This window comes from Pithys albifrons, chromosome 20 (assembly GCF_047495875.1).
Source record: "Pithys albifrons albifrons isolate INPA30051 chromosome 20, PitAlb_v1, whole genome shotgun sequence".
Classification (NCBI taxonomy): domain Eukaryota; kingdom Metazoa; phylum Chordata; class Aves; order Passeriformes; family Thamnophilidae; genus Pithys; species Pithys albifrons.
The window spans coordinates 1,906,196-2,041,183 of NC_092477.1; the positions used below are offsets into that span (position 1 = coordinate 1,906,196).

A 134,988-nucleotide genomic window follows, 5' to 3' on the forward strand; every position below is an offset into this window, starting at 1 on the left:
GCCCTGGGACAGAAGTCCTTCCAGGAAGAGTAATTCTGTGGAGGGGGTGGAAGTATTATAATCACAGCCTTGTCAGCAACAATCATTCCAGTCATCTTTGGATATGAGGACAACATAACTTTCCACCAGCATGAAGTGAACTGATGGGGTATAGGGGGAGCCCCTTATACTGAGCTGGGCTGTGGACTGAAGGTCAGAAGAGCTCAGGCACAGCAGACATCAGAAGGCTTGATCAGAAGGCTCACAACTTAGGGAGTTTATTCAAGATAGATTAACAGACAGTTCTCATAGCTCATGGTAGAAGTAGTTAGTTCCTATTAGTTCCTATTACATCACCTCACATCCTAATAGATCTAGATCTGACTGACTCTCACGCAGTAATATCCACACCTTTTATGCACTTCTCACATCCAACATGCCAACACGTAATTCATAACCAATTCACCTTGCACACACCACAGCCTCTCATTGGTTACAAGTCACCACACATACTCCAGGTAGCTCTGTTCTCTTTAAGGTAGAACCTCCCAACAGCTTTCCTTAAGGGGTGCACTTACACTCACCCCCACAATTGCCCCTTTCTGTAATTGTGTCACAAAAAAGGTTGCTGTAATCTTCTACAGGGCCCTTGAGGAAGATTACCTGCCCCTGATGTTAATGTCACCACAATTATCTGAAAAGACTCCTTCAGTTCTAACCCATCTCTAGTTCATCCTTAAAGTTCTTGCTCAGCTACCTTCATTCATCTTTCATTCCTCACTCATCACTCTTCCACTCACTTTTTTCACTTTTTTCGACACTTTTTTTTTCCCCTTGGTCTTGTTTTTCGTGACATCTCTTCACGCTTTTTCTCTTCTTTTCTTTCTGGTTTTGTTTTTTTTTCCCACTTTTTTCGACACTTTTTTTTTTCCCCTTGGTCTTGTTTTTCGTGACATCTCTTCACGCTTTTTCTCTTCTTTTCTTTCTGGTTTTGTTTTTTTTTCCCACTTTTTTCGACACTTTTTTTTTCCCCTTGGTCTTGTTTTTCGTGACATCTCTTCACGCTTTTTCTCTTCTTTTCTTTCTGGTTTTGTTTTTTTTTCCCACTTTTTTCGACACTTTTTTTTTTCCCCTTGGTCTTGTTTTTCGTGACATCTCTTCACGCTTTTTCTCTTCTTTTCTTTCTGGTTTTGTTTTTTTTTCCCACTTTTTTCGACACTTTTTTTTTTCCCCTTGGTCTTGTTTTTCGTGACATCTCTTCACGCTTTTTCTCTTCTTTTCTTTCTGGTTTTGTTTTTTTTTCCCACTTTTTTCGACACTTTTTTTTTTCCCCTTGGTCTTGTTTTTCGTGACATCTCTTCACGCTTTTTCTCTTCTTTTCTTTCTGGTTTTGTTTTTTTTTCCCACTTTTTTCGACACTTTTTTTTTTCCCCTTGGTCTTGTTTTTCGTGACATCTCTTCACGCTTTTTCTCTTCTTTTCTTTCTGGTTTTGTTTTTTTTTCCCACTTTTTTCGACACTTTTTTTTTTCCCTTGGTCTTGTTTTTCATGACATCTTTTCACACTTTTTCTCCTCTTTTCTTTCTGGTTTTTTTTTTCACTTTTTTCGACACATTTTTTTTCCCCTTGGTCTTGTTTTTCGTGACATCTTTTCACGCTTTTTCTCTTCTTTTCTTTCTGTTTTTTTCACTTTTTTCTTCACCACATGCACTAGTAACAAAAATCTTAGCTACATTAAACCATAGCAAACTTAACATCATCTTCCAGCAGTATGTTACCCCTTGCTATGCTCTATATTCAGTTATCATCATTCTACTTACTTAACACCTTAATTTTCTACATTCTTGACTTTCTTAGCACACCAAACCATACTATGACTCTGTTTCAGGTTAACACCAGCCTTTTTGCATTACCAGATGTTCACTTACAAGAACAAACCCAAATCACATAAGCTGAACTATTATTTGTCTTCACCTACTTTGTTACTCGCAGCACCACAACAGCTCTTGTCCATTGTTGAACTTGACCTGCGGAGACAAAAAACCCAGAAACCTTTTTCAAGTTATTAACTGTCCACACATTATTAATAGTCCATACTGCTTTTTACCCTTTTAGCAGAAGTCCAGTTCACTACTCCAGGTTTCTTTGCTGCTCTCGTCTCCTCCTTTGATGATTTGTCTTCTCTAAGAGGTATTTTGCTGCTCTCCTCTTCTTCTCCATTGTTTTCTTCTTCTCTGAGAGGTGCTTTGCTGGTCTTCTCTTCTTCTTTTCTAAGAGGTGTATTGTTTCAGTCCTGCTCTCGGTGACTGACTACAGGGCTTCCATCCCGAGGGTTGAGGTGTTTGCCTTTTAGCTGTGCTGCAAGCAGGCTTCAGCTGCTGGGCATCATTGTCCAACCCGTTCCAGCTGCTTGCCTTGTTGTCATGATGATGACCTTGGAGTCACCAGGCATTGTGTTGACTACAATACCCAGCAGTACCTTCGCAACTGATGAACTTCAATGCCCAGCATTCCTTGCAGTAGCCAACACTCATGACGTGAGACCTCCCTGGGGGTGTTACTCTTGCTCCCCTGAGGGTGGGTCCCTCCTTTCTCTGTGGGGTTCAGCGACATCTTGAAGTACGCAGTTGAAATTCTTTATCTTAAGCAAAGTTACCAACATGCAGCCAATAAGCTATTGCACAGTCTCTCAGAGCAACAGTTGACCCAAACTCAAACTTAAAGCAGCATTTTTCAGTAAGAGAACTTCTTCACAGTCTTAGCAGGCAACACGTTTTTATGGCAGTAATAAATCTGCCTCTCTTCTCCCGCTTCTGTTTTTCTTAGCTAGCTAGTTACCATCTTATCAGTTCAGCTTGTCAGAGTCCTTGTTAATTAGCACCATTCCTCTTACCAGCACTCTGATTTACTATGCAGAACAGAAAACCCTCTTCCAACTTAACTCTTTTGTACAGCAAGAGACTTAAGTCGACAGTTTCTTCATTTTTCTACCCTTACAGCATGCGTTAACAGTCCTTTCATTTAATCCACCTTATCTCTGCCTTCTATTTCTTGCTTCTTAAGTTCATTTACCGCACCACCATCATTCTGCATCGTACACTCCTGTGTGCTGTGCCTTCATGATCTTAAAGCGATAATTACCCCTTCACTTTAAGCACTATCACGCTCTTCTCCAGAGACCTATTATCTTGAGGTTCCCTTCTCTTTTGATTGCTCTTAGTGGCTCACCTGAAGAACTCCAGGTGTTCTTACATTGATGCTTCTGCTGCATTCCCCACACAGCGGCCTTTCCTGAGATGCCATCACAGCTGCAACAGCAAATATCTTTTAGATTCGTTGTCAGAACAGCTTTTCTGTGACCCCGACCACAGCAAAAACTCTGCTACACTAAGAAATACCGTCGTCCGTTACCTTCAGGAGGTCACCTCCATCATCAATCACCCATGACCCATCGACACCTCAGCATGTCCGCAGGTGGCAAACGTTGGGTCCGCACGTTCGGGGTCACCAGATATAGGGGGAGCCCCCTACACTGAGCTGGGTGTGGACGGAAGGTCAGAAGAGCTCAGGCACAGCAGACATCAGAAGGCTTGATCAGAAGGCTCACAACTTAGGGAGTTTATTCAAGATAGATTAACAGACAGTTCTCATAGCTCATAGTAGAAGTAGTTAGTTCCTATTAGTTCCTATTACATCACCTCACATCCTAGTAGATCTAGATCTGACTGACTCTCACGCAGTAATATCCACACCTTTTATGCACTTCTCACATCCAACATGCCAACACGTAATTGATTAACCAATTCACCTTGCACACACCACAGCCTCTCACTGGTTACAAGTCACCACACATACTCCAGGTAGAACTCCAAACAGCTTTCCTTAAGGGATGCACTTACACTCACCCCCACAAGGGGGTGGGATTTTGGACCTGGTTCTGAAAAACAACTTGTTTTTAGGAGAGCTATCTGGAAAAATAACTTCAGCTTCAGTAGGGATGAGTCAATGCCATTTGGTGTGTATGAGAAGATCAATAGGGGCAGGTTGGTGGGTGTGGCTGTGAACAAACACCAGTCGGGGGAAGTGTGGTGAGCTGGTTCCTGCAGATGGGCAGATTTGGGAAGTTGAGCATGCAAACAGAAAAGAGAATAAACAGGTACAAAACCCAGCTGAAAATATAAATTGCTATTCACAGGGCCTGTGAGTTGGTTTACTGAAGCAGAGGTAGAAAACTATATGGCTGGCTCACCAGGAAGATGTCACACAGACACAACCAGCACAAGACTCCTGGGTAGGGCAGCCACTCCCAGCTCCCTCGCTGTGCCCTGTGACCTCTCCAGAACCATGGGCATTCCAAAGAGCTGGTGTCCCCAGGACACCACCAGGACATCACCACAGCCTGGGCTACCAAAAAACCAAGTTGGCTTCTCTGGCACCAGTTGCTTCACTGGGAGGTGGAGGGTGTAGAGGGATGAGGCACAGCAGACCATATGCCCCCACTCAGCAAAACTCCCCAGCCTGCAAGCCATGGCAGGAGGAGATGTCGGAGGCACTATCTGAGCAGGATGCAAGTGGCATCTTCATTTCATTTTCCGATAACTGTAGGGCTTTGCAATTGCATCTGCTGATCTGATAGTCATTAAGGAATGATCAGCCAGTCATTGGCAGGGGCTGTTTGCCTTTCTGCTAATTAAATTGCATTTGATTTGCAATCAAATCAAATGAGTCAAGTGAGTTTGAGGTAGGCTCAAGTGAAGCACAGGCCAGCTCCACAGGTGTGCATAGAAAGCCACATCCTGGGAACACTGCTGGGAACAGGTGAATGAAAGGCATGTCTGTAGGTGGGCAGTGCCATGTTTGTGGTAGGGGCAGGACTCCTGCCATGCTTCTTACAGCTGAGCTGTGAGGCTGTGTACTTTGAGACACATGTCAGGCACCCCATTGCTCATCTGGCTGCTGGACCATGAGAGGGACAGCAAGAACACCCACAATTGCTGGTCATGGGAGAGGTGCAGAGAGCAGGGCAGAGACCCCAGCACAGGGCTGACTCCTTCCTGCCCTCCTTCCTGCATCTCTTCTGCCCTCAAGCACTCACCTGTTACAGTGTCCTAGTTCAGCAGGAGGGACCAGCTAACCCTGTGTGGGGGTGATCAAAGCTGTGTATTCTACCCCCTCTATTCATTCCCCAAGGACAATGGGCCATTAGCAGCAGCTGCCCAGGGAGCCATTATCACCTTCACACCCAGCCTGAGGGGGGCGGAGCTGCTAATGGGCCATCAACAGCTCAACACCCCCTGGCTCCCAGAGTCAATCACCCATTGTGTGAGTCCCCGCCCAGGGGGAGGGACTGGGTGCTCCCTGAGGGTACATAAGTGGTGGGTAAGAAGACCTTGGGTACTTCTCGTCGGATCCAGAGCAGCAGCAGGACCTCGACAGCAGGAGATCACCGCTCTCGCCCAGACCACAGCCCTCGCCTGCACCAACAGGTTTTTCTTTTCCTTTTGCTCTGGACTTGGGGGAGCCACAGGGGTCTCAGCACAAGGGCAAACAAACCCCCTTGGGTTTGTGCCCCAGGACACTGGGTTATACTGCTGGGGTATTGTGAGTTGAAAGCAATTTCCCTTGTGTGTCAGTGTTGTTATAATAATATTATTATTAAATTTTAGGTCTGACTTATAATCTCTCTCGTGGTGAGTTCATTTTCCCTTGCTGGTTCACCTTCAAACCAGCACATCTTTTGGCGCCCAACGTGGGGCGCGAGAGAGAAGTCAGAACTACAATTTCATTTTGTGTATTTGGGTACAGAAACTCCCTGACTACCATGTTGCTTGATGTATTCATGTGGATGGTGTATCTGGGCCTGTTCATATTTCGACACATGGGGAACCATGTGCCTGTTTTGATGCTCTCTTTAATACCAGGGAGAAGGATCAAAATTGCTTTATTAATATACTATGTTTATGTTGTCATAACATCAGAAGCAATGAATTTCATTGTGAATGTATATTCAGTCTGGTGTGCCTGTCCTGGTTTGGGTTGTTACCTCTGGGGTCTCATTAAAAATAGCACCCAGACTGTGGGGAAAACAGGTGGAGATGGTTACTTCCACCTTTTCACCTCTGCTACAACAATCATTGAAAATATTGAGCTTCCTTTTGATGTTAGGGACAGCATAATCTTGCTGTTAGTGTTGCTTTGTCTCCTCTGTACTGTATACACCATGTTTAGGGTCAGAACTGGGCTCTCTAAGGAGACTTGCTGGAGGCCTGCCCTGGGAGTGGATGATGTTGAGTGGCACGGGAAGTGGGAAGATATGGGCCAGTATTTGGAGACCTTCTCTCCTCAAATGATCTGGAAATTCACCCCAGAACAACTGCAGGACCCTGCCAAAATGCTAAGCTATGTGAAAGGAAGATGCTCTGGTAGTCCCAGAGATGTGCAGCTCACAGCAACCTGCTGGGCCCTGGCCACTGCCTACCGCACACTGCTTGGTGTGGTACAGCATCATCAGGAGGAGGAGAAAAGGAGCAAATCAACTAGCGCCATGTCCACCCAGACCATGACTGAGCCAGAGAGGAAGAGAGATACATCAACTAGCGCCATGTCCACCCAGACCATGACTGAGCCAGAGAGGAAGAGAGATACATCAACTAGCGCCATGTCCACCCAGACCATGACTGAGCCAGAGAGGAAGAGAGATACATCAACTAGCGCCATGTCCACCCAGACCATGACTGAGCCAGAGAGGAAGAGAGATACATCAACTAGCGCCATGTCCACCCAGACCATGACTGAGCCAGAGAGGAAGAGAGATACATCAACTAGCGCCATGTCCACCCAGACCATGACTGAGCCAGAGAGGAAGAGAGATACATCAACTAGCGCCATGTCCACCCAGACCATGACTGAGCCAGAGAGGAAGAGAGATACATCAACTAGCGCCATGTCCACCCAGACCATGACTGAGCCAGAGAGGAAGAGAGATACATCAACTAGCGCCATGTCCACCCAGACTATGACTGAGCCAGAAGGACAACAGAAACCGATAGCAGTTGCCCCTGTCCAGAAAAGAAAATCAAAGACCAAATCAGTTCGTATAGTGCATGACGAGGAAGAGTCAGGACCTTCATCTCAAGCAGAAGAAATGGAGCCAGAAATAATCACCCGTTCCCTATCCCTGGGAGAGCTGCGTGAGCTCCGGAGAGAGTTCACACGACAGGCAAATGAGTCCATCTTGACCTGGCTACTTCGAATCTGGGATGCTGCAGCCAATGATACAATTCTAGATGGGAGTGAGGCAAGGCAGCTGGGATCCCTGTCTCGAGATGTTGTCATTGATCAGGGCATTGGAAAGAGACAGGAAACTCTCAGCCTCTGGCGGCGACTGTTGTCAAGCGTGAGGGAGAGATATCTTTGTAAGGAGGACCTCCACGTACAGCAAGGACAGTGGAACACGATGGAACAAGGTATCCGGTGCTTAAGGGAATTAGCCGTACTGGAGATAATCTTTTCAGAGGATGAGAGATTCCCTAAAAGTCCAGATGGTGTCCAGTGCACATCCCAGATGTGGTTAAAATTTGCACGACTTGGGCCAGAAATGTATTCTCGCTACCTTGCAACATTGCAGTGGAGAGAGGGAGAAGACAAGGTGGGTGCACTGGTCAGCAAACTCAGGATTTATGAAGACACTGTCACTGCTCCATTACGAGCCCACATCTCAGCTGTGGAAACAAAACTGGCTGAACTGGAAGAGAAGATTAAGGAAGGACTCTTCCTTATCTCTCCAGAACAAACGAGAGTCTCGGCCATCAGAAGCAGACGTCTTCCAGCTAAGGAGAAAGGGTACACTCCACGCGGCAATCTGTGGTTTTACCTCCATGAGCATGGAGAAGATATGAGAAAGTGGGATGGGAAACCCACCTCTTCCTTAGCAGCTCGGGTACGTGAATTGCAAAGAGGCACAACTAACACAGGGAATTCTTCAAGGTTGAAGGCTGCTCCGGTCTCTCGTGGGCAAGGCTCCAGACAGTATAGGAATGATGATGTTATGCCCGATCCTCTTGAAGGAACCTCCCGGTCATATTCACAGGGAGAGCGCAGTGAATACCATGACCAGAACTAGGGGGGCCCTGCCTCTAGCCAGGTAGAGGAGAGGGACAATCGGGTTTATTGGACTGTGTGGATTCGGTGGCCTGGCTCATCAGACCCACAGAAATACAAAGCTTTAGTGGACACTGGCGCACAATGCACGTTGATGCCATCAGGATACGTTGGGGCAGAATCCATCTCTATTTCTGGGGTAACAGGGGGATCCCAACAGCTGACTGTACTGGAAGCTGAAGTCAGCTTGACTGGCAAGGAATGGCATAGACACCCCATTGTGACTGGTCCAGAAGCCCCGTGTATCCTTGGCATAGACTACCTGAGGAATGGATATTTCAAAGACCCAAAGGGACTGCGTTGGGCCTTTGGCATAGCTGCTGTGGAGACAGAGGAAATCAGACAGCTGAGCACCTTGCCTGGCCTCTCAGAGGACCCTTCTGCTGTAGGACTGCTGAAAGTTGAAGAACAATTGGTACCGCTGGCCACAGCCACAGTGTACCGTCGGCAATACCGCACTGACCGAGACTCTGTGACCCCCATACACAAGATGATTCGTGAGCTGGAGAGCCAAGGGGTGGTCAGCAAGACTCACTCACCCTTTAATAGCCCCATATGGCCAGTACGAAAGTCCAGTGGAGAGTGGAGGCTGACGGTGGATTACCGTGGTCTCAATGAGGTCACACCCCCTCCGAGTGCCGCTGTGCCGGACATGCTGGAGCTTCAGTATGAGCTGGAGTCCAAGGCAGCCAAGTGGTATGCCACCATCGACATTGCCAATGCCTTTTTCTCCATTCCGTTGGCAGCAGAGTGCAGGCCGCAGTTCGCTTTCACCTGGAAGGGGGTGCAGTACACCTGGAATCGACTGCCCCAGGGGTGGAAACACAGTCCCACCATTTGCCATGGACTGATCCAGACTGCATTGGAAAAGGGTGAGGCTCCAGAACATCTACAGTACATCGATGACATCATTGTATGGGGGAACACAGCAGGGGAGGTTTTTGAGAAAGGAAAGAAGATAATCCAGATTCTCCTAAGAGCTGGTTTTGCCATTAAACGAAGTAAGGTCAAGGGACCTGCTCAGGAAATTCAGTTCCTAGGAGTGAAGTGGCAAGACGGGCGTCGTCAGATTCCAACAGAGGTGATCAACAAAATAGCAGCTATGTCCCCACCGACCAGCAAGAAGGAAACTCAGGCTTTCCTAGGCGCCGTGGGCTTTTGGAGGATGCATATCCCTGAGTACAGTCAGATTGTAAGCCCTCTCTACCTTGTGACACGGAAGAAAAATGATTTCCAGTGGGGCCCTGAACAACAACAAGCCTTTGAGCAGATTAAACAGGAGATTACCCATGCAGTAGCCCTTGGGCCAGTCAGGACAGGACAGGATGTGAAGAATGTGCTCTACACTGCAGCCGGGGAGAATGGCCCATCCTGGAGCCTCTGGCAGAAAGTACCTGAGGAGACTCGAGGACGACCGCTGGGATTCTGGAGTCGGGGATACAAAGGATCTGAGGCCAGCTACACCCCAACTGAGAAAGAGATCCTGGCAGCTTATGAAGGAGTTCGAGCTGCCTCAGAAGTGATTGGCACTGAGGCACAGCTCATCCTGGCACCCCGACTACCAGTGCTGGGATGGATGTTCAAAGGAAAAGCTCCTTCTACCCATCACGCCACTGATGCCACATGGAGTAAGTGGATTGCTCTGATCACGCAGCGAACCCGGATAGGGAATCCTAATCGCCCTGGGATTTTGGAAATCATCACCAACTGGCCAGAAGGTGAGAGTTTCGGATTGTCCTCTGAAGAAGAAGAGGAGCAGGTGACACGAGCTGAGGAGGCCCCACCATATAACCAGCTAGCAGAAGAGGAGAAGCGATATGCTCTCTTCACAGATGGCTCTTGCCGCATTGTAGGGACAAGCCGGAAATGGAAAGCAGCTGTATGGAGTCCTACACGTCGAGTTGCAGAAGCGACTGAAGGACAAGGTGGATCAAGTCAGGTTGCAGAGCTGAAAGCTGTTCAGCTGGCTTTGGATATCGCCGAACGAGAGAAGTGGCCAAGACTCTACCTTTACACTGACTCGTGGATGGTGGCCAATGCTCTGTGGGGATGGCTGGAGCGCTGGAGAAAGGCCGGCTGGCAGCGCAAAGGGAAACCCATCTGGGCGGCTGAGATGTGGCAGGACATCGCTGCCCGGGTAGAGAAGCTGAGTGTGAAGGTCCGTCACATAGATGCTCATGTACCCAAGAGCCGGGCTAATGAGGAGCATCGTAACAACGAGCAGGTGGATCGAGCTGCCAAGATTGAAGTCTCTCAGGTAGATCTGGATTGGCAGCATAAAGGTGAATTGTTTCTAGCCCGATGGGCCCATGATGCCTCTGGTCATCAAGGCAGAGATGCAACATACAGATGGGCTCGTGACCGAGGGGTGGATCTAACCATGGACAGTGTCTCACAGGTTATCCATGACTGTGACACATGTGCTGCCATCAAGCAGGCCAAGCGGGTGAAGCCTCTATGGTATGGTGGACGGTGGTCGAAATACAGGTATGGGGAAACCTGGCAAGTTGACTACATCACACTTCCCCAAACACGCCAAGGCAAGCGCTATGTGCTGACCATGGTAGAGGCAACCACTGGATGGCTGGAAACATACCCCGTATCTCACGCCACTGCCCGGAATACCATCCTGGGCCTTGAGAAACAAGTCCTGTGGAGACACGGCACCCCAGAGAGAATAGAGTCTGACAACGGCACCCACTTCAAGAACAGCCTCATAGACACCTGGGCCAGAGAGCACGGCATTGAGTGGGTGTATCATATCCCCTACCATGCTCCAGCTGCCGGGAAAGTTGAGCGATGTAATGGACTGCTGAAAACAACCTTGAAGGCGTTGGGTGGGGGAACTTTCAAACACTGGGAGCTGCATTTGGCAAAGGCCACCTGGTTGGTCAACACTCGGGGCTCCATCAATCGAGCTGGCCCTGCCCAATCAGAATTCTTGAATACTGTAGATGGAGATAAAGTCCCTGTGGTCCATATGAGAGGTATGTTAGGAAAGACTGTTTGGGTTAGTCCCACCTCAAACAAAGGCAAACCCATCCGAGGGATTGTGTTTGCTCAAGGACCTGGTTGCACTTGGTGGGTAATGCAAAAAGATGGAGAAACACGTTGTGTACCACAAGGGGACCTAATTTTGAGCGAGAAGAGTTTGTAATGTTTCATTGCACATATGTATATATATATATGTATAGGTAAAAAGGGGATTAATTTGGGAATGACTAGATGGAGTAGAATAAGGGGTGGATAATGTCCTAGTTCAGCAGGAGGGACCAGCTAACCCTGTGTGGGGGTGATCAAAGCTGTGTATTCTACCCCCTCTATTCATTCCCCAAGGACAATGGGCCATTAGCAGCAGCTGCCCAGGGAGCCATTATCACCTTCACACCCAGCCTGAGGGGGGCGGAGCTGCTAATGGGCCATCAACAGCTCAACACCCCCTGGCTCCCAGAGTCAATCACCCATTGTGTGAGTCCCCGCCCAGGGGGAGGGACTGAGTGCTCCCTGAGGGTACATAAGTGGTGGGTAAGAAGACCTTGGGTACTTCTCGTCGGATCCAGAGCAGCAGCAGGACCTCGACAGCAGGAGATCACCGCTCTCGCCCAGACCACAGCCCTCGCCTGCACCAACAGGTTTTTCTTTTCCTTTTGCTCTGGACTTGGGGGAGCCACAGGGGTCTCAGCACAAGGGCAAACAAACCCCCTTGGGTTTGTGCCCCAGGACACTGGGTTATACTGCTGGGGTATTGTGAGTTGAAAGCAATTTCCCTTGTGTGTCAGTGTTGTTATAATAATATTATTATTAAATTTTAGGTCTGACTTATAATCTCTCTCGTGGTGAGTTCATTTTCCCTTGCTGGTTCACCTTCAAACCAGCACATACAGCTGTTGGGGACACTGGTGACTCAGTGCCTGCACAGCTTGACAAAATGCTTCCTTTCTTCAAGACAATTGTGTCTGGCAGCACCAGTGCCTTGGGAAACTGGGGTGATTTTGATATAGTCCTGGGTGTATTTTGAAAGGGGAAAGGCTATTCTGGGCTTTGCACCATCCAAAGCAGATGGAGAAGCCCTGATGTCTGTACATTGTTGGAGAGACTCCTGCTCTGGTGACCATCCCACCAGCTGGTGACAGTGGTGCTGGCACCTGTCACAGGCAAAGGGACACCCAGGAGGATTGAACACATTACTGCTCCAGGCAGGTTGGTTGGGCACCCATGGGTTCAGGTTTTTTTGGAATGGCCAAGAGCCCACAGGTCCTGAGTAGCAACTGATTCAGGGGCCAAAATCAAAGCATCATTCTTGTGTGAACTAGTTCTACTCTTAGAACCAGAGATGATCCCATAACAGTCACATTTCATATTTAAAAGGGGAAAAAATGAAAAGTCAAGAGGATTAACTATGACATATGGCACAGAGATTGCCTGGAAAGACTGGCTTAGCTTCCCTCTGAGCACTTAAGCTGGTATTAGCAAATACAAACCCTAAACAACATTGGGAGGCCTAAATGGGAGACAGCACGATTACATCAATTGAAAGAAGCAGATCAGAAACAGAATAAATATTCTTTAACTTACTGAAGGCAGCTGAAGACAACAATGTATAACAAAAAATGAAGACATCAGAATTCAGTGCCTTGCTCCTCTGCACCTTCTTCAAAGGCTTTGGAAGCAGGAATTTAACACTAGAAAATGTTTAAAGATAGCTAGTTAAATTCAGAGTGAGTATTTAAAGAAAATAAGCTGATAAGAAAGTGAAGAAGCTCTGTGTTCACCTTGTCCAAGGAGTAGCTTTGGTGGATCCCCAGGATGGACTGTCTCCTCTGAAAATGCTTGAAAAGTTCTGTCCTACCAATGCAGAAGGGCAAATGAGTAATAAGACTGAGGAGATGACATTTCCAGTCAAAGTAAGTCAGATATGAAACCTGAACATTACTGCAGCATGCCACCTGCTGCTTACACTTCCCTTTGCTACCTCTAGTTTTCACCAAATGAGAAGAAGCAAACGTGCCAGCCTCTGCAGAGGTGGTCAGAGGTAAAGGATGATGTAGCAATGCATTCACAATATATGGCATGGAGAATGTCCTACCAGAAATGGGCTGATGAAGAGAATCAACCAGCCACTGAGAATGTTTTGACAACTGATGTTTTTAATGTTGTTTAAATGCACAGAAGGTCTTTTTTGCTAAGTCATTCTCTTCTTCCCAGAATACCCCTGGGCTGGGGGAAGATTGTGACCTCATGTTCCTTGAAACCCTCTCCCACTGAATGTAAATCCCCTTACTCTTATTGGCCCAAAGCCAGATTTCCCTCTTGTCCCTTATTGGTGAGTTTGTATCCGTCCAAGGTCCATATAAACCTGTTCCCCTGAATAAACTTCCTCTCTGTTCCTCTCTCCCTCTCTGATGGTCTCTGTGTGTCCTTCACTGGGGCTCTCAGGGACCATGTGGCTGGGGGTTGAACAGGGAGCACACATTTCTCCTAGGTTAATGGACTAACAACTCCAAGACCAGGAGAATCACCATATCATTGCAGAATTCCTACAACACACAGCATCATGAGGCATAAAGAAAACCCACACTCTCAGGATGACAGATGAGTAGGACTCCTATGCAGTGTGGGAGATACAAAAGCTGTAATTAATGCCAGACTTGGTTGATGTCTGGGCAAACCATGTCACAGAACAGACTAAATTCAACTTTTGCACAGGAAAATCACAGCTCAGAAATACAGTTCCTCTCTTGAGGGGTCAACAAAACATGAGTCTTGGACATTCTCTGGTCAGCTGGGAAAGGTCTTTATCAAAGCTCGCAGGTGAAAAGCTGCCATGGCTAGAGAGGAAGATCACACTGGGACAAATCACAGAATGGTTCAGGCTGGAAGGAACCTCTGGAGGTCATCCAGTCCAACCTCCCTCCTCAAGAAGAGTCCTCTGAACCCATCACTTAGGATTGTGTCCATATGGGTTTTGAGTATCCTCAGAGGAGACTCCACAACCACTCAGGCCAGCCTATCACAGTGCTTGGTCACCCACACGATAAAATAAAAAGTGGCTGAAAGAAAGGAAGATGTGCTGGTTTAAAGGCAAACCAGTGGGAGAGATGAACTCGACTTGAGAGAATACAAGTCAGAGTTACAACTTACCAAAAAGATTACAACAAATACCATGATACAGAGAAAAACTGGTTTTAACCCAGAAAAACCAGCACCCTGGGGCACAAACAGAGTGGTGCTCATTGGCTCCTGTGCTGAGCTCCATGTTGTTCCCTGAGTACAAAGTAAAAAGAAAGGAAAACTTGGTGAGGAGGATGTCACAGTCTGGTCAAGAGTGGCAGTCCCAGTTCCGTTGAGGTTCTGGTCCTCATCTGGATCCAATGAGCGGTACCAGAAGTCCCCAGACCCCAAGATTATCTATGCTCAGGTTCAGGTGGGAATGCCCAGTACCACCCCCAGCGTGGCAAGTTTCACAATGGGTGATTTAACTCTGTGAGTCATGGGATATTTTGGGAATCTTTGATGACCCATTAGCAGACATCACCCCTCAGGCTGGGTGTGAAGGTGCTGATGCCTCCCCAGGGGGAGTTAGTACTGCTTCTTGGCGAAGACAGGAACACTCCTCTGTCTCACAGAGTTCTCTAACACCCAACTTGTAGCCTGAGGTGGTGAGTGCAACCTTCCAAACTCCAACGTCACTCTCTGTGGCCTTTCTCCATGCAGCCCCTCATGCCCATGGGATTCCCAGCCTCATGGCACCTGCTGCCTAACCTGTGCCTGGCCTAGTCCTGCCTCATGGGAGGCACCCAGAAGGGAAAATCCTGTGGGCTCTGAAACTGCCCTCACTTGGGTGAGCTCAGCCTAGGATCACTCCTGGCTTCTCACCATCACAGCCCCTGGGAGGATAACAGGAGGGGACAACACACACCAGCACCCTGGGTTCTTCCCAGACAGCTGCACCAAGATCTTGATTAAGTTTCTCTTTATTTGGCAAAAAGCAGGGACTGTGACCTGAAGGAGCAATGGTTGTGCCAGAGCCTTGCCCATGGAACTCAGAAGAGGGATAGTAGAGCAGCAGCCTGGAGCTTCAGAGTGTTGGTTTTGCATTGCTTGAGAGAAGCATCCACGAGCCAGCCTGCACTTCCTGGAAAACATCCGTGAGAGGCAGGCTGAGTAAGGCAAGACCAGCAGAGCAACCAAGGGGGGCTCTCCACTGGGATCAGCATGTTCTTCTCCAGTTCTCCCCAGCTCTGTAGGGTAAGCCACATCCAGCAATGGATTTCTAGTTAACCCCTACAGCTGTGTGTGAATTGGTGTGGTGCCAAAATACATGCCAGGGTTGGCCAAAGGCAAACACATTCTGTGTGGCGAGACACAACCCACTCTGGCTAGGTTTGCTGGTCCATGAGCCCAAGGTCCCCTTGGCAGGAGCTGGTGTCCTGGCGCTCTCTGCTGGAGGGGCTGTGCAACTGGTTTTCCAGCGATACAGTGGTTTTGGCTCGTGTGCCCTTGTTCAGCACCGGCCACTCCTCTCTGGGGGTCCCCACTGCAGAGTAACACCCAAGGGAATGGTCCTACCTGGGTACAAGCTCCAGCACAGATTCAAACAGTTCAAACCCAGAGGAATTCAAAGAGTTCTTGGTGGCCCTTGCTGGGGCTCCAATAGGGACAGTTTCCAGTAGAGGACATTGCAAACACCGTGTTACACTGCAGCAACTCACCTACGGTTGATCAAGGCTGCATTCCTCTGTGAAAGTAAAGAGAAAGCCCCATTTAGCACCCAAAATAGACAACCCAGAATGAACTTGAGCAGGGAGAAAGCCATGATGTGCCAAGCCAGGGCACCTCTGGATGTCAGCATTCTCTCCTGCCAGCTCAGGCCGTAAAGCTGTGGCAGTGATGGGCTGAGCTGGTCCCAGCCCACATGTCCCTGTCACCCCTGGGCAATGCTCACCCTGCCTGGGTAGTATCCAGATCATCTCATCGCTGAAGCCCTTCACCTTGGCAAACTTCTTGAACAGTTCTGTGATTCTGGGTCTCACCAACCGGGTTCTGCCTAAAGACAGATAGATAAATTAGCTCCAGGCTGTGCCTGTCCCTGCATCTCCTGGGCAGCTGGGGTGAGTGCATCCAGGGGACACTGGGATGGATGGCAGTCCCTGGAAGAAGGCTGGAAGCACTGGTAGAGAGGTCCTAGAGAGCAGTGGTGGCCAGATATATAAGACACCCCATCCAGGGGACAAGACAAGGCAGAGGTCCTGGCACCAGCACAGTGACTCTTCTCTTGGTTCCTGTCCCCACTGTTTCTGCTCCACCTTGCAGCAAGGCCCCCACTCTTCACTCTGTTTCACCACATGACTTGCTCAAGGCCATAGACTTCCAGGACAGTGTAGGAGCCTCCCTGCAGCCTTCGCTGCACCCAAAATCACTGTCCCTTCCCTGCTACACAGGGGACACACAGCAGACTCAGCCCCACTTCTGTACCCTACCCAGGGCAGGAGTGAGGAGAGGATCTGTCTCCTGACTCCTGGCCTCTCAGGACCCTGGGAAGCACCCTGACACCTCCAAGTTGTTCACCCTTGTCTCAGCACTGCAGGCTACATACTGTAGAGTCTCAGCATGTGCAAGATCTTCCCCTCCTTCTCTCTGGTGGCAAAGATAACCGCATAGGTCCTGCCATCGGTATCCACCAGCTGTGCCGTCTTATTGCCTCTGTCTGCAAAAGGACATGGAGAAAAATTAATTACCTCCTCCTGAAAACCCCCATGCTGTAAAGGGGCTGTAAAACCATAATGTGCACCCAGCCTGTCTTTCCTTCCTGTCTCCCTGTCCTGCTTTTCCCTCTTGCTAAGGCTCCTCTGAAAGCCTGGGGGAGCCCACAGACCACAGTAGAGCATGGGGAGGTGAGGGCAGCAAGGGCTGAGGATGTGGGCTATGGTCTCCTGGCCAGTGTCAGACTGACCCTTGGGCTGGGGATGGTGGGAAACCGCCCCTTGCTTCATCCTCTGGGAACACCGACCCACATCTCCTTTGCAGAATGAACCTGGTTTTCCCCAGGGTTTAAGCTTGGCATGAATGTGTTTAACCCAGAGGGTGGACTGGTGTGTCACCAGCCCTGACAGAGCTGCCCTGGGGTGCAACCGGCACCCAGACACAGAGGGATGTCCCACCTGGGAGGGAAAGGCAGTTCTGAGGGCTAAGTCACCAGGGACAGCCAGCTGCTTCAGACAGGGATCATGGGATGCCTCCCACCTGCCCCAAGAGCCAGGCTCCCCCAACTCACCAGAGCTGTAGTATTCACCCGCGATGCCCGTTGGCTTGTAGATTGACTCGAACTTCATACATCTCCCAGGGCTGCAAAACAGTGAAGGATGCTCCAGCTTGGCTGAAGTGATCCCCTGCTTTGGGGTCACTAACCCAAACACGGAACTTGCTTTTCAGGGATGGGGTGGTGTGGAGGGGGGCAGGAGGGGATAGATACCACCACCTTTGGAACAATGGGTGCCTGGGCTCCAGGAGACAACGCTGGCACCTGGAGATCATCCATGCCCTTGCTCATGCTCTGAGCTTCAGTGATAAGGCTGGTCCTGCCAGGAAGGTTTTAACCTTAAGGTCCCTCATCACCCTGCTACATCCCTCAGCAGTAGAGCATCCCATGCTTTGAAGTGGCACTGGTCCTGGCTGGTGCTGCCCTGAGCCTGCCCTGAAGAAGGGGTGCCCACAAGCCCCTGGTGCTCCTGCCTCACCCCATGCCCAGGTGGGTGCACTCAGGTGGAGACCCACCAATGACGGTCCAGAGAGGAGGTTGGTCAGTGAAACCTGTGGAGTAAAGCATGTGGAACTTACGTGGGAATTGCAAAGGAGACCTTCAGGTCACCCTCGCCCAGGACCTCGATGTTGGCCATTGCCATCTTCAGCTGGTCCTTCTTTTGGAGGTAACTCTCAGAGTCAGAGGCCATAGCAGTGATGTGCCATTTCCCTGCAATCTGGAAGGAACAGCAGACTGTGAGTCCATAGGAGCAGTTGGAAGTGTCCCCTCTTCAGGGACCAAGCCAGGACACCCTCAGTTCATGGAACACCCACACCCCCTCCAGTCAACAAATCTCCTCAAGGACACCGAATGCTGGAGCTGGGTGACTTCCCTCACCTGGGTGTGACAGCAAAGCAATGGTGGCTGTAGTGTCCCCAGCTGTCCCCAGCTGTCCCCAGCAACATAACATCTCTACAGTCACCCCTGGCTGCTGGTGACCAGAGGTCACCCTGCCCCCTTCCCTTCCCGGGATGTTGCGGATCACCTTGCTCATGTCCAGCTCTGCAGCCCCGAGGTCCTGAGCCTCCACGCGCAGCAGGCAGAGCAGAGCCAGCCCCAGGCCCAGCCCCAAGGTCCTCATCTTGCCTCAGCTCCTCTGGCTTCACCGGTGGGATGGGGAGTGGTGCCGGGGCTGCCAGATTTATAGCTCCGTGCTTCCCTCCGCCTCCTCCCCCGCTGTTGCGTGCGGAGCTGCGGGAGTGCCGTTGGGGCTGGCTTGGGCAAGGTGGGGTTTGGAAGGGCAAGGAGTCAGCCAGGGGTGAACAAACCCCTGGGGCACAGGGGAAGTTGCCTACCCGTCCCAAAACGGAGTTACAGGAACTGTTGCACCACCGCTGAAATTTAGGATTTTCCCTATTTCTTTAGTTGATTATGAAAGAACAAAGCGAGCTGTTGTTTTCCAGCTGGCTGTCGGAGGGCTGCTGGCAGGAGCGGAAAGTTCTTCCCGTAACAGGCTCCGGGGGCAACACCACTACCCAGCCAGTGCTCACCAAGGGGCTCGGTGACCTCTCCTTCTGGCCGGGCTGGAAGCCGGCCCGAGGCAGCCGCTGGATCCGCACAAAGTCAGCCATCCACATGCTGCTGGCACAACCTGACCCGCGGTGCCCGCGCGGGCTTTCCCACGTGCCCTGCAGTACTCAGAGCCTGCAAAGCAGGGCGCACCCAGAGCAGGGCAAGCAGAAGAAGGGGTTCATGTCACTGTGAGAGTGTGTTCCTCTTTCCCACAGTATGATGACCCTGTGCTCTGGCTCTGTCAGGCTCTCTTGGAGTCACAGCCCACGCCTACCTGGGCATTGAGGGACCCCCACTCTGAGGCAGGGAGGACAGTGGGGTGGACCAGGGGTTGCCTCCACTTCACAGGAAATGGAGTGGGATGAAAACCGTGGGGCTCATGGCAGCATGGTCCTACTTTGGTCAGTGGGCAAAAAGGAGGGTGGTGGACAGGCATGGGAGGCCCAGTCCTGCTATAAGCAGCCATGGTGCAGCCCCACTCTCAGCTGGGTGGCCTGGGAGGGGAATGAGCAGGGAATGGGCTGTCCTGGGCGTGTCCCTGCAGGCAGCACTGGACAGCCTAGCAGCTTAACTACCTGCCCAGAGCTGCTGCCCACCTAGCCGAGCTGTGCCAGACCACTGGTCTCCCCAGCTCCATTCTCCCCTGCCCTGGCAGTTGCACCCTTCCAATCTCCTGCTCCCCATCCTCCCCATGCTGGGAACAGGAAACATCTCAGCAAAGGAGCTCCCCAACACCCCTGGGGAGCTGACAGGAAGGGTCAGCTCCAGGACCACTGGGCTCAGGGTACCTGGGGACCCTGGCAGCACCTCTGCTCCCGCCAACAAAGCACTGAGCTCTGGGGCAGCTTCTGCGTCTATTTATTTAGGAGGTTGAGGGGTGATCCTTTTGTGGAGCAAGGGGTCTAGCAGAGCCCAGCTGGGAAGAACGGGAAGGGGACACCACAGAGTGGGGAGCAGAGCGCAGTGTCCACCAGGTCTGGAGGACACACAACCCTTCAGCTGCGGAGGCAGGACAGATAGATGAGTCGTCAGAGCAGGGCAAAGCCGAAGCAGAGCCCTGAGGCAGGTGGGGCGCCCCCAGTGGGCTGCAAGTCCCAGCTCAGCCTTGGCCGTGCTGGGAGGTAATCCCGGCTTCCCCTGGACACACTCACCTGATGGCCTTGGCGCACTGGTCTGTTGGAAAGCAAAGAGAGGAGTGAGTGTGCCATGGGCAGCACCCTGAGCCCCCACACAGTGCCCCCATACAGAGGGGCCACACATGTCATGCAGTGCCCTCAGGACACTCACCTGACTTGGGCAGGACAGTCAGCATGTCCGTGGTCAGGCCCATGATGGGGATGAGCTCCATGAACTTCTGAAGGAGCTGGGGGCTCACATCCTGCTCCCTTGCTGCAGCCAGACACCCAAAGTGGGGACTGGTGAGTGCGGGGCCCTGGCAGCCAGCCCCATGCTAGGGGTCCAGCTACTGCAGGGCAGCGACTGGACCCCAGGAGAGGGCTAAGGTGAAGCCATGAATGTGCAGAGTGGACATCAGGCAACCCACGGTGCCCTGGCAGCAAGGAGGCACAAGCACTTTGGGATGAGTGACCCATCTGCCTGGGGTGGTATAGGGTGGCTCTCAGAGTTGGGGGCTACAGCTGCGCTGTCACAATGCAGGAAGGTTCTGGTTCAACCCGTAACCAACAGGAGGCATTTTGATGAAAGGTTTCATTCACCCCAAAATTAATTCCCTAGGTGCTGGACATTGGGTACTGATGTCAGTTGCCCTGGGTAGTGGTGATGAGCCCAGCCCCTGCCCCCCACTGGTGCCCCCATCCCTCCTTGGGAGCTGTGGGTGCCCATCCTCACTCCTGACACCCACTGAGAAGCTGCAGCGCGGTGCTGGGCTCTGTCTTGCTCTGATCGGCCTCGTGCAGGATAGCATAGGGGCTGCTGTAGTCTGTCTCCATCACAAGCAGGTCCCTCTTCTCTTGTGCTGCTAAAGGACCCCAGAGGTGCCCAGTCGGGCAATGTGGCACAGTCTGATCCCTCCTGGGCCCCATTGGAGCCCATGGCTCAGTGCTTGAGCCCCAAATTTGCCTGAAGGGGGTATGAGGAGGGAACACCCGTGCAATGTGGTGGAGTTGGGTGCCCATCCACAGCATGACCACCTGCTTAGCAGTGACGGCAGAGCAGCCAACCCACCTCCCGCTGCTCCCGAGGCATGGGCAGGCCAGGGGTGCCCAGCCTCTGCTTCAGGGTACCCATGGCTCTGATCTACCTGCCCACATGTACCCATGTAGTGCCCCACCTGCCCACTCTGCTGGAAGAGCAGCTCAAAATTTTGGCATTTGTCCTCCTGAAGAAGGAACACAGAAATGGAAAATGCAGGTGGATGCCACGTGGGAGGGCAGTGCATGGGGGAGCCCAGCCTGCCTGGGTGATATGCTGGGGCACAGGCAGGACTGGGCACTCTGGGGCAATGAGTCTGGGGGAGCTGCCATAACAGGGAGGGGAGTTGCCCCCACGGAGGATGCAGCGAGAAGGACAGACACTCACAGGGGCCAGCCCAGCTTCATGGCCAGGTTCCCCTCTGGCATGAAGCTTATGGTGGTGATGGGTGACTTCATCCCATCCTTCATCTTCAGGAAGATGGAACAGTTGGAAGCAATGGCAAACTGCAGTAAGACATCACCAGTGGGGTTTGGGAAAGCAGTGAGGACTTGCAACCTGCCAGGAAGATCTGTTCCCCCCATAGGTAACCTGGCAGCCTGTTGTAGGAATCTGCCAACCTGTAGTGGGGGACCTGCCACTGTCTGTGGTGACCAGCCAGCCAAACATGGCAACCTGCCACTTTCCTGCATGCAGAACACCCTGCCCTGTCCCATGCCAGGAGGGCAAGTGCAACATCTGGTCTACTGGGGAAGTGCCACATGCTCAGGGACATCACATCCTTGAGTGCTGGTGTCCCTGCAGCAGGGCCACTGCTGGCACTGGCACAGCAGCCCTAACTAACCCATTTTTTCATGGGCTTTCCTGGAAGCTGCCCTGGTGTTGGCTCAGGGATGGGACCATGGTGTGCCTGGGGGTGCAGCAAAGGCCCCCTGCCCCACCCAGCCCCACCAGCCGAGACAGGACATGCTGGGCAGCACCCTGTGCTGTTACCTTCTCGGCATCAAAGCCTGGCTGCACGGGGAACTCAGCCCCTGCCTGGAGCAGGCAGAGCAGGGACAGTGCCAGTCTGAGCAGTGCCACCATCATCCTTGCTCTGGGGGATGGATGTGGGCAGGAGAGGCTGCACCCCCTTTTATAGCCCCCACTGCAGGTGGCACCCCTGCCCGTCCCTGCTTTATGTAACAGGTTACACAAGAGCAGGGATAACCTGTACCCCGGTTAGGTGACAGTCCCGCCCAGTTGCCCGGTCCTGCATGAATGCAGCCTTGTGTGAGACCCAGCCCAGAGTATGCTGGGACTGGGGGATGCCCCATGCCTGCTGCTGTGTCTGGGGAGGGGGGGAATGAGTTGACCCCAGGGCTCCCCTCCTGGCTGTTCCCCCTGATCCCTGGGTCAGGCAGTGATGGGACAGATCCTGCCTCAGGATCCTCAGTGCTAGAAGATGGTTGTGCTGGTGTTTCAGCCCAGATTGCCCCCAGAAGAGGTGGTGATTTCCCAGGCTGGTGGCAGCAGGCTCAGACCCCACTGTCAGAGTGGGTCCAGGCTCATTGGACGGAGCCCAGAGGGATGGCCAGAGCTGAGCCACATCCAGCATTCATAGATATCCCTCTGCTTCATGTCCATGCTTCCCCAAATTTTTGGAGCTCCCCCAATGATTGCTCCACTCCCATGCTGCCAGCCTGCTCTCCAGCACAGAAACCAAGGCAGGGAATCTGGGGGGAGCCCAGGGTGCCCAAGGAGACAGAGGAGAGCAGATCTCCCCAGTGGGTCCTAGCCACAGGGACCCCTTTTCCTGGGATGGTGCACATTCAGTGGTCAGGCAGCACTGTGTGGTGGGGCTGCAAGTGCACAGAGGGTCCCAGCCTGGTGAACTGACCAGAAGCTGGGGTTGGCTGTGATGTCCAACCCCAGCCCCAGCAGCCATACTTCCCTCTCCCCACCACCCCACTGGGGCTCCCCCAAAACAATCCAACAGGCAACAGTTGGTTTTACACAGACTTTAATGGGGATAGGGGTACAGGTGTGGGGTGTGAAGCCAGGGAACAAAGGCTGCTGCAGTGTTGTGGGGTGCACTCAGGTTGGGATGAGACAGGGTGGTCACTGTCAGGGCTCTGGCCAGCAGCAGCTGGAAGAGATGGGGGGGGGGGGGGGGCGGTGAGCACAGGGAGACAAAGTGACACACAGGGAGACATTGGCCTGGCCAGCCCCACACTGAGTGGGTGGGTACCCACCACCCAGGGCCTGGGGCACCCCACAGGGCCAGGGTGGGGGATTGCTACTGGGATCAGCCTGGGGAAGTGCTGGCAAGGGGCTGTGGACTCTGTGGGGTGCAGTGGCTCTGAGCACCCACACACCCCTCCAGGGCTGGTCTGACCTCCAGTGAAGGCAGGACTTACCTAGGCAGCATCTGCCATGCATTTGTCTGTGGGAGGAAGAAAAGGGGAGATCACCCTCAGCCCCCACCGAGGGACCACACATGGGGGCAACCCATGGCTGGCCCCACACTGAGACAGGAACAAGCCAGGAGGGTCTCCTTCCTCTCAGCCCCCCCAGGGTATCTCATGCCCTGCTTCCCACTGCCCTCCCTTGTGCCTCCAGCCTCACCCGTCTGGGGCAGGATGAGGATCTCGTCATCTGTCAGGCCTTGCTCCCTGGAGAACTGCGTGAACCTCTCCAGGCGCTCAGGACTCAGCTCCTTTGTGCGGCCTGCAGCCAAGAGCAGGGTAAGGGCAGCCCAGCTGTCCCCACCAGCACGGGGGCACAGGCAGCACAGCAAGGGAGTCCCGACCCAGCCATTATCCCACAGGACACCACCTCAGCTTGGGAGATGGTGCTGCCCTTGTCCCATGGGAGAGATAGACATCCTAGGAGGTCCTGGGGTATGGACAGCATGGGGGGCCCAGGGCAGACATACTGTAGAGCAGCACCATGGTGGAGTGGCCGGTGCTCTTGGAGATCTGGGTGGCCACCAAGGCGTACTCCTCATAGTTGGTCTCCACCACACGGATGTCATGCTTGCTGCCCCAGCCTGTGGGGGACAGGGGAGCAAAACTCAGCCCTAGGCTCCAAATCAGCCCCAAGGCAGGAGCAGGGACAGTGACAGCAGGACTGTGAGCATGTCACGGGCTGCCTTGTAGGAGCCAGGCACTCACGTGGGCTGGTGTAGCTGAACCGCCCCGGCTGCTCCATCTTGGTGTAAAGGCTGTTTCTCGTCACGCACTGGTCACCCCTGTGACCACACACAGCACAAGCATAGCATGAGGACGTCAGAGTGGTGGGGGGATGTACCAGTGCCCAACCTCAGCACCCCCTCCTCGCTCACCCCCTCCCCATGCTCGTACTTGGGGTAGGTGGAGGTGACTTCCAGGTTCCCATCTGTGGTGGTGGAGATGATGGTGGTGCACATCTTCATTAGGTGCCTCTTCTCCTTGAACCAGTTGGAGTTGGAGGCCAGGCCAATGCTGTACCATCTCCCTGTGAGCTGCACACAACCTCCACTCAGCCTGTTTTGCCTCTCAGCCCACCACCAGTCCCAGCCCAGGCCATGTCCCTCTCCCCTGGCAGTCCATTCCCCTCATCAGGATGATGACCTGGGGTCCCTGTCCCTAGGGAGCTTCTACAGCTCTTGGCAGCCACAAAACCCAAGGGCCAGGAAATCCCTGTTTCATGACATGCCCTTCACTGCTCAGCACTTGGGTGTTTTCTTCCTCTTTGCTCCAAGCCTGGGGAGGGTTACAGGACTGCCATCCATCTCAGGTCTTGAGAAGGGGTCAGAATGCTGGGTCCAGCATGGCTCACCCCAGCCCAGGCCCTGGAGCCAGCAGTGTGGTGCCTTCCAAGGGGAACTGCCAGCCTTGGACAGGGGCTGTGCTGGGATCACCCTTGCAGTCATCCCAGACCTCCATCCTTGGAGGAAGTGCTTCCATTCCCATCTCCTCCCTTAGGTGGCTGTGTCCCTCAGGACCTTTCCAGGGGCAGAGGGGTGTGTGGGAGACCCCAGCAGAGCAGCCCTTGTTTTTTCAGGGCCCTTGGCTGCGGTGTCTGTTGGGGAGGGGTTTCCATGGCCCATCTCCATGCTGACTCTCAGACTGAGATTGCTTTAATTAGGCTCCTCTCTAAGATCCCTGAATATCCACACCCATTCCACAGCACAGCAGCAGCTTGGATTCACATCTAACCAATGGTCCTGTCCCACAGGCTGGAGCCTCGGTGCTGGATCCTCTCCAGAGCCACCAAATCCAGGGGCTGGGAGGTCCCCAGAATGGGGGGGCTTTGTGCGCCGTGCCCTCCCAATGCCGTGCCCTCCCAGTGCCAGCCTGGCCCCATATCCATCTGCACCTCCCTCTCCACACATTTTCAGGGCAAGAATCCCTCAAAACACCCCAAACCTCCATGCAGGTGATGCCAGTTGGGAGGGGTCACCTTGTCCTGCTGGAAGTCAGCTTGGATGGGAATGCTGTCCTGGGCATGCAGTGCCCTGAGCAGGGCCAGCCCCAGGATGCTGAGCAGTGTGGCCTGCATAGTCGAGCTGAGCCGAGCTGAGCAAGAGCTGGAGGCAACGCTGCAGCGCTGGAGAGTCCGTCGAGCCCCTATTTATGGGCAGGCGGTGCGTGGGCCCCCGGGGGGCCAGCCCTGCCTCCCCCCCCCCCGCCCGTGCTGTTATGCAAGCTGGAGCAGGACTGAGCGCCGAAGCCAAAGGGCAGGCAGGGGATCCTGCAAATGTTTCCCTCCTGTTGATACGACATGTTTGCTCCTGGGTGCCAAACTGCTCCACAATGAAAACAGCCGTCCCTGCCCCCAGCGCCGCGGGGCCGGGGCACGCAGTGGGGGCTGCCCACGGGCAAGGGCCGCGGCTGCCGCGTCTGCACAGAATTGCCTCACTTGGACTCAGCGAAGGGCTCCAGTGAGGTGGAGGGAATGTCCAGTGCCTTCCAGGTCCCAGCCAGATGCATGGGACCTGGGGACACCTGCATGTCCTTCTTCAGGAGTCCCTGCTTTGCCCTGATCCAAGTCCCTGCATCACCCAAGGAAGCATCCCGGCTGGCCCCAGGACCCTCGGGATGTATCCCACCAAGGTGCAGCTCCAGCTCATTCTGCTGGCAAGCCGGGGAGTCCCGATGCTGAGCTCCCTAGGGAACACAGTGCAGCCAGATGGACCCCAGAGCTTCATATCCAACCCACCCCACCACCATGCACCCTGCCAAGAGGGGCTGAAGACACCCTCCCTCCCCCTTGCTTTGGAGTCACTGGCAGGTGCTGAGATGCCCCCCCTTAATCCAGGGACCCCCCGGCACGGTGAAGGCAAGGGATATATGCTGGGTGTCAGCAGCAGCACCTATGGGTCTGGCAGGGTTGGGGCAGGTCTGCAAGTGCTGGGCAGAACCCCAGCCCTGCGGCATGGCCCTCCCAAGGTGCTTTATGTAAGGAGCATGTTTTCACAAAAGCTGGTTTTCCCCTGGCAGCCGCCCCTGCACATTCCCTTCCCCACACCCCACTGTGAGGCCGCCCTGCCCTGTGCTCCCCCGCGTCTGCCCAGCCCCGCGGATTTACGAAAACAAAACAAAAGCTGAGCCAGGCAGGATCGACCATCACGAGAGCCTGGCTGTGACCCCGCATGCTGGGCTAGGGCTCAGCTTCCCGGTGTGGGCTCTCTCCACCGGGCACAGAGACTCCTCCCTGCTGCCTGGGTACCCCGAGCCCCCTGCCCAGGTGGCACAAGAGCGTGGCTGATGGATACTCGGGTGGTGCCCACTCTCCCGGCTCTCCTGAGTGTGTCAAAGCAGGGAGCCAGCTCGAGGACCAGGGTGGCACAGCTGGGTGCAAACTGAGGAACATGGGGGCACGTGGGGGCAAAGGGGGGACTGAGAGCAGCACAGGATAAGAAGGATAAGAAGACCTGGGGGCAAGATGAGGTATCCAGGCTATGGGTCCCCATGGCAGCTGGACACAGACCCTTGGGCACAACCTGGGTGTTTGCACCCAGAAATGGTTTAACCCCTGCCACGGATGGGCTGAGATGGGGCAACGGGCACAGGATGTGTGGGGTCCTTGGGAGCCAGTCCAGCTCCCAGGGCTCTGCCCTTGCCTCCCACCGCCCTGCCACAATGCAACCACTTTGAGGTGCAGGCAGGCACAGGGCAGAAAGTGAGCTGGATCCACCACACCAAGCTCTGTCAGGCTCAGGTGGTGGCCTAGGGGTCCAAGAGCATGGTCGGGCACAGCTGACCTCCACATGGGTGGTGGGAACAGGGCTGGCTCTAGGCACATCACGTGGTGTCCCTTACATAATTCCTTGATAAACAACATGTGTTACCAGTTCCCACTCCGATTGCAAAATACCAGTGCTGGGAACAGAGGGTTGCTGTGGGGGGTGGGCAGAGCCCCTTCCTGCCTGCTGCAGGGGCCGCTCCCGGTCCCCTCACCAAGCCAAGGGCAATGGGCACGGCTTGCCTGGAACATGTGGCAGGACAGGCTCAGCCAGGCTCCACAAGCAGGGAAAAGAGGTCCCACGGGGGGCAGCACAATTAACCCTGGGGCTTCCCCTAATTGCACGCTGGTACAAGCCCCCACAGCCCCCCTAGCCTGGCTCTCCAAGAGGTGCTGGCTATGTGGACGTGGGTTTCTCTCAGGCAATGAGCTCCACAGGGCTGGGGCAGGGGAATGGGGTGTTTCTTCCCTGCTCAGGAGGCCGTGGATGGGGAGCAGAAACACTGCAGAGCTGAGATTTCCTCCTCTGGGGTCCCTGAGGAATATCGCAGCTTGTTGGGGGAGAAAAGGCAGATGCTGTACTGGTCCCCATTGCCCCCCAAGTCCATGCCCCTCATAGCCCCAGGCATGGCGCTGTTCCCCCCAGTGCTGAGTGCTCCCTCTCCCCCACCCAGCTGGACCCATATGCCCCATGTCCCAGGAACCACCACAGCTACTGCCTGGCTGTCCCATGGCTGGGGCAGGGCTCAGGAGGCTGTATGGAAGGGGGCTGCACATCCCTCAACAGCCCCGTGGCACTCCACCAGCTGGGAGCATGTTTCCAACTTTGAATATTCTGCAGTTCTGTGATTCCAGGGCACTGGCAGCCCAGGATGGAAGCAGTGCTGGCCTGGCTGGGGCAGACCAAGAGGTGACTGGCCTGGACACAGGCTCTTCTCTGAGGTGTTTATTGGGGTGTTGCTGGCTGCTGCAGGACACTGCTGCATAGAGCAGAGGGGTGATGCAAGCTGGGAGGGCACAGGACCAGGACAGACATGGCTGCCAGCACAGCTGGAGGCGCTGGGAGCCCCAGAGCTGGCTCCAGGGCTGTGGAGCAGCAGCGAGGGCTGACCAAAGTGCAGCTCAAACCTGCATGGCTGTGGGCAGTGGGATGAGGTGAGGGCTGAGCTCTGGTGAACCCCTTGCAACTCTGTCTGCACCTATGGCTTCGTTTCTGGAAGGAAGAGAAGTGCTGAGGGCTGGGGTTGTCCAAGCCCAGCACCAGGGCTGGAGACCCACCTCTGTCTCCCCAAGCACCCATGACAAGTGACAGAGCCATCTCCAGGGACCCCAGCCCTCAGCCCAGGGTGGCCCTCACCCCAGGGTGTCCCTGTGCCAGGACACCCCATCCCAGACTATGCCAAGAAACACCAATATAGACCCATCAAGCCCAGTCTGACCCATGTAGGGGGTGAATAGGGTTTGCTTTGCCAGGATGCACTTCATGCCTATCTTGGGTGACTGGTACCTCCTCACGCCAAAAAAGTATAGAGGGACCCAGTCCTGAGGGATGGTCTGACACAGTCCCCCCAACCCGGCCAGCCCCACCATGCTCCTGGGGCAGAACTACATGGCTGTGGTGCAGCGTGGGTCTGGCTCAGAGTGCCCAGCATACAGCCAGGCCAGCCACACCCCATTGGTGCCCAGCATGGGACCAAGCCTCGCACATGGGGGGACCCAACACATCACCCAGGACCCCCAGCTTACCATCAATAATGTGAAACTCGTCTGCAGAGTCGCAAAACCCTGTGAGAGACAGAGCCTGTGGGGTCACCCTGCCTGGGACCTGGCACCCCCCAGCCCTGCACATCCAGGACTCTGTGGGGCACAGCTCCAGTCCTTGCATCTTTGTTCCTGGGGAAGCCACAGTATGAGGACAGACCCCACATGTGACCCTGCTGTGAGTGACATGGGACCACAAGCTGCTCAGACCCCTGAGAGTGTACCTCCCCCTCTCCATGCTGGAGGGGCTGGACACCAGCCCCTGATGCTGGGCCCTGCCCCTGGGTGCAGCCACTGCTACAGGGTCCCCTGCTCTCCAGGGACCAGGTGCCACTCACCATAGGTGGGGAAGTAGTAGGTCACATCGTCACTCAGACCCACGGACCTGACGTGCTGCTCGAATTTGTCTGTGACAGTGTCACTGACCTGGCTGGTCCGTCCTGCACAGTGGGAGATGCTGTCAGTGGCCTTGGGCTCTACCTGGCCTTGTCCTGAAGGCCCCCCTGTGTCTCTGCACAAGGCTTGGGGCCCCCAGGGGTCTTTCACCTCAGAGAAATGAGTTTTTGGTTCCACCCTTACCAGCTCCCCTGCAGCCTTTTGGGGCAATTCTCCAGCTGGGGAGTGACCCTCAAGACATTCCATTCCCGTGTTTGGGTCCTCCAAGGCTCCAGCTGGCATCCCCTGAGGCCTGCATGCATTTCCCACCCCTATCCTTCACCTGCCACAAGCCCCCAAGCCCTGACCCACCGTAGAGCTTGACGGAGACACTCCGGCCCTTCTGGTAATAGAGGATGGCAAAGCTGCTGGGGTCTGCCTCACCCACCACCACATCCACCTTGCTGCCATGCCCATGGCCTGGGAGGGACAGAGGACAGCCTGGTTAGCCCTGGCACCATCCAGGGACCTTGTTTCATCATGAGCCAGGTGTACAAGTGGTGAAAATCAAGGCCAGAGCAGGGCAGCCCCACAGGCATCATGGTCCCCCAGGAGGCATGAGCCCATGGCATCACTTGTGATGGCATCTGGCACTTAGAGATCACAGCAGTAAGATGCTGGGAGGGCACTGAAAAGAGAGACAGTGGTACCAAAGCCCTGCCAAGAACAGCAATGGGGGGCTCCAGAAGCCCCCCTGCCACCCCAGCCCAGTGTCCCTCACCCTTCAGCAGGAAGCGTCCGGGGGCCTGGGCAGGGAGGTAGCGCTGCCTGATTTCCCAGCACATCCCGTCTCTGCACAGGGAGATGAGGAGATGTCAGCAAAGTCTGGGGAGGATCCCTCCTGGTTGCTGCCCACCCTGCCTTCCAGAGCACACAGGCTGATTCCTTGAAACTTTGTCTTCTCCTCAGGGAAAGGTGTGTTCCAGAGCCCCGTGGAGACATTGTGAGAGATGCTGCGCCCAAAACCTGCTGAGCCTGAGGGAGTCCTTGCCCCCTCCCTGTAGCACTGAGCCTGGTCAGCCCCAGGCCTGGGGAAGCACCCAGAGATGTGAAGATCCCCACCTTTATCCGCGCTGCCCCTGGGGTGGCCCAAAGAGTCAGTCCCAGGCTGGGCCATGGAGCCACCATGTGCCTCGGTTTCACCAGCCTGGCTGTCCTTTCACCCCACCCAGCTCAGGCACGCAGAGTCCACCCTGGGCACCCAGAGCCCACTGCAGGCTGGTGGCCATGCAGGTGGCAGGGTGCCCATTGTGGCCAGGGCTTCCACCACAAAGCTTTACAGAGGGGATCCCACCCACACTTTGCTCTGGGGCAGCTCTGTTCTCCTTGGAGCCTCTGGCCACGGCACTGGCATTGCTCTGCCCTGCCTGCAGAATTCCCATGCCCACCAGCAATCCCCAGGGCACCGGTCCTGCTGGGATCTTCCTACAGCATCTCTGTTTGTGCCTGTGGCTCCAATGCCTGCAGTTACTCACAGCTTCCTGAAGGTGCTGATGGCGAGGCTTTGCTCACCCAGGACAGTCACCATCACTGTTGTGGCCTCCAGCTGGTGGCTGTGCTCTGCCAGGTAGCTGCAGCGGGAGCCCACGCCGACCAGGAACCACCTCCCTGCAAGCTGCATGGCACAGGGGTGGCACCAGCTACAGGGCCACCAGCCCAGGTTGCCACCACTCGCCCCAAGCACTCACTATCCCCTCGCTTGGCTCGTCTGCCCACAGCCTGTCCCTTGGGGTACCCACAGCACATGACTGCCGTTTGCGAGAAGGTGGGTGGGATGGAAGGGCAGGGAGAAGCCTGGCATGAAGAAAGGCTGGGGGCCGTGTGTGGGGGTGCCTGAGGCACCTGCCCATGGCTCCCATTGCCCACAGGGCTGCGCACACCTCCGTCCCCCCGGGTGCGTGCTGGGTGTTATTTGATGCTGCAGCCCCAGCTCGGCTCCTCCAGCTCAGCCCGAGCCGCAGAGCGAGGCGGCTGCCCCGGCCCCACAGCCGGGCCCGGCTGGGCGAGCACGGGGGGCCCTGCGAGGCTGCGCCCCGCGGCAGCTCCTCGGGCAGCGCTGGGGCCGAGCTGAGCCAGGCTGGGCTGTGCCGCTCCTGGCTGTGTGCGGGGGGCACCGGGGGGCTGGAGGCTGAGCCTGGGGGTGCACTGGGGGTCGGCCCTGGAGTGGGACAGAGGGGAACAGGAGCCCCCGCAGCTCCCTGCAGCCCACCCCAATGCCGAGTCAGCGGGTGCCCGCAGAGCCTCGGCCCAAACCCTCACCTGGGGCAGGCTGAGCCCCTCCTGAGCCGCCACCTTGTCCAGCGGGCTCTGGGGACGGGGCGGCCGCCGCCGGCCCCGCTGTCCCCGCGCCGTGAGGAGCAGCCCGAGGAGCAGGAGGGTGCGCAGGGCCGCCATGTGCCGGGGAGCCGCGGCGCCAGGCAGGCACGGCCCGGAGCCAGGGGGACTCGGGGCAGCGGGCCGGGGACAGGGCGGCCCGGGGCCCGGTGAGCGGGCGGGGGCCGGGGGCAGGGGCAGGGCCGGGGGCAGGGGCAGGGCCGGGGACAGGGCAGCCCGGGGCCCGGTGAGCGGGCGGGGGCCGGGGGCAGGGGCAGGGCCGGGGCCCGGTGAGCGGGCGGGGGCAGGGGCAGGGCCGGGGGCGGGGCCGGTTCGGGGGCGGGGCCGGTTCGGGGGCGGGGCCGGTTCGGGGGCGGGGCCGGTTCGGGGGCCGGGGGCGGGGCCGGGGGCGGGGCCGGGGCCCGGTGAGCGGGCGGGGGCCGGGGGCAGGGGCAGGGCCGGGGGCGGGGCCGGTTCGGGGGCGGGGCCGGTTCGGGGGCGGGGCCGGTTCGGGGGCGGGGCCGGTTCGGGGGCCGGGGGCGGGGCCGGGGGCGGGGCCGGGGGCGGGGCCGGGGCCCGGTGAGCGGGCGGGGGCAGGGCCGGTTCGGGGCCGGTTCGGGGGCGGGGCCGGTTCGGGGGCGGGGCCGGTTCGGGGGCGGGGCCGGTTCGGGGGCGGGGCAGCTCTGCCGCCGCAGGCGCGATCGTGCCGCGCTCGGCTCGCCGTGCCTGGCGCGCGGCAGGGAGCTCGGTGCTCGATCTGTCGGGGCTGCGGCGGGACGCGGCGCCGTGATTGGCGGGCGGGGGCGCCCCCCGAGCGGCGGCCGGAAGTGGGGGAGTGGGGGGGGCGGGGCGGGGGCAGCGGAGCCGCTGAGGTGAGGGGGGGGGCACCGGGAACGGGGACACCGGGAACGGGGAACGGGGACACCGGGAACGGCGGGAGCGGGGACACCGGGAACGGCGGGAGCGGGGACACCGGGAACGGGGAACGGGGACACCGGGAACGGCGGGAGCGGGGACACCGGGAACGGGGAACGGCGGGAACGGGGAACGGGGACACCGGGAACGGGGGGAACGGGAACGGGGGGAACGGGGACACCGGGAACGGCGGGAGCGGGGACACCGGGAACGGGGAACGGGGACACCGGGAACGGGGACACCGGGAACGGGGACACCGGGAACGGGGGCACCGGGAACGGCACCGGGAACAACGACAGCGGGAATGGGGGCCCTGGGCACGGCATCTGGAACGGCACTTGGGGAACCGGGAACACCGGGAACGGGGGCGCGGGGGGGCACCGGGAACACCGGGAGTGCTGGGCCCGGCACGGGCGGGGCGGGTGCCCGTCCGGGCCTGATCCCCGCGCCCCGCTGGGTTGCAGGCGCGGCGGCAGAATGACACGATGGCCGCGGGCGGCCCCCGGCTCCCGGACACCGTCCTGTTCGAGATCTTCCTGTACCTGGACCACGCCGACGTGCTCTCGGTCGGGCTCGTCTGCCAGCAGTGGCGCGCCGTGGCCCGCGACGAGTTCCTGTGGAAGGAGCTCTTCTACCGCTATTACCGCGTGTCCCGGGACGTGCCGCGGCACCCAGGTGTGCTCGGGGGGCTGGCCCGGCCGGTGGCACCTGCCGTGAGCCCGGGAGGGACGCCCCGCGCCCCCTGTGCCCGGCGAACCCCCGGGCTGTGTCGCTGTGCTCCGGGCGGGGGAGTGCCTGGCACGGGGTCCGGGACTGCCCAGACCCTTCCAAAACAGGGCTCAGGGGGCTGAAAGTGCTTCGCTTTTCCCATCCTTTCCCCGAAAAGAGGAGTCTGGGCTCTCCAGCCAGGTGCTGTCAGGATGTGCTGCCCAGAGAGATGCCGGAGCGGCGGTGAGTCATCACACACCGCTGTGTCCCAGCCGGCCTGGGCTCTGCTGGCTCGGCTGGGCAGGGCCCCGCAGCCCCCCCGGCTGCAGCTGAATTGGGCACTGCCTCGGCCACCACTGGCTGCCCGGGGGGCCCCGTGGGACTGGGCTGTGCAGGGACACCTGTGCCTGTTGGGGGGATGCCTGTGTGGCCCTCTGATGGCACGTGCTGAGGCAGCAGCTGCCCCACCGCACCAGGGAAGGTCGTGCTTGATCTGGGCTCACAACAGGAGCTGCCTGAGCCCTGCAGGGCCTTCCCTGGCCAAGCTCTCAGAGGGCTCCAGGATGGCAGCCATGTGGTCACAGCTCTGCTCCCTCTGAGCATCCAGTGCTGGAGGCAGTTTGATGCAGTCTGAAAGGGTGACCCAGCACTACCACACCAGCTGGGACAGGCCTTGAGGACCTGCCGGGGTGGGTTTCTCTCAGAGTTCAAACAGCCCTTTCCCAGTGTGCTGCAGGGGGCTGTGGATGAGGGAATTGGATCCTGGATCGTGAGGGCAGGAAGAAATGCCAAGGATCAAGCAGCAGGAGCCCGTCTCCCTGCACCAGGGAAGAGCAGAAGGGCTCTAGGAAGAGGTGGGATGTGGATGTGATGACTCAGGCTGCATGACTTCACTCCTGCAGACCCTGGGAGCTCTGTGGGCCTGAGGACATTGTCTTTAGGGTTTATCTGAGGCTCTTCGACCAAGCTTGTTTCCTCCCAGCCTCCTGGAGCTGGTTAGTTAGCTGCCAGCCCTGTTCTTGGGCACTAATTAGGATCAAGCACTTGGTGTAGCTCAGTAACATATTCAGGCACCTCCCTGGCTGCTGGAGCTGTGGGCACGATCCACAAGGCAGCAGGACAAGGACAGCTGGCAGGCCTGGGAAGGAGCCAGAGCGGGAGTTTGGTGAGTACCCCTGCCAGCCTGCCTGCCCTGGGCAGCTCCATGGTTGCTAGAACAGTATCCAGTGGGTCTGTAAGAGGAAACGTTGGAGTTGCTTGTCCAGGTGGGGCCTATCCAGGATGTTCCCCAGCCAGATGGGCTGGGACACAGAGGTTTAGAGAGGGGGCTGAGGCACCTTTCCTGCAAGCAGCAGTTGGATGTGCTGGTCCCTGCCTGCAGGAGCAGGCGCTTCCTGGGCTGCAGCGTATTCCAGAAAATCCTTCGGTCCTGTTCAGTGTCACTAGGAAAGTTGGCCCTTATCCATATATGTGTCTAATCCTCTTTGCTTCTTTGGGATTTGCTGTTGCAAGAAGTCTGGCCAGGCTCTTTGCTAAAAATTTTCTTTATTTGTCTCTTCAATGACTGCCAGTGGGACTCTTCTGAGTGTACCCCAGGCTGTGTTGCTGCAGGGCTCCTCCTTCCCTGGCACACTCTGGCCAGCTCTTGTTCTCTCTCATTTTTTCAAGTCTCTTATCTCATGGAGGTGGTTTTTTTCTGGTCTCAGACCCTTTCTGAAACTGTCTTAATTCTGCATTAGACAAGCCAGAGATAATCAATGCAGAACCAAGTATGGTGAGGAGCAGCTTCCCAGCTTCACTCCCTGGTTTGTTTGATGGTGCTGGATCATGTCTCCCTTCAGAGGACTGTGTTTGTCCTGAGCAAGGTTTTGGTCTGACAGCCAGCAGCTCTGCCCTGGCTGTTTCAGCAGGAGCTGTGCTGGTTTGGAAAGCAGAGGTGCTGCAGTGTGGAGCTGTGTGTGTACTGGCTGAAAGGCTTTTTTGTGTGTGGGAGTAGGAAAGCCACTGAAAATGCTGAGTACTGGTAACTCAGCTGCAGGCCTGGGTTGGAGCCCCAGCAGAGCTCCTGACGTTGCTCACAGGAGCTGGGACTGGTTTATGACAGACTGATGCCACGTTTAGCCCAGCCCTGTGCCTCCCTCCTCTCACACTTGTGTCCTGTGTCCCTGCTCTGTGTTGCAGCTGCTGTCTCCTGGTATGACGAGTTCCAGAGACTCTACGACACCATCCCTTGCGTGGAGGTGCAGGCCCTGAAGGAGCACAATGACCAGGTTTTGCACCTCAGCTTCTCCCACTCTGGCTGCCTGTTTGCATCGTGCTCCAAAGACTGCACAGTCAAGGTAAAGTGGCATGTGCCCTGCCCAGCCCTTCCAGCTGTGGTTCAGTGGGGCTGAGCCCTGAGGGCAGTCTCTGAGAAGTCTGTGGAGAGGAGAGGTTTGACCAGATGTCCCTGAACTCAGGTTGGTTCCTGCAGTTTCTGAGATGTTCTCAAACCCACAGAACTAATGACTTTTGCAAATGTAGCCTTGAGGGATGTGAATTCCAGCTCCAGCCCATGTGTATGGAGGTGGCCAAGATGCCTGCCTGGCTCTGGTTCTTTCTAGGTACAGTTCAGTGCCCTGTTGTGCCCTGAGTCTGACAGAGAGTGGGGATTCACTGCAGCACATGTCCTGCATGAGAAGTTGTCCTGGGAGGAATCTCCCTGAACACACTGGAAACCCAGATGTGACAGTAATAGTTACTGTCTGAACACCCTCTCTGACCAATGGAGCTGCAGTTCTGCATTTAGGCCCTCTCCATTTTCTGTTAGGAATATGGGCAGGGATATGGGGACTGGGTGGCAGTTAAATGGGGTTGGTGATATTGTTTGTTTTTCATGTCCTGATGAGTGCTGGCAGAACAGATAAAGTGGAACCACTCTCAGGCTTCTCAGCAGTTTCCAGATTGTTTGTCTGTTTCTCTGTAGATCTGGAGCAATGAGCTGGACATCTCCCTGCAGCACAGCTCCAACATGAGGCCATACAACTGGAGCTACACCCAGTTCTCCCAGTTCAACTCTGATGACTCCCTTCTGCTGGTGTCTGGTGTCTTTGTGGGGCCTCACAACTCCTCCTCAGGGGAGATTGCCGTGATCAGCGTGGGTAAGTGCTGCCTTCCCTAGGGTTCCATAGGAGGGGTGAATGCTGGGTGCTGGGGTTCCCTTCTTTGGGTGTGCAGTGGCCTTGACCTCATCTTGTCCTACCTCCTGACACCTGAACCAAGAGGTTTCAGTCAGTTTTGGAGGGGAAACCTTACGGGCAGCTTTAACTCTGCTCAGGTCACCAGTGCAGCACCTAAAGGCAGTGTGGGTTGTATTTAGCCTCACTTCTGCCCTACATGACAGTCTGGCCAGTATTATCCATGGCACTTGTCTTGAAGCTCCTGTTTCTCTCTCATGTGATGGTAGGCATAGAACCATAGAACCCTGGAATGGTTTGGGTTGGAATGGACCTTAAAGCTCATCTCGTTCCACCCCCTGCCATGGGCAGGGACACCTTCCACCAGTGCAGGTTGCTCCACGTCCTGTCCTACCCTGCCTGGAACACTTCAGGGATGGGGCAGTCAAGCTTCTCTGGGCAACCTGTGCCAGGGTCTGCCCACCCTCATACAGAAGAATTTCTTCCCAATATCCCATCTAACCCTGCCCTCTGACAGTGGGAAGCCATTCCCCCTTGTCCTGTCCCTGCAGGCCCTTGTCCCAAGTCTCTCTCCAGGTCTCTTGGAGCCCCCTTAGGCCCTGGAAGGAGCTCTGAGCTGTCCTCAGGGCCTTCTTTTCTCCAGGTGAGCACTCCCAGCTCTCCCAGCCTGTCTCCATAGCAGAGCAGAAGGGCTGAATCCAGCCTTCAGATTATCTTTGGGGCCCAAGTCCCACTCTGAGGTCTCACATGGCTTTCTGAGGCACTGTCACCTAAGCCTCTTTCACCTCTACTTCCTGCTCTGTTATCTCTCACCATCTCTGTGCCACAGTCCCACTGTACCAGGAATCAGGAGTGCACAGCTGCCTCCCTGGCAAAGGCTCTGACCCCCAGGAATAGGAGTGAAATTCTGTTTATGTTTAATTCATTCTTGTCTCCGGGGCCTGACCTGGGCCCTGCTCAGGGAAAGGCTGGGAAGGTGAATTGCTCTCTTCTCTGGCTCCATCAAACTGCCCTGTTGTATTGGTTTCCCTTGTGCATGATCTCATCACACATCTCTCTAGAAAAGAGAAATAATCTCTCTCTATAGCAGTGGCTTGGAGGTGGATGGAGGTTGGAAGTGCTGCCTTGATGCCTGTCCCACATAGACCTGAATCCACTTCCCCTGTCCTGTAGGCAGGTCTTGTTTCTCCAAGGCCTTGTTGGGAGTCATCTGCTAACACTCCTGTTTTCCCTTTCTTCTAGAGAACTTCACTCTGCTTTCCAGGGTGAGGAATAAACCCTACGATGTGTTTGGCTGCTGGCTGAATGAAACCAACTTGATCTCAGGCAATCTGCATCGGATTGGGCGCATAACCTCCTGCTCTGTGCTGTGGCTGAACAATGCTTTCCAGGTGAGCGTCCTGGCTTCCAGCCCCACGGGCAGTGCAGCTTCCTGCTGGCTCCTGGAGGAGGTAAAGCTGCAGGGAAGGATGGCGCAATCCTCCTGTCCTCCCTGTTTGTCTCCTCTGACTTGCTCTCAGGATCCTGAGCTCAAAGCAACCCTTGCATGAGGCTTCTCCATGCTTGGTGTCATGGTACCCACTGCAATATTATGACTCTGCCCTCAGATCACTTTAACTCCTGCCCCATTAATTAGGCTGAGGACTTGACCACAGTGCCCCAGAGCATGCGTTGTCCAACAACAGGGCTGCTGAGGTCCTTGGTATTCTGAAGCTGAGCCTGGGATGGCTGTAGCCTGATGTGTGTCCCAACAATGGCCCTTCTCCCACTTAGTAGCTTGGGGCATTTTTCCTGGGAGGTGGAGGCTGAGCTCAGCCCTGTCTGGTCTTGTTGAGGTTCCTCAGGCCAGGTGCTGTCTCTGATGCTGTGGTGAGACCTGGAGAGCCATATGTTCATTCCATGGCAGTTGGCAGTCACGTTCTTCCATGTTTTGCCTCTGTTGCAGTGTCAGAGCTGCATATCCCCATGCTTTGTGTTTTTAACATGATGCTGACCCCAGGTGAAATCCCGTGGTAGCAGAGACTCTTCCCACAGCCACATCTTCATGCTGCACTGGCCGCACAGCATTAACCCTTCGATCCCTGAGAGGCCAGGAAGGCCCTTACCCATTATGGGGATGTGAGAGCAGTGAGGCAGGGAGGAACCTGCTGCATGTGTCTGGAGCAGATACAAGGCTGGTTTTGCTTCAGCATACAGGCAGACTTCAGGAGCACAGGGGTCCTCTGCCACTGCTACTGTGAGCCAGAGGGATCCCACTTCATGCTCATCGCAGAGGTCTTGTCCTGAAGTCCTCATAGATCATAGAATGTAGAGTATCCTGAGTTGAAAGGGACCCACAGGGATTGAATCCAATTCGTGGCCCTGCACTGTAAAATACTGGGTAGCACCAGCTGATGACCTCAGGCTGGGTTGGCAGCAGGACTGCCCAGTCTCTGTTTCCCAGCTCCACTGTTGCCTGCCTGCGGGAACATTTTGTCTTGGTATGTCTCCATCCAGGATAGGAAGGAGCTCAGCAGAGCTGGCAAACCTTGAGCCAGTCCTTGTGCCAGTGCTTCACATGCAGTGTGAAGGGGTCAGTGGTGGCTGATGTCCCTGCACCGGCTCAGGTCTTGCTTTGAACTGTGGGAGTGATCTGGGGTGGTTCCTGCTCACTTCTCCCTTCTGCCTGCAGGGCATTGAGTCTGAGAATGTGAATGTAGTGAAGAGACTGTTCAAAATCCAGAACCTGAATGCCAGCACCATCCGGACCGTGATGGTGGCTGACTGCAGCCGGTATGATTCCCCGGACCTGCTCCTGGACTATGAGGAGCAACTGGCTGCTTCCTCCACCTGCCCAGTCTTTGATCTTGGCAGCGACAGTGAAGAAGAAGAGGCCAAGCCCAAGCATCCTCCAGAGCCAGCCATACAGGAATTGCCAGATGCCGGGGATGTGCTGGCGGAGGACGGGCTGCAGCAGTTCTTTGATGACATCATGGGGGGCCGCATGAGGCCTGCCATGACTGAGACACAGCTGGAGACAAAGGTGGCTGAGCTATTTGTGCGCAACAGAACTAAGCCACCTGAGCCAAACCTGCTCCCCACGGACAGCAACAGCAAGACAAAATACTTAATCTTTACCACAGGATGCCTCACCTACTCTCCACACCAGATAGGTAAGGCTGGGGCTGAGCACAGGGCAATAGGCCAGCCCGAGGGCAAGGGCTGCAGCTGTGCTCTGGATTTGGGTCCAGAAAAGACCTGGTCTCTCTGCTGGCCTGTTGGTAAGGTGTGAGCTACAATTTGCTTCCTGAGGGTTGTTTTGTTGCTGCCAGGATGACACATGGCCAGAGTCATAGCAAGGGCTGAACAGAAGACCAAGACATTTCTGGCTAAAGGACACCAGCCACGAGCTGATGCAGGGGCAGGGCAGTGCTTGCCCTGGGACAGGTTGTGTAGAGGGACTCTTCTCATATGGGAGTGGAGGGGGCATCAAGGCAAAACTGGTTTGAGCAGTGAGAAGTTCATGTGTGTGTTGCTTGTGCAGTGCCTCCAGCTCTGCCCCTTGCCTGCCTCCCCTCTGCCCAGTGTGGAACCACCCTCACATGGGCTTTCAGCCTCAGTGAGGCATTTGGGCACCTCAGCCTTGGGACTGGGGAGATTTCACAGGAGGGTATTTACTGCCCCAGCCAGTGTTTCTGTGGTGAGCAATGCCAGGCATTTTGCAGCCTCCTTGCTCAGTGGGGTACAACAGACTGCGTGTGTAGCACGTGTCAGGCAGTGCCATTGCTGGTGACCTTGTCCTGGGCTAGGATGTCCCTTACTTACCTGGAATGCTCCTGTTGAGGCACCGGGACTAGCAGAGCCTGAATGTACTGGAAATCAGCACAGGGGGGAGCAGGAGCAGATAGTCCAGCTGCTTCCCCAAGAGACCCGAAAGCTGACAGAGAGGTGGAAAGGACCAGAAATGTGGGGAAGGAGACAGCTGCTCCCAGGTAAGACTCCTGTGAAGCCAGGCAGTTTCAGTTCCTTTCACTGCTTGCACAGTTTCAGCCTTGTTTCCCTGCTGCAGGGTCTGTTGACCTTCCCATGACTTGGTCCCACACCAGTACTGCCCAGTAAGGTGGGGGAAGGCAGTTCACAGAGCTGTAGGCAACTTGGAGAAGAGCCACTTGGTCTTTGCCCACTTCTGTTGGCAACATGGTTTGGACTGAGTGAGCTCTGCTCTATGCTCCTGCCAGTGGCCAGGTCTGCAGTCACCCATGGTGGACTTTGGCTTGCCCCAACTGGGCTCAGCCCTGGACTGACCCAAGGCTGCCTCGCCGTCTGGGACCTGCCACATGCTGAGGCAGAGCCTTTGGGCTTCCTTATTCCTGCACAGCCTCCCAGGGCCGAGGGATTTGTTTGATGCCTTTGAACTCTGTGACTCTGGCTGGTGGCCAGTGCCCACAGCACAGGCTGCTGCTTGGAGGGCTGGACGCTGGCTCAGCTCCTGTACTGCCATGAGTCACCTCAGTGTTGTTTCCCTCTTGGTTTGTGTGTGGAACTGGCCCTGATGCACCTGCTCTGTTCCCCCAGACCTGATGGAGCTCGGTCTGTGCTCCCCTCCCACACTGTTGCTGGCACACTGTGCTGTTCCAGCCTCAGGTCCTTGAGCTCCCATTCCTTGTGCTCGTGGCCAGCTGAACAGCTTGTGCTGCTAACTCATGTGTGTCCAAATTTGGAACTGGAAGTGTGGTGCTGTGGAAAAGAGGATGAAGATCCTGGTGAGCAGTGCCAGTGGAGTGGAAGAACACCAGTACTGTCCTGAAGGCCCTGGGCTGGCCAGACTCAGAGGCAGGAATGCTGGGAATGAGCTTTGATATGAGGCAGTGGTGTGTCACTTTTGCCTTGTTGGGCTGCAGGAGAAGGCTAAAACCAAGGGCGTTGTCAGCAATTCCTTTAGAGGACTGATGGGTTGGACTGAGCCATTTTCCAGCTTCTCGTGTACCTGCTGAGGATGAAGCCTGTGTGTGTCCAGTAGCTGCTGATGCACAGGGGCCCTCCAGGAAGCTGTTGGGGGTGGTTTGTGTTTGGGACCTCTAGCAAACAGCTGGAAGGAGACAGGGCTTGACCCCATCTCATGTGTCTCCTTTAGTCAGGAAGTTCAGAAGCCACAAAGCACTTGAGCTCAGTTTAGGTTTAAAGCATTTGTTCTTGGAGCTTTCTGGGACTGACCCCAACTTGCACTTGAGTGTTGGGGGAAAACTCTTAACCACAGCCTATGCATGTGCTGGGCTTCTCCAGGCTGTTATTGCAGGAAATGGGCCTGACACAGGGATTCATTTAGGAAAAAACATTTCTGCAGCCACTGTGTCTCCCAGCCCAGTGTAGCTTCCCTGTGCTTCAGAGCCAGGCTGTGGCAAGGTGTGGCTGTACCTGCAGGTGCTGGGCATCTCTCTGTCTGGGATTGGATGTGCCAGCATTTCACTCATGGGCGGATGCTGGCCCAAAGCCCACTTGGAGAGCTGAAGGAGGCTGACTGGAACAGCAATCCTGTCCCAGTCCTTGGCCAGCGAGCTGGTTCTCCTTAGCAGCACCAAGGGAAGCCCCTTCCTGAAGCCTGGGAACTTCCTCAGCCCTGCCACCTGCTGGCAGTGGCCTGTGGAACCACCTCCCTCTGCTCTCTGTCCCGCAGGGATTAAGAGGATCCTGCCCCATCAGATGACGACTGCTGGGCCGGTGCTGGGGGAGGAGAGGCGCTCAGATGAGTTCTTTGACTCTCTGGATCACGTCATTGACATCCACGGGCACATCATCGGCATGGGCTTGTCCCCTGACCACCGGTGAGTGTGGGGGCTTCAGCCACTGCCAGAGTGGGCAAGAGCTGCTCATGGGCTCTCTGGGTGACCAGGAGAAGAAATGACTATGGTAGATGGAGCAGGTGCCTGCTGATCCTGGTGCTGAAGGCATGTTACTGCTGAGCATCACTGCTGCTTGTGGCAGGAATGTATTCCTGAGCCAGCTCAGGACAGGGTCAGGCCTTGTGAAAGTGGAGGAGCTGCCCACACAAATGTGTCTTGTTGCTGAGGCAGATCATCTGTAGAACCCTGTGATCATTTGGGTTGGAAAGCACCTCAGAAACCATCAAGGCCCCACCCCCTTGGCATGGGCAGAGACACCTTCCACTAGACCAGGTTGCTCCAAGCCCCATCCAGCCTGGCCTTGGACACTTCCAGGGATGGGGCAGCCACAGCTTCTCTGGGCACCTGTGCCAGGGCCATACTGCCCTCACAGGGAAAAGTTTCTTCCTAATATCCTATCTAACCCTGCCCTCTGGCAGTGGGAAGCCATTCCCCCTTGTCCTGTCCCTCCAGATCCTTGTCCAATTCCTTCCCCAGCTCTCCTGAAGCTCCTTTAGGCACTGGGAGGGGTTCTGAGTTCTCCCTGGAGCCTTTTCTTCTTCAGGTGAACACCCCCAGCTCTCCCATCTTGTCTTCATGGCAGAGATGCTCCAGTCCTTGGAGCATCTCCATGGCCTCCTCTGGACTTGCTCCATCAGGTCCATGTCCTTCTTTTGTTGGGGAGCCCCACAGCTGGAGGCAGCACTGCACGTAGGGTCTCACCTGAGCAGAGGGGCAGAATATCCCTCTCACCTGGCCACAAGACACCCCCATCCATCCTTAAAGATGGTTTTAATGGGATTAGAGAGGTGTGACCTGACCCCTGGAGCCACCTCCCATGTGTGGTTGTCTTTTCCAGACATGGCCAGGAGTGTTTCAGCAGCCTGTTCCCCCATTTCAGCCTGGATTGCAGCAAGCTGGGCTGCAGGCTCGGTCCCCGCCACGCCCGGGGGCTCTGTGAGCTCTGCTGTGTGTTGCGCGGTGCAGGTGACCCCTCCCTGCCCTCCCCAGGTACCTGTACGTGAACAGCCGGGCCTGGCCACGGGACTGCGTCATCTCCGACCCGATGCAGCCGCCTCCCATTGCCGAGGAGATCGACCTGCATGTGTTCGACCTGAAGACGATGAAGGAGGTGAAGCGAGCCCTGCGTGCACACCGCGCCTACACGCCCAACGAGGAGTGTTTCTTCATCTTCCTGGATGTCAGCAGGGACTTTGTGGCCAGGTGTGTGGCGAGGGGGCGCGCAGGATCCTGACCCTGCAGCTGCAGGGGCCTGGGGTGGTTGCTGCAGGACTGCTGGAGTGAGCAGGACACTCCTGTGTGTTGGGAGCAGGACAGTGGGATTGGAAAGAGCAGAGGGACTGAATTGGGGGATGCTGATAAAGGCTGTCTCCCCTGCTCCTGCTGTAAATCTGTGAAGAAAGAGTAAATCTGGGGCTATGGATTGTTTGGGGGTGGGTGGCAATTGTCCTTCTCAGGGACTGCAGGTGGTGTGGGGGTCCCTGGATCCCAGAGGGAGCTGCCTGTGCAGAGTGAAGCTCATGGAGGCAGGGGCTGGGACACACTCTGTCCCCATCCTGACAGAAGGATAGGGGTGGCATTGGCAGGATGTTGGTGCTGCTGGGCTGACGCCCTGACCAGTGCAACATCCTGAGTGGTGCAATGTTCTGACTGGTGTCTCTGCCATAGCGGGGCAGAGGATCGACATGGCTACATCTGGGACCGCCACTACAACATCTGCTTGGCCAAACTGCAGCACGACAACGTGGTGAACTCAGTGGCATTCAGCCCAGTGGAGCAGGAACTGCTGCTGACAGCCAGCGATGACACCACCATCAAGGTGTGGCGGTCCCCGCGGGCTGTGCGTGTCCGCCAGGCCAGGAGGTCCCGGCCCAGGAAGCTGCTCTTCTCCTGGCTCATGAACCAGAAAAGCTGAACCCAGGTACACCTGCTCCTGCAGCTTCCTCACTGCAGCACCTCCTACGGAGCTTGCAGAGCCCTGAGCCCTGCACAGAGATGAGCTCTGGGCACACAAATCCCATGGCTGAGCCAGGAGGAACCCCAGCAGCAGGAATCACCTCCTCCTCGGAGCATCTGCTTCAAAGACAGGATGTAAGAGCCGAGAGGCCTATTATGGGCCCATCTGACAGCACTGAGCTGATCACTGCAGGTTGGGCTCCCCACAGCTTCTCACCAGCACTGCTACTTGGGCACAGCTCTCTGGGTGAGCTCTGGACTCAGAAGACACTGAGGCACGGCCAGTGTGGGTCTGTTTGAGGCCGGGATGTGGCCGGCCCCACAGCTGGGAGCCGCCAGCTGCAGAGCACTTGGCAGGAGCCGTGGCACAGCTGCACTGCCTGACTGCAGGACTCTTAACACAGGCATTTTATTAATGTGTGTTTGTCCCAAACCTCCATGGGCAACTCATCTTACTGCTGAGGAACGCTGAAGGCCTCCTCCCCATGGCACCTCTGCCCAGGAGGGCTGCAGGAACTGGAGGGCAGTAAGGGTGCAGGGGGGGAGGTCTTGTTGCCTTGTTGGCAACAACATGTTTATATTGCCAGTTTCCAAACTTGGGAGTGGGGAGGGCTGGTGGTATCATGGTGCTGGCTTTGCCTCTCCCTTCCTATGCTCAGCAGCACTTCGATAAGCTATGGATCAGGAACATATTTATTGTGGGAGATCTGCTGTCCCATCCTGGGGCATCCGTGAGTGAGGATGGATCACCTCCCTCCCCTGCTACCCACGGCATGGCACTTTAGATTCTCTTGGTCTGTTCTCTGTGAATAGGTGTAGGCACCCATGGGTGCTGCAGGTATTCTCTTGCAGGTGTTGGGGATGGAGCCCTCCTGCCTGCAGTGACAGCTGAATAAGCTCCTGCTCCCTCGGGCTGACCCCCTGTGGGTGTGGGGACAGCTTCCCCAGGACCCCGCAGTTGGTGGGGCTGATCACTTTGAGTGGTTACGCACTCAGTGGTGTTCACTGTCGGTCCCTGAAACTTCTCTCCCTGCAGCAGGTACCCAAATGTCTAAAATTAAGCTCATCTTGACCTGGCCTAGCCGGGGCCACCAGGACCTGCTGTCACTCCTGAGAGTGGAGCTGAGAAGGATCTACAGCCCAGGCATGGGGAGGTGTTTTCGGGCTCTCTTGGCAGCCCCAGGCCAGCCTGGGGTTACAGATAGACCTGACAGAGGTGGCAGCTCCTGTCATGATGGCACTGATGACTTTAGCAGCCCCTGCAGCAGGAGGGTCAGCACCCATGTTCTGCTGTGCCCCAGCTTCACCCAAAACCCCTGTACTCAGGTTTTCTGTCATGAAAGGAGGGGTTCCTTCCGGTGCGTGCGTGCGTGTGTGTGTGTGTGTGTGTGTGTGTGTGTGTGTGTGTACAGACTCCACATCCTGCCTGCTCTGTCCAGTCACACAGCGAAGGAACAGCACCTCTCTTCTGTCCCAGCTGTGAACTCTGTGGCTCGGTGCAGCAGTGAGTGAGGAGGCACCAAGGGGTTGTTTGTACCGAGTTTTGCTCTTCACTCTGGCATTGAATAAATACTCTGCTAAAGCATCTCTGCAATGTGAGCTTGTTTTTCAGAGTGCTGTTTACTGAGGCAGAGCTGAGGCCAGGACTCACAGGACTGGGCTGGGGCACTGCAGGAGCTGCTGCCCAGCTTGTGGTTACCTGCCCTTGGCAGGGGAGTGTGGGCAGAGAGCTGTGGGCAACGGGCAAGAGGCAGGGAATTGCCCAAGTCTCTGCCCTCAGGGAGGATGGGACAGCCTGGGGGAAGGGCACCAGCAGTCTCTGGCAGCCTTGGGAATGCCCTTTGTTGCCAGAGCTAAGTGCTGCAGGCTCCAGGAGAGGCCAGGAGCTGGATCCCTCCTGGATTTATCCAAGCACTAACAGGCATGGAGCAGGTAAACAGGAGAGCCCTGTTACTGCTGGTTGGCATTCCTGTGCCACAGCAGCATCCTGAACTGCAATGCCACTGCCACCTCACAGCCCTTTGCATCTTCCTGGTGCAGCAGCAGCTGTGATATTAAGCAGGTCTGGGAGTTGCCAGGAGGGGACAGACCCCCATGGGTGTCCCTTCTGTTTGCTTCTCCTGCACAGAGTAGAGGCCACCAGGATGCTGCTTCCACATGGGGTTCATCCCTGGGCTGGTGGTGCAGCTCAGGATTGGCAGGAACAAGCATCCTGCAGGCATTGGGCTCCCAACAGCAACAAGGAAAAGCAGCCTGTCCTGGAGAAGCTCAGAGCTGTTACAACCCAGGAGTGTTAGATTTGCCTTTCCAGTGGTTCTGCTGCTGCTAACACTTGAGCCAGCAGGGTGGAGCTCCAGCAGCCAGATTCCAGATCCTTCCCTTCCTGCTCCAGCCCTGCCCCCATTTGGGTGTCACAGTGCTGGTGCTGGGCAGCTGCCCCAGGCTGCAGGGAGGCAGAAGCTGGGGAGAGCTCCCAGCACAGAAATCCCTCCTGCCCCAAGTCGATCCTGCCCCAGCATCCCATGGCTCATACACAACAAGGCTGTTCAAACAGCTTTTATTAGTAGTTCTAACCATATTAGATCCTCAAGGGAAAAAAACCCAAAACTTAGTCCACAGTGCTGGGCTGAGATGGTGTGGTCAAAAGGGAGAAAAGAGGAAAAAAATCCCACAAAAACCCAGCAGTGGCTCGTGCCCAGTGCCCGTGACAGCCAGGCAAGCAGAGCTATGGCCTGGAAGGGACTGGACTTCTGCCTGCAGCACATGGGCACAATTCCCACTGCCAGCTGGAACTGCTAAAACCCAAAAAAGGCAGAGACAGCATCAACAGCACCAGTTGAAGCTCCATGGCCAGGAAAGGCTCCCAGACAGGGGCTGACAGGCCATGTCACCTCCACCAGCAGCAACCCTGTGGCCCTCCAGTGGGCTGGAATGGCTCAACCTGAGCTTTGCTCGCAGCGTGGACTCTCCCACCGACCTTCCAGGCACGTCCCAGGACAGGAGGACCATCTTCCAGTCTGAAAGCAGCCCAGAGCCCCTCAGCTGAGCCAGTGTTTCCACAGCCACTCCTAGCACTATCTGGCTGGAGACCCTGGCCCTGCTGGAGGCAGCACCCCAAGAGCAGACACAGAACAAGCTCCCCTGCCCCCCACAAAACACACTATTCCCAACCACTCTATAAGCAGAGCTGACCTTCCTCTTCCTTCTCAGGCTTTTTTCCAGCCTCCCTGGGGAGTTGCTGTGGGTGGGAGCACAGCTTCTGCTAGGCTGGATTTTCCTCCTAAGGCATGGGGTGAGAGCAGCAACACAGGGCTTTGGTCCATCTCCTGGGACAGGCTCAAGGGGACTTGCACAAAGGAAGGGTCCTGCCATCCTTCTCCGACTTCTGCCCAGCACAGGCTCCTGTCCCCCTCCTCCTCTTCCAACAGCAGGGGCTGGATTTGCCCCCACCCCCTGCACACACAGGCGTGAGAAGTTCCACACAAAGACTCCAAAGGGGGCTCAAAGGCAGGGAGACCACCTGGCCAGCTCACCAGCCATGGCTGTGGGAGTTTCTGATCAGCCTGGAGGACATCAGTCACCCCCAAGCTCCCAGGTCAGGGCAGTGCTAGTGCATAGGGATACAGCCAGACCCTACAAGGATCCTTGCTGGGCCACAGCCCCTCTCCTGATGGCACCCTTGGCCCTGCCAGGGTGGCTGTGCCAGGGCCAAGGTGGGAGCACCCCACAGCCAGGGTGGACTCTGCAGCCATCGAGCTGCTGGCAGCAGGGATCTTTGGGAATTCCTCCCCTGCAGCCTTGCAGCCCCCAAGCCCAACACAGCTGCCTGTCCCTTTCAGGGCAATCCATGGCAGCCGTGGAGAAGGGTGGCCATGCTCCAGTCTTGCTGCCCAGAGGAACAGCACAGGAGCCAGCCCAGCCCCTGATCATTGCGGGGGTGTTCACAGCTGGTTCCTGCCACCAACAAAACACCTCCTGGAGCATGTTCGGCCACTGACAGAGGTGTGGGAAGCACAGGCAGACAACACAACAAAGCCTCAAGTCCACCCTGGCTCAGGGCCTGTCCAGTTACTCATGGTCACAAAAACAGTTTCAGAAGGACTAGCTGGCACCACGCAGGGCTGTGGCAGTTGGTTCTTCCCCACAAACACCTTCTCCTGGGTGCTGAACATGTCCAGAGGGTAGGAGCCCACACACAGAAAAGGAAAAGCACACTTCACTGAGGGACTCCTCCAGCCCCCAGGTCCTACCAGGTGGCTGCAGGCTCAACATGGGGCCAAGCAGAGGAAAAGCTCCAGAGTGCTGGGACCAGAAACCAGCCAGCCCAGTGATGGGCAGCGACAGCTGCTGCTGGTGGCTGCAGGCCCTGGGGAGGGCAGGGGCCAGCCAGCAGTAGCCACTGCATGGGCAGACAGGAGATGTGCCCTGCCTGTCAGTGCCACAGCCAGAGGTGACTGCCCAGACAGACATGGCAGCACAGGCACAGATGGATGTGGAGCTCAGCAGTGGGAACGCTGGTGCAGCTGCCACACAATGGAAGGAAAGCCAGCTCAGAGCATCTGCCTCACAGCATGGCTCCCACCCAGCCCAGCACTGCTCAGCGCAGGCAGACAGTGACAGGACCTGGGGCTCTTGGGGTGCCCACTGAGCCCTGTGGCCCTTGTTTCCTAGCACAGGATGGAGAGTGTCCAGGGCAGATTCACTTCTCTTTCCCTGTGGGCATCCCTGGTGCTGTCTGATGCTCCCTCTCAGCAGTGACACCTCCTGCCCCATTCTGCGCTCCCAGCACACACCAACCATCACACACACCCAGCAAGGGCAGGATTGTGGGCTCCCTTGCACCACAGCCAGGCTCAGCACCCTCCAAAGACCGCGATAGCATTAAACTGGTCCATATCTCCCGCAACACAGTGCAGAGCCACAGCACCCCACAGCACACACCTTCCAGGAACATGGAGATCTTGGAAGGAAATCCTAGATGGCCAAGCCAAAATCCACAGAGGTGGAGCTTGGACAGGGCAAAGTGCTGTTTTACTACAGAGCACTGTGGATGTGCACAAGAGCTGCGCTGGTTGCCACTGGGAGCCCAGAGAGTGGCAATTCAGTCACCCAAGTCCTTGCAGCAAATCTTCCATATCCCACAGACTGCCAGTGTCCACCCAAACCTCTCCTCAGGCAAGAGGGTTCCCATCAGACACCTCATTTCCATTCAGAGCAAAGGTCCCTTTTTGGGAAGGGTTTTTCCCTTCCACTCCATGTGCCCTCCTCGCTCTGAGACCTGCCTGAAGTGCAGCACAAGCGGGGGATGCCTCGGGCAGGCCTGGCTCCACGCTCACTGCTCCAAGGTGAGGAGGGTTAGAGGCCTGTGAGATCAACGATGGCTTTAATAAAGATGGCATCATCTCGCACGTAGGAGTTCTTGGCCTCCATGACGGAGACGGGGCAGAAGAGGGGGCAGCCACTGGCGATGTTCATTTCCGTGACAGGGCGCTGGAAGGAGGAGGATGTCACGTCAGGGCGGAAGGCATCGATGATGTGCTCCCGGTTGTTCTGGTCCAGGAGCATCAGGGTGACCTGTGGGAGAAGGTGAAAACATAAGGGATAAGCTGAATAAAAGGCATGTAGAAGCCCAGTCCAGTGACCTGCTGTGCCATGTGCAGGTACCAGCAGCCACAGCCACCCTGCACAACTGCAGACCAGAGAAATGCCTCCAAGTGGGGTCAACAGAGAATGTCACCTCGGTGACATCCTGCTGAAACCTTTCCACATCTGCCCGTTACTGGAAACCTCCCTGTGGCAGCACATGGGCTGTCGGACTGACTGAAACTTACACCTTGCTCCTAACACCAACACTGTAACACAGAGCTACTGTCCCCTGCAAAAGGCAGTGTTCCCCCTGCATCCATGCATGTCTGCTCAGCATCCAAGTGTTCCCCAAACCTGCAGTGCTCAGGAGCTCCTGACACCAAGCCCTGAGGCCACCACAACCCTCCCTTGCCCTCAAGCCCTGCAGATGCTCTGTGGGGTTCTGAACACACCATGTCACCCCTCTGCCCCACAGCACATCTGGTGCTCTCAGCACACCTGAGGAATCCCCAGGGCAGCCAAAACAGAGTCCTTTCTTCTCCTCCTTGCCAAGTGGGCCAGAGTGACAGTGTTGAGAAGCTTGAATAGGCGCCAAACCAGAGAGGCCCATGACTAGCCATAGCACTCTCTGTCCCAGACCCACCTTCTGGTTGAAGGGCCACCGCAGCAGTGCGTCGTTGGGTCCCTTCATCACCACAAAAAACAAGGACAGGTGGGTCCCGCGCCCGGTGCCATCCCCGTTCAGGTACACACGCAGACACATCTTGTAGCCGTACTTGCTGGTGTAGAAAGCTGTCAGAGAGGGGCGGAACAGGCAGAGTGAGGGTCCAACCCAGCACAGCCTGGCACCAGAAGATCCCTCTGAAATTTGAGAACTCTAAAGACTGGAATAAGGGAGGAGCCAGGTTTGGGTCTTAAAATACCTGCATCACAGAGGCCACCTGGAAAGCTGAAGGCCAGGCAGTGCAGCCCTGGCCTAGCCAGAGGTAGAGCAGGCACTGTCAGCCCCCAGGGTATTCTCCCTGCTGCCGTGTGAGCACCCCAAACTGGAGCTCTGCCCTGCAGTTGGGCCATTCCTCCTGCACCCCACTGCTGCAGGAGCTCTAGTTCATGGCAGTAACACTGATGAGCAGGAAACATCCCACCCCATAAAGCACCCGGCTGGGGGCAGAGTGACTGCAGCACCCAGTGCCCACTCTGTGAGCTGGTGCCTCTGGTGGGGGCAGGGAATCAAGCAAGCAAGCTTCAGTTCTTGTTTGGGTCCCTGCTGCCCTGCATGGTGTGGGCAAGACTGCGATGGGAACTTGGGCACTCTCCTTCTCCAGCAATCCCAGGAATGCCTATGGTGTGGCACTGGACACACAGGATCCCAGCTTGGAAGGGGACCTGCTGCAACCCACTCTGCCCACGGTGGCATAAAGCAGTGTGCCTGGTGCTGGCCAGGCTTGGCAGCCACGGGTAAAGATCAGAAGTCACAGACAACATTTTACTGTGGGACCCAGGCACTTTCCCCAGAAGGAAATTTCCCGACCAGGAGTAGCAGTGACATTGTGCTCTTTCACAGCATGAGGAGCAAGAGTTAGGGGCTTTGTCACCATGTCCCTCTTGGCACTCCCCAGCTCATTTCCTCTGCTCCTTCCTCTCTTCCTGTTTCCCCCAAAGGCTCTCACGTCAGATGACCCATCTGCTAGTCCAAGGAGCACATCTACACTGCACTCGTGAGGCTTCTCAGCACACCTGTTACCCTGCACATGTAAAACTCAGCAGGGAACAGGATGAAGGATGGCTCCACAGTGGTGAGAATATCCAGGGAAAGGAACTGGGCAGCTGGGCATCCTGTTTCCCCCTGGTCTGAGCAAGGGTAAAGCATAGCAGGAGCAAAGCAAGAGCCCAGCAAGGCGCCCCCAGATCTGATGCCCAGTGGCAGCTCCAGCACAGCCTGTCCCCTGCCCTGACCAAACCCTACTTGTGCAATTTGCCATTTTGAACTCGGGATTCTGCCCTTTGCCAAATCCTATGGCAATTGCTGCATCCTCACAACACAGTGAGTAGTAACTCCTCTTCCTTAACCCAAATTTCAGCTGGTATTTCCTCATCTTTAGGTTTAATACAAACCAAGCAATTACAGCCATTTCCCCTTTTCATCCCATCGACAGCCTGGACCTCTCTCCTCTCAGCCCTCTTCCCAGATGGAACAACACTGTTCTATCTGCTTCACTCTCCAAGACAAAAGACCCATTTCCACAAGAAACATTTCTCAGCCTGATTTTCTCAGCCAAAACTCCACCAGGAATAAGGATCTCTTGTCTAATGACACAATCGACTCCCAGAGGAAACTAGGCCTGTACTTTGCACTTGAAAGATATAAAACCCCAGTCCTGCTTCTTCCAGTAGCAGCCCCAGCTTCAGAGGCAACCCTCATCTCCAACCCCTATGGCCACAGAAAGGATCATCAGCAGATTGCAGAGATCAATCAGTAAGACAATACACAGCCTAGTGGCCCACAAAGTGGGTTCTCCTTTGATGAAACAGTTTTTGAAAGCCCCAAGTCCCTGCCACCACTGCCCAGCAGCAGGGAGGAGACACCAGAACCACAAGCTGCTGTTCTCAAGAGCACAGCTCACTCCAGACAAAGCTCTGGACAGAGGACAGACCCTTCTGCCTTCAGGAAGGTTTCACTCCTTTCCCTCCCTTGGGTTCCCTCCCATACTCATCTCTCTGCCCAGGCTGACTTGATCCTCCAACCCACAAAACCAAATCCAATGCCCTACTAGGACCACAGTGGCATTAGCTGGTGAAGGAACCTGAGGAGTCCCCAGACTAGGCACAGTCAGCTGGGACACCCGTGGGCAGTGACAGGTCAGCTCTGTCCAGCGTCTGCCCCCAAACCACAGCCTCTGGAGAGGTTCAGGTCAAGCAGCTCATGGGCACAGTGCAGGAGAGTGATAGGATGCAAGAATTTATGGTCCTCCCTAATTCAAACAAAGTGGATTTGAAGCAGGTTTGTTGGCTTTGGGAAAGGGAAGGGAGTGCTGACTGCAGCTGCCTTGGAGAAGGAAATGCCAATTGCACATGTACAGCTTCACCAGCAGTTCATTGCCCCTCAAGAACTAGAAGCCTTTTTTCTTTCAGAATGGCTTTCACCCAGAAAACAGATTTTAAAATAATTTAAAAAACTCATTTGCTTTACTCTTGTGGCCCAGCCACAGCTTATGTTTCACAGCCCTGGGAAGCAGGTGCAGGGTACATACTCAAGGGCTGTGTCAGCTCTGGGCATTCTGAAAAAGCTCTCCAGGCACACCTGGACCCGAGAGATTCCTGTTCAGCAAACCCCAACTCCTCTCCCCAGCCATTCTACTTCAAGGGGAGCTCCTCACTGAGCAAGCGGAGCTGGTTTCAGCTTACTGCTCACATCTGGAAAGTGCCTTTCCAAGGAAACAACCAGATCCCAATGTGCTGCTTGCTCACTGTCCCAGTGCCGGGCTGGGGCAGCTCTCTGAGGAGAGCACTTTCCTCTGACAGATACTTGAGCACTTGCCTAGGTAAGGTTTGGGCTTTATTTAGACATTGGTTTTTGCACAGTTATGCTTTAGCCATTAAAAATATATTTATGGGACTCTAATATGTATTTCCTCTCTTCCTTGACCATTTTACTGTTAGTTTTATAGCTTCTGAGTATTTTAATTCTAACAAAACAGTTATGCAAAGATAAGCTGGTCCAAGCCCTTGCCACAGGCAGGGACACATTCCACTGGACCACGTGTTCAGGACCATTCAACCTGGCCTTGGCAGCATCTCCTCAGCAAAGGACCATCCACAAGCGCCACACCAAGCTGAGATGCAGAAGGTTTGGGGGGATTTTGCACACCTGGAGAGAAGATGGCAGGAGAGCGGCCTGTTATCGCCTCCTGACGCTTCCTGGCAAACTCTGTTATCTTCCAGATGAAGACCCCATCGTAGGTGGAAGCTTCCATGTTGCGGATCTTCTCCTCCATCTCAGCCATGGCCAGGTCTTTGAGCCCAATGCTCCTCTCCAGCTGCCGGACCTGCTCAGTGGGACACATGGTGCAACCTGGTTAGAAACAGGCAGGCCATGAGCCCCTGAGCACCAGCTCGGCCCGGCACACCTCGGCAGTCCCCCTGGACCACTCCATAGAGGGATAGAGGGAGACCTTCTCCTGAACACACAGGGATCATGGGAGGGAGAAATCAAGCAACAAAAGACAATTCACTGAAGCTTCCTTCTGTACCCTGACATTCTGGAGAAGATCCACTGCTACAGCTTAATGCTTGAGCCGGAAGCTTTCCCACAGCCAGTTTAAAAATCCTCCCAAGGAACCGCTCCACTGGGTGAGTGGCACAAGAAGTGAGGATGGGCAAAAAAACCCCAAAAACTCAGCATTATGACAAAACTGAGGAAGAACAGAACCTACACCCTCCGGAGGATTTGTCCCTGCCAGCTCACACAGGGTCATGCCAGTTGGGTAGGTCCCCTGCCCAGAGAGCACAGGTTCACTGCAAACTGCACATCTCCAGCTGCCAGGAACACTGGGAGCACTGGGCAAGGACTGTGCTAAAGTAGACTGGTGCGGGCACCTCCTTCACGCCTCCAGACTGCGTGACACAATGCTGCAGGCAGCAGCAATGAAGGCATTCCTTAGGCAAAGGCAGAACTCCTTTGGAAAGGTCTGGAAGGTGAGCAGTCCCAGACTCAGGGAGATGCAGTGAAATCCTGAGTGCTCTGGCTCTTGTTGGAAAACTTTGATGAGGAATAACCTCTTGGTGTCTGCCCAACTTGATAATTAACAGCGATCTGATGCTTTACACACGTCAGTTAAATTCCCATCTTTTCCAGGGAGCTGCTGAGGGTTGAGCACAGGCACAAAGGGTACTTTAGTTGTCGCTTTAGATTTGCGGAGTTTCAGTGCCAGGTGGTGAAGCTCTGCTAGCTCATAACAAGGTGACACAAAGGGCCTCTGCTGGGAGTGCTGGGAGGCACAGCCAGCGCTTACACACCTTGTTGCTCAGCGTTTCGATTTTCTCCTGGTCCAGCCGGTGCTGGCGACTGTAGGCTTCGGCTGTCAGGGACACTCTCTCCACCTCCCGGTTGAGCACACAGACAATGTTCTCAAAGGTCACAGTTTTCCTCTCGAGGGCCTCACACCTTCCCAAGAGCTCCAGGGACCGGGAGATCTCTGACTCTGAGCACAGTGAGTTTGTTGCCAGCACTGGGGAGTTGTTTTGTGATGAGGAAAGGGCAGGAAGGGGTTTCAGGTCCCCAGCACCAGCCTTGAGGCTGAGCACTGAGCTCAGCAGCATGTAAAGATGCTCCATCAAACATTTGCTTTCATGTTCCAAGAGCTTGTCATTTTCCACCTACACAAAGAAAAACACATCCCCTGTTCAGCCTGCACAATTTACACTGTCACGATCCACAGGACAAATTCCACCTCTCAAGGTCACAACATCCATTTTAAATTATAAAGGGGAAAAAACAAAGAAAGAGTTAAAAAATGGGTTTTGGTGGGGTTGGTGGGGAGCTTTTGTTTTGTTTCAGAAGTGCTTCTAATCACATACAATGAGGGATGTTAGATGCTTCCCCAGCTGTACACACTGGTCTGGCCCTGTCTTCCTCCACCCCCTCCCAGAAAGGCTCTCTCAGATGTACTTAACAGCACCAAAGGACAAAGCCTCACATCACCGCCTGGAAGAGAGATACGTATGAACATCACCAGTGGGAGCTCGGAAAACTAAGTGACATGAAGAAACATGGCCTGGCCCCAGTTCTTTGCTTAAAGAAGAATCACAAACTTGTTTGGATTGGAAGAGATGTTAAAGCTTATCCTGCCCCACCCCTCCTTCTACTTCCACTAGGTTGCTCCAAACCCTGTCCAACCTGGCCATGAACAGTTCCAGAGATGGGGCAGCCACAGCATCTCTGGGCAACCTGTGCCAGGCCCCTCTCACCCTCACAGGGAAGGATTTCTTCCTAAGGTCTCATCTAACCCTGCCCTCTGTCAGTGTGAAGCTATTCCCCCTGAAACCAGCATGACCACCAGAGGCCCAAAGCACTCAGGGTGCTCCTCAAGTAGGAGGAGATTTCATTCCACAGGAAGTTCATTCCTGGGATACCCAGACTCTGCACAGCAGATGACATGAAGCTCCATGTGCAAAGGGTTTAAACCCTCTCTTTGTTCTACCTGAACGCAAACACCAGGGACAGTTTGGGCAACAGCAGTTTGCAGGTGAACTCTAACACTGAGACTGAAAAGCCCCAAGGTAAACCAAGAGAGGAGCCCTTACCACCTCTGCACAGCCCACAGGCTCGAACCGACAAGGCACTTTGGATCTGCCACAGGTCTTCACATGGTCCCGGAACTAGGAAAGAAGGAAGGCAGACAGGCACTGTTAGATCTTATGCATCCCCAGTGCTCCCTTTTCATCTCACTGACATCTGGGAAACTGAGCTGAGTTGAAGAACACCTGAGCCATGGCACTGTCACAGTGCCTGCCTAAACCTGGGCACTGCCTGCCATCAGGTGTGACTTTCGTTGGAATCTAAATAAATGCAGCCCTGACCTCCGAAGAAAGCTTAATTCTTCCTTCTCCTGATGGCTGGGAGGTCTCTCTGTTCTCCTGCATATGCAAGAGAGAAAAGGCAACCAGCACAGGTACAAGCTGCAGATGCTGAGTAACAAGCTTCCCTGAGGGCAGAGGAAAGGGAGGCTGAGGGAACAACTCCACAAAACAGGAACACATTTAATTTTGGGCACTTCACATAACACTGGTCAGGATATGCCTCAGGTTGTATTTTTACCTCCATCTCAGTATTATATTTTTGCAGAGGTGCCACTATCACCCCAGCACTGAGATGACTTGTTCGAGTTCCCACACAGCATGATTAATCCAACAAGCACTGGCACAGCATCATCTTGGGTTTGATACACCTCTCACCATCAGATACCAGAGCTCTGTTCTGAACAACTACCATATTCCCCACTTAACTCCTACATCTCTTACAGTAGATGTCGATTTCCACTGATTTAAAATCACAATTTTAAAGGCTTCTAGATCCGTCTGGTTTATGCAATGAGTCAGGTTACTCAGAGTTAACGTGGCTGCAGATAATCAACAAGAGTTTGGAGAAACAAACGAGGGAGTTACTATTTAAACACACAGGGTAGATCACCCCTGGGGATCCCACAAGCCAGCTCTCTGCAGGGCTTCAGCTCCAGCCTGCAGACAAGCAGGGCTGCACCCCAAAACCCCAGTCCCTCCTTATCTTGCCCATTTAGAAGAACTCTTGCTCCTCTTGTTGCTGCCTTTGTTCCCTTGCCCTGCTACTAAAAATATTTGTTCGTAGCAGGCAGGATAGTTTCAGATGAATGTGCATTCTGAAGATGTTTCCCAAAACGTAAATTTGTCAGACTTGTGAGCCTTGTCCCAGGAGCCAGCAGCCTAGAGATCCTACATATATGGATTCCTTTAGATTGTTAATTAGAAATCAATTAATAGAGCTGGGGATGGGGTCCCTTTCCATAACTGCAGCAGTGGTTGACATAAGTTGCTTTACACAGGACACACAGACCCATGAGGGTGCTTTTCCCACAGAAGCTTCGCTTCCAGATATGGCTCCAAGAGAGGTGGTATGGGCAGCACCAGCACAGACCTGCAAGTGCTGCTGAGTCACATTCCCTCAAACCCATCCAGTAGTTCCACCTTATGGAAAGGACACATCCATACCAACAGTTGCCACTCAATCATTCTCCCCACTCCACTTCCTAACAGACTCAGTTTTCCTCCCTGCTCCCAGAACGCCAAGCTCAGCCCATTACGACAAACACCCGTGTGGCACCGGGACAGATGGATACCTTCTCCCTGGGAATCTTCTTCCCACAGCCTTCGCAAGTTAGTGGGAATTCAGGGCAGACTTCGTCATGAGCCTGTGAAAGAATGGACATATTTATCCTCTAAATAAAAGCTCCACTGAGGTTCTGTGACAGGCACAATCCCACAGGAGGGGTTTATACAGGCAAGCACTGTATTTACCAACCTACAGGCAGACCGTGGTCACACTACACTGCTGAGTCATCCTGCGACCTCCAGGCTATCCCAGTCTTGGGTGCCTACATAGCCTAACCTCAATTTAAGAGCCGCTATAACAATTTTTAAAAAGATCAGATTACTGCTTTGATGGCCAAGAAAATCAACAGGAAGCTCCATTTATGGCTCTGCCAAGAGAAGATACGTTGGGGCAGGTTCAGTGAAGTCAGCCACCACCTCAGCAGGATAACTGGGATAATTGTTCCACTGCAAAGGTTATCAGTCAGCCGAGGCATGGGCCCAGCGCCAGCTCATCACGTGACAGGCTGAGCTGTCCGATTGTATCTTCTCATTGGAATCACAATACCTCTTTGGAAGCAGAAAGAAAAATATTTTTAAACTGTTTTATTGACCAGTTCCCACACACAAGCACCTGCCCCTGCAGCCAGAGCTCATGGGTTGAGAAATGGCCAGAGGGGCTGAGCAACTAACCAGGGCAACGCGATCCTCTGTCCCCAGCAGCCTCTTGGGCAGCAATGCCAGCTAAATTTGGAATGCTGCAACATGCCTCTGCTTCTGTGTCATTACCACACTGCCTAGCCCTTCTCACCTGCCAGCTGAAATAAGGCATTGGAAACACCCTGAATATGCAGATCAAAATTCAGATTCAAAGATAAGGGCACTGAATCGTTCTGCCATGGAAGGGACAGAAAACAAAACCAATCAGGAGCATTTCTAATGCAGCCATCTGAAAGCAAATGTTTGAAAACCTGTTCACACCTAGTCTCTATTGACAGAAGGTGCTGTCTTGGGGCAGGGTGAAGACTGGGTACATGTGGAGGAATATGCACAAACCTTACCCAGTTACACAACAGAAAGTGGAAAGTGAAACCATCAGTGGCTCAGCTTTGGCTTCTTGGTTACTCTCTCCTTTTTATGCTTTAAGTGAGTAATCAGGCTCAGAGCTTCACTGCATGTCCCTGGACAGGTGATCAGGCAGCTGGCAGGGTTTGAGGAGCACTGCTGCCCACGCCGACACCCTCCCTGCACAGACACCACTGCCTGTGAAGGAGGCCAAATGCCTGCCTGCATCCCACTTGCTCAGAGAGGCCGAGCCGCCTTCCCACCCACTACTGCTCTCATGTTCTAGAACCACCCGATAGCATCTCCCCAATGACCCAGGAAACACTGGCAAAAGAACAGACGGCCTGGCTGAAGGAAGGACACTTCACTGAAGAGAGAACTATTTTAAAAAAGACTAGTTTAAACTTATGGTCTCCCATTCCAACATGCTGGCTGTGAAACTACCACCTCCTCCACACTCCGCACCTCCCAGCATTTATCCTGCATCCTGACTCCTGGCAGCACCACACCCAAGAGCTGGCAGCCCTGCCAGCAGCTCAGGAAGGAAACCAGCCCCACTGAGCTCACAGTGTAACTGCCCCGTATGTAAATGGTTGAAGACACCCAGAGGCTTCAGCCGGCACAGATCCAAACCTCCAGACAAACATTTCTGTATAAACAGTTTCAGGCTCTTCTGGATTCCCCTGTTCCTCCCATCCTACATGGGTGTCAGAACAGAGATGGATGGAAGAAACCCACCCCATCCCGGAGCCAACAAGAGCAGGGGTTGGTACTCAAGACTGATCTGCCACACTCCACTCTCGCAGGAATGGGACAATCCTCCTGTTTACACTTTTCCCAAACCCACATCTGTGAGTCTCTGCTACAGGGATGAGCACCACTGACATCCAGGCTTTTGCAGGAAATGTTTTTGGGAGCTCTGGAAAGCCATGGCTGTGAGTGGGGCTTGGTGAGAGCAGACACTCTCCCAGACGGAATCAGGGTGGAAACCAAGTCAGACAGGGTCAGAGGGAGGGGAAGTCCACAGAGGAATTAAAGGGGAGCTGGAAGACGACAAGTCTGGTTCACACCTTCAGCGCTACTCTCTGGTTACCTCAGTGTTGATTCTCATCCATGGAGGCACATGCCAGCCTGCAGCACTCAAATAGCAGGCATAGGAAAATCAACCTGGGTTAACAGCCTGTCAGCACCATCTCCTCTTCCCACTCAATTAAAACCAAAACTGCTGATTGATCCACATATCGATTTCATTTCCTAAAAATAAACAGCGAGACAATCCCACAGCAGCCTGTCCATCACCCACTATGAGCAGACAGGCAATTCTCTGGAGGAGCAGCTCCAATCTCTGCTCTCTGTGACCAGGGACAGAACCAGACAGAACATCTGGAGCTGTGTCAGGGGAGGGTTAAGTTAAATACTTGGAAAAGGTTCTTCCCCCAGAGGGTGGTCAGACACTGACCAGGCTCCCCAGGGCAGTGGGCACGGCCCCAAGGCTGCCAGAGCTCAGGGAACGTTTGGACAATGCTTTTAGGAACAGGGTAAGATTGTTGGACTGTCTGTGCAGGGGTTGGACTGGATGATCCTGTGGGTCACCTCCAGCTTGGGATATTCTATGGTTCCATCACAATGCCAGGATGAGCTGCTCCTCTGCCTCTGCCTCAGACAAAATGAAAACTGCAGTTTAATCAGATTGCCATTTCACCTCTTAGGATGTCACTAAAGTTCACTTCAACTATGGAAGTGGCTTCTGCTGGAAATCACTATCCCCATGCCCTGGTGGCAGAGCAGGAAGTGCCCCTGTTGCCCAGCTGCTCTGCTTGTAACTTGTCACATCCACACAGGTCCAGCTTTAAGGAGCTCTTGTAACCACGTTGGAAATCTGTCAGCATGACACACAGGGATCCCCCTCCAGCAAAACAACAAGGCAGGTGGCTGGAAAAGACCACTCTTGATGGAGCTGCTGTGAGATATGTCTGCCAGAATCTGCAGGAAGGTCACAGCAAAGGGCAGAGCTGGCAGAGGGACAAGGAACAGCAGGACAGGCTCCCAGAGAGCTGCACATCACAGCTGTCCTGCAAAGTCTCCTGGTCTTGCAAAGTCAGTCCGTTAGTCTGCTCTGAGTGTGGCAACAGCAGCCAGAAGCAGACACAGCTCAAAGGCTTGCCAGCCAGAAAGGAGCAGCAAAAAGGAAGGAAAACTACCAGGATGGCAGAGGAAAGCCAGGTGCCATGGCAAAGGGCACACTGATGGTTGTCAGGGCTTGGGCAGTCTACAGCTCTAGTATTGCCATGTCCAGCACTTGGCTCCTTTGGCATCTTATCCTGGCTGCAAGGAAAAGGATGAGCCCATGGAATTGTAGAAAAAACACTGAAAATGGGTCTCCAGTGCAAACGAGAGGGTACCTGAATCCTTTGCACCAGGATGCAGGAGTTGTTTCATGCATCTCTGTCATTTCCCCAGGGGCTCCACAGCCTCCAAGATGGCAATGTGCCACATAAGGCAGATACTTTGGGATGTCCTGCTCCTCTGGAGTCACCATGCCCTTCCACACTACAGCTTCTCCTGCCAGGGGAGTCCTAAGCTGGTTCTATGCCAGGCCTGCTCGAACCTTACCCCACAGAGGTGGGCCAGCCTACCAGCCTATGGTGACCACGTGGAACCAGCAACACAAGGCTGGAAAGCAGGAACCCAGTCTGTAATTCCCAATGACATGCAGGAAAAGAAACCTTCTGAGACTGTCACACAAGCTGGTTCCAGACACAAACTCCTCCTTTTGCTGGGACATGCTGGTGACAGATCCAAGCAAGTTCACTTGGCAAGTTCCTTCACTGCTGCCCAGTGCCCATCTGAGCTGAGGGCAGAAGGGAAGTCAGGGCTCCTGAGGGCCTGGCTCATGCCTCTGTTCAGATGCAGTGCAGGAACTCTTGGTTTTGGCACTGATGTTTTACTTATCAGCTTTCAGGGCTGATCTGACAGAGGTTTGCTTTGGGCTTTGCTGGCAGATGGACACCAAGGCAGCATTTCAGGCACTGAAGACAAGTGTGAAGGCAGAAAAGGGTACGAGATGCATTTGAAGCAGCATCAAGTTTTCCACCATTTCCTAAAACGGACTCTGCCATTCCCTGGTTGCTTTGAACTATACAAGCATGAGGTGGTGGCACAATCCAGGATGCTTTTTTCAAATCCCTCCATCATCCCAGAGGAATGATTTCCCTAGGGAAAATGTAGTCTGAAACACAGCAGGGCTGGACCCACAAAGCATTTTAGATCAGCTGAGTCTGACCCTGTCCTGGGCCCACGGCCAGCTGGAGCCCCAGGCTCTACTGTCCCCCACCTCAGACATGGCCAGCTGCATTGCAAAACCAAAAGGACTAAATATGCTTGCCAAGGAAATTAAAAATCATGGCGTTGGACTACACTGAGTCTCCTTAAACAGCTGGTTGACACGTAAGGAAGGTTCAAAGCAACTGGGAATATCTGATTAAAGATAACTCCACAGGTCTTCCAGGCTACAGTTAACAGTCATAGTCACATGAAAATGCCCAGGATGTGCTGTTCACACTCAAAGAGGTCATTGCTGGAGAACAACCTCCCACCAGGGAGGGGACATCAGTCACACAGCCGCACTAACCGTGCCAGGCACAAGCAGGTTTGTAGCCAGGATTTGAACTCCCCTCTGATGGTATTTTTGCTGTCGGGTTGTGGGGGTGCTGCAGGGTTGGCAGCCGTGCTCTAAGGAAGAACTTCTGCACTGTGCTGGTGGCTGAGCACTGGGACAGGCTGCCCAGAGAGGGGGTGGAATCTCCCTCATTGGAGATATTCTGGAACCATCTGGAAGCAGTCCTATGCCACGTGCTCTGGGATGACCTTGCTTGAGCAGGGAACTTGGGCCAGATGAGCCACTGTGGTCCCTTCTGACCTCACCCATCCTGTGACTCCGTGAAAGCACTGCCTGTGCTGACCAGCTCCCAGGGCAACACTCCTGGAGAGATCTCCCTCCTTTCTAGCAGCACTTTCCCTAGCACTCAAAGCTTCCTCTTAATCACTCAGATCACAAGGGACAGCCTCAGGATGAAGCTCCCATGGGTTTGCCTGACCTCCACACCATCAAGGGTGGTGCTGGCATTGACCAAGCTCTGGGAGTTGCAGAAGGTGGGCAGGGGCGAGGGCTCTCTGTCCTGCAGGCAATGTGGAGATGCAGGCTGTGAACAGATGGGTTGTTACAGGATGAGGATGAGGCTGAGGACACCACTGGCACCCAGAAAAGAGGTGATGTGACAAATATTCCAACTGGGAGAGGTGTCTTTTGCATGCTGGAGAGGCTGAACCTGTGGTGAGCAGCTTGATTTCAAACCCAATTTCTCTCTTCTTCCCAAAAGGCTGGAAGTGGTCAAGGGTCTGTGTGTGATTATGGCTTTGGCTCCTGCCAGACACCTGGAGCCCAAGGAACATCTGCCTGGCCCCACAATCCCCCCAGCTGTGTTCATGGTGAGCGGTTTCCTCACGGCATAGAAAGGACACACAGCACTCACCTCCACTTCAAACTTGGGACTGAAAGCTTTTCATTCTCCAAGGGGCAGATGCCAAAACTGTTAATTTTTGGGCCACCAGAAGAAGACTGAGCTGGTTTTAGAAATTAAGAACAGACCCTCTACAGCCGGGGCTTTCCAGCCCCCTCCCACACACACTCTCCGTCACTCCCGGCGCCTTTACCTCCCACCGTGGGCTTGGACGGGAAAGCGCCTCATGTCTGGGCACCAGCTACACAAACTGCTGTGGGGACTGTAAGGGAGGCTGGGCTGTGTCTATGGGCCTCAGCTCCAGCTCTGGAAAATACAGGCATGTCAGATCCCTTTTACCAAAGCAGCAGGTCCTTTTAGTCACCTGCATGTGCAAGTCATGGATTCTCCCACTAGAAACTGGTCTGATCCTGCTGGTCAGGCTGGAGCTGGCTGCAAACTGCACTTCACCACCAGGCCAGAACTTGGAGCCAAAACCTTCAGAAACAGACAATAAATGCTGTACTGGGTTTTAAGGAGAAGGCTGGTCACCCTGAAACAGTACCACCAAGTGTGCCTGCCACACCATCTTGAGTGTTGTACCCCACGCTGACAACACTGATACAACACTCAGAGGTGCACCTTTGGAGGAGTAGGAGCCCAGTGAAGGAGCTCCAAAGACCAGCAGCTGTGCAAAAGCCTGAAGTTTCAGCCTCAGCTGAAAATCACCACCAAAACCCGCTGGGGCATTCCCAGGGTGCTGCTGGGAAAGAGGGGTATGACAAAGTGATGCATCATGAAGGAGGCTCAGGGCCCCCAGCAGCACTTTTGAAGCAGGACAGTTTTCCCTACATGAGGTGCAGTAGGGGTTCTCCAGCATCTCCCTGTAGGAACACTAGGCAGGAAGGAACTGCCCAGTTACCTTGTTCTCTGGGACTCAGGAAGCCTAGAAGGGGCTGCAAAGATCCTTTCCAACACCACAGGCTTTGGAATAACATCCACTTGGGTTCTGAGTCTTTCACTTTCCACAGCCTTCCAAGCTGCACTTACAGTGAACTCTCTAAAACCAAGGTGACAACAACAAACTCAAAGAAAACACATCCCCTTCAGCATGGATTAGGGCAAGTTATCCCCACACCTGATAGTCACCCTGCTTCAGGACATATTTGTTTTCCTAGAACTGCACCACAAAACTTAATTTAAATACTGCTGTCAGGATTAAGCTTCAAACTTAGTTCTTCTTCCTAAACTTGACCAATTCAAGTTCCTTATGTCTCAGATAAAACTGCTCCGTCCCAGCTGAAGGGGGCACAGTTAAATACCCTGTCTGGGGTAACCAAGGGGAATGGCAAGGCTGACCACATGCACACCCCTCTGCAGCTCTGCAGCTCTCTCCTCCCATTCCAGCCGTGGGGAGAGGGCAAAGAAAGGGAGCTAGTGGAATGAAAAGCATAAATAACAGATATATGAGAACTGAGGATATGTTGATAAAACAGGAGAGGGGCGTGGGCAGCTGGAGGTACTGCAAGGCAGGAGAAACGCACCAGAGCTGAAGAACCATAAACTCCCTCTGCCTGGATACCACTGGGAACATTTTGGACTCTTTCCTTTGCTTTAATGGGCTGTGTTTAGTTTCTGCATCCCTTCTCAGACTTTCCACCTGAATCCAGAGGCTCATGCCCACAGCCTGCTTTTCCATGTGTACATGCAGGCAGACTCATCACGAAACCTATACAGGAAACAAGGTCACTACTGAGAGGAAACCCCCTTCAACTCCACCACAAACTGCTTTATCCAAATGCTGCTAAGTATTTACAAACTCTGAAAAATGCACTTATAAACCCAGACTTAAATTTTCATATAGTCCACAGAGCCTGAAGCAGAAGTGCAAGTCACGACCAAGCAGACTGCACTCGTTCAGTTTTGTATGTCCCTTCGAGACCCAACCTTTAGTCTGCCTGAAGAGAAAGCAAAACTGACATCAGCTTTATTCATTTTTTTGAAGCTTGAGCTTTCCAGCTGCAGAACATTTTTCCCTTGTGCGTGCCCTGATAAGATTAGCAAACCAGAAGTGACAGTATCTCGATTTGTGAGGGGGGAGCAGCCTCTCTGGGTACAACATATGATTTTTAAATTAGCAAACAATGAATTCACTCTGAGGGACTTTCCATGTCCTGTCGGAAATAGCTCTGAGGGACTTTCCATAGTGGGAGTGCTGAGCTGCTGCAGGACATTACAGTGTAGCTACAAAAGCAACCCTCCTGCACCAGGCAGCTCTACCTTGCAGCCCTGAAGGTTGGGTTTAACATCAGTCCACAGTACTGAGAGGCTCTGGGCTAACCATTTGACACCTCCTTCCCCAGCCCTCCTCAGCCATCCACATGGCTCTGACAGCATGGGGACAGCCAGCCCTGATTAAATGCTCTTTGGCAGGCAGCTGGGAGGAGATAACACACGTCAGACCTTGCCTGCTCCCACCAGTTCCCAGGAAAGAAGTAGCTTTTCCCGAGGTGGCACAAAATAACCTCCTGCGTTAGGCTGAATGCCACTGGAGCAGACAGGAGAGGCAACTCAGCACCAAGACGAACCAGCCAGCACTGCTCCAAACCCCCACACCACACAGGACTGCCCTAAGACTCACAAAGACCGGGACAGTGGAGAGTCACAAACCCCTGACAGGGGAGATGTGTGCCACAGACCCTCAGCCCACAAGCTGCAGGGCCCAACCTCTCTCAAACATCCTTAGTCTCAGCAAATACCAAACTGGGGCTTAGGAAAATCAGGTAGAGAGTAAACACGAGGCACAGTCTCATTCACTCAGGAGCTCTTCAGCAGCTGTGTGTAAGGTTCTGGGGCATCACACACACCTGCAGCCCTGCAAGAAGTCAGCCTGATCCCAGGACAGCTCCCTGTCCCTCTGCACTCCCAGTGGGAGCTCTGGCTGGATTCAGCACTCAAACACTTTCAGGCCACACAGGAAGGACCTTTGGCAGTTGATGATTTTTGCTGAGCTCTGCAGGAACGCAGTAAGATTTACTTTAAACTCAAGAGAAAAAGTTCAGCAGAGCTCATCAACCACAGCACAATCAGCACTGGAAGCTTGTGACAGACATAATTTGGTTTAGACAATGGAGATGAGCTCACTATAATCACTGCAGAGGGCATCAGGCTTCTGGGCATCAGCAGAAACTGAAGTGCCGAGCAAACAATCTGCAGGCACCACCACCACAGCCTGAACCTTGGAACAAGGGTACACCCTGTTCCCTGAAATGCAACTCCCAAACTCTCTGTGCTGCAGCAGAGTTAAGCTTTCACCTAACATTTTTTCAGTCCCACATTCACACCATGGGCCTCTCATAGATCTATAAATCACAGCAGCAAAACCATCTCGTGGACTGAACTTTGAGCAAACAGCAGAAGGTTCACACACCACGACAAGGAAGCAGAGCTGCAGAAGCACCTCTCTGATAACAGGCTCAGCAGTCTGGGCAGAAAGGTCAGGCCTGATGGAAAGCTGTTGCTTCTTTTCACCGTGCAATGGCATCACAGAAAGAATCCCAACATTTGCCTGAACAGACCAAGGTTAAACCTGCTCCTGACACCCATCTCAGTCACTACCAGAGCTCTGTAAACCACAAGAGTTCTTTACCTGGGGCAAGTATTAGGGGGAAATAAAATGCATTCCTCTTATCTCAAGCCCTTCATGAGGTGGTCCTGCCTTTTCAAGAGAGATGACAAAACTGTCCTTCAGGAGCTCCAAAGCTTCATAGGTTCAGGTTCATACATTCACTTGCTATGGACCAACCACCCACAGCTACAACTAAAACCTGGATTCAAAAGCTGGTGGGCTCCTTGAGAAGAGGTGGAAAAACCATCCTGGTCTAGCAGGTTGTGGCCCAGAATAGCCTGAGGTGATGGGTGACCAGCCAATGCCCAACACCCAGTCCCACTGCCTTGGTAGCTATGGGGACAGCTGAAATGGGATTATGGCCAGGCTACCTTCCTGAAGCTGATGGGTCTGAAGGAGGGTTTAGGTTCACATAACACAGAGAAATTCACAACAATTTCATGGCATAGTTTCCCAATAGTCTTTCATAGCAGAAAGGAGATGGAGACAGAGCAACTGGTTCCCACCACGAAGGGGACATGCTCACAAGCAATTTCCTGTGGTCACAAGCAAACCTGAAATTGTCTTGGTGCAGCCCGTGCCTCAGTAGGGCACACAAACCCTCACTTGGGGAATCTCTCCAGTTTACAGTGAAGCCCAGGTATTTGACAACTCCCACCTCACTGTCAGTGAGCACAGACAACCCCCTGTGCCTTCCCCAAACACGGAGAAAAGGAGGATGCAGGCATGGCAAGCCTTGCTTTGGCCTTCACCTCGTACTCTTTGACGGTGCCCCTCCAGGTGCAGCCGCTGTTGATGCACACGGCTGGCAGACTCTCCACCTCCCGCCGCGCTGCGTTGTCAGGGAAAGCCTGCGATGGAAAAATGAGCAAAACACAAATATTGCTGAGGGGTTACACTTTTGATCAGGACTTTCAATTCATTCTAAAGACTCCTCCCAGGCCAGTTGCCCCATCGCAGCTTCGGAGGTGTGCTCATGGCAACCCGACTGCTGCGACAGCATTAAGGAGGGCACCACCACACACCTGACCTGCATTTCAACACTGGGAAGTCCAACACAGCAATCACCACACTCATTACTGAAGAAAAGGGTTCCCAGGAATAAGGGGTTCACATTGCTCATATTTTAAACAAAAACTGCAATTAGTAACACAAGTGATCTATTACTTTTTTTTACTGCATTCTTCCTTACCGAGCTTGTTTCCAAAATAGAAATTCCCTCTTCATATATTCCTTCCTGGATACAGCTGGCACACTTTTGAGGTCCAGCACTACCAGACAGAAACAACAACAAAAAGAAATATTTATGATTTAGCAATAAAGTAAATTCTGGTAACTTTACAAAATCAAAGTGTGCCTTTTTATGTTTAAAACATCACACTGAGCCTTTGCTTGTGTATATTTTTGATGTCTATTTCTAATTTCTTTTTCTTCTTACCATTTCTTATAACCATTCAATTAAGTTTCTCTCACTCAAAGGCAGGAGTGAGACGGAACAGAAGGAAATTTCTCTGAAAGCCAACTCGTGCTTAAATCTCTCCCATTCTGACAAAACAATGACTTTTAGGAGCATTCAGTAGCTGTCATGAAGACTGAAGGAGATGGGTGATACACTTAGATTGCCCCATGAATGGCCAAAACAATCCAGATTATGGAGGAGGCAACTCTGAAGCAAGAATAAAGGTAAGTTAGAAATCAGACATTCCCTTAGAGAAGAGGGGATTGAACACAGCTCCCTCACTGAGAGGGCTCTGAAAATGAGACTTTTCACTCATTTTTTCTTAAAAATACCATTTCAAGCATTTTGTCCCCACCCTGAAGGCCCAACAGTTACCTGATGATCTTCTTCAGGCAGTAGGAACAGTAGCGATGGCCACACTGCGCCTGGAACGGCCGCCTCAGGATGTTCTTACAATCAGAGCAGAGGTACTTGACCTCCAGTTTAGTTCCAAGGATCTCCTTTGCAAACCCAGGCTGGTTTAGATCCAAGGAACCAGGTGGAGAAGAATTCGCTGCTGCCATGTGAACGAAAAGTTCTGGCTGTATCTCCAGAGACTGAAAATAAAAGTGTTTTCCCCATCTGATTATAACTGCATGGGGGTGATTTTTCATATAAACTGTGCTGCTCACAGCATGTGACACTGGCCTCCAAAATCCACCACACAGGCAAACACACTGATGTAAACCACAACACAAGTCTGCTTTCACCTGGTTAAAAACATGGGAGGAAACTTGAATTTTAGAACTAAATCCAGAACCAAGAGACAAGGTGGGCAAAACTCATAAAACCACCTGTCCAAGCTGACTGAAATGCAGCCTGTTTAGAGAAATCAAGGCTTCTGGCCCCAAACTACGTAATAAACTGCCCTAAGGCAGATGAGGAATATAATAAAGGGTCCCAGTCCACCAAAACCCACTGGACACCGAGTGAGGTGACCACAGCCCAGCAATGCTTGTTCTCATGCCTGTCAGAAAGGATGAATTCTGCCCAGAGGTAGCTGGTCCTGGGGGGATGCTGGGCACACACTGAAGCCCAGATTTACTGGTGATGTCCAAGCAGGCACACGTGGCTCCCCAGAGGAATGGAAAAGGAGCCACAAGCAAATTGGAAAGGAGGAAGAGCATAAGATGCTTTTGTTTTCACCAGTTATGATCTAGAAGTGCATCTTACACCTTCATTCACTGTGACTACTTCCCACAGCCACATAAAACATCTAAGGGAGCAGATCCATGGAATCTCAGCCTGGTTTGGGTTGGAAGGGACCTTAGAGCTCATCTCGTTCCCCTCCCTGCCATGGACAGGGACACCTTCCACTATCCCAGGTTGCTCCAAAGCCCCATCCAGCCTGGCCTTGGACACTTCCAGGGATGGGGCAGCCACAGCTTCTCTGGGCAACCTGTGCCAGGGCCTGCCCACCCTCACAGGGAAGAGTTTCTTCCCCATATCCCATCTAACCCTGCCCTCTGCCAGTGGGAAGCCATTCCCTGTGTCCTGTCTCTCCAGGCCCTTATCCCAAATCCCTCTCCAGCTCTCCTGGAGCCCCTTTAGACACTGGAGGGAGCTCTGAGGTCTCCCCCGGGCCTCCCTCTTCTCCAGTTGAACACCCCCAGCTCTCCCAGTCCGGCTCTCTGGGAAACCTCCCGAAGCGGAGACCCCGCGACCCGGGGGAGGTCACGGGACTCCCCGCGGCCCAGAGGGTTCTGTGCTGGCCGGAGCTGCGGGCGGAGCGAGGCCGCTGCCCCCCAACCCGCGGCCCGCACTCACCGCCCCTCGCTCCGCGCCCGCACCGGAAACGGGACCAGGCCCCGCCCCCGGACACGTGTGCGCGCAGCGGCCCCGCCCCCGCAGCGGCCCCAACCCCGAGCGGGCCCCGCCCCCATAGAGGCCCCGCCCCCACAGCGGCCCCGCCCCCATAGAGGCCCCGCCCCCGCAGAGCCCCCGCCCCCACAGCGCCCCCGCCCCCATAGAGGCCACGCCCGCACAGCGACCCCGCCCCCACAGCGACCCCGCCCCCCACAGCGGCCCCGCCCCCGTAGCGGCCCCAACCCCGAGCGGGCCCCGCCCCCATAGAGGCCACGCCCGCACAGCGACCCCGCCCCCACAGCGACCCCGCCCCCGTAGCGGCCCCAACCCCGAGCGGGCCCCGCCCCCGCAGCGGCCCCGCCCCCACAGCGGCCCCGCCCCCATAGAGGCCCCGCCCCCTCAGCGGCCCCGCCCCCTCAGCGGCCCCGCCCCCTCAGCGGCCCCGCCCGGCGCCATCGCCCACCTGCACCTCCGACACCCCCACACCAGGCCCTGTTCCCCTCCAACGCCCCCACGCGACACCCCCAGTTCTGCCTCCTGCCATCGCTACTGTCACCCACTGAGTACGCCCAGAACTCCTGGCACCGCTCGCCACAGCACCCCGTGCCCCGAGTCCCCCCCTCATACCGCCACCCTCACCTCTCCCCCGGCACCACCCCTCGATAGCCCCCCACCATTCCCTGCCATATCCTGGCCTCGGGACACCCGCTGGGAACGAGCCCGGCCCCGCGGGGCCCTCCCCGCACCTGCTAGAGGGGCCGCGGAGGGGCCGCGCTGCTTATGCCGGGGCCACCCTCACCCCTCCCCGGGGTCCCACCGGGGTGGGCCCCGGCGCCCTGCGGAACTGCCTTAACTTCTGGGCGTTCGGGTGGCGGCGGCGCTGCCCTACCTGCGCGCAGAGCGCCATGGCCCGCGTCCCGCCCGGTCCCGCGGCGCTCGGCAGGGGCAGGAGCAGGAGCGCGGCGCGGGCAAAGCGCGGCACAGCCAGCGGAGAGGGGCTTTTCGCGGGGAACTTGCTCGGCGAAAGGTCACCGCGGCAGGATTTGTCGCCCGGGGTCCCCGGCCCGCCTGTCCCTCAGCCCGGCTGCGGGGCTTTACCGCACCTTCTCACCGCGGGGAATTCACCCGGCGGAGGGGAACTCCTGCCCGGCCCGCGGAGTCTCTCCGGGAGTCCGGCTGCGAGCGCGGAGCCGGAGCGGGTCGAGGCGAGGGGCACGGCAGGGCTGGGGGCACCGAGCCCTTCTCGTGGGGCCGCGGGCTGCTTAGGCTCCCGTCGGGGCGGGACAGTCCCGGCCGGGCATCCCTGCGCCTGTGGGACCAGGAATGGCACGAGCAGCCCTTCCCCGGACGCACCGGGACCGCCTCACTCACTCCGCTGCAACAGCCGCGCTGGGCTGGGAGCACCGGCTTGGAAAGCTCTGCGGGGCTGCAGCTCTCGGCTCTCGGCTGGGTGATCTCACCCAGCGAAGGAAAACCCCCTCTGCACTTCCTGAACTGCCGGTGACCCGGCAGCGGTGCCGGGGAAGACGTGCTGCTTCCAAGGGGGCAGGAACCAGCACCGAGGGGTTCCTGCAGCGCCTGCTGCGGGACGTGAGACCGCCCGGAGGGTCAGGCTCATCTCGGGCTGCTCCCAAGGATGGGACGGGACGGAACGGGACCACCCGGGGCTGCTTCCAATGACCCCGGGCTGGGACGGGACCACCCGGGGCTGGTCTCCACCCCGCTGTCGCTGCGCCGGTTCCACAGCACGGCTGGAGAGCCGCCCTCGCACTCCGCTGCCGTCCCTGCTCCACGGCCGCGGCTGCTCCCTCCCATCCGGGGGTGCCGGGGCCACGCGCGGTGCAGGGACGGATGACAAATGGCAGATGACAAACCACGATGTTCTCCTGGCGCCTGATTTGCGAACAATGCCAGATCACCGTGACAGTCATCCAGTCACTCCTCCTGCGCCTCATCATGGGGAGACCCCATAAAATGTCGCCCGGGGAGTGTTAACTCCGTCCCCTCTCACTTCAGAACTGACGAGAGCAAGAGCAGCTTTTCCTGTCTTTACTGTGGAACTTTCTGGGTGATTCTGATGCAATTGAGGGAGTTCCATTGCATCACGGAATATCCTGAGCTGGAAGGGACCCACAGGGACCATCCAGTCCAACCCCTGGCCCTGCACAGACACCCCAACAATCCCACCCTGTCCCTCAGAGCGTTGTCCAAACCCTCCTGGAGCTCTGGCAGCCTTGGGGCTGTGCCCACTGCCCTGGGGAGCCTGGTCAGTGCCCACCACCCTCTGGGGGAAGAGCCTTTGCTGAGATCCAACCTGACCCTGCCCTGGCACAGCTCCAGCCATTCCCTGGGTGCTGTCCCTGCCCTGGCACAGCTCCAGCCATTCCCTGGGTGCTGTCCCTGTCCTGGCACAGCTCCAGCCATTCCCTGGGTGCTGTCCCTGCCCTGGCACAGCTCCAGCCATTCCCTGGGTGCTGTCCCTGCCCTGGCACAGCTCCAGCCATTCCCTGGGTGCTGTCCCTGCCCTGGCACAGCTCCAGGCATTCCCTGGGTGCTGTCCCTGCCCTGGCACAGCTCCAGGCATTCCCTGGGTGCTGTCCCTGCCCTGGCACAGCTCCAGCCATTCCCTGGGTGCTGTCCCTGCTCACAGGGAGCAGAGGCTGGAGCTGCCCCTGCACTCCTGGGAGGAGCTGCAGACCGAGGTGAGGTCTGTCCTCCGTATCCCTTCTCCGGGCTGAACCAACGCAGTGTCCTCAGCCGCCTGTAACGCACCCCCCCGGCCCCGTCCGTGTCCCCCCCCGTGTCCCCCCGGCCCCGTCCGTGTCTCCCCCCCGCGTCCCCCCCCAGCCCTGCCCGTGTCCCCCCCGTGTCTCCCCCCCGTGTCCCCCCCCGTGTCCCCCCCCAGCCCTGTCTGTGTCCCCCCCGTGTCCCCCCCCGTGTCCCCCCCCAGCCCTGTCTGTGTCCCCCCCCCGTGTCCCCCCCGTGTCCCCCCCAGCCCTGTCTGTGTCCCCCCCCGTGTCCCCCCCGTGTCCCCCCCCGTGTCCCCCCCCCGTGTCCCCCCCCGTGTCCCCCCCCCGTGTCCCCCCCCGTGTCCCCCCCGTGTCCCCCCCCGTGTCCCCCCCGTGTCCCCCCTCGTGTCCCCCCCCAGCCCTGTCTGTGTCCCCCCCGTGTCCCCCCCGTGTCCCCCCCCCGTGTCCCCCCCCGTGTCCCCCCCGTGTCCCCCCTCGTGTCCCCCCCCAGCCCTGTCTGTGTCCCCCCCGTGTCCCCCCCAGTGTCCCCCCCGTGTCCCCCCCCGTGTCCCCCCCCAGCCCTGTCTGTGTCCCCCCCGTGTCCCCCCCGTGTCCCCCCCCGGCCCTGTCTGTGTCCCCCCCCCGTGTCCCCCCCGGCCCTGTCTGTGTCCCCCCCGTGTCCCCCCCGTGTCCCCCCCCGTGTCCCCCCCGTGTCCCCCCCGTGTCCCCCCCGTGTCCCCCCCCGGCCCTGCCGCTCTCGGTGGGGGGAGGGCACCGGGAGCCATCGACACCGCGGACCACTGCACTGCGCATGCTCGGCTCAACTGGGCACGGCTATTGGTCAGTGGCTCTGACAGCGCCGCAGATCAAACCAATCCGTGCTGGGCACGGGGTTACTGACAGTGCCAGTAGCCAATCGTGCCTTCACGCTCGCGGGCACACCAGCCAATCGGATAGCGAGAAAGCTGATTGGCAGTGCTTTAAACCTATCAGAAGGAGCTGCGTCGCGCCCGGGGGCTGTTAGGCCAAAGTCCCGCCCTCTCGCGCCGCTCCCGGCCGATGAGTGGCTCTTTTCTTGACGGGCGTGTGCGATGTCCAATCAGCGTGCGAGGCGCTGTCCCCGCCTCCGGGGGCGGGCGCTGGGCGGGGCGGTGGCGGGCGCGGCCCGGGCGGGGTCGCAGCGATGGCGGAGAGCGACTGGGACACGGTCACGGTGCTGCGCAAGAAGGGCCCGAGCGCCGCCCAGGCCAAGTCCAAGCAGGTCAGCGGGGGCACCGCCGGAGCGGCGGGGCCGGGAGCGGGGCCGGGGCCGGGCCCGGCGCGGCCGAGGCGGCGGCTCCGAGCTCTGCCGCGCTCACCGCGCACCTTCGCTCTCTCCTCAGGCGATCTTGGCGGCCCAGCGGCGCGGGGAGGACGTGGAGACCTCCAAGAAGTGTGGGTATCCCGCGGGCGGGGCTCAGCCTGGCCTGGGGCGGCCCCGGGGGCAGCTGCCAGGAATTGGGGGGTGGGGGCGGAGCCCGCGGGCCCGAGCTGGGCCCGAGCATGGAGGCGGGACCCGGCGGGAGCCCCTGGCACCGGGGAGAACGCCCCCGGTGCTGGCCGTGAGTTTCTGGTTGCCCAGAGCACGGTTCTGCCTGGTTTCTGCAGAGACCTTGGAAGAGCTTTCCTGATCACAAAACTTAAGCTCCCCATTTTTGTAGGTTATTTCTATTGAGAATGGTTGCTCATCTTTCTGTGACGCTGCTCTTTAAAAATCCCTCGTTTCCTGTTCGATGTAAATTCCCAGGTTCTCTCACTGTAGGGAGGAGATTCTAGTGATTAGAAATAGAGATGGTCCTTAGAGCAATTTTAGTTGGCTTTATCGAGACACTGAGTGTCAGAGACTAATGTGAGAGAAAGGATTCAGGTTAGGGCCTAAATACTGTAACTGAAACAAAACAAGACCTTGGGCTTTCAGTGAACTTAAGTACAGTTGGAATTTACTTACAAAAGGCATCAGAAAACTGGTTAAAAGCCACTTGTTCATGCTGCCACATACCTGAGCAAACGATTCAAGTATTGGCCCCTGCTATGCTATAGCACAGACACATGTCTGGAGTGAAGTTTGAGTATTAAATCCCCATGGAAATGCAAGACCTGGCCTGTCTGGAGAGAAGTTCAGGTGTGCAGTAGGGAAAGGTGAAGGCTCTGCATGGCTGTGCTCTGAGATAACGTTCCCCGATGGGCTGGATCTGGGTGAGACTGGTGCTGATGTTGGCATGTTGAAATGCTGACAACTTCCTGGGATCCTGGGCAGCTGAGGGCTTGGAAAAAGCCCTTTGATACTGCTTGGCACAGCTCTGAGACTTGATTTGTTTGTCCTTGGTTTTTGTCGTTCTTGCTTGAAATGACAGGGGCAGCAGGCCAGAACAAACAACACTTCATCACAAAGAATACAGCCAAGCTCGACCGTGAGACAGAGGAGCTGCACCATGACAGAGTCTCCCTGGAGGTGGGCAAAGTGATCCAGCAGGGCAGGCAGAGCAAGGGCCTCACGCAGAAGGACCTGGCCACGGTGAGTGGGGCACCCCTGGGTGAGGGTGGGCACCTTTCACGTCCTCCGTGGCAGCTGCAGTGGGATGGTGTCGTGGCCAGGGAGTTTGGGGAATGCAGCATCTCTGCTGTCTGATTTCCCAGCAGCTTCAGTTGTCTGGGAAATGTCTCAGGGTTTCTGTGCAGCCCTTGAGCCCCAGCTCAGAGGCAGAGCCTGCTGTGGCTGCTCAGCTGGTGGGAGGCTGCTCCCCTCTTCCTCCCAGCAGCTCACACCAGCCTGAGGGGTTTGTACCCTCGGGGCTGAGCTGGGACAGAGGTCAGAGCCTGTCCGAGATGGGTGTCACAAGTGCTGAGACACTCAGTGCAGGGAGGTGCCAGTGGGGGACAGACTCAGCCTGGGAGCAGCACATTGTCATCTCTCCTGTCATAATCCTGTGTGAGTCCTGGGGGGCTGCTGAGCGTTTGCCACACCTGAGACTCACCCTCCCTTTCAGAAAATCAATGAAAAACCCCAAGTTATCGCTGACTACGAGTCGGGCCGAGCAATCCCCAACAACCAGGTCATGGGCAAGATCGAGAGAGCCATCGGTGAGTGAAGAGACATAGTCAGAAATAGTGTCAGTGTTTCCCGGGGCTGGGGGAAGGTATTTACATCTTCCTGTCAGGAATGTTGCTGGCTGGAGGTTATCGTGGGTGTGGCGCTGTTAAGGTGTGTTCTGATAAAACCTGGATCTGCTGACTGAACCAGAACTGGGAGCTCCTGCTCTTTGTCTGCACCTTCCTGTGTGGAGCTGTGCCCTGGGGGCCACCCCTCTGTGCTTCCTCCAAAACCAGTAGGATGCTGAGCCCCACGGAGGCCTGACTGCACCTGTGGGAGAATTTAGTGTTGGTGTTACTCTCCTGGGCTGGTTCAGATCCCGTTTCCTAGGAAGGCAGTTGGTCTGGTGCTCCTAGAAACTAAAGCAGGATTCTCCCAAACTCTGGTTCCCCTGCCCACTTTGTTTTGGATGTTCTCTTCCTAATAGCCCAAATTGGGGGAAATAAAGTTACTGAGTGATTGATTGAGTGCTGATGGTGGTGGTCCCCTTTGTCTTGTTCTAGGCCTCAAACTGCGTGGGAAGGACATTGGAAAACCGCTGGAAACTGGACCCAAAGGGAAATGACAACAAAGCCTCGAAATCAGTTTGTTCAGACTCATCTGGCCCGGCTGGTTCTCCTCAAACACTCTGCATATTGCCAAGCTGAACGAGAGGGTTTCAGACTTGCTTTGGGGGGGAAAATCTGCCCAATCTGTCCCTGCTGTAAAAAGGCAACCTTAAAGAAGCGATTTTCCTGATGTTTGTTTTTCCTTCCTCCTTTTCAGAGATTGAGGATCTAAACCCCCAGAAAACTCCAGATCCTGCCTCTGATGCAGAGACATTTGCGTTGTGGTTTAGCAGCAGCTGATGTTAAGGCACTTAGGGTGGTCTGAAATGTGATCATTTAATTAGAATAATTTGGGGAATGGGATGGGATATGTTATATATAAATAATTTGAGAGAGTTGGGGCTTGATCAGAATTGATGACTCAGTTGCTATATCTCAATGAGTTTGGTTTGTTCCTTCCAGCCTGTTTTAAAGAGATCTATAATAAAGTTTGATACCCTTCAATTGCCCAGGGAAGCTGCTGCATGTGACCAGCTGGTAGCAAATGTTGTGGCTGAGTGTGACTGGAGCTGCAGCACCTATTCCTTCTGGGATTGTAATTAAAGGGACACCTGGGCTGCCTGGGATGAGGGCCAGCACTGTCACAGCCTCCCTGGCTGTGTTGTTTTTGCCCCCCCTGGGGAGGGCTGCAGCTTGGCTGGCAGCCCAAGGATGGAATCAGTGCTGTGGAGGAGAGGGGAGGCTGTGGAGTTCTGCAGTACCAGGCCAGTGCAGGTGCAGGTGCAGGTACAGGTGAAGTCTGAGCCCTCCTTACCCAGCTCCCAGCTCTGCTGGGGGCTCATTCCTACTGGCAGGACAGGGCTGTGGGGATGGTGCTCTGAGGCATCACCTAAGGGACACACAGCTGGGTGAGAGGGAAACAGGCTCGGGTCATACACTGGGAAAGCAGGAAGCCCCAGTCCCCTCTGGTCGGGTGGGGGGGAGTTGCAGGGAGCAGGACCCTGATGGGCTGCCCCTCCTGCAGGGGCTGAACTGGGCTGTGTGTGGCAGGTGGGCTGTTCCAAACCTCACAGTGTGAAAGCTGGAGGACAGGGAGAGGTCCTGGGCCGGGAGGGCAGACAACAGGGTGGGAGCCCAGGCTCTGCATTCTGCCTGTGCCTCAGGAACATTTTTGGGTTTTTCAGTGCCATTTAAAGGCAAAATACCAAGAGCCCTTGCAAGATGACAGGGCAGGAGGTGGGCACCTCTACCTGGAGCCAGGGCTGTCTGCTGCCCTTGGGGGTGCTGCGTGGTGCCCCCCACTCTCCTCCCTTCCCTCCCCCTCTCCCAAACCAGGAAGAACACTGGACTACTGCCCCGTGGGGGCTCTGCCCTAGAAGCTCTTGTGCTTCATCCTGGGTGTGGAAAGTGGCTCATGCCCCACTCAGCACTCGCTGCTCCTGCCAGCTCAGGGGACCAGGACACCACACTTCACCCCCTTCAACGGCCAGAACCCTGCTCGGACAAGGACAACTGATGAAACAACTCCCACTGCTGGTGCCTGCCAAAGCACAGGCACGTGCTGTGTCTTGGAAGTTCATGTTACAAACGACAAAACTGTTTTTGCCAAGCACTTGGAGGTAGTGGTGGCAGCGGCGTGTCTCTGCAGGGCCAGCACCCCAGGCGGTGCCACGGCAGCTCCCCGGTGCTGGCTGCGGAGAGCTGGCGGCTGCTGGAGTGTCAGGTGTTGCTGAGGGATGGTCTGCCTGGTGGCAGTGGGCAACTCCTGCTGCTGGCTGCTAATTTCAAGGCTCATTCCCTTCTCTTGGCACTGAAGATATAATGACCTTGTCCTGCAAAGAAAGGCAAGTGGGAATTGGTGACAAACGGGCTGTCTGCTGAGAAACACCAGGATTTCTTCCAGGCTGCAGTGGGGAGAACCCATGTGCCAGCCCTCTGTGACCCCAGCAGAGGAACCAAATCCCCAGTGCAAGGCACTCCACATCCTCTGTTGGGATCCATCCTGGGGCTGGTGGCTCTGCCATGGCCCATGTGGCACCAGGCCTATCCAAGGGGCCCACAGCTTAAGCCACCACCTCTCATGGATTTGGTTGCTGGCTGGGTGAGGATGAACCATGTTTCCTGGACCCCTTCCCACAGGGCTCCAGGGTGGGAACACACTCAGCTCTTTCTGGAGCAGCTGCCTGGCAGCAGCCGTGTTTCTAGGTCAGTCCGACAGCTCTGGGTCACTGGTTTACCAGCAGATAAGAGGCAGAGCCCTTTGCACCTCCCTGTGGCGCTGGCAGAGTGCAGCATCAGGAGGAGCCTGTGGCATTTGCTGAGCTTTTAGGAAAATGCTGTTTTGGCGCAGTTGGGGTAATTAGGAAAGTCCTTCACCCTTGTCCTTACATCTCGGAAAGTGATGTTGTCGAAGCTCTGGGGAGTGTCACTCTCTGCTGATGTTCTGCTTACTGGCCCTCGCTGCTTCAGCCAGTACCAACCCCCAGTAACCATCAGTGTGACAATGATGAGGGCCAGGAGCAGACCAAGCACCACCTCTGCAATGAAGCTGCCAGAGGGTTTATCTGCAGTGAGAGAAGGGAAAGGAGATGCTGCCAGGCTTGATCCACCAGCCAGAGAGCAGCCTCCAGCCTTGGCCCAGCACCCTGAGCAGTGCTGGGATGACCTTTTACAGCTAGAACTGGATCTCCTTCCTCACCTTTCCCGGGCTCCTCCAGGCTAGAATGGCAGCCCATCCCGGCACTGTACAAAATGTCATCCAGTGCCACTGTCCCCTCCAATGGCCACCTCCGTGTGGTGAGCTCAAAGATGATCTGTGGGGGAAAGTGGGATCTGGGGCTCTGATGCACCCCCACAGGACACTTGGCACCCCTGCAGGGCACCCTGCACCCCAGAGTGGTCCCACTCACCTGGAACTCACTGGGGCTCTGCACAGGCACCATGGCGCCCTGCCAGCCCCGGCTGTGGTGTCCCTCCACACTCCACACTGTGCGCTGACCCGCTGCGCTGTGCAGCAACACCCGCAGCTCCCCGCTGGCTGTAAGGGTGGGGCACAGGGGCCCCGGCATCACCAGCCGTCCAGAACCCCCCAGGAGTCATGGGGCCCTTCTGGCCATACCATCCTCCACTGGGATGGCAGCACCGAGCAGGAACAGGCCATCCCCACCACCCAGCTGGAGCCGAACCAGTGTCCATGGTCCCACAGGTAGGGAGAGAGGCTGTGGCTCCCGACCAAGCTCCCCACTTCCATCGTAGGCTCATGATGCCCTCCCCAGGGACACCACCTCCTCCCTGCCCCTGTGGTGCTTACAGAGGTGCTCTGGGATGTCCATGTGATACCAAAACCGCAGGCAGGAGTCGGTGGTGGCAGGCAGGGGCTGGCTCTCCAGCAGGGCACTGGTGCCCCCTGCACCCAGCACGCTGGTGTCGAAGTGTACATAGTGACCTGGGCAGGCAGGGACAGAGCACAGGGTGCCCCCCACCCCAGTTGTATAGCCCACCCTGCTTGTCCCACTACACCCCAAAATGCCCAGAGTGATGCCCAGCGGATAGCACCCCACAGCCCTGCACCTCACTTCCTTTGGGACCGAGCTGTCCCTCCCAGGCAAGGAGGGGACAGGGATGCTGCAGAGCTAGGCCCCCCAGGAGTGACCCCATCCATCCCCAGCTCCTCTTCCTCACTCTGGGCATGCCAGGGCTCTTGGGCAGGGATGGGTGTTTCCTACCATTCCTTGTGCCCAGGGTGTGATCCTGCTCAGGGCTGGGGTACTTGGCTAGGGGGACCCCACTCTTCCAGACCCAGGCAAAGCTGTGCAGATGGGGGTCCAAGGGGCTGCTCCAGCCACACATGCCTTGCTCGAAGTCACAGGACACTGGGAGGAAAAGGGGGCCGTGAGACACTCACTGCTGCCTGGTGGATGGGGCATCTGGGGAGGAGGGTAGCCCCCAGCCCCCTCCCCACCACCATCAGCTTTGGGCCTGGCCAAGCTCAGGGCAGGAGCAGGGTGCCCGGATGAAAGGGAGAGGCTGTCCCCATCCCCATGGCTGTGTGCCCCCATGGGATGTCCCACCTCCCCAGTCTGGTCCATGGTGCCCCCTTGGGGTGGGCTCTCACCTGGCTCAGGGCAGATTCCATCTGACACCTGCAGGTCATCCAGTGCGATGTACCCGTGGTCACCCCCAGCTCCCACTGCCTCGAACACCGCCTGGGCAGGGTGGCACACTGAGGCTGGCAGTCACCCCTCGTCACCCTTAGCTGTCCCCAGCACCCTGCCCGATCTTACCTGCCAGTCCTCATCAGGCCAGACAGTGATGTGGCCGCGGTGCCAGCTGCTCCCCTCCATGGTGCTCACACTCAGCACCTTCGTCCGCACCCCGCTCTGCTTCACGAACACCCCAAGGGAGCCTGCCCAGAACACCCGCCATGGAGGAGAGTTCCAGGGCTGTGTTGTGCGGGACACCCAACCCTCTGGAGGTCCTCCCAGGGGTCTCAGGGGTGGAGGTGCTCACCTGGGGCCCCGGAGCTCAGCTGGTACCAGAAGGTCAGGCACTGGGCAGGCATGGAGGGCTGGTAGGGCTGGGAGGTGAGGACAGCCGTGTGCCCCGCAGGCAAGGAGCCCCTGCCTGTGCTCACCACCATGTAGTGACCTGAGGGAGAGAAACCCCTGTCTGGCTCTGATGGAGGGCAGTACGGGACCACTGGGTCTGGGGTTTCCCCCAGGTTGAGGAGTCCCCTCAGTTTGGGGACGTCTCCAGGACTGGGGAGGCCAGGGTCTGGGAGACTACAGGCTTGGAGAGTCTCAGAGAGCCCTGTAGAGTTTTGCCTTCTGCATATCCTGGGCAGAGCAGGCCGGGCAGGCAGGACCTGGGGTGGGCAGGCAGGGCTGATGTGGGGGACAGGCAGGATACTCAGAGCAGATAGGGAGGGCAGAAAGGCAGGGAGGGCAGCAAGGCACACAGAACAGTGCAGGCAGAGAGGCAACCAGGCTCCCCAAGCCCCAGGCTGCCATGGCCCTGTACCTGTGGCAGTGCCGGTGGTGTGATCGGCCGCGGGGCCAGCGGCAGTGCCAGAGCTGTTGCTCTGCCGCTGCCACGTGCCCTGCCCGCTAGCTGCCAGCCCACAGCCCTCTGCCTCGAAGGAGCAGGAGAGCTCAGCCCTACAGGGTCCTGCTGTCAGCGCCAGGTCATCCAGCCCCACGTCCCCCAGGAATCCATCCCGCAGCACCTCGAAGGCCACCTGCCAGTCATGCAGTGGTGTCAGACATGTCTGTGCCTCACTGGTGCCAGGGACATGGAAGGGCCTGGTCCTCACCCGGTATGACTTCTGGCCTGTGGCGGGCAGTGTCGCCCATGCCTGGTGCCAGATGCTGCCCTGGGTCCCCCGGCAGGTCCACAGCACCACCTCCTCCTCTCCCTGTGGCTGCAGCTTGAGGTTCAGGGTGCCTGCACAGAGGAGTGTGGAGCAGCCATCCAGCACCTGTCAGGGTCCCTGCTGTCTGACAGTGGAGCCAGGTCAGGGCATCCCCATGAGGATGCCACGGGGCACGTACCAATCTGTGGGCCAGCTAGGCGGTACCAGAAGGAGAGACAGCGTGGGGCAGCAGCAGGGTCCTGGCGGGATGTAATGAGCTGTGCCCGCTGCCCACGGCTCCATGGCACAGAGGGGTCCACGGATAAGAAGTATCCTGAGTGTTAGGGACAGCCAGGGTGGAGGGAACATGGATGTGAGTGCCCCGAGCTGTGCCCACATTGCCCATAACCCCAATCTGGATTCCTCCAGGAGAGCTCATTTCACAGGCATGGGGCTGCTGGGAGTGCACAGGGCATGTCCTGGCCCTGGGGATGGGAGGCTGCAGGGCTCCCTGGGGTCCCTCAAAGAGCAGCCAGCCCCTTACCCAAGCCAGTGGTGTGGTCAGAGCCCTGTCCCTGTCCCATGCTGCGGACCCATTTGAAGTCACTGGACTGATCCTGGTACCAGCCACACATGTCCCTCTCGAAGTTGCAGGTCAGCTCTGGCCAGGGAGATGTGGTGGTGGGGAGGTGGAAGGGGATAAAGCACCCCAAAAGCAAACGGGTCCCCCAAATGTCCCTTTCCCTCTGCTCCCCCACCCTGCTCCCCAGGTTCACCCCAAGCAGGTGTCTCAGGCAAGGGCAGGATGTGCGCTTGGCCCTGGCCCTGGGGCTTCTGCACCCCAGTCCTGGCCCTGGACAGGGTGACAGCCACCCGGCAGCCCTCATGGAGGGGATCTGGGGTCACTCTCCCTGCCCACATGACCCTGGCCATACCTGCAGAGGTGGGTGACACCACATCGATGTAGCACTGCTCAAAAGTCACATTGTCGATGCCAATGCTCGCCAAGCCCTGCAGATCCACAAGAGCCAGCAGCTCGACCTGGAGGAGGCAGCCATGAGCCTGGGGTGTCCAGCAGCACTGGCATTGCCCACTGAAAGTCCCCAGGTGGTCCCTGTATCCGTGGCACACCTGGAATGGCCGGCTCCTCTCTCCCAGGGGGACACGGACACGTCCCCCGGCTGTGCCACCACGACCCTGTGTGTGCCAGGCCAGCTGGGTGGTGCCAGTGGCATGATCCACAATGCTGATGGCGAGGAAGCCTGCCATGAAAGGTGGTGCAGAGGCTGTGGGCACCAAAACTCCTGGCCATCCCATGGGAGTTCCCCATGGCCCTGGCCCATGGTCACAGGGGTCAGGGATGGGGACAGGGACACCTCAGCTACAGGTTGGTTTGGTGTGGCAAAATGGGGCTGGGAGAGGCAGCAAAGGCACAAGGGGCTCTGCATGGGGTGAGTTCTGGCAGCAGGGAGAAGGCAGGGCATCCCAGAGATGTGCAGGAGGTTACCTTGGGGGCCACTGTGGATGTGGTAGCTCATTTCCATGGTGCAGGTGGGGCCGGAGGGGCCCAGCAGAGGAGTCTGTGCTTTTGCAGCACTTACCATCTGTCCTTCTCCTACCTGGAGAGCCAGGAAAGTCCCTGGGCACACAAACACCCTGAGGTCAGGACTGGGGTCCCACACCCATGGTAGCACCCCCAGTCCAGCATGCTGTTTGGGCATCACCCCCTGCCATGCACTGGTACCCATCCATCCCGGCAGGGTGTGAGCAGGAGGTCTGGGGCTCCCACAGTGCTGTGGGCTGAAGAGCATTGTCTGGGCAGGGGGAACAGCCTCACCTGTGAGGAAGGTGTTGGGCTCAGTGAGCCTCTGCAGACCCCAGCGCAGCCGCCCCACACTGACGTCATGCCAGCCCCCACCTCCTGACTCAAAGGTTGTTGCCCCTGTAAAGTCAGAGAATCACAGAATCCCAGACTGGTTTGGGTTGGAAGGGACCCTAAAGTTCATCTTGTTCCACCTCCTGCCATGAGGAGTCTACTTTCCACTAGATTAGGTTGTTCTAAGTCCTGTCCAACCTGGCCTTGAACACTTCGAGGATGGGGCAGCCACAGATTCTCTGGGCAACCCAAAACTGCGGGCTCAGCCTCATCAGGTCACCATGCTCCTGGGGGCTGTGCAGGTGCTTTCCTGCCCCGGCCCTTCCAGCCCAGGGGTGCCTATGTCCCTCCCCTGCCTGCCTCCCTGCACTGCTGGGTTCCTGTGGTGCTGCCGCCCGCCTCAGCTCTCACCGCAGCGCTTCTCATCGGAGCCGTCGGGGCACGTGTCTGCGAAGTCACAGGCCTGCTCTGCGGCGATGCAGTCCCCGTTGTCACAGGCCACCTGCTGTGCTGTGCAGCGGCTGGCACCCGCCCGGCTTGGCAGCATGACTGGAGCCTTCCCTGATGGTGAAACACCCAGGACTGAGAGCAGCAGTGAGAGGGCTCAGCAACAGCATTGGTTATCACCCCTTCAAGCCACTGTTGCCTGTCCCCAGGCACCCTCCTGGTTCTCTATTTCCTCCACCTTGTCCCATTCTGTCCCATCCCACCCCGTCCAATCCCTGCTGTCACCAAATGATGGGGATCCAGGGCCTGGTGAGAGCTGTTTGTGTGACATGTTTTGGCACAGGGGATGGAGTGTCACAGCCACAGTACAAGGCCATCAATGCCCCAGGGCAAGTACTTGCTGTGCTGAGCAGAGGGACAGGCAGATCCCATGGTGGGTCCTTTAGGGATGGTGCCATGGGAACAGGACAGCTGGGACTGGTTGCCCCTGCTGGAGCAGGGCAGGGGATGCTGCCCTCCAGCTCACCCTCCTCCTTCACACAGCCTGGCGACAGGATCAGGTCATCGATGGCCACAGTTCCCCCGCTGCCGGCCACCCCCTCGATCAGCACCTGCAGGGAAGCACCATGCCAGCAATGTCAGCATGGGGTCTTGCACAGTGTGGGGGGACCAGGGTGACACCAGGAGCTGTGGGATGGGGGGAGCCAGCACCTGTTTTGGGCTGACACACTTCCCCGAGGAAAGGGTTTGGAGGGAGCAAGGGCAATGCTATGGCAAACAGGGATGCACAAGGTGGCTTTGTGGTGGATGGTGCTGCCTCTGCACAGAGCCATGACCTGCAGCTGCCTAGGGATGCCACTGGGATGCCATCAGAGAGCCCTCAGGGTGTCATCAGGGTGCCCCCCAGGGTCAGCTGGGAGCGGGCTGGGTTGTGTGGGAGGCGGTGGGGGACAGCAGACAGGACAGTGGAAAGGCATGGGGTGGGCAGTGTGGATGAAGACACCCCAACCACCCTCCATTTCCAGTGGGGTGGTACTGGTCTGGAGGCTGGCCAGGGGGATTTGAAAGTGTGGACAAAGGGACATGAGGGTGGCATGTGCCAGTACTAGAGGCTCTGGTGTCTAGTTCCCAGTTCAGCCCTAGTCTGATGGGTGCCTACTGGGGCTGGCCCTGTCCCTTACACTGCAAGCAGCACAGCTCCCCCCCAGCCCACCTTGAAGGTCTGTGTCACACTGAAGTTCACTCTCTCCCGAACCCAGCAGCTGCCCAGGTCCCCTGTCCTCTCCTTCACCAGGTGCTTGGCGGAGTTGATCACGTAGGAGATGCTGAGGCTACTGGTGGCTGAGCCATGGATGTGGCAGTACAGCACAAGCTGGGGTTGGCAAAGGGGGTGAGTTTCAGGGCAGGGGCATGCAGCCCCCTGCACCCCACAGGATGCTCACAGAGGTAGGGTTGGAGCAGCTCAGAGTTCCCAATGGGCACCAGAGATGTCACCAAACCACCCTCAAAAACGGGTTGCCCATCCCCACTAACAGCCATCTGCAACCCCAGTCCCATGTGAGGGTCCCCACAGCTGGGGACCTCATTTCCCTCCACCACCATGCCCATACAGGCTGTGACACAGGGTCCCAGCCATGACTCACAGAGCAGGAGTTGGTGGCCTGGAAAGAGGGGCTGACGAGCTGAGCTGTGCCACTGGCCTCCACGCTGGAGGCACTGCTTACGTGGAGGAAAAAACCTGTGGGAGACACCAGGAAGGGGCTGAGTGGAGCCAGGTAGGTGTATGGGTGCAGAACACTGCTGTCCTGGCACAGCCTTGAGCAGAGCCCAGGCATGTGTCCCCCCCACGGCATGTCCACGCCAGGACTTGTGGTGGGGGTTTCCCCAGGCACCGGTGCCCTGTGTCATACCAGTCCTGCTGTTGGTGCTGTGGTCCCGGGTGGGGATGCTGTACGAGGTGCCCAGGATCAGGCTTGTGTTCCTGTCCCACAAGGCCGGCCCAGCCGCTGCCGTCCAGTCACAGAGATTATGCTCAAAGGAGCAGTTGGTGAAGGACTCTGTGGGGAGAAGGGGCAGCTGTGACCCAGGGATGGGAGACCCAGCCCTCTCACAGACAGATAATGGGCTGGGCTGATGCTACTCCTCTGCAAACCCTTGGGGTGATTTTGCCCTCCCTGGCTGCACAGCTGTGGGGCAAAGCTGGGCGGACTCCTGCCAGCCCACAGCATAGCTTTTCCCCACCAAGGCAGATCCTCAGCCCATCCATGTGGTTAGGGGGCTGGTGGGCAGGACCCCTTCCCCAGGGCCAGGGGTGCTCACTGCACTGTGTCACATTTTCGTCTGAGTTGTCCCCGCAGTCGTCTGTGCCATCGCAGAAGCGGTGCCATGCCAGGCAGGAGCCACGGCTGCAGCTTGTCTCCTTGGCCCCACAGACCTGCTGCCCAGGCTCTGGTGCAGGGAGACACATGTCAGCAAGTGGCTGGTCTCATCTTTCCCTGGGGTGGCTCAAGGGACAGGTTTTCAGTGCCCATCCCATGCCCTGGTCAGGGCACAGTGCCCCAAGACACGGGGGATAATGGGAGAGTTCCCCTGGGGTACAAAGCCCCATCCAATTCCCCCTAGATCCTGCTCACATTCCAGCAGATGTGGGGCTTACCTGGCAATCCACAGTTCCTGAAGATGATGTCATCGAGTGCCACCTCTGACCCGCAGGCAGGTGGTTGTGTCAGGGAGAAAATGAGCTGCGATGGGAGGACAGGGATGACATGAGCTGCCTGGGCTCCTGGAGCATCCCCCAGCTCCTCTGGCCCCAGCTTCTGGGGGCAGTGCCTGAGTACCAGCATTGTCTCACCTGAAACTGCCCCGTGACCCGGCCCAGGTAGGCGACCAGCTGGTGCCAGCCCTCGCTGCTGCGCCTGGGGCTCTGCCACAGCCCCACCACCTCGTCCCCATATGCCACGTCCAGGTGCAGCACTGGCTGCTCTGTCTCGTTGAGCCCTGCAGGGAGCCCCAAAACTGTCCTTGGCACTGGGCATCCCAGGGGCCCTGCCAGCTCTGGGGACTGGAGCAGGGACCTCTACGTGTGGAGTGTGAAAGAAGCAAGCAGGATGGCAAGGACTGTCCTACCATCCTGTCCTTCCCCACTGACTCCCATCCTGAGTGCCCTGTGCCTGGTACCTGATGCCACCTGTGCCCACCTTGGGTGCCCTCACAGCTTCCTGAGACGTGGTACCAGGCTCTGATCTCACATGTGGCAGCTGCTTCCCGCAGCTCCGGTGATCTGAGCCAGGCCGTGGCTGTGGTCTTTGCAGGGGGGGACACAGTCACCAAAAACCAGCCTGGGGAGGGCAGAGAGCAGAACAGGGGCTGCAGCCCCAGGGAATGGCACAAGAGCTCTGCCAGCATTACTTCTGCCCCTCCATGGGTCTGCTCCACTCCCTGCACCCTACAAGTGTCCTGGCACCCTGACTCCAGGCACCCACAGACCAGCAAAGTGGTGCCGTGGCTGCCCAGAGTGCACTCATCAGACAAGCAGCTCCCACTTACCCAGGTCGGTGCCCACAGTGTGGTCTGAGTAAGGTCCTGTGCCCCACAGGGCCAGGTTGGCCCGGCCCCGTACCCATCTGTATGTCGAGGTGCTCATGTCCTGCCAGCCACAGTCACCATCCTCAAAGTCACAGGTGAAGGGGGTGCCCAGCACTGCTGAGCCCCGCATGTACCCTGAGGGTAGGCAGATGGGGGGTCAGAGCAGGTTTGTGGTCACCCTTGGGACCTGTGCCTACCCCAGGGATCTGCACCCATCCCGGGTATCTGAACCGACCCAGGGGACCTGTGACCAGACCAGGAGACCTGCACACACTCTGGGGTCCTGCACTCGCCTGGGGGATCCATACGCACCCCAGGAGACCTGCGTTCAATCTGGGCACCTGTGCACACCTCAAGGGATCTGCACCTAACCAAGGGACCTGCATCCAGCCCAGGGATGTGTGCCCACCCTAAGGACCTGCACCTGCAAGGAAGACCTACACCCACTCTGGGATCCTGTACTCATCCTGAGGGGCCCTGCATCCACCCTGGGGACCAGCATCACCCCAGCTCCCTTAACACCCTCTACTCCATGGTCTGCTGTCACACCAGGAGCAGGGCCTGGGAATGGGTCTGGGGGTTCTGGGCACCCACCACACTGGTTCTCGTCGGAGCAGTCACTGCAGTCACAGATGAAGTTGCAGAGCTGCTCAGCTGTGCTGCTGCAGCTGTTGACCACCATGGACCCGCTGGGGAGCACAGTCTTGGCTATGGGAGAGACAAGGGAGCTGAAAACCCCACAGGAAACCAGACAAATTGCCCACAGCAAGTGACAGAAGGCACACATGCCCTGCAGGTATTATTTGTCTGGGCAATCCAGTTTGCGACCCTGATGGGTCGGGTGGGGCACTGAACTCTTCCTTGGACGGAACCCCCTGTCAGTGCCCTGGCACCCCACACTGCCATCTCCCACCGCCAGCCCCACTCCTGTACGCCCTCGGGGTGCCAGAGCCCACTGGGGCACTGAGCCTGCTTTATCACACCCTGGTTCCGAGTCTCAGCCCCCATTTAGGGAGGAACAGGGAAATCTGGGCATCTTCTGTCCCATGCTCAGCCTGGCACTGGGAGCTCCGGCACTCAGTCACCTCGGGAATCCCAGGCTGACCTTCCTCAGCAGAGCCCAGCACAGAGGCTTTGGCTGGGCTGTACCCGCCCTGGCTCGCGCACAAGCACCACAGTACCCCAGAGCCGGGGGAAGGAGAGATCCCCATGGCAGCCCAAGCTGGGCAGGACCAGCGTGGAGCAGCCTGCACGGAGGCTCATTCCCTGCCCACAGCACAACACCCGTGTCAGCAGAGCTCACCCAGCAGCACCAGAAGGACCAGCACCGCCTGCTTGCCTGCAGCCATCCCTGCCGTGCTACACTAAAACGGAGATGGGAGAGGCCACACCGCGAGCCCTGGGCTGGAATCTGCTCCCCAGGACCTGCCCGGGTTGGACTTCAGACCCGCCGTTATCGGCTCCCCAGCTGGCAGTGGGTTTATGGCGAGGCTGTGCCGGGCTGGGACAGTGCACCACAGTGCTGCCACCCAGCACTGCCGGCACTGCAGCAGTGAGCTGCCAGCCAGGTGTCTCAGGGGACCTTCAGCTTTCCCACTGAACTCCTCTTCTTCAGCCCCTCTTTCCACCGAGGACAAGGCGCTGGGTGCTGCTCCGAGTGGGACGGGGCACAGCTGGTGACACGCATGGGCTCGGCAAGGGATGAAGTCACTTCCTGCCAAGCCGGGGATGCTCCCAGCCCCACTGCGGGAGAAGCTGGCACCTTTGCCAGGGACATGGGGGCTGTGCCAGTCCCCTGGGCTGGATCACAGGAAGAACCAGTCCCCAAGCATAAGGACCAGTGGGAGAGCCTTTGGGTGCAGGGCACAGGCCGGCAGTGGACTGCACCCTGGACAGGGAACACAGCTGTGCTGTGGGTCTCCAATATCTAATATTCCCAACATCCCATCTGACCCTGCTCCCTGTCAGTGGGAAACCATTCCCCTTTGTCCTATCACTCCAGGCCCTTGTCCAAAGTCCCTCACCAGCTCTCTTGGAGCTTCTCTAGGCACTGGAAGGCTCTAAGATCTCTCTGGAGTCCAGGGTCCCCAGGATGCCATCAACAGGAGACAGTCCTCACCCTGTGTCTGCACCACTCTGGCTGGCAGCAGCAGCTCAGCACCCAGCTCATGATGCCCACCAGGCAAAGGGGCATAGCTCCAGGGCCACAATCAGGTCACTCCTGCAGTAGAACATGCCTGGCAGAGCTCCAGCAAGGGCTAATCAGCCTGGAAGAAGCATGGCTCAGCAGACAGAGCCCCACAAGGCAGCACTAATGCTGCCTGGTGATGGCAACTACTGTCCCTCCCTCAGCTTCCCCACCTGGGTAGGGGAAGCTGCTGCCAGGTCTGCTCCCCCACGGGACCACTCTCACGTCTGCTGCCACAGTTCCTGTGCCCAGAGAGGGGCCCCTGCTGAGTGCAGTTTCTCCCCTTGAACCGATGGCCTTGGACTGCAGATTGCAGTGGGATTGCATCAGGAGCAGTAACATGCAGGCTCAGCTCCCTCCCCCAGCAACAGTCAGGTTCACTGGGGTCCAGCAGCCCCACACCCCCCAGCCTGAGCACCCCAGGTGCACGAGCCCTGCTCTGCACAGCCCAGGCACCTGGCAGCACTGAGCTGGCCATGGGTCAGTGCCATGGCCAGTGGCAGAGTGGCCACTACTTCCAGGTGTCCACAGGTCTGAGCTCTCCCCTTTGTCTGCGGGATGCTGGGCTACCAGTATGAGATGTGAGCAACTCGAGCAGATTGAGCCAGGGGCCCTGATGATGATCAGAGGGTAGAAGGGACAGCTGGAGGTCACCACACCTCTGCTCCAGCAGGATTCCCTGGAGCAGTCACTCAAGATGTGTCCAAGTGGGTTTTGACTATCTCCAGGGAATGAGATTCCCTGATGATGATGATGGGACTGGACTTCCCAGGAGGAGAGGCTGAATTGGAGGTGCTCAGTCTGGAGAAGGTGCAGGGGAATGTCACCTATGTTTGTAAGCCCTTGCAGGAGGGTGCAGGGAGCTGACCCTCTGAGCAGGAAGCGCCCTGAGAAGGGCCAAGTCAGTGAGGACAGTGAGAAAAGCAAATGCCACTTTAAGGTTAAGGAAAACGTTTTTTCCTGTGAGGGTTGACAAAACCAAAGCAGGCTGCCAGGGGGTCTGAGTCCGGTAACATTCCCAAATCCCACCTCGCCACAGCTCTCAGCAACTGAATCACAGAACCATGAAATTCTGCATTGGAAGAGTCCCACAAGGACCACTGAGTCCAACTCCTGCCCTGCACAAGACACCCCAACAGTACCATCACGATGGACCCACTGGAGCTGGTCCTGCTGGGCTGGTGCATGGACAAGGCATTCCAGACGTGCCTCCAAGCTCCACCGACTTGCAGGGAAGCTGTGCTCCCCCATGTGACTGCTATGTGACATTCCCTCCTGGCACAGGGAAGCATCACACCTTGAAGAGGGGAAGGATGAGGCACAGGAAAATCCTTTTTTCGCCCACAAAGCTCACCCCTCCTCATTGTGAGCTTCTTTTGGAGTTTGGGGCAGGACCCTGGGCACAGGCTGAGCTTCAGCAGGTTGTGCTGACCCTGCATGGCTCTGGGCACACCGGAAACAGCCCATAACCCTGAAGGAATAAGGTGGAGGCAGCAGCAGGATCACGGCCAGGCAGGAGCTGAGAGCATACAGGGTCAGCGTCGGACAGTGAAACGGGTGGGAGGCTCCTCCAGCCCCAAACTCCTGTGAAACAGCAATCAAGCCACCCCAATCTGCACGTCTCCCTGGAGCTCTCCAGCCAACAAAGGCTCCAGTGGCTTTTCCCAACCCTGTTCCTCACTGGAAGCACAAGTAGGGAGAATCCCTGGGAAATGCTGAGGGACCAGAGCTGGTCCTGGCTGTCTGGAGGGGCGAAGTCAGGGAGGATGCTCTTCCTCAAGGTGTGCCCACCTACCAGGGTGGGAATGGGTATGTTCTGCCCAATCATACTCCCAGGCAGCTCAGCTCCCTCCCAGTAGATGAAGGTCATCCCTCCCCCAGGCATACCACACCTTTCCCTCCCCCAGGCCTGGGAACTCAACACTTTCCCCCCTCCTGCCTCAGCCCTTCCCAAGGCAAATCTCAATGTACCCTGTTGTCCCCACCCCAGACACTGCCCACTCCAGGGTCAGGCGTCCCTCAAGGGGCTGAATACCCGGGGAGTCTCTACTGCTGTCAGTGGGCACAACCCAGAGCTGGGGAAGGAGCAGCTGAGCCGTGAGTGTGGCCACCCGAGCAGCTGTGCTCCCCAACGAGTTTAATTCTTACAGACACAAGTGGGATGAGCCCCAGCACCGGGAGGCCGGGCAGGAGTGACCATTGGCTTCACCGGCTTTGCCATGCAGGGAAGGTGAGAGCACTCGGCAGACAGACAGTCCGCTGACGGTGGAGAATGGGCGAGTTCTCACAGAGGAAAACCAGGAGAGCCCAGGGCACTGCCGAGCACAGGGAGCCGCTGCCACTGCCTCGGTGCCGTGCCAGGTCCAGGCGGGCCCTGCTGGCACAGCAGTCAGTACCCTTCATCTGCCCAGGTGATCTCGTAGTTGGGATACTCGGCCTTCAGCTTCTCCGTGGTCACGGCATGGTCAGCTCGCCCAAAACCCTGCACAGGAGAGAGGGTCCCCAAAGAGACCTGGTGGGTGGCCACCTGTGTGGGAGCCCAACAAGCCCCCAGGGTGACTCTGGCAGCAGAAAGGCCCTGGAGCCCGTGGCTGTGCCAACCCCTCTGTGGCAGCTCAGCCCGGCTCCAGCTGTGGCCGCTGTAGCACACAGGTGAGAGGACAGTATCACCCTGGAGCTGGGAAAACTGGCAGCACTGTGGCCTGGGCCCACCACTCTGCCCTGGCCCCAGGTGGGCTCCGTGCCCAGGGTCGGCACCCAGGGACCCCCTGGGTAGGTGACACCCCCCGAGGGTGCCACCAGTCACCCTTACGGTTCCCCCCAAGCACCTGAGACTCCCACAATAGCACACTCAGGACACACAAACACAGCAGACACGGTTCTTGTGCAGCCCAGCCCCCCTCCCACAGCACTCGGTGCTGGGCACAGCTGCTGTGGGACCCCCTGCGACCCCTGGGGATGGGGGGACTGGAAGGCTCTGGGTGTGCGGCAGCCCCACGGGCACGGCTTGGAGGGTGCTTGGGGTCCCCTCTCTCTGGCCGAGCGCTGCTCACCCGAGAAGGCTCTGTGGGGTCTCCCGTTCCCGAGGCACCCCCAGGACCCCCAACAGGGCCCCGCTCAGTCCTTCCATCCCCGGGGGAACGCGGTTCCGACTCGGCCACGGCCAGCGGGACCCTCCCCGGGGATGGAGATGCCACGTCCACACGTGGGTCCTCCACGGCCCCCGCTTACCACCGAGTACCCGTAGACGTGGATCTTCCTCTCCTCGGGGCGGTGGGCGAGGCGGCCGCCGCCCAAGCACTCGCAGCTCAGGCCGTGCCGCGCCAGCTCCTCCGCGGTGCGTTCGAACAGGTCGGCTGCGGGGAGGGAACGGGAGGAGCACGGGGACCCCCCGCCTCAGCCACCGCCTCGCGACGGCCCGGACCTCCGCCCGGCGCCGGGGCCCGCGGCCGCGCCCCTCGAATGCCCCAAGCCGGAGCCCCTCGCGCGGCCCCGGGATACCCGCGCCTCTCACCGTGGTACTCGGCCCAGCCATGGCCGCGCACGATGTCCTTGTGCGGCGTGCCGGCCCCGCGCACCCGCAGCAGCACGTACTTGAAGACGCCGCCGCCATCGATCTGCACGTCCGGCACCCGCGACAGCGCCTCGCCCGCCATGGCTGACGCGCCCCGCCCCTTTCCGGCACGGTAACCAATCAGCGCCAGGGCCCGCCCTCCGGCTCCGCCCCCCGCCCTGCCCGCCAACCAGCGCCCCCCAGCCAGGCCCCGCCCACAGCCGGGCGGTGAAGCCCCACCGGGGACGGAGGGGCCTGGTGGGCGGTGCCGGCCGAGCCCCCGGAGGTACCGGCAGTGAGAGCGGGGCCTGGCTGGGAAAAGGGAGCGGGAACGGGAGCGGGAGCGGGAGCGGGGCCGGGCCGGGCAGGGCCGGGTGACAGCGGGTGCGAGACATGGCCCCGGCTTTCCCCCCCGTCCCTGAGCCCCCAGGCAGCGCCGGCCACGCCGCGGTCACCCCTCACCGCCGATTTCCTCCGGCCCCGTTCAGACACCCGCCCCACTGGATCCCTCACCCTGGCCGGGCTCCTCGGCAGCGTCCAGGGCACCCCAGCCCTGCCCCGCTCAGCGCCCAGAGCCCGCATCGGGTCCCGGGACACCACGGGTGCTCCAGCCGCCCTTGCGGGGCTCCCCCGGGCCCTGACGCTCCCGCAGTCTCGGGACACACAGACGCGGTGCAGCCCAGCTCCCTCTGCAGCACCCAGCCCGGGGGGCTCTGGGTGAGTGGCAGTCTGGCAGGCAGGGGCTGGGGGTGCATGGGGTGCCCCTGCTCTGGCCAAGCTCCTGAGAGGGCTCTGCAGGGTCTCGCTGGGCTCTGGGCTCCAGGGTAAACCTTCCTCCTCGGGTCACTCTAGCACTGCTGGCCACCCACAACCCACTGCAGCCCCCCTCCCTTGGTGCCACAGCCGAGGGGGTCCCTGTCCCGCTGCCACAACAGGACAGCACCTATCTACAGAGGGGAAGCCCCGGGGGTGCCCCCCGCTCTTCTTTCACATGATGTCGTCCAGGAGGTTGGGGCTGGCGACCCAGTCGAGGGTGCGGGGCTCCGAGGCCGCCATGATCATGCACATGAACTGTTTGCCCGTCCTCTTGTCAATGGGGTAGATGGTGGTGGGGGTGAAGCGCTTGTTGCTCTCCACGAAGTCGCAGAGCTGCTCGTACACAGCGGGGAACTCGTGCCGCAGGAAGACGCCGCGGATGCGCAGCTCCCGCTGGATGTTGATGAAGCAAACCTCCCGCGCCTTCCGGCCCTCCTCCCCCTCCTTGTCGATGTCCACCGTTCCGGGCGGTGGCGTCAGGATCAATGTCTCCATGTCCCGCTCCTTCTTCAGCATCTTCTTCTCGGGGCTGGAAGAAGCTAAGGCCACCTTGGCGTATTTCCTGACCGTTGGCACCTGTGTCTTCGGCGATGGCCTCTCTGGCACTTTCTGAGTGACGGCCACGGTTACATTCAGCAGGAAACATTCGTCGGGGTCGTACTGGTTGCCCGTCTCCCGCAGCTCCCGGGCATACTCCCCCAGGTTGTCCGAGTAGCTGTCCAGCTCCCGCAGGGACAGGTAGGTGGGGGACATCAGCAGGCTCTCCAGCCCAAACTGGAGGAAGTTCTCAGCAGAGCCAGCATTGGGGAAGCCCAGGAAGAGGACGCCGCGGCCGCGGGAGAGGTATCCCACCTTTGCAATGCGTGAGAAAGCCTTGTGCACCTCGGCATTCTCACGGCAGAACTGCAGGACGTGGCGGCAGACGCTGCCCACCCGCCCGTAAACGCAGCTCGCCTTGTGTGTGTCCCAGTCCTCGCGCCGGCAGTGCCGGGAGCAGTAGTACGTGTAGCAGCTGTGGCACGATTTGAAGTAGAGGCAGGCGTTGAACATGGTCTCTGTGCGCCGGCACTTGGCGTTGGAGCACATCATCATGTCGTCCTCCTCTGCGCTCAGGTCCGGCGAGCAGTTCTCCGGTGACTTCTCAAAGGGGCCAACAGCTGGTGGGGCGGGCGGGGGACGTGGCGCACCGGCACGGGAACTGGGGCCTGGCTGCTCCTTCGTGGGTCGGGGGCCGTCGGGCACAGTGTGAGGGACCCGCCTGCCCTCGCCCCGCCGCGGGGGCCCCGGGGTGCTGCTGCTCAGGAGCTGCTTGAGCTGCTCGGCGAGGCTGTCCCTGTCCCCGGCGCGGTGCCCCGGCGCGGGCTTGTAGTCGATGACAAGGTCGGTGATGAGCTCATCCAGCTGCTCCAGGCTGCGCTGTCGCCCCGAGCTGCTCTCTCTGGGGCCGGGCTGCGGGGTGCAGGGCACAACGTAGGACCCACGGTCCTGTCCCGCATCCAGCATGTCCCAGCTGGCCGAGCGCCTGTCACTCCGGCCCAGCCCGTCTGCACGGATGTCGTTGTCGGTGATGGTGATCTCCGGCGTGACGTACCACGAGCGGCCCGGGGGCCCGCGGCCACCGTCGGCGTGCACCCGCTCGAGAATGGAGCTCTCGGAGAGGGACAGGGCAGCGTAGCGCTTGGGCGAGCTCGACAGGTTGATCACCACGGGCTGCCGGCGCTCCTCGGGGGATAAGGCACGGTGCTGCTCCTGGGCTAGCAGGTTCTCATAGCTGCGCCCCCGCTGCAGGGCCTCCTCCCTGCGTGCCGCAGGCGACAGGATGTTATCCCAGGATTTGGAGTAATGCTGGGTCTCCCGGCCCAGCCGTGGCGGGGTCACGCCATAGCTCGTGTGCCAGGAGGAGAACATGGCATCGCGCCCAGCCGGCTGCGGGGTGAAGCGTGACACTTGCAGGGTCTGGTAGGGCAGCGCAGCCCGCTCGGGGCAGTACCAGTCCCCGAAGTGCAGGGGCTGTGCGCTGCGAGGTGGGGGGCACGTCCGCGACAGCACCTCCCGTTCCCGGTACTTCCCATAGTCCTCGGCATAGAACAAACGGGCAGAGGACCCGAGGGCCGGGTACGTCCGAGCATCCTCGGCGTAGACGGTTTTGACAGGGGTTCCACGCGGGGCATAGAAGCGGGGCTCGTCACCGTAGAAGGCGCGGCCAGGAGCCTCCTGCACTGGGTAACCCCGCGCCTCCTCCACGTACAACGTCCGGGGTGGCATCGTGTGCACGGCAGCCTTGGCTGGGTCCTCGGCATAGAAGGGCTGGGACCCAGCGTAGCGGCCGGGGTAGGGATAGCTGGCGTAGCCGGAGCTACGGAGTGGCATGGCGGGACTGGGGCATCGTGCTGCCTCCTCCGCATAGAAGAACTTGGTGGGGACGCCGGCGGCTGAGAAGGTCATGCAGCCCCTCTCGGGGTACTCCCTGAACTCCCGCGAGGCCGGCACCGGTACCGTCTGGTACGCCAGCACCCGGGGATCCGGCTCGTAGTACTCACCAAGGTAGGGCAGGAGCGGGGGGTCCCCGCTGTAGGAGTCGCTGGGGGTGGGTGTGCGGGATGCGGACGCCTGCCGGCTGCCCGGCACGGCCAGGCTGCGGGTGGCCCCCGGGGTTCGGGGCCAGCGTGGCGGCTCCGGGCGGTTCGGGGCTGCCCGCTGGCTGCGCGCTGTGTGTACCAGCACCGCCTCGTCCGGCTTGATGTCTACCCGGCACTTGACGTGTGGACTGGCACCCACCTTGGCCCCCAGCCCCTCCTCGTAGCAGTTGCTCCCCAGGCAGAGCGGGGAGATGCGGCTGACGCTGCTGCGCTGCGGCTGCAGCTTGATGGGGTGAACCTCGTTGGCCAGCACCCGCAGCGGCACCGGGCCCTCCCGGCGCGGCGAGGGATCAGCGCGGGAGGGCTCCCGTGCCACCCGCAGCACCTCCCGCCCCCGCTGGGCTGGCGGTGGCGACGCTGCCACGGTAATGGGCACCGCCGTCAAGGTGGACTTCACCCGTGGAGCGCTCTTCGAGCGGGCGCGGCGCTTCGGCTCACTCCGAGGCACGGGGGCTCTGCCAGCATAAGGGTCCTGCTTTGGCGGTGCCCGCCTGCCCGGTGGCCCCGGCGTGGGCTCAGGTGTGCTGGGGCGCGGGCAGGGGCGCTCCATGGCCGAGGGGGTGCCCAGCTCTTCCAGCGACTCGAGGAAGTCAAAACTCCTGCAATGGCGCTTGTTGAAGGGCTGCGGCTCGCGGGACAGGGATGAGGACATGGAGGCATTACATTGTGCCAGAGGCTGACAGACAACGGAATCCCCAGGGGCTACGGTGGCCACCTTGATGTCTTGGTACACCGTGGACACCAGGATGTCAGGTGGGTCTGTTCGTGTCATCTTAAAAGCGACTCTTCTCCCACCAGCTCCCGGTCAGACGGCCTCAGAGGACAGTAGCCCGCCCTGCAAGAGAACACATGAGGCGCCTCAATCCTGGCAGGACCTCAGATCAATCCCCATAGCTCAGGGCAGGGAGTTGGCCACCTCTTCAGAAATGAGAGTTTGGGGCCGTCCTAGCCTCCACTGCTGCTCTTAATAGTCAGATTGCATGTGGGGGAAGAAGCTGGGAAAAGTCTCCTGATCCAGGGAGCAATTCAGAGCGTGGCTGGCAGGCCACCTACAGGGGCAGATAGGGAGCAATGGGTGCCAGCTCAGCACAGGGAGAGGAGAACATGGGACACCATGCCCTGTTCCTGGGCCATAGGACACAGGGACTGTCTTGCAACATCACAAGAATCAGCAGTTCTGAGCAGGGCTGGAGCGGCTCAATGCCAGGGTTTTCCATAGGGTGTGCGTGCCCTGGTGTGTGTGCCTGAGAGGTGATGGGTCTCCTGGGACTGTGCACACCCATGCCCCAGCACAGTACGCAGGAGCACGGCCCAGGGGTGGGCACCATGAGCACATGCCATGGTAGCTGGGAAGACCCTGCAGCCTGGAGCTCTCTGGGAGTCAGGAGCTGTGCACCCTCCCTGTGGTGGCTGCACCCACTATGACCCACAAACACCCCAGTGGGATGGCCACGGTCCTGGCTGCTCAGAGGCACATCACTCCCTGAGGCTTCCAGACCATGTGTGGCACTGGAGGTGGAAGAGGTGCCTCAACACTCATGTCAGAAGTAACTTCTCCATGGCCTTCCTGTGCTAGAGGGGCTTTGCTGGCTCAGTGCCCACTGGCTTTGTCCTCTCTGTGTCCCATGGCTATGACAGATTGCCTGGGCTGGAGGGTGAGTGGGACAGTGGCTCCAGCTCCCACGGGACACAGGGTATGACACCTACCATGTGCCAGCACCCCGCACCCAACTGCTCCAGGACAATGCTGTTGGGTGTCCAGGGTGGGCAGAGTGTCCAGCCACAGTTTGACAGAGCTGTGTGACAATGGGGATATCAGCACAAGCTCCTCAGAGTGAGTTGGGTGGGCAGATGAGGGGGTTTGCATGCAGGACTAGGTGGATGTTGGCACTGACCTTCCCCACCAGCCCCTCGAGTGTTGCTGTGGGCTGCCACTAGCACTGAGTTCTGTCTGCAGTGGGGACACCCAGTTAGCTGTCACCTGATCACGTGCTCTGAGCATTGCATGTTTTGGTCTCCAAGGGCCTAGGAACAGTGGTGGGCACTGGCTGTCCCATGACACAGTAAAGAGGGGTGGCAAAGGCCACCAAAGAGCACTTGGTTTTAAAGACCAGCAGAGGACCCCAGGGGAGGTGTTTTTTGGAGGAAGGGACTTGATTTTATTTGGCAAGAAGAATCGACTATGCAGAGATAGGGAGGAGCACGTGGGTTCCCCCTCAGTACCCACCCTGAAGCTGGGGATTGCCAATACTGGAGCTGAGGTGAAGTGAGTGGAGTTGGGGGGTCTGTCCATTGGGTGGGCTGGGGAGAGCAAGATGCCAGGAGGAAGGAGATGGAGGTCCCAGTGCCTCCCTCTGGGGTTGGGAGGGCAGGTTTGCCCTCAGAGCGGTGGCCCAGCATTGGCCCTGCTGCATTACAGCATGTGGGAGCTGGGCTGCATCTGGGAAGGCAACACCTCCACACCACAGCAATGTGGCACTGGGAAGCCCATCCCCGTGGTGTCTGGGTGGCTGGTGAGCAGGGAACCGCAGCCCAGGGTCCTACCTGGTCCGGCAGCAGCAGGGAGGGGGTGAGTGGGCTGAGGTGGCCGAGGGGCCCGTGGCAGCTCCATCCCAGCACTGCAAAATAAACAAGGCACATGTGGGTCCTGGGGCCCCCCTAGCAGTGTTGGAGGGCCTGCTGCCGGGGGCATGAATGCCTTGGGGGCACATGGAACACCCCGAGAGACCCCTGCAACCAAACAGAAGCATCAGCCAGCAAGGCCACTGTGCACATCACTGTGCATCAGGGATGTGGGTGCTGCCTCCCACGAGCACCAGTGTGTCCCCCACCCACCCAACAGCATCCGTCGCCCATGGAGCTGCAGGGTTGCCATGGTTTCTCCAAATTATTCCTCCTCTGCAAGGACAGCGTGGGTGAAGCCAGTGTGGGTGTTTGGGGAGGCTGCGTGGGGGCCCAAGGCGCTGCAGCAGTGCAGGGAGAGCAGAGCCCCCGCACAGCCACAGGCACCCTCTGACCATCGTGGTGGGCAGAGCTGGGATGGCCCCACGGTGCTGCCAGTGCCACTGCACTCACACACACACCCATCTCTGACAACTGAGTTCCCCCTACTGTGCACTGCCTGCCCCATGCCCACAGTGCGTGCTGCCTGGTCTGCCCTTGCCAGGGCACTACCTGCACCTGCCCCCATGCTGCCTGCAGCTGCTGCAGTGAGCGTGCTGCCAGGGTACTGCCCACACACTGCCCACATGGCCTGTGCCCTGGCCCGAGCTGCCTGCACACACCAGCCTGCCAGTGCACTGCCCCACAGCCCGCCCATGCTGCCCTGTACATTGCCAGGGCACTGTCCACTTGCTGGCTGTCCCTGTGCAGAGGCTGCTGCCCGCACACCCTGCTCTGGGTGCACTGCCACAGGTGCAGACCACTGCCCTATGCACACTGCCTGCACGTTGCCTGGGCATTGCTGCCCACTCTGCCTGCTTGCTGCCCACACAACATCCTGCTGAGCAGGCAGCAGCGCTGCCCAGGGCACTGCAGCGGGTGTGCTGCCTGCATGCTGCCTGCACATGCAGAGCACCAAGCATGCTGCACTGCCCCCCTGCAGCAGCCCCAGCACACGCTGTGCTGCACCAGGCCCACTGCCCGCACGCGGCCCTGGGCACAGCTGGCAGCACCTGCAGTGCCCCCAGTACAGCCCTGAGTGCAGCCCCAAGCACACCAGCGGCACCTGTATCTGGACACACACAGCCAGGGCAGCATCTTGCAGCCACTGCAACCACTGTGCTCAGCAGATGATGCTGGAGGAGCCACCAGTGGCTGTTGTGGGGGCCGTGCCTGTGCCCGCTGTGCCCTGGCACTGCCAGCACTGCTGTGCACAGGCCTGTGTGCCATGTGTGTGCCAGCGGGGCACCGATGGCTGCTGCAATCTGGGCACAGCCTGTGGAGAGTATCCCACTGTCCCCCTGCCCCCTGTACATAGCAAATAGGCACTTTCCCCCGTGCCACTCCCAGGACATCCCCCAGCACACACACATGGTGCCCTATGGCTTTGTCCATCTTGCACATCACGCAGCCCCTCCACACAGCCCTGTTACCCCCAGCCCTGTGCCCCTGCCTGTGCCTCGCAGCCTGTGCGCCCTGGCAATGCCACATTGCCTCACGTCCCTGTCCGGAGCCCCCCGGCACACATGGCTGCCCAGCCCCAGCCCTGCCCGTGCCTCCGGAACGGCTTATCCTGCTGGGAGTGGGGGGAGCAGCACCCCCAGCCCAGGAAGGTACCCCAGGTACCGGCATCCACATTGGGCTGAGCAGCATCCCAGAGTGCAGGGGACGCCCTGACTCCTGGCCCCTTTAGTCCCCCGCCCTTGGGGGGCACCCACAAACGGGCACGGCTGGGGGGGCGGGGGGGACTGGGAGCACCGCGGGGTGGGGGTTTGCGGGGCCGGAACTGGGTGGAGGCTGCGTGGGGCGGCCCCCGAGGGGAGCGGGGCTGTCCCAGGCGCTGCCGCAGACCCCGGGGCGGTGACCCCGGGCACCCCCACCCCGCTGCGCAGCGACAGCGGGCCCGCTGGGCCCCGCAGGGTGCTGAGCCGGGCACCGAGGGGAGATGGCCCGGCCCAGGCACTGCGGCGGGGTGGGATGCGGATGGAGATGAGGATGGGGTTAGGGATGGGATAGGAATGGGGCACACGGAAGGACTGAAGACCCGGGAATACGGGTGCAGCGGGGTGGGATGACTCGGTTCGGGGACGAGGGATGGGGATGGCCCCGGGGGGGCTGGAGAGATGGAGGGGGCACAGGGGGATGGGGACGGGAATATGGGGCACGGCGGGATGGTATAGAGAAAATGAGAGGATCCGGGGGCTTGGCATGACCCGGGAGGATTTCGGAGGGGTGGGATAGGGATATGGAACATGGGGGAGTGAAGCGGGAGGATGGGATGTGATACGATGTGACGATTCGGGGAGCCACGAGGGGATAGCTCGGTCGGAGTGCCCCAGGGGTACGGCAAACCCCAGCTCCCTGCCCGGGACCCCCTTACCTGCTGCACGCCCGCCGCGCCGGCGGCCCCCGCAGCATCCCCCCGCCGCTGCGCTAGGCTGGGGCTGTCGCCGCTCCGAGGGCCATGGCCCGGCTCCGCCCGATTCGGCACGGCACGGCACGGCACGGCACGGCTCGGCTCGGCTCGGCTCGGCCTGACGCTCTGCCGCCGGTTGTTTTCCCATAAATATGGCAGGCGGAGTTACCGGTGGGGCCGGCACCGGGACCGGAGCCTCCCCCGGCGCCGCCCCCGGACCGGTCCCCATCCTCATCTCCATCTCCATTCCCATCCCCATCCCCCCACCCAGGCCCGGATCCCCCTCGACCCCAGTCCCATCCCTGTCCCCTACCCCGCTCTTCGCAGCATCCCTTGTCCCCCCGGTACTCCCCCGGGCAGGGGCTGGGAGACCCCCGGTGCCATCCGTCAGAGGGTTCCCCCGCGCCATGAGTGTGGGCGAGCATGGGATCCCCGGCGCCCTGTGCGATATCGTGTGCAGACACTCCACAGCCCGTGCGGGCACCTGCCCTTGCACTGGCAGCCCCCCCGTTGCAGCAGCCCCCCCAGTGCCGTCATTACTCCAGTGCCAGCAGCCCCCCAGTGGCAACAGCCCCCTCCCAGTGGTGGCAGCCCTCAGGGCCCGTCCTAACTGACCTTGGCCCTGCGCAGCCAGGGCCAACTCGGCAGGGAAATCCCTCACTAAGCTCCTCCATGGAGTGCCCTCGTTTTCCCAGAGGCTCCAGGGCTGTGGCTTGCTTGTGGCAGCCAGAGCCCAAGAGGATGCTCAGGGATGGAGATGGGCAAAGGTTGCACAGAACAGCTCCCAGCATACCCTGGCCCCAGTGGCTTCCAGTACAGCACAGCCCCCACGCCACAGCTCTGCCTCAGTTTCCCCATCTCCAACCTCCTTGAGCCACCCTCCACTGCCCACCCCAAGGACAGGCCTATGGCGCTTGTGGGTGCCCAGGCAAGGGTGATGGCAATGACGACCTGCCAGGAACTGTCATGGCTCTGAGCCCTGATCCAAGGCTGTCATCTTTTACATACCCCTGCATGGCAGGTGCACCCCAGGATTTGGCTGATTCAAATTTTCTTCCTCCCTCTACTGCAGCATCACGAACATCCTTCTGCCGTCTCTGGTGCCTGCACCAGGCAAAGCTGTACTGGGGTGCCTTCTGTGGGCTGACGCTGCTGTGCTTCCTGCAGGAATGCCCCTGGTGCTCCCTGGGAGCTATGGGCACTGCTGCACCCACTGGGACCAGTAGCACGTACCCCGCTGAGGCCAGGCTGAGCTCCAGGAACTCACTGCACTCATGAGTGGCACAAGAGCTGGGGGGAGGAGCTGGGAGGAGGGTCATCCCGTCTCTGCTGCACTCACGGGGCCAAGAGACCACCAGTACCCCTGTGCCATGCTCAGATGGGCTCCATCACACCCCCACACCCCCATCCCCCCGAGCTTCCATTTTCCTATCTGCAGAACACAGGGCTCTGGCTGCTGGTCCGGCCACTCCTGCTGTCCCTGGCTTCCTGCCCCGCAGCCCACGCTGTGCTGCTCCATCTGCTCCTGCCTGCTGCGGCCCTGTGCCAGCCAGCCCCATGCCAGAGCGGAGCACCGGCAGCACTTGTGACGTGGCCAGTGATGCCCAGGGGAGCATCAGACATCCTCTGTGTCTCCCATGGGTGCAATCACCTGAAGGATGCAGAAGCCCATCTCTATGGGAAATCAGGGAGTCCTGGCATGGAGGAGGATGCTGCCAGGTGGGAACGGCGATGTGCCCTGAGGGCACTTCCTGCAGTGTCATGCTCTGTCCATGCAGCTGTGGCCTTGGGTGACACCTTTATGGATTGAGGTCACCTGTCTGGAGCTCTGCACTTTGGAGCAGCCACAACTTGGAAATCAGGGGACAAACTGGTTGGACCATGTCCCTCAAGTCCCGTGGCAGGGGACAGTGGCCCATCTGCTCCCCCTGTGCGGTTTCTAATCCAGGCTGGAAGGTACTGAGGGATCCAAATTGATCACAGGCATGTCTCCATGCACCGGAGATGGCAGCGCCACGGAATGTGCAATGGGGCTGTGGATACCTTCCCCTCCTCCTCCTCCTCCTCCTCCTCCTCCTCCTCCTCCTCCTCCTCCTCCTCCTCCTCCTCCTCCTCCTCCTCCTCCTCCTCCCCCTCCTCCCCCTCCCCCTCCTCCTCTTCCTCCTCCTCCTCCTCCTCCACCTCCTCCTCCTCCTCCTCCTCCTCCTCCTCCTCCTTCTCAAGCCTGTGACAGCCTAGGGGAGAGGGGAAGGGGAAGATCCTGCTAGAACAGGTTGGAGCTGAGGGCTGCGGCCATGCTGGCTGCTCAGAGCTGTCACCTTTCCTGAGCACTGAGCCACGCTGCTGCTCTGGGCTGTGACACCTTGGGCACCCAGTCTGGGGCACACAGGTTGGGGGAACAGCCCCAGCCCAGCCCTGCAGGTGCTGAGGATGGATGAGTGGCTGGGAGGGCATGGGCCTGCCCCTGGCCTTGTGCCTACTGCCTGCAGGAGTGGCAGCCCCTCAGATGGAGGTGATCCCCTTGGAACCTCAATGTGGGCAGCAGGGCTCTGCAGGGAGGGATGGAACTGTCCCTTACTCCTGCACAGAGGACAGAGGAGTTGGGCCCCTGCCATGGCTGTGCAGGTCCAGGCTTGTTACTGGCCAAGCTGCCCAGGTCCCCTGTCCTGCTGGAAGGGACATGAAAGTGGCCAGAGGGATCACATGAGCCAGGGCTTATTCCTGAAATCCTACAAGGAAAACGCCAGCCTGATGCCTGTCTCCAGGCAGGAGCAGCTCCTGTCTCCAAGTCTGGAGTGTCTGGCCTGGCTGCCCTAGGGCCAGGAGAAGCCAAACTGGGCCAGTGTGGGGGCAAACCCCCATTTTCTGTGGGAATCTTTGCCCCCTCGGTGCTGGATCCTCCCCCAAGCCCCACAGGCAGCAGAGCCACAAATGTGCAGTGTCTCTGCAGCTGAGTTTTGCCACCAGTCCCTGACCAATGTGTCTGCATGTGACAGACTCAGTTCTGTCAGGTCTGTCTGTCCAAGGGGGAAACTGAGGCACAGAGGAGCAATGTGCCCACAGGTCACCCTTGTGGGTCTGTGGTGATGCTGTGCAATTGGCCAGACCTAAAGCAGAACAGACCTCACCTTGGGGGATGTGGGTGACTCACATCTGTCCAACACAGCTGCAAGGCTGGAGGGGGTCTCGTCAGCCCTCCCCAAGGACTGTCTGGGGCCAGGCTGAGAGCTCATGTGAGATTTGATGCTCACCTGGCTCAGCACATCAGATCCCTGATCCAGCCCCCCCGTGCCCCTTGGTGCAACTCAGAGTAGGAGGGGGCCACCCAGCACAGGGAACCCCCACTCCTGCCCCAAGGATGCTGACCCTGGTGGGGCCTGGCAGGGCGGCAGAGGCCAGTCCCCAAACCTGCTGGGCTGAGGGCTCCCCTGGCCCCAGCCCTCATGCCAAGGTAGAGGGACAGGGACATGTGGGCAGGAATGGGGAGAGGGACAGGGAGAGGGAGACTGGTGGGGACTACAGGGACATGGGTGGGGAGGAGAGTTCTGACTGGGCCAGCACAGAGCAATTTTGAAGCTCTAGAAAGACCTTTCTGGGCATTTGCAAAATGCTGCACCCCTCTGCCAGGAGGCCCAGAGCCTCACCAGTAGGCAGGTATGGGCAGCAGAAGGTGGGTGGTGAGAGGAGGCCTCCAGAAAAGAGGTTTGGCCCAGGATCCCTGTGGTAGCAGCACTCACCCCAGCAGGCATGGAGGCCCTGAGACGCTGACCCCAGCCATGGCAGCAGCCACTCCTGGGCAGGTGACTCCTCTGTGATGGCTGCGGTGGCACAGAAGGTCAGACCCTGGCTTGGGAGGGCTGCCAGAACAGAGAACTAAAACCCCTTTGCTCTGGAAACAGGCTGAGAGAGCTGGGACTGTTCAGCCTGGAGAAGAGAAGATTCTAAGGAGACCTTACAACCACTTCCAGTGCCTAAGGGAGCATCAAGAGAGCTTGGAGATGGACTTTGGACAATGGCCTGGAGAGACAGGACAACGGGGAATGGCCTTAAGCTGAAGGAGGGCAGGGTAGAGTGGGAATTAGGAAGAAATTCTTCCCTGTGAGGGCGGGCAGGCCCTGGCACAGGTTGCCCAGAGAAGCTGTGGCTGCCTCATCCCTGGAAGTGTCCAAGGCCAGGCTGGATGAAGCTTGGAGCAACCTGGGATAGTGGAAGGTGTCCCTGCCCATGGCATGGGGGTGGAATGAAATGAACTTGAAGGTCCTTTCCAAGACCACTCTGTGATTCCATGATCTGGCCACAAGCCCCACTGAGGGTCAGTGGAGCTCATACTCCTTGGAGCAGCAGGACTGCCATCAGCTGGAACACTGCCCAAGGGAACTCCTGGCTGAGAATCTTCACCTTACTGGGGGAGTGATTGCACATTCCAGGTTAGCTGTCCTAAAATCTTGAGAGTTCTTAAGACAGTCAGGCAGTACCAATTGCATTTGACATCATGAACGTGTATTCAAATGTTGGCAAAGCTATCATTGGTTTATCTGGTTTATAAAATAAATCTCGTTTGAATATACTGTTTGTCTCAATTTTGTAAGTTTTCATGATTCTCTGGCAGCTCCAGTCTGGCAGTGGGACTGGGGCACTGGTTTAGTGCTGCCAGAGGAACCCAGCATGGCTCACTCTGAGAGAGTGAAAGGAGATGATTCCATACACAAACTCTGAAAGCAGCTGGGGAAAAACACCCAAAAGGACGTTAAACACAAAGGAACAATTTCCACCTCTGTCCTGTGCCCAGGACGTGATTTAGGGACAGTGAGACAGCACATCCTCATCTGATAGACTGGGCAGCCAACATGTTTCCAAAATGGCCAGCCGGAGGAGCCGAGGGCCAAGCTGCCTTCCCAAGGGGTGCCCCTGCCAGCCCAGGGGACAGGGCAGGCTGGCCCTGCCCACAGGTGCCTGGGGTTGTGCGGGGTGGGGTGTGTGACAAGGCAGACTCCCAGAGGCAGTTTGGGCTCTGCTGCCCTCGGACGGCGATGCCCACGGTGGCTGTACTGGGTGGCTCCGATGGCACAGCAGAGTGGGAGGAGGACGGGCAGCTCAGCACGGGGCCCATGATGGGAAGTGACAGCGCGGCGCAGGCACCACCAGCCTGACCCCAGGGCCACCTGCGAGACGGGTGACCTGCGAGGAGGTGACAGCTCTGCCAGGAACGGGCCAGGGCACAGCTTGAACCGAGCGTGAGCAGCCCCGATGAGGCAGCTGGAGGCAGCTCCTGGCTCTCACTCGGCTTTCCAAAGGCAGCAGAAACCCCTGCCTGACCGCGGCGTGCAGGTGAGAGGAGCAGGTCAGGTGGCACAAGGAGCACCACGAGACGATGCCAGACCTGTGCCGTGACCCCACGGGCTGCGATTCCATGGGAAGGGGCAGCGGCCGGGGCTGCCAGGCCTCTGGGCAGAGTCTGGATGCTGGGTCCTCCCTCAGGTGCCGCAGCCACCCAAGCAGTGGTGAGGGACTGCCCCACTCTCTCTCATGCTGCTCGACTGACAGCAGGGATCAATATTTGATAATTTGATACCTTCCCTTTGCTCTGGGCTCTCCATTCCCTGTACTCACCTCATGGACAGCCACGGTGTGGGGGCAGAGAGCACTCACTGCACGACCAGCTGTGGCAGGGCCGGGGAGGGTCTGGCCACTGTCACAGCCTTGCCCATGGGAGCTGCTGCAGCACAGGCAGGACAGGGGACACAGGCAGGGCCAGTGTGGCGCAGACAGGGCAGGGGAAACAGGCAAGGCTGGGGACACGGGCAGGACAGGGGGCATGGGCAGGGTTGGTGCGACACAGTCAGGGCTGGGGGTACAGGCAGGGCTGGGGGTACAGGCAGGGCAGGGGGCACAGGCAGGGCAGGGCAGTGCCATGGGCCTGGGCCTCTGCCGCCTCCGAAGGCAGCACCACTGCCATCCCCTGTTTCCAAGGCAACGTGGGGATCCCGCAGCTGGGAGAGGCAGAGCTGGAATGGGATGAGATGGTGGCTGCTGGCACCCTGCAGCTCCTGTCTGGGGGTGACGGTCTCCTTTTCCTGAGCTGACTGCCATCAGCGGGATGCCCGGCTGGGGGCAGGAGGGTCTTCTCTCCTTCCAGCTTCTCTCCTCCTTTGTTGCACCCCCTCCCTGCCTCCAGCTCTGAAGCAGGGGAGAAGCCAGGCCCTGCTAACTGCTCAGGGGCTGGGGAGGGAGCTGGACTGTTCGCCGCAGCCTTCACAGCTTTGGTGGCAAACAAGGGTGAGTGAAGCCTCTAAGAGCAGTGCTGGGGGGTCCCTGCCTGCACAGAGAACTGTAATCCCACATTCCTGCTGGTCTCCTTGGGAAGGACCAGTTGGTGCTCAAAGACCAGCAGGAAACCAGTCTGGAGGTCAGGCACAGGGCATCCATCTGCTGACCCACAGCAGAGCCAGAGGCAAGAAGATGCCGTTTTGGATGCTCTTGCCCCCCATGGTGGCTGCGAGGAGGAATATCAGTGTTGCCCTGCCACCACTGCACAGTGGGGGTTGTGCCTCAGCATCCCCGCACTAGGCAGGGTGCGGGGCATCTCTCCAGCCCCCCGAGGGATGCCACACACCAGCATCGGTCACTGGTGCTGCTCTGCAGCCACCAGTGCCCGCAGTGACAACCAGTGATGGCTCCAGCAGCAGCAATGCCCGGCAGCGAGGCCAGGTGGGAGACACCACCTCACATCCTGCCACGGAGACACTGCCAATGGCACAGGGAGGGGTGTTTCTCCTGCCAGCTCCGGGAAAAGCCTGCTCTTTTCCCAGCTGGCTGGCTCCCTCCCACAGCCAGCCTGCAGACACCAGCTCAGGCTCTGGCTGCAGCTGCTGCCCAGGCCAAGCCTCAGGCATTGCGAGCATTCCATTCTGGAGCAGGGAGAGGTGGGACTGGGATCCTGCAGGTGACTCGTACCACCGGGAGACACAGCACCCTCCTCCATCTCCCTCTCCCCTCTGTTTGATGGAAAGCCACACCACTGCCGCCTCTCCTTGCTCCAACCTGTGGATAACCAGTTCCAGGGGTTGCCAGGCTGGCTGGCTGCCCCACAGCAGTATCCCATATGCAGCTCTAAGCAGAGCACACGTGCATGCAGACTCCTGTTTTAACCTGGAATGGTGTCCTGTTCCTCAAAGGCTTGCCCCAGGCTTAAACCCCCATTTTAGCTATGTTGCCACACCTCACCCCTCCGGGGTCTGCCTGACCCCACAGACCCAGTGGGATTGTCCATGATGTCTCTGAAGGTACCAGAAGATAATTGCCTTTGCTAAGCAACTTCCCAGCTAAAGGCTTGAAGGAGGAAGCCCGGATACCATGGAGCACCATCAGGCCAGGAACCTCTGAGGCACTGCAGGCTGGTTTTGGAAGCAAACCCAGAAGTTGAAAAGGCTCAACCACTTGTCCTGGTATCATTACACAGCAGACTGAGCCAGAGCTGAATTAATCATATTAGGCCATGATTGAGGCTGTTGCTAGGCTACAGCCCCAGTCCCTAAGCCCGTCCTACTGCAGGATTTCCCCAGCATCACTCATCTGGCTGCTCTGGGGTATCCCAAAGGACTGGCAAGCACCACAGGCTCTCAAACCAGTTGGACCCTTGGATGCAGGGACACTGCAGGCAGCAAACCCACTGTACCCCCAGGCCAGCCCCTGCACAGGTCCATTCTGCACCAGGCCTGGGGGCAGCCAGGTTTATCTCCTGCCCCACAGCCCCACCTCCTGAGCCTCCAAGAGCACCCACAGCTTCACACATTCATTCTGTGTCCTGCTAAACCCAAGCTCCAATGACCTTTTCATGTTCACTGCTGGGGGGAAGGAAGCAAATTCCCAACCTGGACATTGGCAAGCAAGGAAAAAACTTGCAACCTTATGGGAAAAATAGGGTAAAGCTGCATCCCACAAAGGGCAGCACTGGGGCACTCCTTGCATGTGGCCCTTGGCACTAACTATGGGAAATGACAGACAGTGTGCACTGGTGAGCCAGGATATAGCTGTGGAAAAGGCCAGCCCCATCCCAGGATCAGCAGGAGAAGGTCTGTATGGGAATCATTAAGAACCAGCTCTGGCATGACCTCACCTGGACTGGCATGACCACAGAGCGATGAACTCTGAGTGCCAATAGGCACAGCTGGGGGATGGACTGGCTGCCAGGACAAGGGCAAAACAGGGATTAAGTCCCACTGGCAAAGAGCTGGGAAGGGGGAGCGGCACTTAAACAGCTCTGGCAAAGGAACAAATCAGCACAAATTGTCCAGGAATAAATCTGGATGGCAATGATCAGACAGCTCCCAAGCCCCAAGGCAGGTGACAAACAGCTTTCCACAGGGATCACAGAATCATGAAGTGGTTCAGGTTGGAAGAGTGCTTAAAGATCAGCTGGCTCCACCCCCCTGCCATAGGCAGGGAAATAAAGGAATGCTGAAAACTGAGCTGGAGTGGGGGTGGTGGGGGCTTCAGGGACCTGTCAGCCTGTCCTGGTGCTGGTTCACCACCTGCTGTTTGACAGGGAAGAGGCCAGGCATCAGAGCCAGAGTCCCTTTGGCACAGGTCCTACAGGGCTGGGGCATGAGGCTCAGCAGCTTGAATCTTCTGCAGGGAGTTTTGTGACAGCCACTAACAGAGACTAACACAAGGAAGGGCTTTTATAGCAAGCAGGACAGCCACCTGTGTCAAGGGGTCCTGGGTCATCAGGAAGGAGATGCTGTGCACACAGGAGGAATCCCTGTGGAGAGGTACAGCACAGAGGAGTTGGGCAACTCCAGGACACTCAGGTACATGGCAGCTGAAAGGTCTCCCCAAAACCAGCTCCCAGGTGAGGAGCCACAGGGCTGCCATGCAGGGTGAAACCTGCCAGGATCAGAACGTTGGTCAGGATTCTGACTGCACCACGTCCCATCTCAGCAGCTGCACTGTCCCACAGCAATGGGGGGTTGTGAACTGCCATGTCGGGTCATCCCACTCCAGGAATGGGGACAGCAAGGAACACTCCCCAGACAAACACCCTGCAGAGGCTGGGGCAGCACCTGAGCCACCCAGCTGGGTGGGAGCAGGAACCCATGGAGTTACTCTCCTGGCTTACCCTGAGCACTCTGGCTCCAGGCTGGTGCAGTGGAAGCCAAGATAAATCGGATGGTGGCCAAGAGTCCTGTGGATCCCAGCCAGGCAGGGGAGCAGGCAGTGCCCTGTCCCCACGGGTGAGGCTCCCTGTACTGTGCCGAGGAACCAGCCCCAGCCAAAATGCAATAAATCTGCAATTCTCCCTCCTCACTGCTTCAAATCCAGACCCTGCAGCTCTGCCCAGCCTTAGCTGCAAGAAACTGCAGCTCCTCAGCCTTAAGCTGCTGATTTTTTTTTGATGACTGATAAACCCAAAAGCAAATACTCTGGTACCTCTAGAGATGCTCACAGGAACTATTTATATCGAAGCAGAAGCTTCCCCATAATGACAGGCACGTACACATACTTTTTATATTTAGCTTCTTTGAAAGGCTGGGCATGGGAGAGCCTGGTTCAGACAAGGCCTGATTGCTTCTCCCCTCCCTCACACTGGCTGACTCTGGATCACACCTCATGCTGTAGCTGGAACAAGTTCAGCATTCCCTGGAAAAGGGAGAATCCTCAGTCTAAAAAGACCAGGTTGGACAGGGCTTGGAGCAACCTGGTCTGGTGGGAAGTGTCCTTGCCCATGGCTGGTGGTGGAACTGGATGAGCTTTAAGGTCCCTTCCAACCTAAACCAGCCTGTGGTCCTGTGTGTATTACAAGAAGTGCCTTTTTGCTGCTATTCCCTTTCACACTCCTGCTTCACCCACAGGTAGGATTTCTCTGGCCTCGCTGTAAAAGTCAAACTATGCCACACTCCCTCCTGGGGCTCTAATGTAAGTAGAGCCAGCTTCCATATGTACTTTTCTCTTTTAGAGGAGTATTTTAAACCAAAATGACTAATTTTTGCTTGGTTTTGCCTTAGCTCCTTGTGCTGACAAGCCAGAGAACGTGAGGGCTCCTACAGTGGCAAATCTGGCACAGGTGCCACACAAACCTAAGAGAGCACTGGTGATTGCAGGGACAGGGCACCAGCAGAGCCCCCTGCTAACCACACCTGAGCAAAACCACCAACCCCTCAACACTGGGAAAGGCAACAGCTCTCTCAGGGCAGACTTCAGTTGTGGGGCAAGAACTCATGTTTTTTACATTCTGCTCCTTTTTTTGGACTGATTTTTTAATTCAGTGCCCCATCCTGTGAGGTTGGGAACGCAGCATACGGAGGGGCAGGGGGACATCCCTCTGTGACAGGGTGTGGAAGGACACACGGCTCCTAAGCCTGGGCAGGAGTGCTCTGGGGGAGAAGATGAAGTGCAGAGGCAGGTGTACAACACAGCTTTATAGTCAGAATGGACCGTGCCAGGGTTTTTCAATGCAGAAATGGAACATGACCCAAAATCCTGGCAGAACAGAAGTGCTTTCAGGACTGCAGCAGCTGAGGCTTGGGTGCCCACCTGCCTTCACACAGGAGGGGCCACAAACCGGTCCCATCCCAATCTTCCTTTTCCTCCCCAGATGTGCAAAGCTTGAACTGTCCCATGCAATTTTCCCACAGTGTCACGAGGAATGCTCAGAGGAGGCAAATGCTAATGGCAAACAGACCTGAACAATACACTGCTCATGCAGCAAAAAACCAGTTTGTTTTATAGGGAAAGGTTTACAAGTGCATTTTGTGGGCAAGAAAAAGAAAAATGGAGCATTAAAATGCCTGCTGGTCAATATAGCTCTGGAGTGGATAATGGATCAGAGGAACACATTGCTTTATAGTGACACAGAAGGAAACTCCAGTTTGGATTTTATGGTTGACATTTTACAACAAAAAGGGGAGAGGGAGAACAAAACCAAACCTCAAATCAACTTACAAGCAAGAGGGAAATGTAATGCACAGAACCTGGAGGGAGCTTCACCATCTGAGCTGAGCAAGGGGCCCCAGGACCAAACTAGGAGGGGCACAGAGAACTGACCAGCTCCATCAAAGACAGGGGCTGCTCACTGAGGTACAGGTGAGCGCCAAGGGGTGGCTGTAATGCCCATCCAATGGCTGCTGAGCAGGTACCAAATCACAGGTTTAAGTTCAAAGCAAAAACTAAAAGGCTTCCCAAATTCGTGGAACAGAGGAGGTTCTCTGCTTGGGACAGGGAAGGTAGCACGCTGTCTGGCTGCAGTATGGACAGAAGCTGGAGCAGGACGGACGCTGCTGAGCTGCAGTGCTGGTCCCTCTGGGCGCAGAGCGGCAGCTGGGGCTTTAGTGCCTCACTGTAAAATGCCTGAGAAGCAAATGCCTTGCCATGCCAACACTGCCTGTAGCCAATTCTGAAGCACTGGGTATCTTCATTTCCACATGGAGTCATGTCCCTGAGAGGTCCCGGCGGAAGGAGATTCTGGAATACGCAAAATCAAGGGCGGGAAATGCAGAAAAGCGCTGATTTTTTTTCTCTTTCAGGTTAGCTTTGCACTTTGCATTGTTTTCCCAAACTGCATAGCAGCTTACATGTAGTGTCTGAGACACTGGGGCCATGGAAATCAGTGGGCTTCATGAATTCCAACAGCAGCACCAGTGAGGGCTAATTAAGCTGCTGTGCAGAAAGGTCCCGTTCAATGGGCTCCAAAAATCACACACACTCTCTCTCACGCTGGCTGCTTTAGAGAGCTGTACCATAGATGATCTGCTTGACTTAAAGCTCATCAGCTGCTGGGGTGAAGCAATGGCCAATATCACCTTTCTCCTTAAAAAAATAGGAAGGATAAGAATTTAAAGACTTGAGACAGTCAAGCATGATGCGTTCATGCGGCATGTTTTGTTGCACTCCTCTTGACAAGACAGGAATTTCAGGTGTGCAGAAGTGGAATGAGCAGGGACGGAGCGGGAGGCAGGTGCCCCTACCCCCACACCCTGCCCGTGACCCGACGGGGCATCTCTGGAAGGAGGAAAACCGACAGCCTGGAAGCCGTGCCCTGAACCTTCTCCTGGCTCACGTACGTCTGTCTCAGCTGGGTTTGCTTTGTCTAACGATGCACCAGACCAGCACACACAGATGTAAAGCTTTTGTTTTGCTCACTCTGGTTTGAGAGAATATATATCAAATGGTCAAAGCTTTACACATCTGTGCCTGTCCTGGGGTGACTCGTCAGAGAAGATGGAGACAGCCATGGTGCAGAGTTCACAGCCAGCCTACAGCTCCTCGTAGTCCCCCCCGCCCCGTGGCTTGCTCACGCTGGCTCCTCCTCCGCCAAGAAAAGCCTCAAGTTCATCTATCTCACTGCTTTTCTCCTTGCTCTTCTTTTTCTTTTTCTTTTTCTCTTTCTCCTCTTTGCTTTCCTCCTTCTCTTTGCTCTTCTTGTGTTTGCTCTTCTTTTTCACTGACTTATCCTCTTCCTGTGAAATGAGAACATTGTTATGAGTGTTCCATACCCTGAGCGTTCCAGTGACCCAGGATATATTGCCCTGACACTTGGCTCTGACAGGAATCACAGAATGGTTTAGGTTGGAAGGGACATTTTAAAGGTCACCTAGTCCAACCCTCCTGCCATGGGCAGGGACATCTTCAACTGGATCAGGAATCTTACTTAGGGTGAAGCATCTACTACCAAGGCTGGCTTGGAGGTAATTCCAGAAGGCCATTCTGCGAGTTTGAACAGAGCACCTGGTTTATTTGTAGCACTGGTCTGTCAGGCAGTTTGTGCCCAACAATACTATGGTATTGGAGAAATGGCACAGAAAAAGCCTCCTGCAGACTTCCCTCACTGTCCCTGAGATTAGGTCTGTCAGGGACACCCTTCTGCTTGGGAAAAATCATGGTGCTATGAACACAGTCCAGCACACATGTACTGCTCTGCCTCATCCAGATTTTACCAGCTTTTCAAAATTCAGCTTCCCTAAAAGCTTGCTTTGAAGCTTGATGATTTGCAGAGCCTGTAAGGCACACATCAGATACAAGCATGGAAGGGAGTCCACCACATCCCCAGAGGACACCACAGAAGGCCACCCTGGTTCTTGGCTGGTATGTAACAGGGCAGATCAGCTCTGAGAAATTAAACAGTACCTCTTTGCTTTTCTTCTTCTTCTTCTTTTTCTCCTTAGAAGGTTGTTTATCTATTAAAACAGAAGAAAGTACTGTTTTTACTCAATTTAAATGTTAAGAGATACAATTCTACCCTGGACCCATTTCTGAGAACGAAATGCTCCATCCTGGAGCCATGGGCAATGGCAATGCTGACACCTCAGGACAAACTGTGTCCCTTTAGAAAGCACCACAGGCCCCAGCACTCAAACCCTGACTCAATCATATGCATCTTGTTTAATTATGAACATTAATTATGATCTGTGTTATCAACACTGGCCTGGCACTCACTGTGTCACAGCTATTAAGAAACAGATCTAGAGACCAGCTCTACAAATTGGTCCAAAGGTCAAATTTGGAAGTAGATTATTATTTCCACAACTGAAGAAGAGCTCCTGGGAACAGTTTCCCTCTGATGAAAATCCTCCCACGCATGGTTTGTGCTTCTCTGAGGATGACTGAGGACAGTGTCAGCAGATGGGACACCTGACAGGCCAACACTCACTGCTGCTCACACTGTGTATGGAAATTACATCCCCAAAGCATCCCTGCTGCAGCCCTGCTCTACAGGGGTGAATACTTTCACACTATCAAATGAGTTCCAGAGTCCATCACTGTCACAACATTTGTCCCACTTGACTGTGGCTGATGACTTGGCTGCTGAGTGTCTGCTGCCTTTGCACAAAACCTCCTTGAACAGGAGAGTATCTGCTTGGCTGTTTCACAGGAGGCTTCATGACTGCACCACATTTCATATGTGCTATTTGACTGTCACTGCTACCTACAGTCTTGTTTCCTCAGCTGCTCTGTAAATGGAGAAATCTACTTGCCAGTCAAGTTCCAAAGACTGACGATCAAGAGATGTGGTTTTGTATTTATCATCAAAAGAGGAGATAGGGGTAACCCATGTTGAATTACTAAGATGCTAAACTGAAGCTAAATTATTGACCTGGGCCTCTGCAGATGCACTTGTAGCTATTTCAAGCTCTGCTGTTCAGCAGCTCAGAGTGACAAGCCGATGAAGCCATGGCAGCCTGTGACACCTTGCTCACATTTTTGGAACAGCTATTCAAGGAGCTCTCTCTGGTGCTGCTCACAGCTTTCTTTCTTCCTTAAGTCTTTGACTTCCCATCTTTCATGGTGCCATCAGGGCAGGTCTACAGGAAGTTGCTTTGCAGTAATGCCTAGACAGCAGCAATTATTTGCACAAGTTAAGATTTGTTCCCTCAGAGAATGGGGGAAAAATAAAGTGTGAGGAATGCTTAGGTTGTGATCAGGATCTCACCCCATTTTTCCCAAAAACAGAAGAGGAAATTGGCAGGGTATGACAGAGCATTTTGCTCAAGTTGATACAAATTTTGGATACAAATTTTGGACACTGCAATGCTGAACACTCCTTGCCAGGCAGGCAAGGCTAAGCAGGAAGCCTTACACAGCAGCAGCTTGGAAAGATGTGCTTCTGCTTTCAGCTAAGGCTAAAATAATACATGGCTGGTGCCAGGGACAAGCCAAGTTCCCCATTTCCTCATGGGGAAAAACCTAAAGTTACTTACGCTGTGTTAAACCAGATTACAGACTCACATAGGGTACTGCATGAAGTTAGAGACTATTTTATTTAATGCAAATTGGTCTGCTGACACGCTGGGATCACTTTGGAAAAAGCAGATGCCTGACAAACAAAAGCAGCAAGACTGGAAATAAGGTGTGAATTTTACCTTCCTCGCTGCTCTCCTTGGGACCAGCTTCTTCCAAACCCAAACCAAAGAGATCTGAGTCATTTTTCAGTTTAAATGAGGGGACTGTTGATTTCACAGGTTGGGGTGGCTTTGCCAGTGAGGTATCATCATCAGATACTTCTGAGAGATCTTCCCGCACTGGGAATTCATCCTAGAGACAAGCAAAGGCAGACTGACAAATGGTTCAACCAAAATCTCTAACCATTTTGCACACAAAAATATCAGATATCAGCAGGTGGGCAGGAGAGAAGAAAATGGCAGCTAAACTGAGCTGTTATTGCCTGGAAATCAATGCCCTGGATCTTACGAGCTCTATTTCTTGCCTTGGTAAAATGCCACAGTCACACTGGTACTGGCAAAGATGTTGTGAGATCTCCACACTGGGGCTGCCAAAATCTAATTCCCAATGTAAGGAGATTAAATGAGACCTTCAGCTCTGTTATGTCACCAGCATCAGCTTTTTCCTGCCCTGAGGAGGCACCTCTGTTTTGGGAAAATCCAATCTAATAGGCTGAAAACGCATCTCCAGCCCCGGGAGACAAAAGCTTTCTGCAGTGCAGCTCTGTGGGTCTCAGGTACCAGAGGCAGCAGTGCTGAGGAAGCAGAGTGTGTCTGCAGAATAACTCCCTTCATCAAGCCAACAGGGAATGTGTTCCAAAGTCAACTCTGCCCCTTCAATGTGGGATAAAACCCAGGATGCTGCAGAGCCTGGATATCACCCAAAAATCTTCTGTATCTACATGACAGGAATGGAAATTCAGTTTAATGATCTTCTGGTACTTGTCAACTGATCCTCTTCAGAATTTGTTACCCAACCTATCTCATATCCTTGTACACCGATTGAACATGGCCTTGCTGTGCCCCCCACCTTGCTAATGGTGATGACTTTACTGGTTTGGCTGACCAGTACATCTTGCAGTGGGAAAGCATTCACCTGCTATGGGGCATTCCCTGACACTGCTGCACTGGCATCCTCACCAATCCCTTCTCATCAGCACATGCAAGAGATGTAAATTTGCTCCAAATACTTTTGCTTTCATATTAAACTGCCAAGGAAAGCAGGAAGTGAAGATGAAAATGAATGGAAAATTACTTAATAAAAGCATGACACATAGGCAACGTGAAAAAACTGAGACAACCTTTCTACAGGATTCTGGAATGATGCAGACACAGGGAACCCCCCTGAACACCAGGTAATACAGACACCAGAACACCCCTGAACAGCCACTGTCCATTCCAAATCACTGTTAGTTTCCAGGGGTTGCTCTGCAGGCTGTGAGTACACAGCACTGACATGAGGGATGTCTCGAGCCACGCAGCAAGTTCTGCCCAGCCGAGAGAAGATGGGTGGGAAAAGCATTTTCCCATCTGTAATGCTGAGCAGGTGTGAGGGGACTCCTGGTGCACCCTGTGCTTGAGCAGACACCTGCAAGCATGTGCTGGATGTCTCAGACATTTACAGCTACCTCAGCTACACTGGAAACTCCTTCCCAGGCAGATTTTCCTTCTTCCCTTCAAGCTTTGCCAAGCAAATTTTGTAATGGCCTTTTCATTGCTGGTTTGACTGCAAGAAGATCACTCTTTCCAGCAGAGACACAATTCTACATGTTAAACTTTGGATGAAACCCCAGCACTTTGTATTTCATACCTTCCACACTGCTGCACTGGCTGCGCTTTGGACTTGCTGAGAATAAGCAGCACAGTAAAATGCATCAACACAAATCTTGTTTGTGTTTGTAAACACAAACCTTGTGTCAGGGCACGGTCAGGTTGGATCTCAGGAAAAGGTTCTTCCCCCAGAGGGTGGTGGGCACTGACCAGGCTCCCCAGGGCAGTGGGCACAGCCCCAAGGCTGCCAGAGCTGCAGGCGTGTTTGGACAATGCTCTGAGGGACAGGGCGGGATTGTTGGGGTGTCTGTGCAGGGCCAGGGTTGGACTGATGATCCTTGTAGGTCTCTTCCAATTCAGGGTATTGTACAGATCTGAGATTCTATGACTCTTGTTGCCATGTGGCTTCCACACTCAGAGCACTGGTGTGTTTGTGCTTACATCAATCTCTGCAGGTTGCTTAGCACCTGCCCTGCTGCGACTGCTGCTGCTGAGGGAGGGGAGAGCAGATGAAGACTCTGCTCAGGGAGATGCCTCAACCCTTCCAGCTCAGCTTGGCACAGCTCACAGCGACACAGGCATGTTATTTACCATTTTCTTCTGGCTGTCAGAATCCTCGCTTTCAAAGTCTGGGTCATCCATAACAAATGAGAGCATCTGAGTAGCTATTGGTCCCTCTTGATCACTGTCAGACTCCTCAGGCTTCTCCTCTTTGACCACTTTCTGCTTGGAGGCAAGTCCTTTGCTTTGGGAAGTGGCCTTTGACGCTTGTGCTGCTGCTGCAGGGTTAGCAGCAGTGGCTGTCAGGCCAGTGTTGACCTTGCTGCTGCTGTTTCGTTCAGACTCAGAACGGGGAGGTAAACTGCCAGGAGGCTTCAGGTCAGTTGCTTTGGTCAAAATAGCTTCACTCTGTGGTTTCAGAGCATTTCTGGAAGACCTAAGAAGAAAAAACTTGTCAGAGCCTGTCCACTCCCATTTTGTGGAGTAAAGCACAACTAACAGCTGAGCCTGCCTCAAGGGCTGCATTGTGCATCCCACTGGGAGAGGCAGTTCATCCTAAGGGGGTGTGAGGTTAAACACACCACTCAGGCTGAGGATAACACTCGTGTCCCTGTGGATGCTGAGGCACAGGTGCCCATGCCAGCAGATCGTGCCTGATAATGCCCCCAGGATGTGGTTTGTGGACAACATGACCCAGCTCATCGTTCCCCAGCACAGGGTGTGGTGAGTGACTCCACATCTTTCACCCAAGACTTGACTCCTCTCTCCTCCCCACCTCACTATGAACACCTGTTCTGGTGCTGTTAACAGGCTCTTGCTCAAATTTGAAGGCTTGGTTGCATCCAAGCAGAACCATCCCAGTGGCCACATGGGGCAGGAAACACTGGACAAAGCAACTACACCTACAGTAACTAGAGCCACAGCTCACAGCTGAAAGACCTGAGGCACCAAGACTTCCCAGGGGCCACACACAGTCAGTGGCAGGGCTGAGAAGAAGCCCAGGTTTGCCAGCACAACCCAACACTTCAGCCTGTGCTTTGTACCTTTTTTTTTCCTGCTCTGTGTTTTTGTCTCCATCTGGTATGAGGACGACCTTAGAGTCCTTCACCTCTTCCTCTTCCTCCTCCTCACTAGAGAGGGTGATGTTCTTGCTGGGCACCCGTTCTCCTGCCAGTACTGGTCTGCTGGGGATTTTGTCATCCAGATCCAGGTCATCTTGGAAACCTGCCACCATGGGGTTCCCCCAAGGCACCTCTCCATCACTGCAAATCAGAGAGTGATCAGACACCCACCCCTGGATGTGCTGCACAGACCTGCTGCCATCTGGACAGAGACTGATGCTGGTCTGGCCTTTCCAGCCAACTTCAGGGGCAATGTTCTCAGCTCAGGGCAGACAATGATTAAAGGGTTGGAACTCCTCTGCTCTGGAGACAGACTGAGAGTTGGGCTGTTCAGCTTGGAGAAGAGAAGATTCCAGGGAGACCTGAGAGCCCCTTCCAGTGCCTAAAGGGGCTCCAAGAGAGCTGGAGAGGGACTTTGGGCAAGGGTATAAACTGACAGGACAAAGGGGAATGGCTTTAAGCTGAAAGAGGGCAGAGATATTAGGAAGAAATTTCTGCTTGTGAGGGTGGCACAGGCTGCTCAAAGAAGCTGTGGCTGCTCCATTCCTGGAAGTGCTCAAGGCCAGGTTGGATGGGGCTTGGAGCAACCTGGGATAGTGGAAGGTGTCCTGGCCCATGGCAGGGGGTGGAATGAGATGAGCTTTAAGGGCCCTTCAACACAAACCAGTCAGTGATTCTGTGATTCTATGCAGTGCCAGCCTTCCCCTGCCCACTGCCCACCTCAGGCTGGACCTGCTCCCTGCCCTTAATGGCATGAACCCTGCACCAAAGAGGCCACAGCAGGATGTGTCACACAGCAGCTGCTACTTCTCAAGCTGGAAATAATAGGCTGGAAAAGGTGAGCCTTAGTGGTACAGAGCAGTCCATTGCCTCAGGTACACCAGAACATGGAGCTTCCTCCAACAGGCAAGGATAAGTCAGTCGAACTATTGGAATTGACGGCATTCATCCCCACATCTCGTAATTAAACCTGATCATACACTGTCACTGCTGTGGGAATTCACTCTCAACTATCAACTTCCTGGAATAGTTTCTATTTCTGTGGTGCTCCCTGAAAGCAGTCGGATACCCGGACATTAAATTAACCTAAGGACACGCGTTCCCAGCTGGGAGTCTGTCAGCCTCCCTGGATGTAGCACAGTTCTGTGTTCAGAGGCAACTCGATTGAGAGCTTCACAGCTTAAGTTGAGGATTCTTGTCTGAATGTCCCCAGGGCTCAATTTTAATACTTTCTGAAGGATTTGCTCATGTCAGAAATATAGATATTCTCCCCAGGCTCAGCTGATGAGACTTTGCATCACCTTTCCTTGTTCTGTTTGCTTTACTCACAAGAGATACCCAGCTCCTTCCCGATAACCCACCACACAGAACTCACTGTCCTTTTAATTACACCACATGATTTATACAAGCCTTCATTTTTGCGCAGAGACAAAAAAAATATTATTGCTTGGTACAGATTAGATTTTAGAGACATAAACAAAACCCTAGGATCCTTAAGCTGGAAGAATGTGGTGTTCCCAGTAAGTAGCACAGTAACCACTCTCTCTGGCTCCTCTTATATGGCTGGATACCAGCTTACAAGTTAGCTTTAAAGAGTTAATACATCTGCCAAAAGACACTGGAGTTATTTGTGGCAATGGGACACCACGCTGATGACACCTGGTGCAGCCAGAGTGATCGCAGTCAGTGCTTGTCTGGGTTGGAGTGCCAAGATCAGGGCCAACATCAGCCCTCCCTCTGCTCTCAGGACTCAGTTGAGCAGGGACTGGCTGCTGAAGGGCCCCTTCATCACACACTGCTGCTCTCACGCCACGCCAGGAAGCAGGCACACAGCCCGGCCACACAAAGGAGAGGAGAACTGGTGCCCAAACCAGCCCTCAGGGCTGGAGGAATGACAAGCGAGCGATTCCTGAGGTTTGCAAAGCACTGGCAGGGTTTCCTCTTGAAATGCACTGAAAAGAAAATGGAGTTGCATCCTAAAAATGGCAGGATATTATTCTGAACTGAAGACACTGCATTTCTTTAACACATCACTGCTCTATCAGGCACAGGTGCTCTTCAGAGATTGCTGCCATGGTCCTACCACACTCCACACAGACTTGCAGCCTTTCAAGCATTCCCAGTCTGAACAGAACACCCACGTGTGTACACCCGCTCGTCAAAGTGGGTCACCTCCCTTCACAGTGAGTGCACTGTCCCCATCTCTAACCAACACAGATCGCTGAGCGACAGTGTAAGAGCAGAGCAATGGAGTGAATATACATCAGGAAAATCACTGCTGCAGTATAAACAGGGTTTGACAAGGCAAAATTAGGTTCGGCTTGTGGTCCTGAGGTTCCAGCTGGAAGGAAGGCAGAGCATGCAAACTCAAGCACATTGCATGGCTCTCACCAACCCCTGAGGCACTGCCAAGCTGGTGGGAGTATTGAGCCAGCGTGTTTGCAGGCACAGGTACCCCCCAAAAATGACTACACTGGCTGAGGTCTGCTCTGATCACAGAGCCTGTCAGGGCTTAGTGAGCCTCAGGTGTGCCACAGATGGGTTGCTGGGGAGGAAACAAAGTCTGCTGCAATCTGAGGTCATGGCTTCACACCTGGATGGGCCATGTTCCCACAGCCCCACAGTGTGGCCAGCAGAGCCAGCCCCAGGGCATCCACTGGAATCCTTGTACATCCCTTTTAAGGGCTAAAAAAAAAAGGAAAAAAAGGAAAAAACCTAAGCTCTGATAAAGCAGGTAAGCTGAGGGAATCCCATATTGCAGAATAAGCCTGCATAACTGTGTTCTAGGAGATGGAGGCTTCTACTGTGAACCAGTATCCTGGGTGTCCCTCCCTTGGGCTGGTGCAGCTGGGCACCACTATATCCATAACACATCCATAAAATCAAAGAATCAGTTCAAAGTCCTTCAGCTGTAAGGACACAGGAATCTAATCAATGTTTAAGATAAATGTCTAGGGATGCTGAGAAGACAGATCAGGAACACTGTCAGGTGCAACATAAACTGGCTTACAGGGACCCAGGCCAGCCTGACCCAGCAGGAGCCAAGGCAGGAGCTGCTCTGGAGTAGACTGGCTCCTCTTGTGCAGTCACTTACAAGCTGGTTCAGGGCATCAGGTTAAAGAGCAGCAAATTAAGTTCTGAAACAGCAACTGGGAGATTGAAATGCCTTCCTAATTAACTGGTAAAGAAACTGATATGGGGAGTTCTCTACTATAAATCAGGGAAACATAATATACCATTAAACCAACCCCAGGACTCCATTCATCTCCATAAGCCTATGCTGGGGTTCAGCTACAGCAGCCCCAAGAGCTGTCCATGCTGGAAGGTGCCACAGCTGTCTGACCCTTGGGGAGAGCAGCCCTATTCCACAGGCAGGAGCACATTCCTCACTGAGAGCACACTTCAGGAAAAAAAGGTATTCTTTTCTAGCATTGCTGCTCCATGTCAATTCTTGCTCCATTGTTTTACCCATGTTACAGAGCAGGGAATGGGGGAAGTTCATGCAACACCATTACAGAAGAATCAAGAATTCCCTACTTCAACAAATGCCAGAACTTACAGCTTTTCTGAAACTCAACAAAAGCAAACAAATCCTTACAACTGGCAGCAAACACAGCCCCGAGCTCGGGAAGCAGTTCAGTGACACAGCACAACATCCTGCTTCCAGCTGGACCACACATTGCCCTCCTCCATGTGAGGGAGCAGCCTGAGCACACCAAGCTCTGCCTGCAAGAGGACGAGGAGCCAGCTGGGAGCTTAGGGGTCAGGGTTCAAGACAGAATAGGTAAAGGTGACACCACAGTGGGTGCCTGCAACAGATTGCCCAGGTGGGAAGAGCTAGTGCATCAGGTCCTGTACAAAAAAGATAGGAGCAGCCTCATGTTCACAGGCCCTGGTCCTCATGGACTTCAACCAATTGAGTACCTGCTGGAGGACAAGACAGCAAGATGCAGGCAATCCAGGAGGTTCTCAGATTGCACTAAAGGTAACTTCCTCTTCCAAAGGATAGAGGAGCCAGTGAGAGGTGCTCTGCTGGACCTCACACCCACAAAACATGAGAGACCTGTTGGGAGAGAGAAGGTCAAAGGCAGCTTTGGTGATTCAGGATCCTAAGGGCTGGGAGGAAAGTAAAAAGCAAGCTGGAGCTCAGGAAAGCAGACTTGAGCACAAAGTCTCCTTGGAAGCCAGAAACTAGAGGTGTACCCAGGGATTAATATGGGACCCAGTCCTGTTTATCACCTTCATTAATGATCTGGATGACAGGGAAGGGTGTACCCTCAGCAACTCTGCAGATGACCTCGAACTGGAGGAGTTAATGATGTCTGTCAGGCTACGAATGGGCTGACAGGAATCTCCTAAAGTTCGGAGGAACAGCCCCATGCATCAATACATGCTGGGGGTCACCAGCTTGACAGAAGAGGACTCGCGGAGTTCTGGGGATGCCAAGCTGAACAAGGTGCCCCAGCTGCCAAGAAGTTCAATGGTATCTTGGGCTTCATGAGGCAAAGCACCACCAGCAGGTCAGGGAGGTGATCCTGCCCCTCTCCTCAGCACTGGTGAGGCCACAGCTGGAGTCCTGTGTCCAGCTCTGGGTGCTCCTTGGTACAAGACACACAGGCATACTGAAGAGAGTCCAATGAAGGGCCATGAAGATGTTTAACTGACTGGAGCACCACTCACATGAGGAAAGGCTCTCCCATATGAGAACCAGGACTGCTTAGTCTGGAGAAGGCATGGGCGGGACCTCGAATCGGTATTTAAACAGCTGAAGGAGGTACAAAAAGGTAGAGCCAGTCTCTTTTCAGTGCTGCCTGATGCCAGGACAACAGGTAAGGGGCACTAAGTGAAACACAGGAGGTTCCCTGCGAACATCAGGAAACTCTTTTTCCACTGAGGGGGTGTCCAGGCACTGGCACAGGCTGCCAGAGAGGTTGTAGATTCTCCATCCATGGAGATATTCAGAACGCATCTGGAAACGGTTCTGAGCAAATGGCTCTGAGCAGGCCTGGATGAGGAGGGAGGTTGGACCAGATGATCCCCAAAGTATCTTCCACCCTGTGAACCTATCTCTGCTCCACACGTGAAATCACAGTGTGCTGAGGTGACCTCAGAACTCACTGCAGGGCTCTTGCTTACAGTCACCGAGGCAATTTCTCTTATTTGGGTCAGAGAAGTAACTTCACATATTCTCAAACCATGGCCCATTCTTCTCCAACATCTTTCAGTGGCTCTTCAGTTTCAGAGACTACCCTTGACTTCAGCACACCCAGAAGGAGTGCTGGAGAGCTGTGTAAGTTCAGCACTCAGGTATCTGCTTCAAAATGACCAGGAGACCTGAATGCACCTTGCTGGTACAGTCTCAGGCCTTGTTCCTCACTCAGATACTGGGGCAAAGCAGCTTCCAGGATTGCATTTTTTAAACCCAATAAAATCTCCCAGAGGTTTGAGTGGTTTCACAGGACTGTTCTTTAGGTCAGAGATAAATTACTGCAGCAGTAGATTTTGTTGCAGTTACAACCACCTTCTCACTGCAGCAGAAGCTGATGACTGAGGACAGTGCTTACAGAACCTGTATGTTGTTCCTGGGTACCATGTGGCTGTAACTGGCATCCTGGAGGAAAATGGTTATTGCAGGTGACGGTCAGAACCACACCTGCATCTCTGAATTTCAGCACATCTGGCGTATTGTGGTATGCCCTTCTTGGCAAGAAAGTAAAATTGCCAGACCACAGAGAAAACTGTGTGATCTACAGAAAAAAATTAGAGCAAGCCATGGATGCCAGGCTACAGAAGAATAATGAACATGTGAATTTGCAGGAATGTGCTGCCAGGCTTCAGAAGAATAATGAACATGTGAATTTGCAGGAATGTGCTGCAAGGTCTTCTCCCAGCGAAACAGCTGTTCTGACTGCACTGGGTATCACTGCCACCAAAGCTGTTCTGACTGCACTGGGTATCACTGCCACCAAAGCTGTTCTGACTGCACTGGGTATCACTGCCACCAAAGGATGAAGCTGTGAACAAGTGTGGGCTCTGTGAAAACCCAGAGGGTTCTCTTTCTCTGCCCCCACCAACTCACTGACCCTGGAAAGCCACCAAAATTGGGGAAAGAGTGAAAAGGGGCATCAAAGCATTCAAGAACATGCCAACTCTAAACAAATGAGCTGGACTCTTGCACCCCTGTTCCACACGTTTGACATTTTATATAATTTAACAACTATTTGCTTGCACTGACTGCTGCTCTGGAGCACAGAAGTCCTTGTGAAAGATCCGGCCTCCTGCTCATGGTGGAACTGCAGCTCCAGAGCTCTGAGGGCACTTCAGGACCCAGTCCCTTGGCCAGCCCCAGCAAGGTCAGGCTTGGATCACCTGACAATTCCTTGTTAAACACAGAAAAACATCCCAGCTCAGCCACAGCCATGAGCAAGGCCAGCACACTGCCAGCAACCACCACCTTTCTTCTTGCCGTTGTTTTTTTTTTTATTTTGCTTTAATAAAACATCTACGTGTTCTGCCATCACAAGGGATGATGATTCAGGCTGACCTGCATTAGACAAGCATTGAGCCTCGCACACAGCACAGATTTAAAGTTGCTGTGGTTGAAATAGAGAACACTAAATCATGACAAAGATGTCAAAAGATGCAGAATCCACCACATTCACAGATGAGCAGTGTCAGCATTTACCTGTGCTCTTGGTTAATCCAGTGTTAATGACAAGAGGCAGCAGGCAAGGAATAAACTAAGCAAAGGGATGGAGAGCCTGTGAGTATGCTTAGGTCACCTCTTAAGAGACACTCTGCTTTCAGACAGCTTGTTACACATCCTCTTGTCTGAGCAGCTCAGCATATGCGATCCACTTTCCCTTACTTTTTGGTTAACAAACATCAAAGATAGGAAAAGAAAAAAGTGGGAAAAAAAAGAAAATCCAGTTTATGACATAAATACAGCTCTGCCCTTTGGAGGAGACAGATATAGAATCACTGACTGGTTTGGGTTGGAAGGGACCTTAAAGCACAGCTTGTTCCAACCCCCCCTGCACTGAGCATCTTCAATTGGAGCAGGTTGTTCAGAGTCCCGTCCAGCCTGACTGGGAATATTTCCAGGGATGAGGCACCCACCACTTCTCTGGGCAACCTGTGCCAGTGCCCCACCACTCTCAAGGTAAAAAACTTCTTCCTTATACCTAGTGTGAATCTCTCCTCTTTTAATTTAAAATGATCACCTCTTGTCCTGTTGCAACAGGCCCTGCTAAAAACTGTCCTGATCTTCCCTTGAATACTGCAAGGGGTCTCCCCAGAGCCTTCTCTTCTCCAAGTGAACACCCCCAGCTTTCCCAGCCTGTCTTCAGAGCAGAGAGACTCCAGTCCTTGGAGCACCTCTCTAGCCTCCTCTGGACTTGCTTCAGCACTTCCACATCCTTCCTGTGCTGGGATCCCAGAGCTGGAGGCAGCACTGCAGGTGGTGTCTCACCAGAGGGGGCAGAGGGGCAGAATCCTTCCCTCCTCTGCTGCCCACGCTGTGGGATCAGCTCAGCATTTCTGGCCTGGGCCATGTCCAGCCTCTCACCCACCAGCACCCCCAAGTCCTTCTCTTCAGGGCTGCTCCATCTGTTGATCCCCAGCCTGGACTGATACCCCAGCTGAGGTGCAGCACCTTTAGCTTGGCCTCGGTGAACCTCAAGAGGTTCACATGGCCCACCTCTCATGTTTGTCGAAGTCCCTTGGGATGATATCCCATTCGTCAGGAGTGTCACCTGCACCCTCAGTCTGGAGTCGTTGATAAATTTGCTGATCCCACTGTCCGTGTCATGGACAAAGACACTAAACAGCACTGGTCCCAGTACAGACCCCTGAGGAACACTCGTTACTCATCTTCACCCAGACATCGAGACAAGGATAACTATTCTCTGGGTGTAACCATCCAACCCATTCCTTATACATCCATGAAATCTCTTGCCAATTTAGAGAGAAAATGCTGGGAAGAAACTTTACATAGACAAAGAAATAGAAAGGCATCCCTTATGAATTTTTTGGAATCTGCAGGCAACCATGAAGTGACACCCCTAAAGGAGCATGGCCCTCTCCATCCTTCCTTCCAAAATTCCAGAGAGCTATTGAGTGCCTCCAAGTGTCCTCCAGCAAACTCCAGACGCCTTGACAGTGCCTCAGGAATGGCAGTACAAGGTCACAAAGGAGCTTGGCCATGCTTCGAGCTTCTGCAGAAGGGAAATATTCATTAAGCAAAACATAATATCCCTTCAGAGTGCACTTTGTTCCAGAAGGAAAATATCTCGAATGATTCAGTGTGTTTGGCCAGAAGGAAAATCCCTTCCTGACCCAAAGGAGCCCAAAGTGGTTTAACCTGAGCACAAAGCAAGACAGCAACAGCAGGAAGGTGATAAACTGCTTTTCCTGGTGTTCCTCCTTCCCAGGGACAGTGTCTGTCATGAAATGGGAGACAGTGAATGCTACAACTGACCATAACACAGCCAGAAAGGCTCTGGGACAGCTAATTTCTCTGGAATCACTGTGTGAATGGTTGCAGCAGGTTAGCCAGGCTGCACATCCAGGTCCCTGTCCCATCCTCCCTCTGCCCTCCTTTCCTTACCTTTCACTATCCACACGGTGCTTGGCCTGCGGTTTCCCTTTGTCCTTCTGCGGCACTGAGTCTTCCAGAAAAGTGTGGTCCAGGCTCTCCTCGGGAACAAAGTCCTCCACGCTCTGCACCTTGGCAGGGGCTGCAGGGTCCGGGGGAGGAGTGGCAGCAGCAGGATCTGCATTAGCAACAAGGGTTGTAAAACACAGAGGTCACCACAAGCAAGACAGAAACTGGCTTTTTCCAGATCTGTGCTGCCCAGGGTGGCAGCAACCATGAAGCAGAGGGAGGTTACCAATAGGATATAAACCAGCCCTTCTGGCATGAAGGCACTCACAGATCCACATGGCTGCTGTGGTTTAGAATGCACCAGGCTGACCCAGGCTCTTAGACAGACAGAAAACCTCTCTGGCACAGGCTGGCTCTGCTCTCCAGGGAGTGCTGCAACTGACTGTACCACAGGTTTCACACCTCTGCTATGTGCCCTGCTCCTGTGGGATGTCCTCTCATTCTCTTACCTTTTCCAGACTGTTCAGTTCACCCTCTCATATCCTCTTGCTTTTTTCAGCTCTAACTGTCCAAGGAAGAATTGTTCACACAGTGCTTTTAGATGTCCTGTGTAACCAAAAGCTCAAGAGCTACCTCAAATACAGACTTTCTTTGTAGAGAAACCTTTACCCATCTTCAAAGTATGAGGATAAAAACTCATGAAATTAGCATAACCAAGAAGTCTGAAGTGATTAACCTTTTTGGAATTTGCAATATTCAATCTTTTTCCTTTGCCCACACTGCAATTCACATCTAGGCTCTTTTCTTTTGGGTGAACAGGATTTGTGTCTTTTTCTTTTTTCTGTATTTTGCTCTCCTAGCACAGCTTTCAGATCACTTTTGCATACAAACACTATCACTAATGCCATAGAATACCATTGGTGTAAGCTAAACCCCAGACAAATGAATCAGTACTCCAATATTTCAAGGAAAAGCTTAATACCAGCTCCCAGAAAAACCAAGTATTACTTGATGACAGTGATTTTTCAGCTGCTTTCTAGTGAACCTCGGTATGTTCCAGTGGAGGTGCAGACCCTTGGCACTCTACAGAAACCTCACACCACAGACACATCAGCTTTTTGTGGCTGCCTTTTGCAACCCTCCCTAAGCATCCAGATACCAGGGCTGCAGGTCACAAGCCCCAGTTCTCCAGCTGAGTGAGAGTCAAAAAAGAGAACAAAAACCCCAAACCCAAACACTGTAACAGACCACTTATCTCTTTTTTTCTGTAGAGCAATATGCCAAAGTTTTTTTTATTGACAAGGAATTCCTAATATCTGCTCCTCTTTGGTCTTTGTTTTGTTTTCCCTCTGGGTAGGAAGAGTCATAAACAAGCCAAAATGGGTGCATTGAGTCATATCTGGGAAGAAGTTTAGGATGCAGAACACTGTGTGCAGATTTAAAACTGAAGCATTTCAATATCTGAAATTGCAGCCTGTGTTCCCAGCACCTCCTCCTTTCTCTCTGTGGGTGTCTCAGCAGCACTGTGAGCTTGAGGGATTGACAGTGTGAGAAGGAAGGTATTTCCAAATGGTGACTCAAATCATGTCAGGATTTTTAGGCAGTGCCAGCTCTGCAGCTCCAGTTAGCTTTGCAAACAAAGTGAATGTGACAGGCAAAGTAAGGTCCAGATCAGTAAAATTACATGCAACAAACCCTTAGTGCCTCTGCCCCATCACTCTGTCCAGCAGGGCTGGGGCCGAGGGCTAAGCTGCTCCATTGTGCACCAGCACTGAGGCAGGAGACAAGCCTGACTCCCTCCTCCCAGAGCAGCTCCAAAGGAGCGGATTTTCCCAGAGGGGGATCCACTGTGGAGCCTGGACCTACGTGATCATTTCTGGCTGAATAACCTTTAAACTCAGCACTCTGCTGCTCTCCACTACACACAGGACCCTCCAAGCTGACACACTTGTGCTAGGACAGCGCTTCAAATAGCTTCTCTAATCATTTTTCTTGCTATTAAAGAGGTATTTGTGCTCCTGGTAACAACATGACAGTTATTTTATTGGTGTCTCCTGTGTGTTCAGGACCTTCCTCCTGAAACATGCCACAGCCACCACCCAGCTGGCTGGGCACAGTCCCCATCCAAGCCCAGCACAGAGACAACCCAAAACATTGTTCAGGATTAAAATAGAGAGTGACAGCCCTGCTGCACACACGCTGGGCCTTAACCCACCTATCTGCTCAGTCTTTCACAGGGAAATAATGAAAAAAACCCAGAATCACAGAACGTTCTGAGTTGGAAGGGACTCATAAGGATCATTGAGTCCAACTTGTAAGTGAATTGCCCATATGTGGATGAACCCACGGCTTCAGCATTATTAACACCAACTCTAACAAGATGCATGAAACATCCTCTGCCCCAGCCCAGGGGCAGCAGAAGGCCCCTGAGTGACACCCTGCCTGGGCACTGCACCAGCACGTACCTAGCTGGGGAGGAGGGGGCTCCGACGCGGGGGACGTCCCAAACAGCCGTGCAATGATGCCGCGCCTGGGGGCGGGGGCCGCGGCTGGGGGGGCTGCAGCTGGCGCAGGCACGTGGGGCTGGGGGGCCTCCGGCACAGGCACTGGTGAAAAGGATGGTGAGGGGTCAGAAGAGATGGTGGAGCTTGTGGCAAGTGGCGGTGGCAGCTGTGGGGTGCCAGGGCTGGAGCTGCCTGTGGACGTGGAGCTCGGGGGTACGATGGGTGACTGGGAGCCAGAGGAAGGGCTCTGCCCATTCGTTGTTAGCGGCGATGTGTGTCCTTGACTTCGGGCTTCCATCATTTCAAGGAAGCTGTGGGGAAGATAAATTACAAACATAAGGAATGGAGAATCATACCATCACCGACTGGCTTGGGTTGGGAGGTACCTTAAAAGCTCATGGCTGCCATGGGCAGGGACATCTTCCACTTTCTCAGGTTGCTCCAAGCCCCATCCAACTTGGCCTTAAACACTTGTAGGGATGGGCTTCTCTGGGCAACCTGTGCCAGTGTCTCACCACCCTCACAGGGAAGAATTTCTTTCCAAGATCCCATCTAAACCTATCCTCTGGCAGTACGAAGCCACTGCCCCTTTTCCTGTCACTACCTGCTCATATAAAAAGTCCCTCTCCCTCTTCTTATTAGCCCTTTTTATTTGTCTGTGCACTGAGCTGGGTGGGAATGGGTCTGCTTTCAGCTGGGCTAGGAGGGTATGGATCTGCTTCCAGCCATGCCGTGACGTCCTAGGCCACAATAAATCTGGTTTACCCACACAAGCAAAACTCACCCGATCTGCACTGAGGTGTGGAGAATCCCAACCTGCTCTGCACTGCAGGATGAAACCTGTATTTGCAACATTACTGGGAATTCCCTGGATAGACAGGCTATAACAACATGCCAGGGCCTGAAATGCAACCTTAAGTCAGTTGTTGGACATATGTCTCTAAGGAAGAATGTGCTACAGGAATGGCACAGTTTTAGATTCTGCAGAAGAGATCAGTCTTCAAGAAAACTCAACTGCTATAATAACCTCTTTATCAGCCAAGAATGGATTTGAGAGGAGAATCCTTGAACATCAAAAGAAAAGAGCTGTCCCAAGGGCTCAGTGAGAACTGAGTGCCATCACCCTTCCCTCAGTGTGCAGATACATGGGCAGGCTCTCCCCCTGCACATATTCCCCCTCTGTGTGGGAGGCAGTGGAGCCAAGCAGCAGGAGCTCTGCAGCAGGCTGTAGTCCTGGCTGGGTTCCTGCCTGGAAGAGCATTAAAGCCTGTACTGCTAGAGAGGGTGAAAAGCTCTTTCTTTTTCCAAAAGGAGCCCAAGCCTAACCCAAGCCTCCCTCTGCAGCCTGCGGGGTTAGCAGTCTGTTCACAAGCTGTGCACAGAGAAAACACAGACAGAGGGACAGGCTCTTGCCATGAAATGCTCTCAAAATCAGATCTGCTGCACAGCCGAGAGATACAGAGAGAACACCCAAGTGAAGCATCCTGTAAAAAATCCAGCACTTCACGGTCTTGCCTCTCATTCCATTAAGTCTAATGAACTAGAGCACAGAGGCTCTGGGTTCAGCTGGTTCTGCAAGACAGACTTGGTTGTGCTCCAGGCAATGAGAGTGTCAAAGTAGAGCCTCCTCTCCCATACAGAGCATGACCTCGTCCTTCAGGGACCCGAGCCAGCCTGAACCTTCCCTGGACTGATTGCTGAGCAGAATGCAAACAGCGGGGGCTAAGAGACTCTGAACCTCCTTGAGATAGAATTTCCTATTTTAAGGAGTAACCTGATACACTTTTAAGGAAGAAACTCATATACTTTGTGACCAGCAGTGTCTGGAGCCCTAGGGAACAACATCCCTAGGAAGCTGTTACTTGAATTGGAAAACCAGCAGTCCTTCCTAACCAAGGAACTGGCTAAAGCAGAGATCAAGGGCAGCACTAAAAAGCAGAATTACTGAGGAGAGAAATCCTTGGCAGAGTTTCTGAAGGACTGGCTTTGAGATATATTTCAGCATTTCAATGGAGCAGCACAGAGACCAGGGAAATGAGGTGCAAGTTGGGAGGCAACATCAACAGAGAGGAGAACAGAGACAAGATACAGATAAAACTGGATGATCCCAAGGAACAGAAATAGGAAGAAATTCAGCAGTACAAAGGAAGACTTCATCTCCTCAAGGATGAGGAAACAAGTGTTCTTACTCCCAGTTCACCAGATAAGAAAGGCTGGGAAAGACATGCCTCACTCCCTCCAGAAGTCAGGACTAAAGACTGCAATCCCAGTACTGCAGGAGTCTGGCTCTCACACTGTCCACTGCTCATCCCCTGAGATGGCTGTCATAGAATCACAGAACCATGGAATATCCTGAGCTGAAAAGGACCTAAAAGGATCGAGTCCAACTCCTGGACCTGCACAGGACGCCCCAACAATCCCACCATGTTGCCTGAGTGCTATCCAAAAGGTTCTTGAGGTCTGGCATCCTTGGGGCCATGCCCACTGCCCTGCAGAGCCTGTTCAGTGTTCGACCATCCTCTGGTGGAAGAACCTTTTCCTGATATCCAACCTAAACCTTCCCTGACATAGCTCCAGCTGTTCCCTTGGATCTTGTCACTGGTCACAGAGCGCAGAGATCAGAGCTGCCCCTCCACTGTTCTTTGTGAGGAAGCTGCAGACTGTGATGGCACCTAAACCAGTGCCATGCTGTGATGGCCTCACTGATGCTTCCACCAGGCTCCCAGACAAGGCTCAAATGAGTATTCCACCCAGTACACCAGCTAGACCAAAACAAGGTCCTGGCAGAGCTGAGCTCAGAGCATGTGACAGAGCATCCATTCCCCATCCTCCCTTTCTGGGAACGTGTAGCTGGGCAAACTGTGAGGCAACACATTCCACTGAAAACGATGCATGGATCTGTCATGCACCAAAGAGAAAACAAAAAGGAGCTTAACTCCTGCACTGAGCTCCGTGGAGAAGACTGCATCAGGTTTGCTTGGAAGGTGCACAGTGCATCACACACGCTGCAAGAACATAATGGTGTGTACTCAATACATCTCTGTCACTGTGCTGCGGGGCTGAGCCATCACACGTTGCTTCTCTCCTGAGAAGAGGGGACCATACATGACTCAGAGTGCCCCCAGGCAGGGTATACATGGCATCAGTGGGGAGGGAAAGGCAAACCAAGGATCCCTGCAATTCACCCCTCGTCCAACAAAGCAAAGGCTCTTGATCCACAAATCATGTGACTTGCCATGGCCTGAAAAACCATTCATGAGCTTTGCCTGCATGGGATGTGCAGGTCTTCAGCTCCATGCCACATGTGCAGAGTGCTGAATTCTGTCATCCCTGCCCTTCCAGCTTTGATCCAGGGCCCCTGGTGAGCCAAAGGCAGGATGGCTGAATAGCTCTGCTTTGACACTCACTTTTCCTTCGCCCAAGCCCTACTCAGGGTTAAAGACTCCTGCCTTCCAG

General features: G+C 56.0%; 11 protein-coding genes across 21 annotated transcripts in view; 2 read left to right on the plus strand and 9 right to left on the minus strand.

The window, feature by feature from the left end:
- Positions 1–15,094: 15,094 nt before the first annotated feature.
- Positions 15,095–18,570, minus strand: LCNL1 (lipocalin like 1). Its single transcript, XM_071574601.1, has 7 exons — positions 18,425–18,570; positions 17,976–18,115; positions 17,413–17,483; positions 16,735–16,845; positions 16,084–16,185; positions 15,851–15,876; positions 15,095–15,273 (listed from the first exon to the last, which is right to left on the minus strand). Exons 1-6 carry the CDS (start codon positions 18,518–18,520, stop codon positions 15,851–15,853), a joined length of 546 nt encoding a protein of 181 aa, XP_071430702.1. The 5' UTR covers positions 18,521–18,570; the 3' UTR covers positions 15,095–15,273.
- A 1,642-nt stretch (positions 18,571–20,212) lies between these two features.
- LOC139681316 (lipocalin-15-like) lies at positions 20,213–22,206 on the minus strand. Its single transcript, XM_071574626.1, is given in 5 exon segments — positions 20,213–20,340; positions 20,813–20,929; positions 21,226–21,286; positions 21,486–21,608; positions 22,096–22,206. Coding segments are annotated over 5 exon segments (525 nt in total). The 5' UTR covers positions 22,192–22,206.
- An 881-nt stretch (positions 22,207–23,087) lies between these two features.
- On the minus strand, positions 23,088–25,693 carry LOC139681218 (lipocalin-like). Its single transcript, XM_071574471.1, has 7 exons — positions 25,528–25,693; positions 24,447–24,586; positions 24,258–24,334; positions 24,020–24,133; positions 23,710–23,811; positions 23,502–23,527; positions 23,088–23,230 (listed from the first exon to the last, which is right to left on the minus strand). Exons 1-6 carry the CDS (start codon positions 25,624–25,626, stop codon positions 23,502–23,504), a joined length of 558 nt encoding a protein of 185 aa, XP_071430572.1. The 5' UTR covers positions 25,627–25,693; the 3' UTR covers positions 23,088–23,230.
- Positions 25,694–28,243: 2,550 nt separating this feature from the next.
- C8G (complement C8 gamma chain) lies at positions 28,244–32,084 on the minus strand. The gene is made up of 7 exons (XM_071574472.1): positions 31,768–32,084; positions 30,984–31,123; positions 30,230–30,300; positions 29,821–29,928; positions 29,412–29,513; positions 29,059–29,097; positions 28,244–28,525 (listed from the first exon to the last, which is right to left on the minus strand). Exons 1-7 carry the CDS (start codon positions 31,900–31,902, stop codon positions 28,512–28,514), a joined length of 609 nt encoding a protein of 202 aa, XP_071430573.1. The 5' UTR covers positions 31,903–32,084; the 3' UTR covers positions 28,244–28,511.
- Positions 32,085–32,620: 536 nt separating this feature from the next.
- On the plus strand, positions 32,621–46,034 carry FBXW5 (F-box and WD repeat domain containing 5). Of its 2 annotated transcripts, none has more exons than XM_071574430.1 (9): positions 32,621–32,693; positions 33,201–33,411; positions 35,626–35,783; positions 36,410–36,584; positions 37,863–38,011; positions 39,292–39,772; positions 42,274–42,421; positions 43,490–43,702; positions 44,168–46,034. In XM_071574430.1, the coding sequence occupies exons 2-9, from the start codon at positions 33,222–33,224 to the stop codon at positions 44,412–44,414; spliced, it is 1,761 nt and encodes a 586-aa protein (XP_071430531.1). In that variant the 5' UTR covers positions 32,621–32,693; positions 33,201–33,221; the 3' UTR covers positions 44,415–46,034. The 2 variants fall into 2 exon arrangements, with proteins under 2 accessions (XP_071430531.1, XP_071430532.1); XM_071574431.1 differs by lacking the exon at positions 32,621–32,693 and adding an exon at positions 33,623–33,687 and having other exon boundaries at positions 33,390–33,411.
- A 962-nt stretch (positions 46,035–46,996) lies between these two features.
- On the minus strand, positions 46,997–72,783 carry TRAF2 (TNF receptor associated factor 2). 5 transcript variants are annotated; one of them, XM_071574425.1, is made up of 10 exons: positions 71,483–72,783; positions 68,910–69,130; positions 68,268–68,346; positions 67,828–67,926; positions 57,913–57,984; positions 56,345–56,419; positions 55,058–55,417; positions 53,910–54,087; positions 50,685–50,833; positions 46,997–50,029 (listed from the first exon to the last, which is right to left on the minus strand). In XM_071574425.1, exons 2-10 carry the CDS (start codon positions 69,095–69,097, stop codon positions 49,811–49,813), a joined length of 1,419 nt encoding a protein of 472 aa, XP_071430526.1. In that variant the 5' UTR covers positions 69,098–69,130; positions 71,483–72,783; the 3' UTR covers positions 46,997–49,810. The 5 variants fall into 5 exon arrangements, with proteins under 5 accessions (XP_071430526.1, XP_071430523.1, XP_071430525.1 ...); XM_071574422.1 differs by lacking the exon at positions 71,483–72,783 and adding an exon at positions 71,269–71,472; XM_071574424.1 differs by lacking the exon at positions 71,483–72,783 and adding an exon at positions 70,341–70,377.
- A 1,471-nt stretch (positions 72,784–74,254) lies between these two features.
- Positions 74,255–77,294, plus strand: EDF1 (endothelial differentiation related factor 1). The gene is made up of 5 exons (XM_071574218.1): positions 74,255–74,369; positions 74,491–74,542; positions 75,502–75,662; positions 76,135–76,228; positions 76,742–77,294. Exons 1-5 carry the CDS (start codon positions 74,292–74,294, stop codon positions 76,801–76,803), a joined length of 447 nt encoding a protein of 148 aa, XP_071430319.1. The 5' UTR covers positions 74,255–74,291; the 3' UTR covers positions 76,804–77,294.
- An 859-nt stretch (positions 77,295–78,153) lies between these two features.
- On the minus strand, positions 78,154–89,497 carry MAMDC4 (MAM domain containing 4). 5 transcript variants are annotated; one of them, XM_071574318.1, is made up of 29 exons: positions 89,348–89,497; positions 88,639–88,752; positions 88,006–88,179; positions 87,657–87,797; positions 87,311–87,456; positions 87,116–87,200; positions 86,779–86,907; positions 86,370–86,516; positions 86,103–86,197; positions 85,673–85,831; positions 84,986–85,070; positions 84,424–84,573; positions 83,974–84,078; positions 83,644–83,775; positions 83,268–83,398; positions 83,072–83,177; positions 82,681–82,797; positions 82,336–82,470; positions 82,098–82,228; positions 81,806–82,022; positions 81,296–81,433; positions 81,070–81,191; positions 80,901–80,991; positions 80,512–80,658; positions 80,097–80,231; positions 79,696–79,823; positions 79,485–79,599; positions 79,175–79,350; positions 78,154–78,618 (listed from the first exon to the last, which is right to left on the minus strand). In XM_071574318.1, the coding sequence occupies exons 1-29, from the start codon at positions 89,391–89,393 to the stop codon at positions 78,571–78,573; spliced, it is 3,645 nt and encodes a 1,214-aa protein (XP_071430419.1). In that variant the 5' UTR covers positions 89,394–89,497; the 3' UTR covers positions 78,154–78,570. The 5 variants fall into 5 exon arrangements, with proteins under 5 accessions (XP_071430419.1, XP_071430418.1, XP_071430417.1 ...); XM_071574317.1 differs by lacking the exon at positions 89,348–89,497 and having other exon boundaries at positions 79,485–79,618; positions 80,097–80,206; positions 88,639–89,336; XM_071574316.1 differs by lacking the exon at positions 89,348–89,497 and having other exon boundaries at positions 88,639–89,336.
- A 2,785-nt stretch (positions 89,498–92,282) lies between these two features.
- On the minus strand, positions 92,283–93,967 carry PHPT1 (phosphohistidine phosphatase 1). The gene is made up of 3 exons (XM_071574322.1): positions 93,747–93,967; positions 93,464–93,588; positions 92,283–92,714 (listed from the first exon to the last, which is right to left on the minus strand). The coding sequence occupies exons 1-3, from the start codon at positions 93,886–93,888 to the stop codon at positions 92,622–92,624; spliced, it is 360 nt and encodes a 119-aa protein (XP_071430423.1). The 5' UTR covers positions 93,889–93,967; the 3' UTR covers positions 92,283–92,621.
- A 225-nt stretch (positions 93,968–94,192) lies between these two features.
- On the minus strand, positions 94,193–102,449 carry AJM1 (apical junction component 1 homolog). The gene is made up of 3 exons (XM_071574321.1): positions 102,282–102,449; positions 99,785–99,858; positions 94,193–98,075 (listed from the first exon to the last, which is right to left on the minus strand). Exon 3 carries the CDS (start codon positions 98,010–98,012, stop codon positions 94,773–94,775), a length of 3,240 nt encoding a protein of 1,079 aa, XP_071430422.1. The 5' UTR covers positions 98,013–98,075; positions 99,785–99,858; positions 102,282–102,449; the 3' UTR covers positions 94,193–94,772.
- A 10,568-nt stretch (positions 102,450–113,017) lies between these two features.
- Positions 113,018–134,988, minus strand: part of RABL6 (RAB, member RAS oncogene family like 6) — a 56,338-nt gene continuing 34,367 nt past the window's right edge. For both annotated transcript variants that reach the window (XM_071574206.1, XM_071574205.1), the window contains 7 exons: positions 131,494–131,843; positions 129,032–129,197; positions 120,346–120,564; positions 119,393–119,738; positions 117,173–117,344; positions 115,440–115,489; positions 113,018–114,772 (listed from right to left, as the gene is read on the minus strand). In XM_071574206.1, the coding sequence (XP_071430307.1) occupies positions 114,569–114,772; positions 115,440–115,489; positions 117,173–117,344; positions 119,393–119,738; positions 120,346–120,564; positions 129,032–129,197; positions 131,494–131,843 (1,507 nt within the window). In that variant the 3' untranslated portion in view covers positions 113,018–114,568. The remainder of the gene's footprint in view (positions 114,773–115,439; positions 115,490–117,172; positions 117,345–119,392; positions 119,739–120,345; positions 120,565–129,031; positions 129,198–131,493; positions 131,844–134,988) is intronic.

What these genes read in the sequence shown, in the direction of transcription:
- LCNL1 (XM_071574601.1), bottom strand. Translation starts at nt 18,520, where the DNA reads ATGAGGACCTTGGGGCTGGGCCTGGGGCTGGCTCTGCTCTGCCTGCTG. An exon ending in GGGTGAATACTACAGCTCTG is followed by an intron (nt 16,846 to 17,412) that starts GTGAGTTGGGGG and finishes GTCCTTTTGCAG; the next exon opens with ACAGAGGCAATAAGACGGCA. An exon ending in GCACATGCTGAGACTCTACA is followed by an intron (nt 16,186 to 16,734) that starts GTATGTAGCCTG and finishes ATCTGTCTTTAG; the next exon opens with GCAGAACCCGGTTGGTGAGA.
- LOC139681218 (XM_071574471.1), bottom strand. Translation starts at nt 25,626, where the DNA reads ATGCAGGCCACACTGCTCAGCATCCTGGGGCTGGCCCTGCTCAGGGCA. An exon ending in GTCACCTCCACCTACCCCAA is followed by an intron (nt 24,335 to 24,446) that starts GTACGAGCATGG and finishes GTGTGGTCACAG; the next exon opens with GGGTGACCAGTGCGTGACGA. An exon ending in CCTCATCCTGCCCCAGACGG is followed by an intron (nt 23,528 to 23,709) that starts GTGAGGCTGGAG and finishes TTCCTCCCACAG; the next exon opens with ACAAATGCATGGCAGATGCT.
- C8G (XM_071574472.1), bottom strand. Translation starts at nt 31,902, where the DNA reads ATGGCGGCCCTGCGCACCCTCCTGCTCCTCGGGCTGCTCCTCACGGCG. An exon ending in CGGACGCTTCCTGCTGAAGG is followed by an intron (nt 29,929 to 30,229) that starts GTGAGGGACACT and finishes TGTCCCTCCCAG; the next exon opens with GCCATGGGCATGGCAGCAAG. An exon ending in TGTCTCCGTCAAGCTCTACG is followed by an intron (nt 29,514 to 29,820) that starts GTGGGTCAGGGC and finishes CCCACTGTGCAG; the next exon opens with GACGGACCAGCCAGGTCAGT.
- FBXW5 (XM_071574430.1), top strand. Translation starts at nt 33,222, where the DNA reads ATGGCCGCGGGCGGCCCCCGGCTCCCGGACACCGTCCTGTTCGAGATC. An exon ending in GATTGCCGTGATCAGCGTGG is followed by an intron (nt 36,585 to 37,862) that starts GTAAGTGCTGCC and finishes CCTTTCTTCTAG; the next exon opens with AGAACTTCACTCTGCTTTCC. An exon ending in GGCTTGTCCCCTGACCACCG is followed by an intron (nt 42,422 to 43,489) that starts GTGAGTGTGGGG and finishes TGCCCTCCCCAG; the next exon opens with GTACCTGTACGTGAACAGCC.
- TRAF2 (XM_071574421.1), bottom strand. Translation starts at nt 69,187, where the DNA reads ATGAAAAATCACCCCCATGCAGTTATAATCAGATGGGGAAAACACTTT. An exon ending in AGAAGATTCCCAGGGAGAAG is followed by an intron (nt 56,420 to 57,912) that starts GTATCCATCTGT and finishes CTTCTTTCCTAG; the next exon opens with TTCCGGGACCATGTGAAGAC. An exon ending in TCCTGCCATCTTCTCTCCAG is followed by an intron (nt 50,834 to 53,909) that starts GTGTGCAAAATC and finishes CCTCTCTGACAG; the next exon opens with CTTTCTACACCAGCAAGTAC.
- EDF1 (XM_071574218.1), top strand. Translation starts at nt 74,292, where the DNA reads ATGGCGGAGAGCGACTGGGACACGGTCACGGTGCTGCGCAAGAAGGGC. An exon ending in CGTGGAGACCTCCAAGAAGT is followed by an intron (nt 74,543 to 75,501) that starts GTGGGTATCCCG and finishes TTGAAATGACAG; the next exon opens with GGGCAGCAGGCCAGAACAAA. An exon ending in CAAGATCGAGAGAGCCATCG is followed by an intron (nt 76,229 to 76,741) that starts GTGAGTGAAGAG and finishes GTCTTGTTCTAG; the next exon opens with GCCTCAAACTGCGTGGGAAG.
- MAMDC4 (XM_071574316.1), bottom strand. Translation starts at nt 88,831, where the DNA reads ATGTGTGCCTTCTGTCACTTGCTGTGGGCAATTTGTCTGGTTTCCTGT. An exon ending in AGAGGAGCCGGCCATTCCAG is followed by an intron (nt 83,178 to 83,267) that starts GTGTGCCACGGA and finishes TGCCTCCTCCAG; the next exon opens with GTCGAGCTGCTGGCTCTTGT. An exon ending in ACAACATCACTTTCCGAGAT is followed by an intron (nt 78,619 to 79,174) that starts GTAAGGACAAGG and finishes CTTTCTTTGCAG; the next exon opens with GACAAGGTCATTATATCTTC.
- PHPT1 (XM_071574322.1), bottom strand. Translation starts at nt 93,888, where the DNA reads ATGGCGGGCGAGGCGCTGTCGCGGGTGCCGGACGTGCAGATCGATGGC. An exon ending in TGGCTGGGCCGAGTACCACG is followed by an intron (nt 93,589 to 93,746) that starts GTGAGAGGCGCG and finishes CCCTCCCCGCAG; the next exon opens with CCGACCTGTTCGAACGCACC. An exon ending in ACGTCTACGGGTACTCGGTG is followed by an intron (nt 92,715 to 93,463) that starts GTAAGCGGGGGC and finishes TCTCCTGTGCAG; the next exon opens with GGTTTTGGGCGAGCTGACCA.
- AJM1 (XM_071574321.1), bottom strand. Translation starts at nt 98,012, where the DNA reads ATGACACGAACAGACCCACCTGACATCCTGGTGTCCACGGTGTACCAA.